The sequence below is a fragment of the Tachyglossus aculeatus genome, chromosome 3 (genome assembly GCF_015852505.1).
Source record: "Tachyglossus aculeatus isolate mTacAcu1 chromosome 3, mTacAcu1.pri, whole genome shotgun sequence".
NCBI classification, from domain to species: domain Eukaryota; kingdom Metazoa; phylum Chordata; class Mammalia; order Monotremata; family Tachyglossidae; genus Tachyglossus; species Tachyglossus aculeatus.
This window is the reverse complement of record NC_052068.1, coordinates 38,901,643-39,040,313: the sequence shown is the minus strand read 5'-3', so window position 1 is coordinate 39,040,313 and position 138,671 is coordinate 38,901,643. Positions and strand designations below refer to the sequence as shown.

General features: G+C 45.6%; 1 protein-coding gene across 2 annotated transcripts; it reads right to left on the bottom strand.

Moving 5' to 3' along the window:
• Positions 1–30,480: 30,480 nt before the first annotated feature.
• Positions 30,481–112,958, bottom strand: ATAD1 (ATPase family AAA domain containing 1). 2 transcript variants are annotated; one of them, XM_038744097.1, is made up of 11 exons: positions 112,872–112,927; positions 86,924–86,958; positions 75,547–75,721; positions 73,469–73,567; positions 70,408–70,528; positions 67,501–67,701; positions 64,404–64,510; positions 50,370–50,459; positions 44,393–44,443; positions 38,826–38,959; positions 30,481–31,785 (listed from the first exon to the last, which is right to left on the bottom strand). In XM_038744097.1, the coding sequence occupies exons 3-11, from the start codon at positions 75,706–75,708 to the stop codon at positions 31,665–31,667; spliced, it is 1,086 nt and encodes a 361-aa protein (XP_038600025.1). In that variant the 5' UTR covers positions 75,709–75,721; positions 86,924–86,958; positions 112,872–112,927; the 3' UTR covers positions 30,481–31,664. The 2 variants fall into 2 exon arrangements, with proteins under 2 accessions (XP_038600025.1, XP_038600024.1); XM_038744096.1 differs by lacking the exon at positions 86,924–86,958 and having other exon boundaries at positions 112,872–112,958.
• Positions 112,959–138,671: the final 25,713 nt, after the last annotated feature.

Here is a 138,671-nt window from a genome sequence, read left to right as displayed (position 1 = left end):
CTCTGTGCCTCAGTTCTCTCATCTGTAAAATGGGAATTAAGATTGTGAGCCCCACGTGGGACAGGGACTGTGCCTGATCTGATAACCTTGTACTGACCCCAGCGCTTAGAACAGTGCTTGGCACAGAGTAAGCACTTAGCAAATACTATTATTTGTTAAGTATTATTAATTGATTGATGACTGAAAGACAATCCCTCTCTTGGTTGCTCCGCTGGCATCAGAAAGCAGTCACTGCGGGAGAGTAGACAAGGAGCTTGCCTCCAAGCTGGCTCTGAAGGGTTTGCTGACCCTGAGAACCAGGAGGGAATTGCTCTTAGAGTGTTAAGAAGAGGGAAGTTTCTTAAATCCCAGCAGAGACAACCTAAAGCCAAAAGGTCACACTAAACCACAGGCCTAATTTAATCCTAGAAATCTATGCAACACTTTTAAGAAAACATGTCTGATCCCATCATCATCATCATCATCAATCGTGTTTATTGAGCGCTTACTGTGTGCAGAGCACTGTACTAAGTGCTTGGGAAGTACAAGTTGGCAACATATTCCCAGGAAACGTTTCCAATGAATCAACTGTATTGAGCACTTTCTGTGTGCAGAGTTCTGTACTAAGCGCTGGGGAGAAAGGGGAAAATGGCATTTACTGTGAGTGCTTACTGTGTGTAGAGCACGGTACTGAGTCCTTGGAAAAGTACAACAGTGTTGGTAAACGCGTTCCCTGCCCACAAGGAGCTTACAGTCTAGCGGGGGAGACAGATATTAATGAGTGTATTTTAACAAATACATGAACCTTGTCAACAAGAAGAGCTAAATCTGGCTAATATTAGCCATTGCTCTGCTGCTGTGCCAGACTCTGAACTAAAGGCTCGGGGCTTAGGCAAACACTAAGCTTGCTGTCTAGATGCTCTTCCTCTGCTATGGCCTTTGGGTGAAGTGGAAACACCTGTTGTCATCATCATGTTTATCATCATTTATTGAGCACCTACAGTGTCCAGAGCACTGTTTGGGTTTTTCCACCTTTTTGCTTTGCTTCAAAACTATTTCTGTAAAGGGACTGATGATATTCTTTTGCCTTTGAACCACCAGGTCTTAGGGTATTGTGGGGAGAATCTGAAATATACCTTCAGCAGGTCTGTGGGATCTCCACTTCCCAAGCGCTTAGTACAGTGCTCTGCACACAGTAAGCGCTCAATAAATACGATTGATGATGATCTCCGGCAGTGACCTGGGCCAGAAAGCGAATGCCTGTCCTATGGGCTTTCCCTTTCTCTTTCTCGTTTCTGATCTTTCAATGACTGGAATTTCTCATGGGTCTGTATGAAATCCCAGGGGTACCAGCAAAGTGTAACTGTTTATTGTTCTTAAACTCGCCTAGTGATTGTACACTTTCAATCAGAGACATTCACTACTATCTTTTTGTAATGTATTTATTGAAAACTTGAGACTGGATTTAGTGCCTTAACTGATAGATCTCATGATTTATAATATATTAAGAATTTGGCAATCCGTTCTATTAGCACTTGAATTAAGTGCAAATGATTAGTGTTCAGAACTCTTGCTTTTTACTATTTGAATAAATAGCCCCAAATGGACAACTGGTTCTGAGTGATTTGTATCTTGAACTACAAGGCTTTGTAAATCTGTATAACTGGAAGATGTGGAGAAGCAGCCTAGTAGGGAACTACCATAATTAAGAGGTAGCTTCTCTCCCTTATCCATGTTTATGGGATTTAGCTATGCAAAAAAATCAGCTCCAGGCTGGTAGACACCTGGCAAAGCATTGCGCGCACATGTGTGTGTACACACGTGTACATGTTTACACATACACACAGCAACCTGAGGAGGAGCCTCGGCCCAGATTTCATTTCTCCTCCTCTGGCAGTTCACAAAGCCCTGCTGTCTCTTTCTGAGCAGGAAACGAACAAAGTTGCTTAATTTGTTTTTGGATTCCAAATGAACACATTTTTCCTGACAAAATCGTCATCCTCCACCCCCTCCGTGGCATGTGCTTTTTCTTCAGTCATTCATTCAATCGTATTTAATGAGCGCTTACTGTGTGCAGAGCACTTACGTACTAAGTGCTCAGAAAGTACAATTCAGCAATAAAGAGAGACAATCCCTGCCCTCCCCGGGCTTCAGTCCCGCTCATGGTTGTTTTCCAGGGAACGTGTCCGGACTGATTCCCTCTGCTGAGACCAGTGGTGGGGGCCCCCTGGGTCCAATCAATCAATCAATCAATCAATCAATCGTATTTATTGAGCGCTTACTGTGTGCAGAGCACTGTCCTAAGCGCTTGGGAAGTACAAGTCCAGCTCTTGCTACAAAGGATCCCCCACCCCCAGCCTGCAATGGTGTCATTAGACAACTCCACTGAGTCCAGGAACAGGGCCTCCCTCAGCCTTCTCCACTCCCGGCCCAGATCTGAGGGAAAAAGGAGCATCCTTTCTCTGCCTGCTCCCTTAGGCCACCCTCCTCCCCAGAGCCAAACTCTTGTCTTCCTCTTGGCCCTCCTTCTGCTCCGTGAGCAAGATAGCTGACAGCAGCGGGATCTGCACTGCAGCAAAAAGGGTGGGATAATAATGATCACCAGAATAATAATCACGGTATTTCTTAAGCGCTTACTATGTGTCAAACACTGTTCTACACACTGGGGTAGATACCGGCTCATCAGGTTGGACGCAGTCCCTGCCCCACATGAGATTAAGTCTGTGAGCCCCATATGTAAAATGGGGATTAATAATAACGGTGATAATGATGGTGTTTGCTAAGCGGTTGCTAACACTGTTCTAAGCACTGGAGTAGATACAAGGGTTGTCTCACGTGGGGCTCACAGTCTTAATCCCCATTTTACAGATGAGGTAACAGGCACAGAGAAGTTAAGTGACTTACCCAAGATCATACAACAGATGAATGGTGGAGCTGGGATTAGGACCCACATCCTCTGACTCTGAAGCCTGTGCTCTTGCCGCTAGGATATGCTGCTTCTTTTAAGATTAACAGAATCTTAAGACTCTTAATCTTCTTTTAAAATTAAGATTGTGAGCCCCACGTGGGTCATGGACTGCAACCAACCTGACTAGCTTCTAACTACCCAAGTGCTTAGTACAATACCTAGCACCGACCCCACCCCTCTCATCTTATGAAAACTCTCGCCCCTTCCCTCCTCCCCTCTTTAACTTCCATCTTCAACCACTCACTCTCCGCTTGTTCCTTCCCCTCTGCCTTCAAACATGGCTACGTCTCCCCCATCCTAAAAAACTCCTCTCTTGACCCCACTGCCCCTTCTAGTTATTGCCCTTTCTCCCTCTTACCCTTCCTTTCCAAACTCTTAGAATGAGTCATCTACACTCGCTGCCTCAAATTCCTCAACTCCAACTCTCTCCTAGACCCCCTCCAATCTGGCTTCAGTCCCCTACACCACTGAAACTGCCCTCTCAAAGGTCACCAATGACCTCCTTCCTGCCAAATCCAACAGCTCCTACTCTATTCTAATCCTTCTCGACCTCTCAGCTGCCTTCGACACTGTGGACCACCCCCTTTCCCTCAATACGCTATCCAGCCTTGGCTTCACACACTCTGTCCTCTCCTGGTTCTCCTCTTATCTCTCTGGCTGTTCATTCTCAGTCTCCTTCGCGGGCTCCTCCTCTCCCTCCCATCACCTTACTGTAGGGTGAGTTCTTGGTCCCTTTCTGTTCTCCATCTATATTCACTCCCTTGGTGAACTCATTTACTCCCATGGCTTCAACTGCCAACTCTATGCTGATGACACCCAAATCTACATCTTCACCTCTGTTCTCTCTCCCTCCCTCCAGGCTCGTATCTCCTCCTGCCTTCAGGACATCTCCATCTGGATGTCTGCTCGCCAATCTAAAACTCAACATGTCCAAGACTGAAGTCCTTATCTTCCCCCCAAAACCCTGCCCTCTCCCTGACTTTCCCATCACTGTAGATGGCACTACCATCCTTCCCATCTCACAAGCTGCAACCTTGGTGTCATCCTCAACTCCGCTCCCTCATTCACAACGCACATCCAGTCTGTCACCAAAACCTGCCTGTCTTACCTCCACAACATCACCAAGATCCGCCCTTTCCTCTCCATCCAAACAGCTACCTTGCTGGTTCAATCTCTCATTTTATCCCAACTGTATTACTGCATCAGCCACCCCTCTGATCTCCCATCCTCCTGTCTCCCCACTTCAGTCTATACTTCACTTTGCTGCCCGGATTATCTTTGTACAGAAACGTTCGGGGTATGTCACTCCCCTCCTCAAAAATCTCCAGCGGTTGCCTGTCAACCTACAAATCAAGCAAAAACTCCTCACTCTTGGCTTCAGAGCTGTCCATCATTTTGCCACCTCCTACCTCACTTCCCTTCTCTCCTTCTCCAGCCCAGCACCCTCTGCTCCTCTGCCGCTAATCTCCTCACCGTGCCTCGTTCTCGCCTGTCCCGCCATCAACCCCCGGCCCAACTCCTTCCCCTGGCCTGGAATGCCCTCCCTCCACACATCCGCCAAACTAACTCTCTTCCTCCCTTCAAAGCCCTACTGAGAGCTCACCTCCTCCAGGAGGCCTTCCCAGACTGATCCCCCCTTTTTTTCTCTCCTCCTGCTCCTCCCCTCCTCATCACCCCCCTCCCTCCCTCTACCTTACCCCCTTCCCCTCGCCACAACACTTGTGTATATTTGCACATATTTATTACTTATTTTATTAATGTGTATATAGCTTTAATTCTATTTATTCTGATGGTATTGACACCTGTCTACTTGTTTTGTTTTGTTGTCTGCCTTCCCTTTCTAGACTGTGAGCCCGTTGTTGGGTAGGGACCGTCTCTATATGTCACCGATTTGTACTTCCCAAGAGCTTAGTACAGTGCTCTGCACACAGTTAGCCCTCAATAAATATGATTGAATGAATATAACAAATTTACAGATGTGGTGAATAAGGTACAGAGAAATTAAATGATTTGTCCAAGGTCACACAGCAGGCAAGTGGTGGAGTCACCGTCTCTATATGTTGCCAACTTGTACTTCCTAAGCGCTTAGTACAGTGCTCTGCACACAGTAAGAGCTCAATAAATACGATTGAATGAATAGATGGGAAGCGAATGAAAGGAGTTTATCCTTTGAATAGTGGAAAGTGGAGTTGGGGATGATGTAGTGGCTATAGCCCGGGCCTGGGAATCAGCCCGGGTTCTAATCCCAGCTCCACCACTTGTCTGCTTGTGACCTTGGGCAAGTCACTTCACTTCTCTCTGCCTCAGTTCCCTCATCTGTAAAACAGGGATTGAGATCGTGAGCTCCACATGGGACAGGGGAAGGATCCAATGCAATTTGCTTGTATACCCTCCAGCACTGGCAGTGCCTGGCACATAGTAATGCTTAACAAGCATCACATTGTTATCTGCAAGAGACCCAGAGGAGACAAGATTTCTGTGGGTTGGAAAGGCTGGAGGGAGGAGGAGTCAGCAGTAATTACATGGCAATTGGGAAGACCTGGAGAATAATTCCTGGCCTACTGAGGGTCCTCTCTAAGATTCATTCATTCATTCATTCAATCGTATTTATTGAGCGCTTACCGTGTGCAGAGCACTGCACTAAGCGCTTGGGAAGCACAAGTCGGCAACATCTAGAGACGGTCCCTACCCAACAACGGGCTCACAGTCTCGAAGGGGGAGACAGACAACTAAACAGAACATGTGGACCGGTGTCAAGTCATCAGAATAAATAGAAGTAAAGCTAGAAGCACATCATTAGCAAAATAAATAGAATAGTAACTATGTACAAGTAAAATAAATAGAGTAATAAATCGGTACAAACATATACACAGGTGCTGTGGGGAGGGGAAGGAGGTAGGGCGGAGGGGATGGGGAGAACCAGCCTAACCTCTCCAGCCCCATCTGGGCCTGATATTATCCAGTTTGTGGACATCCAGTTCTTTGCTCCCAACTTCACCAGTGACTGCTCTTTGCCACTTTGGCTATGATCCTTCTTGCCCTCTAGCCCCCACAGTCGGGGGGTGAAAAAGAAGGAGCCCGTTGTTGGGTAGGGACCGTCTCGACATGTGGCCGACTTGTACTGCCCAAGCGCTTAGTACGGTGCTCTGCACACAATAAGCGCTCAGTAAATATGATCGACTGTATGAATGAATATCTGACTATTCCTCTCCCCCGCTTCAAAGTTGTATTGAAGAATTTATGAGAAGCAGCGTGGCTCAGTAGGAAAGAGCACGGGCTTTGGAGTCAGAGGTCATGGGTTCAAATCCCAGCTCTGCCAATTGTCAGCTGTGTGACCTTGGGCAAGTCACTTCACTTCTCTGTGCCTCAGTTCCCTCATCTGTAAAATGGGGATTAAGACTGTGAGCCCCACGAGGGGCAACCTGATCACCTTGTAACCTCCCCAGCGCTTGGAACAGTGCTTTGCACATAGTAAGCGCTTAATAAATGCCATTATTATTATTATTATTATTATTGAAGGCACATACAATTGAATGAAAGCATCAAGAAGCCTTCCCTAAGGCCTCCTTTCCTCTTCTCCCATTCCCTTCTGCGCCGCCCTGACTTGCTCCCTTTATTCACGCCCCCTCCCAGCCCCAAAGTACTGGTGTACATATCTGTAATTTATTTATTTATAGTAATGTAAGCAGCGTGGCTTAGTGGAAAGAGCACAGGCTTGGGAGTCAGAGGACGTGGCTTTAAATCCCAGTTCCGCCACTTGTCTGCTGTGTGACCTCGGGTAAGCCACTTAACTTCTCTGTGCCTCAGCTATCTGGAAAATGGGGATTAAGACTGTGAGCCCCACATGGGACAACCTGATTACCTTGTACTTACCCCAGCGCTTAGAACAGTGCTTGGCACATTGTAAGTGCTTAACAGATACCATAATAATTATTATTGCTGTTATTATTAATGCTTGCCTCCCCTTCTAGACTGGAAGCTCACTGGGGGCAGGAGATGCACCAGTTTATTGTTGCATTGCTATGTCCCACAAGCGTGGTACAGTGCTCTGCACGCAGTAAGTGCTCGATAAATATGACTGACTGACTGATTGACAGAAAGCACTTACTTCTGCAGGTTGTTTCAACAAAAAGTTTGGTGGGGGAGATACTGCAACTCTTTTCCAAAACAAGGTTTGGGAGTTATAAGAATTCCCTTGTCTGCTTCCCTCTTCTTCCAGTCCCGACAGCAGACAATGGGGGACGCACACACCGAGCAGTGGAAAGGGAAGGATTGAGGCTTTTCCCTTCCCAACAGCACCCAAGGATGGCTTCCCCTTGAGCAGTCCCTGGAGAAATACCAGAACAACCCTAGAGCAGTCTCCAAACGGTCCCCAGAGAAATCCTAGAGCAATTCAGGAGCAGTGCCGGGAGTAGTCCCTGGAACAGTTCCCGGAACAATCCCAGAAAAATCCCGGAGCAATCCCCGAGCAGTCATGAGAAGCATGAGAATGTACATGAGAAACAGTACGGCTTAGTGGAAAACCCATGGGCTTGGGAGTCAGAAGTCATGGGTTCTAATCCCCGCTCTGCCACTTGTCAGCTGCGTGACTTTGGGCAAGTCGCTTAATAATAATAATAATAATAATAATAATAATAATAATAATAATGGCATTTGTTAAGTGCTTACTATGTGCGAAGCACTGTTCTAAGCACTGGGGGGAGATACAATGTGATCAGGTTGTCCCACGTGGGGCTCACAGTCTTAATCCCCATTTTCCAGATAACTGAGGCACAGAGAAGTTAAGTGGCTTACCCAAGGTCACACAGCAGACAAGTGGTGGGGCCTGGATTCGAACCCATGACCTCTGGCTCCCTAGCCCGGGCTCTTTCCACTGAGCCCCGCTGCTTAACTTCTCTGTGCCTCAGTTCCCTCATCTGGAAAATGGGGATTAAGACTGTGAACCCCACCCGAGACAGCCCGATAACCTTGTACCTTCCCCAGCGCTTAGAACAGTGTGGGGCACATAGTAAGTGCTTAACAAATACCACTGTCATCCCCAGTCCACAGAACAATTCTGGAGCACAGCAGTCCTCGGGTGCCATCCCCATGGCAATCCCAGAACAATCCTGGACCAGTTTCGGGACAGGCCCCAGGCAGTCCCCAGAGCAATCCCGGAGCAATCCCGGAGCAGTCCCTTGGTACTACAGCGTGGCTCAGTGGAAAGAGCGCGGGCGTTGGAGTCAGAGGTCATGGGTTCAAATCCTGCCTCCGCTAATTGTCAGCTGAGTGACTTTGGGCAAGTCTCTGAGCCTCAGTCACCTCATCTGTAAAATGGGGATTAATTAAGACTGTGAGCCCCACGCGGGACAACCCGATCACCTTGTAACCTTCCCAGCTCTTAGAACAGTGCTCAGCACATAGTAAGTGCTTAATAAATGCCATCGTTATTATTATTACTCCCATGGTAGTCCTTAGAGCAAGCTCCCAGCACTCCCACATCAGTCTCCAGAGTAATCTTGGGGCAGTCCCTGGAGCAGTCTCCAGAGCAATCCCAGAGCAATCCTGAGCAGTCCTGGAATAACCAATCCCTGGAGCAGTTCCCGGAGCCATCCTGGAGCAGTTCCTGAAGCAGTCCCAGAACAGGCAACCTGACCTCTTTAACTGGATAGTTCTCCTTTTCTGCCCCTCCATACTTCCCGGGGGATAAAGGAGAGCAGCAGGTGAGGCGGTTTGGAGACTCCGGAATATGGGAGGCAGCCTCCATCTGCACTGCCCGGATTTTGAGTGAATCCCCTGGGTCCTCCCTTCCTTCCTTTCTTTCTTCCTTCCTCCCAGGCCGCTCCTCCCTCCCACGGGGCAGACGAGGACACAATTCCTGGCCCAGCTGAGGCAGGGGGATCTGTATATATGTATATATGTTTGTACATATTTATTACTCTATTTATTTATTTATTTTACTTGTACATATCTATTCTATTTATTTTATTTTGTTCGTATGTTTGGTTTTGTTCTCTGTCTCCCCCTTTTAGACTGTGAGCCCACTGCTGGGTAGGGACTGTCTCTATATGTTGCCAATTCGTACTTCCCAAGCGCTTAGTACAGTGCTCTGCACATAGTAAGCGCTCAATAAATACGATTGATGATGATGATGATGATGGGAGATGGGGCCAGGGCGGGTGGCGGGGCCGAGACTTCGTGTCAGGGTGTGTCACTCTCCTTGCCCCTGCATAGCCGGCAGATCCCGGGCTGCAGCTGGGAAAATTCTGGAAACCGGAGCGGAACAGAGCATGATGACTGCCAGGAACCGGCTCCCCCTGGATCTGGAACCCTTCCATGTGGGAAGGGTGTCCTGCTCTCTCTCACCTCTAACTCTCCATCCCAGGGCCGCTTGTTGGGGCTGAGGGGAAGGGAGAAGGAGCCCAGGGGCCAGCCAGAAAAGCAGGGTGGCCTACTGGATAAAGCTTGGGAGTCAGAAGGACCTGGGTTCTAAACCTGACTCTGCACACTTGTTGGCTGTGTGACCTTGAGCGAGTCACTTGACTTCTCTGTGCCTGGAAAATGGGGATTAATAATAATAATGGTATTTGTTAAGCGCTATGTGCCAAGCACTGCTCTAAGAGATGGGGTAGATACAAGGTTATCAGTGGGGCTCACCGTCTTAGGCTCACAGTCTTACCTCATTTTACAGATGAGGCCCAGAGAAGTGAAGTGACTTGCCCAAAGTCACACAGCTGACGAGTGGCGGAGCCGGGATTCGAACCCACGACCTCTGGCTCCCAAGCCCCGGCTCTTTCCACTAAGCCGTGCTGCCGTGAGACTTCTCTCATCACATTCGCTCTCCCACTTTCTCCACCGACCCAACAGCAGTGTAGACAGTTGTTGGGGTGTCTTTGTTTATGGGATGAAAAAGAAAGAAAAGGAGCAAGTTGTCCCAGTAACAGATCTTTTTCATTTTGTCAGACCTTCTCAGTTCAGCACAGGGTTACATAATTGACGACACAAACTTCCTGTGATGAACTTCCTGACCTTTTGAGGTCAGTCGAATTCTTCCTTTGCAATTGGATCTGTGTCATTTGGACATTTGATATTCACCCCACAGCACTCATTTACTTATTTAAAAACTTGTATATTATACATTTATATTAATGTTTTAGACTGTGAGCCCACTGTTGGGTAGGGACTGTCTCTATATGTTGCCAACTTGTACTTCCCAAGCGCTTAGTACAGTGCTCTGCACACAGTAAGCGCTCAATAAATACGATTGATTGATTGATGTGTCTCCCCTTCTAGGCTGTAAGCTTGTTATCGGTGGAGAACGTGTCTACCAACTCTTTTTAATTGTACTCTCCCAAGCGCTTAGTACAGTGCTCTGCCCACAGTTGGAGCTCAATAAATACCGCTGCTGATGATGTGGGACCCAGATTGCATCCAACCTCATTAATAATAATAATAATTATGGCATTTATTAAGTGCTTACTATGTGCAAAGCACTGTTCTAAGCACTGGGGAGGTTACAGGGTGATCAGGTTGTCCCACGGGGGGCTCACAGTCTTAATTCCCATTTTCCAGATGAGGTGACTGAGGTCCAGAGAAGTGAAGTGACTGGCTCACAGTCACACAACTGACAATTGGCGGAGCCGGGATTTGAACCCATGACATCTGACTCCAAAGCCCGGGCTCTTTCCACTGAGCCACGCTGCTTCATTAGCCTTTACCCAGCAGAGAAGCAGCATGGCCTAGTGGATAGAGCTTGGGCCTGGGGGTCAGAGGACGTGGGTTCTAATCCCGGCTCTGCCACTCGTCTGCTGTGTGACCTAGGGCAAGCCATTTTATTTCTCTGTGCCTCAGTTATCTCATCTGCAAAATGGGGATTAAAACTGCGAGCGCCACGTGGGACAACATGATTACCCTGTATCTACCCAAACACTTGTCTGTTTCCCCCTTCTAGACTGTGAGCCCATTGTTGGGTAGGGACCGTCCTTATTATGTTGCCGACTTGTACTTCCCAAGTGCTTAGTACAGTGCTCTGCACACAGTAAGTGCTCCATAAATATGATTGATTGAATGAATGAATAATAATAATGATTATAATGGCATTTATTAAGCACTTACTATGTGCCAAGCACTGTTCTAAGCGCTGGGGAGGTTACAAGGTGATCAGGTTGTCCCACGGGGGGCTCACAGTCTTAATCCTCCTTTGACAGATGAGGGAACTGAGGCCCAGAGAAGTGAAGTGACTTGCCCAAAGTCACCCAGCTGACAATTGGCAGAGCCAGGATTTGAACCCCTGACCTCAGACTCCAAAGCCCGGGCCTTTCCACTGAGCCACACTGCTTCAATGAATGAATGAATGAACAGCGCTTGGCACATAATAAGCACTTAACAAAGACCATAATAATAATAACAATAACTTCACTTCTCTGTGCCTCAGATATGTAATCCGTTAAATGGGGCTTAAGACAGTGAGCCCCAAGTGGGACAGGGACTGTGGCACTTGTACTTGTAATTTGTACTTCCCAAGCGCTTAGTACAGTGCTCTGCACACAGTAAGCGCTCAATAAATACGATTGATGATGAATGATGATGGCACACAGTAAGCACTTACATACCACAATTGTAATTATTATCATTATTATTACCCAATGCTTAGTACAGAGCCTGGCTCATAGTAAGTGCTTAACAAACACCATTTTAAAAAAAGCCCAAACATTTATTAGAATTGTCCTGAAAGGAACAGCCCAGATAATGGCCAGAGCTTTTCACTATCTGGTCTCCGGTCATCACCAGCTTCTTCAGTCCCTCTCTCTCTCTCGCAACCATCATCAATCGTATTTATTGAGCGCTTACTATGTGCAGAGCACTGTACTAAGCGCTTGTACTACGCGCAACCATCCCAATCCCCTAGCAACTGTCCTCCACCATCTGGGGAAATGCCCAGGAGCCCCAGCTGGCCGCTCACCGTCCCCCCTAGACGCACACGCTGAAAAGCAGCGTGGCTCAGTGGGAAGAGCCCGGGCTTGGGAGTCCGAGGTCATGGGTTCGAATCCCGGCTCCGCCACTTGTCAGCTCCGTGACTTTGGGCAAGTCACTTCACTCCTCTGGGCCTCAGTGACCTCATTTGCAAAACGGGGATGACGACTGCGAGCCCCACGGGGGACAACCTGATTACCTTGTATCTACCCCAGCGCCTCGAACAGTGCTTGGCTCATAGTAAGCGTTTAACAAATACCATCAATATCATTATCACCCACGCGTGAGGCTCAAGGCCGAACGTCATCTCTCCCACCACCTCTTTGGGCCCGTCTTTCTTGGGTAACAACACGACTAGTGGGGCGGACCACCCGTTTGCCATTGCTCATTGCCCCCTTTTCCTCTGCTCCCCATCCCCTCCCCTTTCCTCTGCTCAGCCACTCTCCCTGCCCCACGGCTCTTGAGTATATACGTATGTATTTATTATTCTATTTTATTAATGATGTGTGCAAATCTATTTATACTGATGCTATTAATACCTGTCTACTGGTTTTGTTGTCTGTCTCCCCCTTCTAGACTGTGAGCCCGTTGTTGGGTAGGGATTGTCTCTGTGGTCGAATTGTCATCATCATCATCAATCGTATTTATTGAGCGCTTACTGTGTGCAGAGCACTGGACTAAGCGCTTGGGAAGTACAAATTGGCAACATATAGAGACAGTCCCTACCCAACAGTGGGCTCACAGTCTAGAAGGGGGAGACAGAGAACAAAACCAAACATACTAACAAAATAAAATAAATAGAATTGTCCTCTCCAAGCACTCAGTACAGTGCTGTGCACACAGTAAGTCCTCAATAAATAGGATTGAATGAATGAATGAATGCTCATCCTACAGCGAGGGACGGGGATCCTTACCTCTGTGACTGTCTTTGAGCCAATTTTGGTATAATCCCACGCGTCTGCCATGGTGCTGAGGCACTTCTGGACGCTCAGCAAACACTCGTGGTGATGACTCTAAGGCAGCAACTCCCACTGGCAGGACAGAGGCTCCACACACAAAGGCCACAGCTACCTGCGCGGAAGACAAGCTTTGACAGGCGCTTAGTACAGTATCCGGCACATAATAAGCGCTGAACAAATGCCGCAATTATTATTATCACGGATCCTGTGATTCTGTGTCAGCTGTGTGACTTTGGGCAAGTCACTTAACTTCTCTGTGCCTCAGTTCCCTCGTCTGTAAAATGGGGATTAAGATTGTGAGCCCCACGTGGAACAACCTGATCACCTTGTATCCCCCCCAGCGCTTAGAACAGTGCTTTGCAAATAGTAAGCGCTCAACAAATACCATCATCATCATCATCTGTAAAATGGGGATTAAGATTGTGAGCCCCACGTGGAACAACCTGATCACCTTGTATCCCCCCCAGCGCTTAGAACAGTGCTTTGCAAATAGTAAGCGCTCAACAAATACCATCATCATCATCATCTGTAAAATGGGGATTAAGATTGTGAGCCCCACGTGGGACAACCTGATCACCTTGTATCCCCCCCAGCGCTTAGAACAGTGCTTTGCACATAGTAAGCGCTTAACAAATACCATCATTATTATTATTATTATTATCTGTAAAATGGGGATTAAGACTGTGAGCCCCACGTAGGACAACCTGATCACCTTGTATCACCCCAGCGCTTAGAACAGTGCTTTGCACATAGTAAGCGCTTAACAAATACCAAAATTATTAAATTATCATTATCCTGCATGTCTCCGAATGGCTCTGATTACATCTGACTCAAAGAACAAGGGGAATCTGGCCATTTTGATGTTGTAGGGTACTTTCCCAAGCGCTCAGTACAGTGCTCTGTCTGCAATAAGTGCTCAATAAGTACCACCGACTGATGGATCGATTACAGATTCTGCATGTTTCCCTAATTCTGACTCGAAAAACAGGGGGATTGGGCAGGCCACTGTTGTACTGCACTCTCCCAAGCACTTAATGCAGTGCTCTGCATACAGTAAGGGCTCAATTAATTCATTGGGCCACGATTCAGTGAGGGAGTGTGGAATAATAATAAGAATAATGATGGATAATCAGGTTGTCCCACGTGGGGCTCCCAGTCTTAATCCCCATTTTACGGATGAGGTAACTGAGGCACAGAGAAATTATGTGACTTGCCCAAGGTCACACAGCAGACAAGTGGAGAAGCAGCGTGGCTCAGTGGAAAAAGCCCGGGCTTTGGAGTCACAGGCCATGGGTTCAAATCCCGGCTCCGCCAAGTGTCAGCTGTGTGACTTTGGGTAAGTCACTTCACTTCTCTGGGCCTCAGTTACCTCATCTGTAAAATGGGGATGAAGACTGTGAGCCTCCCGTGGGGCAACCTGATCACCTTGGAACCTCCTCAGTGCTTAGAACAGTGCTTTGCACATAGTAAGCGCTTAATAAATGCCATTATTAATAAATGCCATCATTGACGGAGTTGGGATTAGAACCACGTCCTCTCACTCTCAATCCCGGGCTCTTCACATTATGTTGCCAACTTGTACTTCCCAAGCGCTTAGTACAGTGCTCTGCACACAGTAAGCGCTCAATAAATACGGTTGAATGGATGAATGAAGCCACGCTGCTCCCTGTGGAAAAGCAGTAAGTGGAAGTCGGACGGATGAGGTTTTCTCCTGAGAGCTTGCAGGCCCTGCTTCAGAAGGTTTCCCAATCAGGAACCTAAGCATGAATGATAGCAAAGGAAGGAGTCAAAGTTTGAGCTGAAGATGCGGCGTGCCCCGGGGCAGGGGGAGAGCAGGGAACAAGAACTGCCAGGCTGCAGGCAGAACAACCTGTTCCCTTTTCCCCACCAGCTCATTCTGGGAAGGAACCTCCCCCTGGATCCATCGCCGGGGCCGGAATGTTCCCAGGATGTTTATTTGCTGAAAATGTCCGTCGGCTCTTTGGACCGGGAGCCCAGGACGGCGGACCCGTGCCAAGGTCCGTCTGGTTGGCAGGCCGGGGGCGACCCTGTGAGCCCCATTTTAGACTGTGAGCCCACTGTTGGGTAGGGACTGTCTCTATATGTTGCCAACTTGGACTTCCCAAGCGCTTAGTACAGCACTCTGCACACAGTAAGCGCTCAATAAATACGATTGATTGATTGATTGATTGACCCTGGGGGCTACCGGACTCCCAGACACGTGTGACATCAACCGTGTAGCACTGGGCGTGCAGAGTGTGATGCGACCATATTACACGCACCGTTTTGTGGAAATGTTGAGGCCCCCCCCCAAACTTAGAGCTCTTCTCCAGGAAGGAGGCAGCAGGAAACCCTGCCTCACCCCTTTCCCCACAGCCTCTGCGTTCCCTTTCCAGGGTCCGGGTGAACATAGGCAGAACGTTCAATAAATCCCGTTGACTGATTGATCGATTGGAAGTGCCGAAGTGACAGTTTGGAAGGAAGTAGGCGATTTCCTAGGCGAGAGGAAGGAGGCCTTCCCAGACTGAGCCCCTTCCTTCCTCTCCCCCTCGTCCCCCTCTCCATGCCCCCATCTTGCCTCCTTCCCTTCCCCACAGCACCTGTATATATGTACATGTGTTTGTACATATTACTCTATTGATTTATTTTACTTGTACATATCTATTCTATTTCTTTTATTTTGTTAGTATGTTTGGTTTTGTCCTCTGTCTCCCCCTTTTATCAATCAATCAATCAATCAATCAATCGTATTTATTGAGCGCTTACTATGTGCAGAGCACTGTACTAAGCGCTTGGGAAGTACAAATTGGCAACACATAGAGACAGTCCCTACCCAACAGTGGGCTCACAGTCTAAAACGGGGAGACAGAGAACAGAACCAAACATACCAACAAAATAAAATAAATAGGATAGAAATGTACAAGTAAAATAAATAAATAAATAAATAAATAGAGTAATAAATATGTACAACCACATATACACAACATATATACACTTTTAGACTGTGAGCCCACTGTTGGGTAGGGACTGTCTCTATGTGTTGCCAACTTGTACTTCCCAAGCGCTTAGTACAGTGCTCTGCACACAGTAAGCGCTCAATAAATACGATTGATGATGATGATGATTTCAGAGGCCTTGGCAGATAGGGAGACTTCCAGGCAGATGGAGAGAGTGAGCAGGAGGTCGATGGCAAGAAATGAGGCACAGGGAGGAGAGTGGCATTAGAGGAGCATAGTGTGCACGCTGGATTGTAGTGGGAGAAGAACAAGGGAAGTAACAGCGTGGCTCAGTGGAAAGAGCCTGGGCTTGGGAGTTAGAGGTCATGGGTTCTAGTCCCGGCTCCGCCACTTGTCAGCTGTGTGACTGTGGCCAAGTCACTTCACTTCTCTGGGCCTCGGTTTCCTCATCTGTAAAATAGGGATGAAGACTGTGAGCCCCATGTGGGACAACCTTGATGACCTTGTATCCCCCCCTCCAGCGCTTAGAACAGTGCTTGGCATATAGTAAGCGCTTAACAAATACCAACATTATTATTCTTATCATTATTAACATGGCCTAGTGCATTGAGCACAGGCTTGGGAGTCAGAAGGACCTAGGTTCTAATCTCCGCTCTGCCACTTCATCATCATCAATCGTATTTATTGAGTGCTTACTGCGTGCAGAGCACTGTACTAAGCGCTTGGGAAGTACAAGTTGGCAACATATAGAGACAGTCCCTACCGAACGGTGGGCTCACAGTCTAAAAGACAGTGGGCTCACAGTCACTTGTCTGTTGTGTGACCTTGGACAAGTCACTTCACTTCTCTATGCCTCATTTGTAAAATGGGGATTAAGACTGTGAGCCCCTTGTGGGACAGGGTCTGTGTCCAACCTGATTATCTCATATCTACCCCAGCGCTTAGTACAGTGCCTGGCATTGAGTAAGTGCTTACTCATTTATTCATTCAATCGTATTTATTGAGCACTTACTGTTTGGAGAGCACTGTACAAAGCGCTTGGGAGAGTACAATACAACAATAAACAGATACATTCTCTGCGGACAATGAGCTTACAGTCTAGACATGGGGGAGATAGACATCAATACAAATAAATAATAATAATAATAATGTTGGTATTTGTTAAGCGCTTACTATGTGCAAAGCACTGTTCTAAGCACTGGGGTAGATACAAGGTAATCAGGTTGTCCCACGAGGGGCTCGCAGTCTTCATCCCCATTTTACAGGTGAGGGAACTGAGGCCCAGAGAAGTGAAGTGACTTGCCCAAAGTCACACAGCTGACAGGTGGCGGAGCCGGGATTTGAACCCACGGCCTCTGACTCCAAAGCCCGGACTCTTTCCACTGAGCCACGCTGCTTCCCTGCAGAAATGTACATAAGGGGCTGGGAAAGGGGGAAGAACCAAGGGAGCGAGTCAGAGCGACACAGAAAGGAGTGGGAGAAGAGGAGAGGAGGAGCTTAGTCTGGGAAGGCCTCATGGAGGAGATGTGCCTTCAATAAGGCTTTGAAGAGGGGGAGAGTAGTTGTCTGGCAGATCTGAGGGAGGGAGGGAGGCCCGGGCCAGAGGCAGGATGTGGGCTCAGGGTCAGTGGCAAGATAGGCAAGATCGAGCTTAGCTAGTACAGTGTTAAGCGCTTAGTACAGTGCTAAGTGCTTAGTACAGTGCTCTGCACACAGTAAGTGCTCAATAAATACGATTGATTGATTGATTGATCGAGGCACAGTGAGAAGGTGAGCATTGGAGGAGATAAGTGTGTGAGCTGAGATATAGAAGGAGAGTAGCAAGATGAGGTAGGAGGGGGCAAGGTGGTGGACTGCTTTAAATCAATCATAGTAAAATAAACAGAGTAATAAATACATACAAATCAATCAATCAATCATATTTATTGAGCACTTACTGTGTGCAGAGCACTGTACTAAGCGCTTGGGAAGTACAAGTTGGCAACATATAGAGACGGTCCCTACCCAACAGCGGGCTCAAAGTCTAGAAGGGGGAGACAGACAACAAAACAAAACATATTAACAAAATAAAATAAATAGAATAAATATGTACAAGTAAAATAGAGTAATAAATACATACAAATCAATCAATCAATCAATCGTATTTATTGAGCACTTACTGTGTGCAGAGCACTGTACTAAGCGCTTGGGAAGTACAAGTTGGCAACATATAGAGACGGTCCCTACCCAAAAGTGGGCTCAAAGTCTAGAAGGGGGAGACAGACAACAAAACAAAACATATTAACAAAATAAAATAAATAGAATAAATATGTACAAGTAAAATAGAGTAATACATACAAATCAATCAATCAATCAATCGTATTTATTGAGCACTTACTGTGTGCAGAGCACTGTGCTAAGCGCTTGGGAAGTACAAGTTGGCAACATATAGAGACGGTCCCTACCCAACAGTGGGCTCACAGTCTAGAAGGGGGAGACAGACAACAAAACAAAACATATTAACAAAATAAAATAAATAGAATAAATATGTACAAGTAAAATAGAGTAATAAATACATACAAATCAATCAATCAATCGTATTTATTGAGCACTTACTGTGTGCAGAGCACTGTATTAAGCGCTTGGGAAGTACAAGTTGGCAACACATAGAGACGGTCCCTACCCAACAGTGGGCTCACAGTCTAGAAGGGGGAGACAGACAACAAAACAAAACATATTAACAAAATAAAATAAATAGAATAAATATGTACAAGTAAAATAGAGTAATAAATACATACAAATCAATCAATCAATCAATCGTATTTATTGAGCACTTACTGTGTGCAGAGCACTGTGCTAAGCGCTTGGGAAGTACAAGTTGGCAACATATAGAGACGGTCCCTACCCAACAGTGGGCTCACAGTCTAGAAGGGGGAGACAGACAACAAAACAAAACATATTAACAAAATAAAATAAATAGAATAAATATGTACAAGTAAAATAGAGTAATAAATACATACAAATCAATCAATCAATCGTATTTATTGAGCACTTACTGTGTGCAGAGCACTGTATTAAGCGCTTGGGAAGTACAAGTTGGCAACATATAGAGACGGTCCCTACCCAACAGTGGGCTCACAGTCTAGAAGGGGGAGACAGACAACAAAACAAAACATATTAACAAAATAAAATAAATAGAATAAATATGTACAAGTAAAATAGAGTAATACATACGTACAAATATATATACATATATACAGGTGCTGTGGGGAAGGGAAGGAGGTAAGATGGGGGATGGAGAGGGGGAGGAGGGGGAGAGGAAGGAGGGGGCTCAGTGTGGGAAGGCCTCCTGGAGGAGGTGAGCTCTCAGTAGGGCCTTGAAGGGAGGAAGAGAGCTAGCTTGGCAGATGGGCGGAGGAAGGGCATTCCAGGACCGGGGGAGGACGTGGGCCGGGGGTCGATGGCGGGACAGGCGAGAACGAGGTACGGTGAGGAGATTAGCAGCGGAGGAGCGGAGGGTGCGGGCTGGGCTGGAGAAGGAGAGAAGGGAGGTGAGGTAGGAGGGGGAGAGGGGATGGACAGCCTTGAAGCCCAGGGTGAGGAGTTTCTGCCTGATGCGGAGGTTGATTGGTAGCCACTGGAGATTTAAAGCCAATGGTGAGGAGTTTTTGTTTGATGCGGAGGTGGACGAGCGACCACTGGAGTTTTTAATGATGGTTTTTGTTAAGCGCTTACTATGTGCAAAGCACTGTTCTAAGCGCTGGGGTATATACAAGTTAATCATGTTGTCCCACGTGGGGCTTACAGTCTTAATCCCCATTTAACAGATGAGGTCACTGAGGCACAGAGAAGTTAAGTGACTCGCCCAATGTCACAGCTGACAAGTGGTGGAGGCGGCATTAGAACCCACAACCTCTGACTCCCAAGCCCAGGCTCTTGCCACTGAGCCACGCTGCTTCTCTTTTTTGAGGGTTTGTTTTGAGGAGCGGGGTGACATGTCCTGAGCATTTTTTTAGACAAATGATCCGGGCAGCAGAATGAATTAAGAATAGGAGAAGTAGTGTGGCTCAGCGGAAAGAGCACGGGCTCGGGAGTCAGAGGTCATGGGTTCTAATCCCAGCTCCCCCACGTCTGCTGTGCGACCTTGGGCAAGTCACGTCACTTCTCTGAGCCTCATTACCTCATCCGTAAAACGGGGTTTAAGACTGGGAGCCCCACATGGGACAACGTGATCACCTTGTATCCTCTCCAGCTCTTAGAACAGTGCTTTGCACATAGTAAGCGTTTAACAAATGCCATCGTTAAGTATAGACTGGAGTGGGGAGAGACAAGAGGTTGGACGGTCAGCAAGGAGCTGATAATCTAGGTGGGATAGATTGTATTAACATGGTAGCAGTTGGGATGGAGAGGAAAGGGCGGATTTTAGTGATATTGTGATGGTGGGACCAACAGGATTTTAGTGTGATGGACAGGATATGTGGGTTGAATGACAGAGAGAAGTCAAGGAAACACCAAGGTTACAGGCTTGTGAGACAGAAAGGATGGTGGGGCCGTCTATAGTGATGGGAGAGATAGGAGATGACAGGGTTTGGGTGTGAAGATAAGGAGTTCTGTTTTGGACACGTTAAGCTCGAGGCGATGGGAGGACAGATGTCTCGAAGGCTGGAGATGTGAGACTGCAGGGAGGGAGAAAGATCAGGGCTGGAGATGTAGATTTGAGTATCACCGACATAGAGGGGGTAGTAGAAGCCACAGAAGTGAATTAATTTTCCAAGGGAGTGGGTGTAGATGGAGAATAAAAGGACCCAAAACTGAACCTTGAGGCCCCTGCAGTTAGGGGGTGGGAGGCATGGGAGGAGCCTGCGGAGGAGACTGAGAATGAACAGCCAGAGAGATGAGGAGAACCAGTAATAATAATAATAATAATAATAGCATGGGTGAACAGCCAGAGAGATGAGGAGAACCAGAAATAATAATAATAATAATGGCATTTATCAAGCGCTTACTATGTGCAAAGCACTGTTCTAAGCGCTGGGGAGGTTACAAGGTGATCAGGTTGTCCCACGGGGGGCTCAGTCCTAATTCCCATTTTATAGATGAGGGAACTGAGGCCCAGAAAAGTGAAGTGACTTGCCCAAAGTCACACAGCTGACAATTAGCGGAGCCGGGATTGGAACCCGTGACCTCTGACTCCAAAGCCCAGGCTCTTTCCACTGAGCCACGCAACAGAGGACAGAGTTAGTGAATCCAATGTGGGAAAACATTTCCAGGAGAATGGGGTGGGCCACAGTGTCGAAAGCAGCTCGAGGAAGAGGGTGGAGCAGAGGCCATTGGCAAGAATCCAATGCCTGTTGGATTTGGTAAATTTAACAATTACCACCATGATTATAATCCTGAGCCTTACAACTCTGCTGATGACTCATGAGTGCCAACATCAAGACACATAGCTGAGCTCCAGGTTTTACTCTGAAAACCCAAAGCCCAGATATGTTGCCAACTTGTACTTCCCAAGCGCTAAGTACAGTGCTCTGCACACAGTAAGTGCTCAATAAATACAACTGAATGAATTGTACTCACCCAATAGCCCTGACAGAGAGTGTGTAGGATCTTGGGAGAACGGGTAATGTCGTTGCCCATTCTTTTCCGCATCAAGCTGACCATTGACTTTAAGGACCTCTCCTCTCTACAAATGGTATCTGTTAAGTGCTTCTTACGTGCCAGGCACTGTACTGAGTGCTGGGGTAGTTACAAGGTAATGGGGTTGGACACAAGACTCTATCCCACATAGACCTCACAATCTTAATAATAATAATGATGGCATTTATTAAGCGTTTACTATGTGCGAAGCACTGTTCTAAGCGCCGGGGAGGTTACAAGCTGATCAGGTTGTCCCACGGGGGGTTTACAGTCTTAATCCCCATTTTACAGATGAGGTAACTGAGGCACAGAGAAGTGAAGTGACTGGCCCAAAGTCACACAGCTGACAATTGGCGGAGCTGGGATATAATCAGACTCCCGGGCCTGTGATCTTTCCCCTAGGTCATGCTGTCTCATGGATTATGAGGCTCATAGCCCTGGAATAATAATAATAATAATAATAATAATAATAATAATAATAATAATAATAATGGCATTTATTAAGCGCTTACTGTGTGCAAAGCACTGTTCTAAGCGCTGGGGAGATTACAAGGTGATCAGGTTGTCCCACGTGGGGCTCACAGTCTTCATCCCCATTTCCCAGATGAGGGAACTGAGGCACAGAGAAGTGAAGTGACTTGCCCCAAGTCACACAGCTGACAATTGGCGGAGCCGGGATTTGAACCCATGACCTCTGACTCCAAAGCCCGGGCTCTTTCAATCAATCAATCAATCAATTGTATTTATTGAGTGCTTACTGTGTGCAGAGCACTGTACTAAGCGCTTGGGAAGTACAAGTCGGCAACACATAGAGACAGCCCCTACCCAACAGTGGGCTCACAGTCTAGAAGGGGGAGACAGAGAACAAAACCAAACATACTAACAAAATAAAATAAATAGAATAGATATGTACAAGATAAATAAATACATAGAGTAATAAATATGTATAAACATATATACATATATACAGGTATATAAAAGCAGCTTCTCCGAAGCCTAGAGGTGAGTCGACAGGCCACCCCCCAGCCACCCAGTCCCTTTTTTTTTTAATGGTATTTGCTAAGCGCTATGTCTCAAACACTGTTCTAAGCGCTGGGGTAAATACAAGTTTGTCTGGTTGGACGTAGTCCCTGTCCTACATGGGCCTCAGAGAAGCAGCGTGGCTTAGTGGAAAGAGCATAGGCTTGGGAGTCAGAGGTTGTGGGTTCTAATCTCGCTCCGCCACTTGTCAGCTGTGTGACCTTGGGCGACTCATTTCACTCCTCTGTGCCTCATCTGTAAAATGGGGATTAAGACTGTGAGCCCCACGTGGGACAACCTGAGTACCCTGTATTGAAACCAGTGCTTGGAACAGTGCTTGGTCCAATCAATCAATCAATCAATCAATCGTATTTATTAGACTTTTAGACTGTGAGCCCACTGTTGGGTAGGGACCGTCTCTATATGTTGCCAACTTGTACTTCCCAAGCGCTTAGTACGGTGCTCTGCACACAGTAAGCGCTCAATAAATACAATTGATGATGATGATGATGATTTATTGAGTGCTTACTGTGTGCACAGCACTGTATTAAGCGCCTGGGAAGTACAAGTCAGCAACATATAGAGACAGTCCCTACCCAACAGCGGGCTCACAGTCTAGAAGGGGGAGACAGAGAATAAAAGCAAACATACTGACAAAATAAAATAAATAGAATAGATATGTACAAGATAGAGTAATAAATATGTACAAACATATATACAAGTATATACTGTGATTAAGTGAATGTTTTTGATAAAAACTACAGAAATCCCAAATCTTTCATTTTAGATGGAGCAAACTGTCATGCCCAGCAATTAATGAATGAATGAAACCCGGCTCCGCCAACTGTCAGCTGTGTGACTTTGGGAAAGTCACTTCACTTCTCTGGGCCTCAGTTCCCTCATCTGGAAAATGGGGATTAAAACTGTGAGCCTCCCCCCTTGGGACAACCTGGTCACCTTGTAACCTCCCCAGCGCTTAGAACAGTGCTTTACACGTAGTAAGCGCTAAACAAATACCATTATTATTATTATTATTATTATTATTATTATTATCCTGGATCCCTGAGTTATGCCCACCAGCTTCAAGTGGGCCACTGGACAAATTGGGGGCACTGTAGCCACATGCCAACTCCAGGTTCTCTCTACCCTGCTCTCCAGCTTTCTACCCAACCACCTCAAACTGAGCCTCCTTTCCCTCTCCTCCTTCCCCTCCCCACAGCACTTGTATATATTTCTACAGATTTATTACTCTATTTATTTCACTTGTACATATTTACCACTCTATTTTATTAACGATGTGCATATAGTTCTAATTCCATTTATTCTGACGGTTTTGACACCTGTCTACTTGTTTTGTTTTCCTGTCTGTCTCCCCCTTCTAGACCGTGAGCCCATTGTTGGGTAGGGACCGTCTCTATATGTCATCCACTTATACTTCCAAAGCGCTTAGTACAGTGCTCTGCACACAGTAAGTGCTCAATAAATACGATTGAGTGAATGAATGCCAATCAGTCAATTGCTTTATTGAGCACTATATGCGGAGCACTGTTCTAGGCAATAGGGAGAGTACAACAGAGTTAGCAGACACACTCCCTGTCCATAACAAGCTTAGTCTAGAGGTGGACGGACCTTAATATGAGTAAATAATTTATAAAATATAATTTAAAGAGCCGCCAGTGTGCTCTGGGCAGGGCCTCAGAGGTGACCACTACACAACCCAGCCTGCAAACTGTGTTCCTCTAATGCTAATCTTCTCACTGTACCTTGACCTCAACTCTCTCGCCCTAATCTTACCTCTGGCCTGGAATACCCTCCCTCCTCATATCAGATAATTGTCCTTCCCCACTTCAAAGTCTTATTGAGGACACACCTCCTCCAAGAAGCCTTCCCTGGCAAAGCCCTCCCCTCCCACTCCCTTCTTGGTCACCATGACTTGTTCCTTTCATTCATCCTCCCTCCCATCCCCACAGCACATATGTATATATCTGTAATTTATTTATTTATGTATATTCATGTCTGTCTCCTCCTCTAGAATATGAGCTTGTTGTGGTCAGGGAATGTGTCTGTCTGTTGTTGTATTGCACTCTCCCAAGTGCTTAGTAATAATAATAATAATAATGTTGGTATTTGTTAAGCGCTTACTATGTGCAAAGCACTGTTCTAAGCGCTGATACAGTGTTTTGCACACAGTAAGTGCTTAATGAATGAACGAACCTCTGGGCTGAAATCTTCTCTGGTGGAAAGCAGACACGGTGAGACAAACCACACCTTGAATTCATCAGGGCCACTGCACAATCTGGGGAGGCAAGGAAGCTTTCTCCTCCTCCAAACACGGTCAGAGGAGCCAAAACAGGGTATTTTGGTCCCAAATCAACCATAGACCAGCAGCCTTTACCTTCACACTTCATTTCCCTTCCCACCCATCCTCCTTTCAGGTCAGTGGTTTTGCAAGCTGCTTAAACTGTTTCCTTGTTACTCAAGAGGGTGAGAATGAGAAAGGTAGTGGATGGGTGTGGGGGGAACTCGGGAAGAGTGACTTCATTGCGTGCGGATGTCTCATTTGAACAAGGTGTGGGCTTCGGCAAAATTCTTCGGGAGCTTCTGGCCTACACTCCTGGGGCCAACCCTTGGGGATGTTCCTGTTTTTTTACGGAGGAGGAGCGAAGGGCAGAGGAGTGGCGGAAGGGGAACACGCAGCAGTGGGGAGAGAGGAGACAGGGAGAGGAGAAAAACAGGCCACAATTTCCGAGGGCGGTTTGAAAAACGGCACCGGATCCACCTGTGTTTAATCCACATGAATGCCCTGGCAGAATGGCCCAGTGGAAAGAGCCCAAGCCTGGACGTCAGAGGACGGGGGGCTCTGCCACTTGTTGACTGTGTGACCTTGGGCAAGTCACTTGGCTCAGAGGAAAGAGCCCGGGCTTTGGAGTCAGAGGTCATGGGTTTGAATCGCCCGCTGTTGGGTAGGGGCTGTCTCTATATGTTGCCAACTTGTACTTCCCAAGCGCTTGGTACGGTGCTCTGCACACAGTAAGCGCTCAATAAATACGACTGAATGAATGAATCCCAGCTCCGCCACACGTCTGCTGTGTGACCTTGGGCAAGTCCCAACTTCTCTAAGCCTGTTACCTCACCTGCAAAACAGGGTTTAAGACTGTGAGGCCCCCACGTGGGACAACCTGATCACCTGGTATCCCCCCCCAGCGCTTAGAACAGTGCTTTGCACATAGTAAGCGCTTAACAAATGCCATTATAATTATTAACTTTTCTAGGCTTCAGTTTCCACAACTGTAAAATGGGGACTCATCACCTGTTCTCCCTCCTAATTAGGCTGTGAGTCCCATGTGGGACAAGCAGTCAATCAATCATATTTATTGAGCGCTTACTATGTGCAGAGCACTGTACTAAGCGCTTGGGAAGTACAAATTGGCAACATATAGAGACAGTCCCTACCCAACACTGGGCTCACAGTCTAAAAGGGGGAGACAGAGAACAAAACCAAACACACTAACAAAATAAAATAAATAGAATAGATATGCACAAGTAAAATAAATAAATAAATAAATAGGGACAGGGACTGTGGCCTAATTAACTTGTAGACTGTGAGCCCACTGTTGGGTAGGGGCCGTCTCTATATGTTGCCAGCTTGTACTTCCCAAGCGCTTAGTACAGTGCTCTGCACACAGTAAGCGCTCAGTAAATACGATTGAATCGTACCTACCCCAGGGCTTAGAACAGTGCATGACACTAGCAAGCATTTAAGTACCATTAAAAAAATGGCGTTTACAACTTGTCTTAAATAGGTAGCAAGGTCTTGTGGAAAGAACAAGGGGCGGAGAGTCAGAGCTGGGTTTTAATCCTGCTTCCGCCCCTCACCTGTCGGGTGAGTCGCTTCACCTCTCTAGGCCTGTTTCACTTCTAAAATGGGGATTAAAACCTCCTTTCTCCCTCCATCTGGTGCTGTTAGCCCACGTAGTTAAAGTTCTGTCACTTCAAACTCATTTCTATCTTACCCACACTTGCAGCGTGGCTCAGTGGAAAGAGCCCGGGCTTTGGAGTCAGAGGTCATGGGTTCAAATCCCGGCTCCGGCAACTGTCAGCTGTGTGACTTTTTGGGCAAGTCACTTCACTTCTCTGGGCCTCAAGTTACCTCACCTGTAAAATGGGGATTAAGACTGTTAGCCCCCCTGTGGGACAACCTGATCACCTTGTAACCTCCCCAGCGCTTAGAACGGTGCTTTGCACAGAGTAAGCGCTTAATAAATGCCATCATAATAATAGTAAGCATTTATAATTCTGCAGGAAAGCACTGAAAAACGATAGGTCGGGGTCATGAGAAGCAGCATGGCTCAGTGGAAAGGGCCCGGGCTTTGGAGTCAGAGGTCACGGGTTCAAATCCCGGCTCCGCCAATTGTCAGCTGTGTGACTTTGGGTAAATCACAACTTCTCTGGGCCTCAGTGACCTCATCTGGAAAATGGGGATTAAGACTGTGAGACAAACTGATCACCTTGTAACTTCCCCAGTGCTTAGAACAGTGCTTTACACATCGTAAGCGCTTAATAAATGCCATTATTATTATGATTATTTTTATGAAGGAGGGCTTTGGTCGAAATTGGCAGCCTTCCAGGTTCCTTCCGACTGGCCTAAGGGCCCACCTATAACAATAATAATACTATTTGTTAAGCACTTACTATGTGCCAAACACTGTTCTAAACGCTGGACAGTTGCTGCCTGTCCCCACTGCTTCCTCTCCACACTGGATCAATCCCAAACCGGCCTCCCGCATCTGGAGACGGCCATGAAGCAGCACGACGTTGTAGAGAGAACACCGGCCTGGGAGTAGGAAGCTCATGAGTTCTAATGCCAGCTCGCCACTGGTCTGCTGTGCTACCTTGGGCAAGTCACTTCACTTCTCTGTGCCTCAGTTACCTCATCTGTAAAATGGGGATTGAGACCGTGCGTCCCACGTGGGACAGGGACTGCGTCCAACCCGATTTGCTTGCACTTAGTCCGGTGCCTGGCACATAGTAAGCGCTTAAATACCTAATTATTATTATTACTATTTAAGATAATCGGGTACGGCACAGTCCATGTCCTACATGGGACTCAGTCGTAATCCCATTTTCCAGATGAGATAACTGAGGCATGTAGAACCGAAGTGACTTGTCTAAGATCACACAGTAGACAAGTGCCAGAGCCTAGATTAGAACCCAGGTCCTTCTGACTCCCAGGCTCGTCTACCCTAGGTCAAGCTGCTTCTCAGAGCACAGCACTGTACTGAACGCTTGAGAGTACAATGCAAGAGTTGGTAGGCTTGTTCCCTGCCGTCGTTCCAAAATTATGAATTTACGGCCAATAGGTCCGGACAATAACTTTTCCCTGCCCAGCTTTGTTCTAAAGTTAGAGAAGCAGCGTGGCTTAGTGGAAAGAGCCCGGGTTTGGGAGTCAGAGGTCATGGGTTCGAATCCCGGCCCCGCCACTTGTCTGCTGTGTGACCTTGGGTAAGTCACTTTACTTCTCTGTGCCTCAGTGACCTCATCTGTAAAACGGGGATTAAGACTGTGAGCCCCATGTGGAACAACAGGATAATAATAATAATAATAATGATGATGGCATTTGTTAAGCGCTTACTATGTGCAAAGCACTGTTCTAAGCGCTGGGGGGATACAAGGTGATCAGGTTGTCCCACGGGGGGCTCAGTTTTAATACCCACTTTACAGATGAGGTAACTGAGGCACAGAGAAGTTAAGTGACTTGCCCAAGTTCACACAGCAGACACGTGGAGGAGCTGGGATTTGAACCCATGACCTCTGACTCCAAAGCCCGGGCTCTTTCCACTGAGCCTTGTATCCCCCCAGCGCTTAGAACAGCGTTTCACACATTGCAAACGCTTAACAAATACCATTATTATTATTAAAATGGATTCCGCCTAATAATTATGTTCAAAAAGCAGCTTACCTCACGTTGGCTGTCTTTCTGCCCTCCACCGGCAGCTCAGTAAATGATATGTAAAGTCACATTTCACTTCCTCTGTTGGAGATCTGAGCAGAAATGATCAAAACCGAGTCACCTTCATCACTGTTCGCGATTAAAGAAGCAAAAATAACCCCGGAAGAGAAGGGAATAACAGGGAAGAGGGGGAAGGGGCCCGCACTTGCCTTAGGCGGCCCGCCACGTGATGGATGCAGGGTCCGCCAGCCCACCTGCCAAGAAGGAATCAATCCATGGTATTTATTGAGTGCTTACTATGTGCAGAATACTGTACTGAATGCTCAGGACAGTATAACACAATCAAATTAGCAGATACACTCCCTGCCCATAACGAGCTTACAGTCTAGAGGGAAGCAGTGTGGTTCAGTGGAAAGAGTCCGGGCTCGGGAGTCAGAGGTCATGGGTTCTCATCCCGGCTCTGCCACTTTATTCACTCATTCAATCATATTTATTGAGCGCTTACTGTGTGCAGAGCACTGTACTAAGCGCTTGCGAAGTCCAAGTTGGCAACATATAGAGACGGTCCCCACCCAACAACGGGCTCACAGTCTAGAAGGGGGAGACAGACCACAAAACAAAACGTATTAACAAAATAAAATAAATAGAATAGTAAATATGTACAAGTAAAATAGAGTCACTTGTCCGCTGTGTGACTTTGGGCAGGTCACTTCACTTCTCTGGGCCTCAGTGACCTCATCTGGAAAATGGGGATGAAGACTGTGAGCTCCACCTGGGACAACCTCATCACCCTGTATCTATCCCAGTGCTTAGAACAGTGCTTGGCACATAGTAAGCAATACTATGCATAGTAAGTATGCATAGTATGCATACTAAGCATAGTAAACGAATACCATCATTATTTATTTTACTTGTATATATCTATTCTATTTATTTTATTTTGTTAGTATGTTTGGTTTTGTTCTCTGTCTCCCCCTTTTACACTGTGAGCCCACTGTTGGGTAGGGATTGTCTCTATATGTTGCCAATTTGTACTTCCCAAGCGCTTAGTCCAGTGCTCTGCACGCAGTAAGCGCTCAATAAATACAATTGATTGATTGATTGATTAATAAATATTAGGTAGGGCAGCAACTGGATCAGAGCCCCTGGGAAACAAGTTTGCTCAGCGATTTCAGCAGTTGGACAACCAGCAAAGGTTTTGGCTTACTGCTTAAAAACAATGGGCAAGGGAGGGTAGAACTGCATGACTTATGTAGGTGGGGCCAAGGGATGCTGGGATTGTTTTTTTAAGATTATTATTAATAATAGCGTTTGTTGAATGCTTATTATGTGCCATTATTCAAAGCGCTAGGGTGGCTACCAGGTTATCAGGTTGGACACAGCCCCTGGCCCACACTGGGCTCACGGCCTAGGTAGGAGGGAGGTGGATTTAATTCTCCCGAGGAAACAGAGGCACAGAGAAGTTAAATGACTTGCCCAAGGGCACAAAGCAGATGAGTGGCAGAGCGGAATTAGAACCCGGGTCCCTCTGATCAATCAATCAATTGTATTTATTAAGCACTTACTGTGCAGAGCACTGCACTAAGCGCTTGGGAAGTACAAGTTGGCAACACATACAGTCCCTACCCAACAGTGGGCTCACAGTCTAAATGGGGGAGACAGAGAACAAAACCAAACATACTAACAAAATAAAATAAATAGAATAGATATGTACAAGTAAAATAAATAAATAAATAGAGTAATAAATATGTACATATATACATATATACAGGTACTCCTTCTGGTAGGCCATGCTGCATCTCTTTAAGAGGGCATTCTCACCAACTAGACCAACCCCTCCAAAAACTGAATCTAAATGTCCTGGGAGAAAGGAGGAAAGCAAGTTCTAAATCCCAATCGATCCCTTTGGAGTCACTGGATTATAAAAACTGCTTGAAATGACAGGAATCACGTCCACCAACACCATTACACTGCACTCTCCCTAGCACTTAGTGCTGGGCTCCGCACACTGTAATCCCTCAATAAATACCAGCAGTGAATCGGTTGAATGACTGAACTGAAACAAATAAAAGCCAAAGATTCATTGGAGAAGTTCTCCAGGCAGAGGAGGAGTCCTTTATTATGCGCTTACACAACAACAATGGTGTAAAATAGGCTCGGAGAACTTTGGGTGAGATTCCTTGGAGTCTTGCTTGGCTCACTGGATGGTCTTTTCATTCTTCTTTCCCCACCCTTGGCAATTTGCTTTTCAGTGTCCCGCATCTGTTCCATGCACACCTCCCTGCTCCTCATCCCAAATACATACGCAATACACAGACAATTCTCTTTAAAACACTATCAACTCCTCCAGTATTGGGGAATTTTGATAAGCATAAGTGCCCCTGTCTAGTGCACCACTTGGAACATTGCTATAGGAAAATAAAAGAAAAAATTAAAGTTACAAAAGATTTTAGCACAATATTTAACACCTTTGGAGTTTTATATCACATTTACTTATTTTAAACTGTTAAATAAAGCCATTATTTTTTCGCTAAATTATATTTACCCATTATTAAAGAAAACAACTCAAAAAGCACACTTTCAACAATCATTGAACGGATTTTCATATCAAAAGAAAAACGTCCCAAGAGGGTCACGTGTTAACTGAATGGCACTGGGAGATTTCCGACACATTCACACGAAAAAGTCGCCCATCCCCCGTTCGTTTAAGTTCCTCTAAAATTTAAGACGATTCTGCCAATACCACGTGAGAAAGAGGTGAAACGAGTCTTGTAACACACTGAGATCATGTCATTTGTTTCTCTTTAACTGCACTGAGTAATTTAATAGTCGGGTAAAAAAAAAATCGGTATTTCAATGTATCTATAGAATATGTCAATATAAAATGGGTAGGGTTATACATTTAATGTATACCCCCCACCCCCACATATACTCATACACACATATAAACAGTAACTAGCACTTGCTCCCATCCCCTCTGCCACAGATGACTCGTGAAGTAATGCATCACTTTCAAACCTCTGGACACACTGAAAGGTAGAAGGGGCCGACGCGCAAGCAGTCGGTTCCTCCCCCCCGATGTACCACCCAGGCCACAGCGTTCACAGGATGGCCGTGTTCACAAATAACTTAGAATTTCCAGTACGAGCCCAAAGTCCGAAATGACGCGAGACTCTCCCCTTTTCTTCCAAGACACTCCCTCCTCTCGCTCTTTAAGAGGGCCCACGCCAAACCCAGACGGCTCCAAGAGATGCCCTTTACTCTTAGTCTACACAAACATGCGCTAAAACGTTCTGAAAGGCTGCCTCCTTGGACTTCTTCATCTTCTCGATTGCCCGATGCAGGTCCTGCTGTTGCACTGGCCGGATTGCATCGTCCTCGTGGCTAGACCCAGAGACCAAAGACATTCGCACGTTAGAGAGTCACCCACGGAATAACAGCCCTTACTACGTGCCAAGCGCTGTTCTAAGCGCCGGGGGAGATAGAAGTTAATCAGGTAGGACATAGTCCCTGTTCTACAGGGGGCTCACGCTCTTATCCCCATGGAACAGTTGAGGGAACTGAGGCACCGAGCGGTTTAGGGACTTGCCCACGGTCACAGGGCAGGCATGCGGAGGAGCGGAGATTACACCTGGGGGATTCTTAAGGGGCTCAGCACACACAATAGGAAGCGTTGGAGCCTATCAACCTTTAAATAGCAAAGCGCCCGTCTCATACCTTAGTAGGGTGGGGTGGGATAGGGTGAGGGGTGGAAGGATGGAGGTGGGGTGAAGGACAAGCTTGCCGCAACCTCCTCCTCCTCACGGTCCGGTGCTGGCCATAATAATAATAATAATGGCATTTATTAAGCGCTTACTATGTGCAAAGCACTGTTCTAAGTGCCATAACGCGCTAGCTGTAGCTCAGTGTCACCTGGAATCCGACCTTCCCTGCCTGGCCTGGCAGGGGCTTGAGCTCACAATGAACGGGAAAAGTGGATTTACTCTCATCCGCCAGTAGTACTATGAATAAGCAATTCGACGGCCACACTGATAATGCCAAGTGATACATTTATCCCCGGCATCTGGAATGGTGCAAGCTCCCTTCTGGCTGGGGCTCAGCCGTGGCTTCTGAATGGACAGATTATGGAGTCATCATCAATCGTATTTATTGAGCGCTTACTGTGTGCGGAGCACTGGACTAAGCGCTTGGGAAGTACAAGTTGGCAACATAGAGAGACAGTCCCTACCCAACAGTGGGCTCACGGTCTAAAAGGGGGAGACAGAGAACAAAACCAAACATACTAACAAAATAAAATAAATAGAATAGATATGTACAAGCAAAATAAATAAATAAATAAATAGAGTAGCAAATATGTACAAACATATATACTATATATGGAGTATATAGAGTATATAGTATATATGTAGAGTGTAGAGTATATATGGAGTATATATAGTGGAGTCCACGGGGGCCTTTCAGTTAAGCATCCTGGCAGAAGCCAAGAAACGGAGAGAGTGCCCCTGGGCCTGGATGCCCGGCATATGCTGGAATCCCAAGGGAATTCCCGGGAGCAGGGGGGTGGAAAGAAAAAGGGAAGGACACCTCTCCATCTCTCTTGTTACGGGCAGGGAACATGTCTACTAATTCTGCTGTAGTGTACTCTTCTAAGCACTTCGTACAATGCTGTGCACATAGTAAGCGCTCAATAAATACCACTGATTGATTGATATTGGAAGTGGTGGCACAAAGTACTCCAGCTCCCATTATTATTATTATTCTTCTGGTACTTGTTAAGCGCTGGGGTGGATACAAGCAAATCCGGCTGGACAGAGCCCCCGTCCCAAGTGGGGCTCACAGTGTCTATCCCCATTTTACAGATGAGATAACCGAGGCACAGAAAAGTGAAGTGACTTGCCCAGGGTCACCCAGCAGAAAAGTGGCAGAGCAGGGACTAGGACTCGTGACCTTCTGATTCCCACGCCCGTGCTCTATCCGCTATATCATGCTGCTTCTCAATGGTGGTGTTAGACACCTGGAGACCTCTAATCTTTTGACCCCATCTGATTTATGGTTGTACATATTTATTACTCTATTTATTTATTTATTTTACTTGTACATATCTATCCTATTTATTTTATTTTGTTGGTATGTTTGGTTTTGTTCTCTGTCTCCCCCTTTTAGACTGTGAGCCCACTGTTGGGTAGGGACTGTCTCTATGTGTTGCCAATTTGTACTTCCCAAGCGCTTAGTACAGTGCTCTGCACATAGTAAGCGCTCAATAAATACGATTGATGATGATGATGATGATTTACTGGAGTCGTCATCTCGTTTAGCTCCCATATCCAAACCACCTTCCCTCCACAGCCAAATTGATGCCCTCAACTCCACCCCTGTAGAGAAGCAGCGTGGCTCAGTGGAAAGAGCCCGGGCTTTGGAGTCAGAGGTCATGGGTTCAAATCCCGGCTCCGCCAACTGTCAGCTGTGTGACTTTGGGCAAGTCACTTCTTAACTTCTCTGGGCCTCAGTTACCTCATCTGTAAAACAGGGACTAAGACTGTGAGCCCCCTGTGGGACAACCTGATCACCTTGTAACCTCCCCAGCGCTTAGAACAGTGCTTCGCACATAGTAAACGCTTAACAAATACCATTATTACTATTATTACTAAACTCAAGTCTCTGGTTCCCCTATTCCTTCTCCCACCTCGTTCCACTACGCTACATCCCCAGGTCACCTCCACATTCGGCTTCCTTCGCTCCTGGGCACGAGCCGCAGAGTGCTGCTGGTGGAAATCTAGCTATCAGTGCTTTGCACATAGTAAGCGCTTAATAAATACTATCATTATTATTATTATTATTATCAGGCCGACTTCTGGGTCCCCTTTGATTCTCCATCTACGCCCACTCCCTTGGAGAACTCACTTGCTCCGATGGCTTCACCTACTGCCTCTACACGGATGATACCCAAATCTACATCCCCAGTCCTGATCTTTCTCCCTCTCTGTACCCTTGGCATTTCCTCCTGCCGTCCCCTCAAACTTAACATGTCTAAAACAGAACTCCTCATCTTCCCACCCGAACCCTGTCCTTCCCGACAGCACTACCATCCTTACTGTCTCACAATCCTGCAACCTTGGCATTATCCATGACTTCTCTCTCATTCAACTCATTGCCCCCCGTGGGACAACCTGATCACCTTGTAACCTCCCCAGTGCTTAGAACAGTGCTTTGCACGTAGTAAGCGCTTAATAAATGCCATCATCATCATTCAACCTTCATGTGCTAAAATCCTCTCTTTCCTCTCCATCCAAACTGCGACCACTTGAATCCAGGCACTTCATCATCATCATCAATCGTATTTATTGAGCGCTTACTATGTGCAGAGCACTGGACTAAGCGCTTGGGAAGTACAAATTGGCAACGTATAGAGACAGCCCCTACCCAACAGTGGGCTCACAGTCTAAAAGGGGGAGACAGAGGACAAAACCAAACATACTAACAAAATAAAATAAATAGAAGAGATATGTACAAATAAAATAGAGTAAAAAATATGTACAAACATATATACACATATACAGGTGTATATATTGCCCCCCCGTGGGACAACCTGATCACCTTGTAACCTCCCCAGTGCTTTGCACATAGTAAGCGCTTAATAAATGCCATCATCATCATTCAACCTTCATGTGCTAAAATCCTCTCTTTCCTCTCCATCCAAACTGCGACCACTTGAATCCAGGCACTTATCCTAGCCCGCCTTGTTTACTCTATCAGCCTCCTTGCTGTCCTGTCTCCTCTCTCTCCCCACTCCAGTCCATACTTTGGATCATTTTTCTACAGAAACGTTCAGGACATGCTTCCCCACTCCTCAATAACCTCCAGTGGTTGTCCATCCACCTCTGCAAACAGAAACTTCTTACCGTCGGCTTTAAAGCACCTAATCACCCTACACCTCTTACTACAACCCGGCCCGCACTTTGCTCCTCTAAATGCCGAAATACTCGGTGGACTTCGCTCTCATATATCTCGCCGCCAACCTCTCACCCACACCCTGCCTCTGGCCTGGAACTCCCTCCTCATATCTGGCAGACAATTACTCTCCCCATCTTCAAAGCCTCACTCAGCCTACATTTCCTCTTTTCCCACTCCCTTTACTCCTCACTCCCCCGCAGCCCCACGGCATTTATGCAGACATACGTAATTTATTAATATCAACGTCTGTCTCCCTCTCTAGACTCTAAGACTGTGTCTGTTCTCTTGTCGTACTCTTCCAAGTGCTTAGCACAGCGCTCTACACACAGTAAGTGCTCAATAAATACACTGCTTGATTGATAGTCGACTGCATACTATGCGCAAGGGCTGTAGTAAGTGCTGGGGTAGAAACGGGATAATCAGGGCGGACTTAGTCCCTTTTGTGCACAGGGCTCAAAATGTTAGGGGACGGGAGAACATACACCGCACCCCTACTTTTCAGATATAAGGAAACCGAGGCACCAGTCAGTTAACTGGCTTTTCCAGACTGTAAGCCTGTTACGGACAGGAACGTCCTATTCCCGAGAAGCAGCGTGGCTCAGTGGGAAAGAGCCCGGGCTTCGGAGTCAGAGGTCATGGGTTCAAATCCCAACTCCGCCACGTGTCAGCTGTGTGACTTTGGGAAAGTCACTTAACTTCTCTGGGCCTCAGTTCCCTCATCTGTAAAATGGGGATGAAGACTCTGAGCCCCACGTGGGACAACCTCATCACCTTGTATCCCACCAGCGCTAAGAACAGTGCTTTGCACATAGTAAGTGCTTAATAAATGCCATTATATTACACTGTACTCTCCCAAGAGCTCAGTACAGAGCTCTGCATACACTAAGCAGCTCACCTCCTCCAGGAAGCCTTCCCAGACTGAGCCCCCTCTTTCCTCTCCTCCTTCCCATCCCCGCTGCCCTACCTCCTTCCCCTCCCCACAGCACCTGTATATATGTTTGCACAAATTTATCACTATTTATTTTCCTTGTACATATTTACTATTCTATTTATTTTGCTAATGATGTGCATCTAGCTTTATTTCTAGTTGTTCTGACGACGTGACACCTGTCCACATGTGTTGTTTCATTGTCTGTCTCCCCCTTCTACACTGTGAGCCCGTTGTTGGGTAGGGACTGTCTCTATATGTTGCCAACCTGTACTTCCCAAGCGCTTAGTACAGTGCTCTGCACACAGTAAGCGCTCGATAAATATGATTGAATGAATGAACTAAGCTCTCAATGAATGGGATTGATTGACCGGGGTCACAGCTAAGAATAGAAGCCAAAATCTCTGCTCTTTCCACTGGACCAAAATCTCCAAAATCTCTGCTCTTTCCACTGGATCACGCTGCTTCCCATCTCCTGCTGGAAGGAGCTGGGAGGGATGGGAAGCGGGATGGGAAGCGGGGGTCCTGAGTGGGATCAGCTCCTGGACTTGGGTGATCCCATCAAGTGCCGAGTTAGTCGATCATGTTTATTGAGCATTTACTGTATGCAGAACACTCTCCCCACAGCACCTGTATATGTTTGTACGTATTTATTACTCTAATTTTGTTTGTACATATTTATTCTATTTATTTTATTTTGTTAATATGTTTTGTTTTGTTCTCTGTCTCCCCCTTCTAGACTGTGAGCCCACTGTTGGGTATGGACCGTCTCTATATGTTGCAAACTTGGACTTCCCAAGCGCTGAGTACAGTGCTCTGCACACAATAAGCACTCAACAAATACGATTAAAAAAGCAAACAAAAAAAAAACAAAACACTCTATTAAGCACCTGGGAGAGCACAATAGAAAGTGGCTTAGTACGAGAAGCAGCATGAGAAGCAGCATGACAAGCAGCGTGGCTCAGTGGAAAGAGCACAGGCTCTTAAATCAGGGTCATGGGTTCGAATCCCGGCTCCACCACTTGTCTGCTGTGTGACCTTGGGCAAGTCACTTAACTTCTCTGAGCCTCAGTTACCTCATCTGGCAAATGGGGATTAAAACTGTGAGCCCCACGTGGGACAACCTGATCGCCTTGTATCCCCCCCAGCGCTTAGAAAAGTGCTTTGCACACAGTAAGCGCTTAACAAATGCCATCATTATTACTATTATTACAAGAAGCAGCATGGCTTAGTGGAAAGAGCCCGGGCTTGGGAGTCAGAGGTCATGGGTTCTAATCCTGGCTCCACCACTTGTCCGCTGTGTGACTTTGGGCACGTCACTTTACTTCTCTGTTCTTCATTTACCTCATCTGTAAAATGGGGATTAAGACTGTGAGCCCCACGTGGGACAACCTGATTACCTTGTATCTACCCCAGTGCTTAGACCAGTGCTTGGCACATAGTAAGTGCTTAACAAATACCATCATTATTATGATTATTATATAACAGGCACAAACCCTGCTCATAACGAGCTTGCACTCTAGACACTCTAGTGTCTAGACATACAGACACTAATATAAATAAGTAAATTACAGATCTGTACCACAAGTGCTGTGGGGCTGGGAGTAGTAGGGGTAGGGGAGTGAATAAAGAGAGAAAGTCAGAGTGATTCAGAAGGCAGTTGAAGAAAGGGAAAGAAATGACAGTTGATATTGGAAAACTGAGAATAAGGGGAACAGAGAAAACATTTCAAGGACGCAGTAAAGGCAAAACTTCCAGCAATGCCCTTCCCGGCTGAAAACTAGGAATCAACTGCTGAAGATACACCAGCATGGAGTACTGCAATCACACAAATGCTCCCTAAGGAAATAGATGAGGAGGCAACATAATAATAATAATAATGATGGCATTTACTAAGCGCTTACTATGTGCAAAGCACTGTTCTCAGCGCTGGGGAGGTTATAAGGTAATCAGGTTGTCCCACGGGGGGCTCACAGTCTTAATCTCCATTTTCCAGAGGCCCAGAGAAGTGAAGTGACTTGCCCAAAGTCACACAGCTGACAAGTGGCGAAGCCGGGATTTGAACCCAGGACCTCTGATTCCAAAGCCCGTGATCTTCCCACTGAGCCACGCTGCTTCTCTAGCATTGGGTGTCCCACTCCCACTGTCTTTCCCGGGACGCTGACTTCAAGGTGTACCGCTTAGCACTCTGGACTCTGAATCCAGTGATCTGAGTTAAATAAAGCTCTGTCCAACCTGATTTTCTTGCGTCTACCCCAGCGCTTAGTACAGTGCCTGGCACATAGTAAGCGCTTAAATACCCAATTATTAAATCTTGGTAGGACCTATGTTTTCAAGTGGTTCTTACAGTGCTCTGCACACAGTAAGTACTCAGAAAAACAACCGATTGACTGATGAATTGGGAGTGAATGGTGGAGAGACTACTTATTAATTTACTGGTCTTTTCCTACAGACAACAGCGGCTGCTGCCAAGCAGCAAAATCCCACTGGTTTCAGTGATTTCTGCACATGTACGTCTGAGTAAGATCACTCCAAAACCACATACCTTTCTTCCGCTGTGGAATTGACATATTCCCTCACACACAGGAGCGCTGCATCCCGGCACATCTCTTTCAAATCGCTTCCTGAAAACCCGTCGGTTTCTTTAGCAACTTCTAGCAGGTTCACACCGCCGTCGACCTAACCGAGCACAGAGCGGGAGGTGGAAGATGTTCAGAGGGACAGAGAAGGCCCGGCTCCGCATATACAAACATTCAGATCAACTCACACCTCAAGACTGAAACGTTTCCCGTTTTTCGGAAACACTTGCGCAACCAAACAGATGGCTAAACTGAGCTTTGAGGGGGAAAATCCGGGAGTCAGCTACAAACCCTGCTGTGATGTACTCTGGCTTCTACGACGGAGGATTCGCAGAGCCACAGGGATAAATCTGCTGGGACCCCCCGGGGCTAGATGAGGTAGCTTCTTCCATAAAACTTTGACCACGCTTTCCCCTATGTGGCAATAAGTCCGTTAATTCATTTTTCCTATAGACCCCGAGTGACCCAACTCCTCAACGCTCTCAATCCAACAGCTTCTCCAACTCCTGGGTCTAGGAAAAAGAGACGAAGTGTTTTGTGCAGCCCGGCTGACATCGCAAAGCCACTATTAACAAGTGAAAACCTCACGGTGTTTTTTGTGTGATGTACAGTCAGGATGCTGTGGGCTCGAGCTTCTTCTTTTTCTTTTCCTTTCCTTTCCTTTTTCCTTTCCTTTCCTTTCTTCCTTCCTTCCTTCCTTCCTCCCTCTCTGCTTTCCTTCCTTCCTTCCTTCTTTCCTTTTTCTTTCCTTTCCTTTCCCTCCCTCCCTCTCTCTCTCTCTCTCTCTTTTTTTCTTTCTAATGGTATTTGTTAAGCCCTTACTATGTGCCAGGCACTGTATCCTACATCCTGGGGGTAGATACAAGGTTGGACGGAGCTCCTGTCCCGCATGGGGCCCATAGTTTTAATCCCCATTTTAAAGACGAGGTAACCGAGGCACAGAGAAGTTAAGTGACTTGCCCAAGGTCACACGGCACCCGGGCCGCAGGGCCGGGATTAGAACCTGGATTCGCTGTGCCTCAGTTACCTCACCTGCGAAATGGGGATTATGACTGTGAGCCCCCTGCGGGGCACGGACTGCATCTAGCCTGATTACCTTGCATCTTCGCCAGCACTCAGAAAGGATGCCTGGCACATAAGCACTTAAATATCATTATTATTATTATTATTATAAATGGGGATTAAGATTGTGAGCCCCATGTGGGACAACTTGATCGCCTTGTATCCCCCCCAGCGCTTAGAACAGTGCTTTGCACACAGTAAGCGCTTAACAAATACCATTATTATTATTATTATTATTAACTAGTCTCCCCCCCCCCAACCAAAAAGCACCTAACTCCAAAATCTTGTGAGCCCGTTTTTGGGTAGGGACCGTCTCTATATGTTGCTGACTTGTACTTCCCAAGCGCTTAGTACAGTGCTCTGCACACAGTAAGCGCTCAATAAATACGATTGAATGAATGAATGAATGAATGAATGACCGCCCCCTCCAATAGCCAGCTAGAAAAAGGGGGAAGAGGCCAGTGGGAAGCCCAGCACAACTGAGGTTTACTACATCCCCTCACCTCAATCAATCAATTGTATTTATTGAGCGCTTACTGTGTGCACAGCACTGTACTAAGCGCTTGGGAAGTACAAGTTGGCAACATATAGAGACGGTCCCTACCCAACAGTGGGCTCACAGTCTCAAGCTCGCTACTGCAAGTTCTAACTACCTAACCCCCAGCAGCTGGAGACAGCCTCTCCCTCAATTAGCCTGGAGGGAAGGACCAGGGCCAGCAAACGATATTCCGTTGTGAAAGCTTGGCAGGCTGCCGGGACTGAGGGGAGCGTGATGGAAGCCCTCTGGGAGCAACGGTGGCTAGTAATAATAATAATAATAAGGGCATTTATTAAGCACTTACTATGTGCAAAGCACTGTTCTAAGCGCTGGGGAGGTTACAAGGTGATCAGGTTGTCCCACGGGGGGCTCACAGTCTTCATCCCCATTTTACAGATGAGGGAACTGAGGCCCAGAGAAGTTAAGTGACTTGCCCGAAGTCACACAGCTGACTATTGGAGGAGCCGGGATTTGAACCCATGACCTCTGGCTCCAAAGCCCGGGCTCTTTTACACTGAGCCATGTGGGAATGAATGCTCTCAGGAGGGGTGGGGTGATTCAGAACGTGACAGCTGCCCGAGATGGGGAAAGGGAAAGAGTCAAAGCAGGGGGATCCAAGCGGCTACTAAAAATGTCTTTCTCCGAGAAGCACACGTAAGCTCATTTCTTTGGCAATTTCTAGACGGCTCGTTGCTCCTTCTGTGGGCCGGGGACGCTTCTACCAATCAATCAATCGTATTTATTGAGTGCTTACTGTGTGCAGAGCACTGTACTAAGCGCTTGGGAAGTACAAGTTGAGAGTTACCACCTCTACTGTAGTCTCCCCTGGGCTTAATACAGTGCTCTGCATACAGAAAGTGTTCAGTAAATAGCATCCACCGATTGTTCCGTCCACCTAACCAAGCAAACATCAGGGACTTCTTTTCCTTATTCTTCAAAACCTCAGCCCCAAGTATCTTACACTCAGTATGGTTCTTTTTGAAGGAAAGAAATCGAAAATTACATTAAAAGATCTGTTAAGAGTTAAACAAAACATACACTTAACTTTGCATAAGGAGTAATTCTGTCAGGAGCCGGCAGAGGAATTTAAAACCAAAGTACAATTATTCCCCTAGGTGGAAAAAGATCCATCAGTGGGAGGGAGGGGAGAGACAAAAGCCCCAGGGCACTTACGTAGATATCCAAAATTTATTTACTTATATTCACGTCTGTCTCTCCCTCTAGACTGTAAACTCACTGTGGGCATGGAATATGTCTACTAATTCTGCTATATTGTACTCTCCCAAGCACTTAGTACAGGGTTCTGCACTCATTAAGTGCTCAATAAATATGATTATGACAATAATGATGATAATGGTGATAGTGTTATTCGGTGAGTGCTTATTATGTGCCATCCAAGCACTATGCTATGTGCTGGGGTAGATACAATACAGTCAGATCAGACACCTCCTGTCCCACACCGGATTTCCTACAATCTAAGTGGGAGATAGAACAGATATTTTAACCCCCATTTTGCAGATGATGAAACTGAGGCACACAGAAGTTAAATGACTTGCCCAAGGTCATAAAGCAGGTAAATGCAGGTATTATGTCTGACAACCAGTACAAGAGAAGCGCTCTTTCTATTAGGGGACACTGCTTCTCTTCATTTCAGAAATAGTTAAGTTTTATCCAAAATCCATTCCATGCTCAATAAAGAACGTGCTCACAACCTAGACATCATTTGAAGGAATATGCCTAACACAGGTCTATAGCTTCTTCCAAGAAAAATTACTATTCCTCTTTCAAAATCACTCGTAAATGTCAGGACTGTAATCCCCATGATTTCCCAATCCGGTAGTGCACTCTAAAATGCTGATTTAGACATGCCAATCTCTAAGTTTTCCTTAAACAAGAAACTCACGGGAGATGGATTTTCTTGCCCTGCATAAAAACGAAATTCTAGAGGTCATTCCGAAGGAACTGGGCAGGGGTGGTGGTGGTGGTGAAGAGAAGATAACACTGAAAACCACGTTTAAATTGGGCCCAGTGACAAATGCCCTGAAAGTTCAATGCCCGGGAGAGAGGAAGCCGGCTTGAACTTGAGAGCAACCGTGGCTTGCTGCCTTTTTAGACTGTGAGCCCACTGTTGGGTAGGGAATGTCTCCATGTTGCCAACTTATACTTCCCAAGCGCTTAGTACAGTGCTCTGCACACAGTAAGCGCTCAATAAATACGATTGATTGATTGATTGACTTCGAGTGAATCTCAGCTCTCGCTGAATTCTGTGGATTGCTTGATGATCTGTCACACAGCAATCTCTTTGACTGATGCTGCGCTGCACTCATCACAATCAAAGGATTCTCTCCATAATTCGCAAACCCAAAGTCTAACTTCAAAAAGCTCCGACTGCTAGTGGCTCCGCCACTCGCCAGCCGAGAGCCCCTGGGCAAGTCATTTAACTGCTCTAGGTCCTCACCTAGAAAATGGGGATTTGATGCTTGTTCTCCTGCCCCTTTAGACTGTGAGCCCCACGTGAGACAGGGACCGTATCGGACCTAATTAACCTGCATCGACTTCAGAGCTTTATACAATGCCTGGCACATAGTAAGGACTTAACAGCACCATTATTTTTTATTAGTATTACTATTATAATCTTTGAAGAAATCTAATTTCCCATACAAACCGATTTGCAACCCTAATTGAGAAGATTAACCAATGGTATTGACTGAGCATTTCCTGTGTGCAGATCACCGTACTAAACACTTGGGAGGTAAAATACAACTGAGTTAGTAACCACGTTCCCTGCCCACAGTCTAGAGAAAACCCACGAAACTATTTTTTTCCCCCAGTTCCTTCCCTCCTACATTTATAAACGAGAAACCAACACAGTTCAGCTGCCTTTTTGTTGTCCAATTATTTCTCTTCTCTCCGGCATCCCTGCTAAACTAATTTCCAGTGCTCTGGCTTTATGGTTTATCAATCAATCAATCATATTTATTGAGCGCTTACTATGTGCAGAGCACTGTACTAAGCGCTTGGGAAGTACAAATTGGCAACATATAGAGACAGTCCCTACCCAACATTGGGCTCACAGCTGGTTTATGCAAGCAGTGATCAGATACTCTGGACAACAAAGCTAAAAGAAGTAAAAAAAGACTGAATATAAACTTCACACAGTCTGCGTTAGCTGCTTGGCATAGAGCATATGCTGGGGACCATGTGTCGTTTGCAGGCTTCCATGGGGAAAAATGAGAAGAAATATTCAAAAGACCAACCCACAAAAATTCTACCTAATAATAATTATATTTTTGTTAGGTGCCTGCTATGCGTCAAGCACTGCTGTAAGTGCTGGGGCAGACACAAGGTAACCATGTCGGACACAGTCCCTCCCCGACATGGGGTTCACTGCTGAAGTAGGAGGAAGAACAGGGTTTGACTCCCCATTTTACAAAGGAGGAAACTGAGGCGCAGAGAAGTGAAATGAGGTAGCCCAGGCCACACAGAAGTCAAGTGGCAGAGTCGGGATTAGAATTTAGGCCTTCTGACTCCAAGGTTTATGCTCTTCCCACTAGGCCGCTCATATATTTCTGAACGTTTCTTTCCCATTTCTAATTACTACCTGCTGCACAGTTCAAAAAAATCAGAAGGACAACACTACATGGGAAGGTAAGGTAAGTGACTTGCCCAAGGACACGGAGCAGACAAGCGGCAGAGCCAGGATTAGAACCCACGGTTAGAGAGGGAGATTTGATAATAGTCGGGCGGGCAACTATCACACTGCTATTCCAAGCCACTTTGATGTCACTGATGAAAACAAAATGTTGGACTAAGTGGACTCTTCCTGGAAGAAGTTATGTCTACTTCTTCAGCCTACAGAGTGGAAAAATGGCGACGCTGGCTCTACATTAATATCTAGGAGGAAAAAAAATTACAGTAGAAGTTTTTACTTACATTTTCGTTCTTCAAAATCAAGTTCAAGATCGCCTCTCTCTGTTTTAGAGCCTTTTAATGAAAAAAAAAAAGGTGATTCAGACACCGTATTTTATAAGAACCAATTTTGCCCTAGATTTCTTTCTTTCTTCGATTATATCTCTCTATATATAACAATGATGATGATGATGGAGCAAATGGGCGGTTTTTGGGAGCTGAAAGACCCTCACCTGAATCCCAACAATATTTGTTTTTAAATTTCTACCTAGCACGTAATCCTTCAAACCCATTTTCCCTACTCTCCTTTTTGTGCTGCCTATGCACTTAGATCTGTACCCTTAAAGGACTTGATATTCACCATTTCATTCACTCATTCAATCGAATTTATTGAGTGCTTACTGTGAGCAGAGCACTGTACTAAGCGCTTGGGAAGTCCAATTCGGCAAAATATAGAGGCGGTCCCTACCCAACAACGGGCTCTCAATCTAGAAGGGGGAGATAAACAAAACAAAACATGTGGACAGTTCCCCTGCAACGTTTATGAACAGATCCATCATTTATTTTAATGTTTTTTTCCCCGCCTAGACTGTAAGCGCTTTGTGGGCAATGAACATTTCTCCCAACGCTTTTGTATGGTACTCTCCCAAGTGCTTAGTACAGGGCTCTGCACATGGTAAGCGCTCAGTAAATACCATTGATTGACAGCTCTCAAAACAAGTAGTCAACATTTGATTGCCATGGGATGGTAAGTGCGTGTGGGGAGATGTGAGGAGGGTTGACGTCTCCCCACTTTGCCCCTGGCCTTTAGGTGATCTCCATGCTCATTACTTCACTATCTCCTCTAGAGAGTACACAGGGGAAAGACATGGTCACGCACAGCAAGCTTTGGGAAAATGGATTACTGGGATAAGACGATGGAGTTTGGGGCCAGCGAGTGAATTTTGCTGAGTCCTGTAAACTTCACGGTTCCCACTTCTTGACGGAAGAAGAGAGTATGACACTCAGTGACCTAATAAATAGCAGCCACTGTACCTCCACTTCAAGCCTGTTCAGTCGGTTCTGTGAGGCAAGCTCACTTACCATTACATTTTGATTTGAGCTTCTTGAGAACTACACTCTGTTGATAAAGGTGGTGCTCATGGACGGGTTTTCAGTTTTAAAATAGGATCAGGCAGCCATTTTCATAGGTTATGCAATAAAGACATCACACTGAATCATTATTATTGGATTTGTTACGTGCGATGTACCCAGCACTGGGATGGAGACAAGGTAATCAGGTTGGACACATCTCTGTCCCCACACGGGGCTCAGAGTCTCTGTAGGATTTAATCCCCATTATACAGATGAGTTAACCAAGGCAGAGAAGTTAGGTGACTTGCTCAAGGTCACATAGAAGATAATGACCGCTTACTGTGTGCAGAGAAGATACCGAGCCCTTACTGTGTTCACAGCACTGTACCTGTAGCGAAGCTGACACATGTACTCTGCTGGGAACAATAGGACGCACTGCTGACACATTTTTAAATGGTCACAAACTGAAAGTTTGAGAGCTTTCTTGGAGGGTGGGGGGTGAACAATAAAATAACAACAAACGTTTGAAGTCCATTTTGATTTTCCCTATAGCTTTCTATCTTAATAGCTTCTACCTCCCTTTTGTTGTATTTCTTTCTGCCTTGGGTCACTCTACCTTGTAGCCAAGAAAAAAAAAAGCAGCTCTGAATGACTGCCAGTGACCACATTCCCCAAACACAGTCAAATCAGCTCCCAGCTGCCTTTCCTATTAGACGTTTCACATGGGAGTGTCTTACTTTTCCCAAGTGAGATCTTAATAGGAAGGGCTTTGGAGAAAACCATCTTCTCTTGGGGTCACACCACGAGCCTCCTTGTGGGTCAACCTGATCACCTTGTAACCTCCCCAGCGCTTAGAACAGTGCTTTGCACATAGTAGATGCTTAGTAAATGCCATTATTATTATTAATCCTGGCTAAGCTTACAGACACGTTTCTGCTATTTTTGCTCCCGTGCTTTACTTGCGTATTTCTGGATTTAGTCCCAGCATGTAATCCTCCCATCAGACTGCAAATTTACCTGAAAGCAGGCACTGGGTTATTCTGATTGTCTTTTTCTGACGCTTCCCAGGATGCCTCAGTACCATTGCTGACGATGCCACAGATGGTAAAAGAGTCAGGAAACACTTAGCACGACCAGGGAGAGCTTTCTGGGAGTGCTTTCCCCGTGGCTTCAGTTCAAAAAGTAGAAAATGCCACAGCATCCTCCACATTTTAATGAACAGACACTTTGAAAAGTACAGAAAGCATGCCCTAAATGTCTGGAAACGTATTAGAGCCCCTCTGGACCACCGACAGCTCTCGAGGGGACGTGGGCAGAGGAACGGGGGTTGGCAGGGACATCAGAAGGAAGGCTACTGCGTGGAGAAGCAGCTCAGGGCAAATAAATGGTCCAAACTCATGGTACACAGACAGGGAGGGATTTCCCCAGGCCCCTAGCTCTCACAGCCCTCAGAGCTGCAGGGAATGCTGCTCTCGCTGCATTTCCAGGGAGAACAATTTGACTTTGCTAAGGCAGGCTGCAGCAAATGGAGGATTCCCGAGGCTAATGTGTCATTGGAAGCCAACAGGTTTTCCTCCCCCTTAATAATAATAATAATAATGGCATTTATTAAGCGCTTACTATGTGCAAAGCACTGTTCTAAGCGCTGGGGAGGTTACAAGGTGATCAGGTTGTCCCACGTGAGGCTCACAGTCTTAATCCCCATTTTACAGATGAGGGAACTTAGGCTCAGAGAAGTGACTTGCCCAAGGTCACACAGCAGACATGTGGTGGAGTAGGGATTCGAACCCATGACCTCTGACTCCAAAGCCCGTGCTCTTTCCACTGAGCCACGCTGCTTCTAGCACGGACACTTTTCCTCAGCATTCCTAAAAACCTCATGCCCGTGAGTAGGGACCGTCTCTATGTGTTGCCGACTTGTACTTCCCAAGAGCTTAGTACAGTGCTCTGCACACAGTAAGCGCTCAATAAATATGATTGAATGAATGAATCCCCCAACAAGTGCTTACTGAGCGCTTAATGTGTGCCTAGCAGTGTCCTAAGTGTTTGGAAAGTATAATTCGGCAACAAGTAGAGACAGAGCACAGGCTTGGGAGTCGGAGGTCGTGGGTTCTAATCCTGGCTCCACCACTTGTCGGCTGTGTGACCTGGGGCAAGCCACTTAACTTCTCTGGGCCTCAGTGACCTCATCTGTAAAACAGTGTTTACGACTGTGAGCCCCACAGTGGGACAACCTGATGACTTTGTATCTACCCCAGTGCTTAGAACAGTGACTGGCACATAGTAAGTGCTTAACAAATACCGTCATTATCATCATCATCATTTTCTGGATTCTAACCCCAGCTCCACCACTGGCTGGCTCTATGACTTTGGGCAAGTCACTTAATTTCTCTGTGCCTCAGTTTCCTCTACTGTAAAACGGGGATTCAGTACCTGTTCTCCTTCCTACTTAGACTGTGAGTCCCATGTGAGGCAGGGATTATGTTCTACCAAATTACCTTGTATCTACTCCAGCACTTAACAGTCCTTGACATAGTAAGGGCACTTACAAAATACCGTAAAAATACCTGCGTTTGGTTATCTCAATGGCATTGACCACCTGCCAAAAATAAATATGATTGAGTGATAATAATAATAATTGTGGTATTTAAGTGCTTCCTATGCGCCAGGCACTGTGCTAAGTGCTGGAGTAGCTACAAGATAATCAAGTCCCTGTCCCACATAGGGCTCACAATCTTAATCCCCATTTTATAGATGAGGTAACAGAAGCACAGAGTAGTGCAGTGACTTACCCAAGGTCACAAAGCAGACAAGTGGTGGGGCTGGGATTAGAATCCATGTCCTTCTGACGCCCAGGCCCGTGCTCTATCCACTAAGCCACAGGGGCAAAGCAATTGTATTCAAGGGCTTTTTTTTCTAAATTGATTTAAATTAGGGAAAGAGGGGGTTGGGATTGTAAAGGAGATCCAGGATTCCTCTCACTCCAAAGCAGTGGGAGTTAAAAACAACCAGGCCCCTGTTCTGAGAACTGAAACTGCCAGATAGGATTCTTGTCGATATTATCAGGTAGAGGATAAAACTGACGGAAACGAGGACCGACCAGCGAGTAGTGAAATGGCTCCTGTTAATGTCATTCAATGCAGCTTACAGGTTGGTAACTGATGGAAATCACTAATAACTGATGGCAATCACTAAATATCAGAATTTTCCCTGTCAGCTGGAGACAGATGTTCTTTATAGAACATATTCTCAATGATCTGATATGGCGAAAAGTATCAGTGCAATGAAAACGGAGGATAATGAGTAGGCAATGGATACATTCTCTCACTCACACTTATATTCCTGTCCATCGGGGTTGGAGGCCTCTATATGCATGCATACACTTCACCCTGCCCCCAAATCCTGTTTTTTCTTTTATGGTATTTGCTAAGTGCTTACTACGTATCAGACCCCGTACAATGAACTGGGGTAGATACAAGCTAATCGGGTTGGACACAGTCCCTGTCCCACACAGGGCTCAGAATCATCATCCCCATTTTACAGATGAGGGTACAGAGGCACAGAGAAGTTAAGTGACTTGCCCGAGGTCATCCAGCAGACACACAGCAGAGCCGGGATTACGACTCACAGGTCCTTCATTCAGTCAATGGTATTTATTGAGCACCTGCTGTGTGCAAAACACTGTACTAAGTGCTTGGAAGAGTACAACAATAAACAGACACATTCATGCCCACAACGAGCTCACTGTCTAGAGGGGGGAGACGGACATTAAATAAATAAACCACAGATATATACAGATCTATGCACGTGTGCTGTGGGGATGAGAGGGAGGATGAATGAAGGAGCAAGGAAGAGTGTCACAGAAGGGAGTGGGAGAAGAGATGGGGAGGACTGAGGAGATGTGCCTTCAAAAAGGTTGTGAAGTGGGGGAGAGCAATTATCTGTCTGATATGAGGAGGGAGGGTGTTTCAGGCCAGAGGTAGAATGGGGGCAAGACGTCGGTGGCGAGATAGATGAGATTGAGGCACGGTGAGGTTAGCATTAGAGGAACGAAATGTGTGGGCTGGATTGTAGTAGAACCGTAGTAAGGAGAGGTAGGAGGGGACAAGGTGATAGAGAGCTTTAAGTGGTTTAAAGCCCATGGTGAGGAGTTTTTGTTGGATATGGAGGTGGATGGGCAACAACTGGAGTTTCTTGAGGAGTGGGAAAACAGGGTCTGAACATTTCTGAAGGAAAATGATCCGGACAGTAGAATGGAGTATGGACCGGAGTGGGGAGAGCCAGGAGGCAGGGAGGTCGGCAAGGAGGTTGATACAGTAATCAAGACGGGATAAGATAAGTGCTTCCTTTAATGTGGTAGCTGTTTGGATGGAGAGGAAGGGGTGGGTTTTGGTGAGACTGCAAAGGTAGAACTGACAGGATTTAGTGATGGCTTGAATATGTGGGTGGCACGAGACAGTAGAGTCAAGGATAATGCCAAGATTACGGGCTTGTGAGACAGGAAGGATGGTGGTGCTGTCAATGGTGATGGGAAAGTGAGCGGGAAGAAAGGGTTTGGGTGGGAAGATAAGAAGTACAGCTTTAGATCTGACTCTTCCTTGACTGCCCCACAAAGAATCAGGGGGAAGGGCTACAGAGCTTCGGGGCGAAGCTGAGAAGAGGGTGACAGTGAAGATGAATCAATGGTGTTTACTGAGCGCTTACGACGTGCAGAGCACCACACGAAGCACTTGGGAAAGTAGGATACAGTGGAATGAATCGACTCGATCCCTGCCCAGAGGGAGCTGGCTCACAGTCCTCGGGGGGAGACAAATATTACAAAGAATTACAGATAGAGGAAATGCTCCAGGAGTCACGGTACGTGGTCCAAGAGGACAGACCATCGAGTGGCAAAATGGCTCTTATTAACGACATAATTACAACTTACAGGTTGGTTGATATGAAATCTCGTAGGCATTCTTCTCATAATGGCCGAGTCAAGATCCTGAGGACGATTAGTGGCCCCCATCACGATCACCTAGGGGAAGAACGATAATCTTAAATCAATCATCAGTACCTGGATTCCCAATCCCCACAAGGCTAAATAATAATAGTAACGATGGCATTTATTAAGCGCTTACTATGTGCAAAGCACTGTTCTAAGCGCTGGGCAGGTTCCAAGGTGATCAGGTTGTCCCACGGGGGGCTCACAGTCTTAATCCCCATTTTACGGATGAGGGAACTGAGGCCCAGAGAAGTGAAGTGACTTGCCCAAAGTCACACGGCTGGCAATTGGTGGAGCTGGGGTTTGAACCCATGACCTCTGACTCCAAAGTCTGGGCTCTTTCCACTGAGCCATGCTGCTACTCTAAATGCCACCAAGTATTCTTTAGCTACTGCAGTGGTTGCCCCATCACCTCCGCATCAAACAGAAACTCCGGCACACTGGCTTTTTTTTTATGGCATTTGTTAAGCGCTTATTATGTGCCAAGCACTGTTCTAAGTGCTGGCTTTAGAGAACTCAACCACCTTGCCCCCTCCCACCAAAGCTTGCTGATTTCCTACAAAACCCAGTCCGCACGTTTTGCTCCTCTAATGCCAACCTACTCGCCATCCCTCGAGCTCCTCAACCTTGCCTCGACTTCTCACCTGGCAACCCCTTTACCTTCATATCTGACAGATGGTCACTCTCCCTCTCTTCAAAGTCTTATTAAAAGCACTCCAAGAGGCCTTCCCTGACTAAACTCCCATTTCCCCTACTCCCTCTTCCATCTGAGTCACCCTTTGCACTAGGATTTGTACACTTTATTCACTCACTCTGAGTCCCATACCCCTTATCTGAAACTTATTTACATTAAAGTCTATCTCCCCCTCTAGACTTTAAGCTCCTTGTGGGCAGGGAAGGTGTCAACCAACTCTACTATACTCTCCCAGCTTTTAGTAAGTCAGTCAATCATATTTAACTGAGCGTTTACTGTGTGCAGAGCCCTGTACTAAGCGCTTGGGAGAGGACAATATAACAACCTCATTCCCTGCCCGCAGTGGGCTTACAGTCTAGAGGGACTATACAGTCCAGTCAGTATAGCACCCAGTAAGTGTTCAATAAATATCAGTGATTGATTTAGATCTCTGGGCTGGCGAATTTCCAAAAACGTTAAATTAAATCCAGTAAACAGAAACAATGATAGCTATACTGATAATTGTAGTATCTATTAAGAGACTGCTTTGTGCTAAGCACTGTAGTAAGTGCTGGGATAGGTACAACAGTGCATTGCACACAGTGAGCGCTTAATAAATGCCATCATTATTATTATTCTTATTACAAGATAATCAGGCCAGGCAAAGTCCCTGACTCTCATGGGCCTCACAGTCTAACAGGAGAGAGAACACGTACTTAATCCACAATTTTTCAGCCTACGCAAACCACGGTCACACAGACAAATGGCCGAGGCGGGATTAGAATTCATTCATTCATTCAATCGCATTTATTGAGCGCTTACTGTGTGCAGAGCACTGTACCAAGCCTGGGACTAAGCACTTGGGTGTCTAGTATGGTACAAGATATGATACAAAATGGGATACAAGAGTATCGGGTTGGACATAGTCACTGCCCCTCGTGGGGCTCACAGTTTAGCAAGGGGGAGAACGGATGAAGAAACTGAAGCACAGAAAAGTGAAGTGACTTGCACAAAGTCACACAGAAGGCAAGTGGCGGCATCAGAACCTGGGTCCCCTGATCTTCCCACTAGATCACGCCGCTTTGTTTTTTTGTAAAATGGTATTCAGTACACACTTACTTCAAACACTTTTCTAAGCGCTGGATTATTCACGTCGGACAGTCCCTGTCCCACACAGGCCTCCCAGTCCGAGTAAGCGGGAGAACAGATATTTCATTCCCCGTTTTTCTGTGGGTGTTTTCCGGGAGAACGACTAGTTTTGTGTTTCTCTGCCTTTGAAAAACTTTCCCCTGTCGGCGGCCCTCCATTCGCTCACTTAATCAAATTTATTGAGCGCTTACTGTGTGCAGAGTACTGTACTGAGCGCTTGGGAGAACACAACATAACAGTAAGTAGACACATTCCCTGCCCACAGCGAGAGGTTGTCTCTTCTCAGTCAAGGTATTTACTGGGCACTTCCTTTGGGCAAAACCCTCTACTAAGCGCTTGGGAGCGTGCAATACAGTATATAATGAGGGCATTTATTAAGTGCTTACTATGTGCCAAGCACTGTTCTAAGCGCTGGAGTGTATTAGAATATAATAAGAGTAGTAGCGTGGCTCAGAGGACAGAGCCCAGGCTTGGGAGTCAGAGGTCATGGGTTCTAATCCCGGCTCTGCCAACTGTCAGCTGTGTGATTTTGGGCAAGTCACTTCACTTCTCTGGGCCTCAGTTCCCTCATCTGTAAAATGGGGATTGACTGTAAGCCCCATGTGGGACAACCTGATTACGTTGTATCCCCCCAGCGCTTAGAACAGTGCTTGGCACATACTAAGCACTTTAACAAATGCCACCGGCTCCTCCAATTGTCAGCTGTGTGACCTTGGGCAAGTCAACTTCTCTGGGCCTCAGTTACCTCAACTGTAAAATGGGGATTAATACTGTGAACCCCCTGTGGCACAACCTGATCACCTTGTAACCTCCCCAGCGCTTAGAACAGTGCTTTGCACATAGTAAGCGCTTAATAAATGCCATCGTTATTATTATTATTTTAGAGGTGAGGAAACTGAGGCACAGAGAGGTTAAATGACTTGCCCAACGTCCACAGAGTAAACAAGCGGTGGAGCCGGGATTTGAACACAGGTCCTCTGACTGCAAACCAAACTGAAAACCAGCTGCCCTCTTCACTATCTCTAAAAAAGTCTCAGTTCCGGCTCCAGAAGATTCCAGAAAACTACCCTTGTCAGAAGTGGTATTTTTGTGAAGGGCATACTATGTGCCGGGTGATGTACTAAGCGCTGGGGTAATAATAATAATAATAATAATAATGGCATTTATTAAGCGCTTACTATGTGCAAAGCACTGTTCTAAGCGCTGGGGAGGTTACACGGTGATCAGGTTGTCCCACAGGGGGCTCACAGTCTTAATCCCCATTTCCCAGATGAGGTCACTGAGGCCCAGAGCAGTGAAGTGACTTGCCCAAAGTCACCCAGCAGACAACTGGCGGAGCCGGGATTTGAACCCATGACCTCTGACTCCAAAGCCCGGGCTCTTTCCACTGACCCACGCTGCTTCTCTTGTAGATACAAGATAACCGGGTTGAACACAGCCCCTGTCCCCACCAAGGGCTCACAGTCTTAACCCCCATTTTACAGATGAGGGAACTGAGGCCCAGAAGTGCCCAAGGTCACCCAGCAGACCAGTGGCAGAGCTGGGATTACATATTTATTACTTTATTTATTTTACTTGCATATATGTATATATGTTTCTACATATTTATTACTCTATTTTACTTATACATATTCTACTTATTTCTTATGTGGTTTAAATGTTTTGTTTTGTTGTCTGTCTCCCCCTTCTAGACTGTGAGCCCCGCTGTTGGGCAGGGACCGCCCAAACTTGTACTTCCCAAGCGCTTAGTACAGTGCTCTGCACACAGTAAGCGCTCAATAAATGTGATTGAATGAATGAATGAATGAACCCAGGCTCTTCTGACGCCCGGGGCCTGTGTTCTTTCCATCAGGTCACGCTTTAACGGCCCCTACTATTGGCAACGGCTTCTCAGGTAGAGGAGCAGCGTGGCTCAGTGGAAAGAGCCCGGGCTTTGGAGTCAGAGGTCATGGGTTCAAATCCCGGCTCCACCAATTGTCAGCTGTGTGACTTTGGGCAAGTCACTTCACTTCTCTGGGCCTCAGTTACCTCATCTGTAAAATGAGGATTAAGATCGTGAGCCCCCCGTGGGACAGCCTGATCACCTTGTAACCTCCCCAGCGCTTAGAACAGTGCCTTGCACAGAAGTAAGCGCTTAATAAATGCCATTAAAAAAAAAAAAAGGTAACCAAGAAACTGCAAATCAATGGACTGGGGCTGAGCTGCCACCCTAGTCTTTTCCGGAGCTTTCCGCCCACAGTGCTAAGCGCTTAGTACAGTGCTCTGCACATAGTAAGCGCTCAATAAATACGATTGATGATGACCACAGCTCTGCATAAGGCTAGATGGGCTTGAGGGTGAAGGTCACGGTGGTTCGGAGCCCGAGCCAATTAGCCCGCAGCTGGCTGGAGATGGATTTCTTCCTCATCATTCATTCATTCATTCACTCAATCGCATTTATTGAGCGCTTACTGTGTGCAGAGCACTGTACTAAGCGGTTGATGCTGCCTCTAAGTGGAACAGAGAGGAGGGTGCAGAGGCTAAATACACATTTACACGGCCTGGTGTTTAAGATTTCGCTCCCCAACCAACCGCTGGGCTCACGCTAGAGAAAAGAGCACGGGGTTGAGAGTCAAAAGACCTGGGACCTAAACCCTGCTTGGCCATTTTCTTGCCGCGTGACCCTGGGTAAATCAACTGAAGCTCTGTGTGCCTTGGTTTCCTCATCTGTAAAACAGGGATTAAATACCCGTTCTCCCTCTCAAGACGTGAGCCCTCAATAGGACGGGGATTATATCTGATATTGTTACCTTATAATCAATCAATCAATTGTATTTATTGAGTGCTTACTGTGTGCAGGGCACTGTACTAAGCGCTTGGGAAGTCCAAGTTGGCAACGTATAGAGACGGTCCCGACCCAACAGTGGGCTCACAGTCTAGAAGGGGGAGACAGGGAACAAAACCGAACATATTAACAAAATGAAATAAATAGGATATGCAAAATAGATAAGTAAAATAAATAAATAAATAGAGTAGTAAATATGTACAAACATATTTGTACATATAGAAAACCAGCGTGGCTCAGTGGAAAGAGCCCGGGCTTTGGAGTCAGAGGTCACGGGTTCAAATCCCGGCTCCGCCAACTGTCAGCTGCGTGACTTTGGGCAAGTCACTTCACTTCTCTGGGCCTCAGTTACCTCATCTGTAAAATGGGGATGAAGACTGTGAGCCCCCCGTGGGACAACCTGATCACCTTGTATCCTCCCCAGCGCTTAGAACAGTGCTTTGCACATAGTAAGCACTTAATAAATGCCATTATTATTATATACATACATACATATATACATATATAAACACACACACACACACACATATATACACACACACACACACACACATATATACCTAGCCTAGCGCTTATTAAATAGTACCAAAATTCCAGGATATGCTGGGCCCTTAGGAGTCACGAGGGATTGGGCTTCCTATAAAGATCCAGCCTTTCAACAACAGGAACTTTTTGCTTTTTTAACCTTGGGGTGTAGGTGGTCCAGAGTCTGAAATTGCAATTCTAGGGTATTAGGCTGGGGAAAACCAAGGTCTTTTGGGTCCCCAAAGTCTGGCTGAGGAAAAGAGATGCCCCCTGAGAGTGGAAACATACTGGCAAAAAACATACAAAAAGAAAGGCTTTTGTATTATCACTGTGAACGCTTTCAGCAGTTTCACCTCCCCGGTTGGCAAGAGACGCTGTGGTGTTTTCCCTTCCAAATATTTTTAAGGAAAAGATCACGGTCTGGGATAGCTTGCAGGTGGCTCCTGGAGGGAGGGGAGTAGACTAGTTCATTCATTCATTCATTCAATCGCATTTATTGAGCGCTTACTGTGTTGCAGAGCACTGTACTAAGCGCTTGGGAAGTACAAGTTTGGACGGTCCCTGCCCAACAGCGGGGCTCACAGTCTAGAAGGGGGAGACAGCCAACAAAACAAAACATTTAAATCACATAAATAAAAAATAAGTAGAATATGTGCAAGTAAAATAGAGCAATAAATATGTACAAACATATATACATATATACGAGTAAAATAAAGTAATAAATATGTACAAACATATATACAGGGATTATTCATTCATTCAATCGTATTCACTGAGCGCTTACTGTGTGCAGAGCACTGTACTAAGCGCTTGGGAAGTACAAGTTTGGACGGTCCCTACGCAACAGCAGGGCTCACAGTCAAGAAGGGGGGGGACAGACAACAAAACAAAACATTTAAACCACGTAAATAAAAAATAAGTAGAATATGTGCAAGTAAAATAGAGTAATAAATATGTACAAACATATATACATATATACAAGTAAAATAGAGTAATAAATACGTACAAACATATATACAGGGATTATTCATTCATTCATTCATTCAATCGTATTCACTGAGCGCTTACTGTGTGCAGAGCACTGTACTAAGCGCTTGGGAAGTACAAGTTTGGACTTGTACGCAACAGCGGGGCTCACAGTCAAGAAGAGGGGGGACAGACAACAAAACATTTAAACCAAATAAATAAAAAACAAACAGAATATGTACAAGTAAAATAGAGTAATAAATATGTACAAACATATATACATAAGACATTTCCCCCTCCACAGCATCCTGGAAGCTCAGCTGAGGATGATCCTGCATCTAGCTCCTGGGGCAGGGAAGTTTCAGGCACCAAAAGATTTCCCATGTGCGGAAAAGAGAGTTACTTGTGGGATAAAAAACACGGCATTCCGGCTGTCTCACAGATTCACTCTGTGGCACTGGAAACTTGTCCCGGGCTCAGTTCCTGATAGGCGGCAATGTGCCGTACCTCAGACGGCCTGGGCTGACAGATTGACCAGTCGCTCCAGTGCTCAATACTCTATTTTATGAATGATGTGCATATAGCTATAATTCTATTTATTCTAACGGTTTTGACACCTGTCTACATGTTCTGCCTTGCTGTCTTGTCTCCCCCCTTCTAGACTGTGAGCCCGTTGTTGGGTAGGGACTGTCTCTATGTGTTGCCGACTTGTACTTCCCAAGCGCTTCGTACAGTGCTCTGCACACATTAAGCCCTCAATAAATAATAATAATAATGGTGGTATTAAGCACTTACTATGTGCAAAACACTGTTCTAAGCGCTGGGGGGGAATACAAGGTGATCAGGTTGACCACTTGGGGCTTACAGTCTTAATCCCCATTTTACAGATGAGGTAACTGAGGCACAGAGAAGTTTAGACTGTGAGCCCACTGCTGGGTAGGAACTATATATGTTGCCAACTTGTACTTCCCAAGCGCTTAGTACAGTGCTCTGCACACAGTAAGCACTCAATAAATACAATTGATTAAGTGGCTTGCCCAAGGTCACACAGCTGACAAGTGGCGGAGCCGGGATTCGAACCCATGACCTCTGACTCCCAAGCCCGCACTCTTTCCACTGAGCCACGCTGCTTCCTCATTCCCCAAATACGATTGAATGAATAATCCTGGCTCTGCCCTTTTCATTCATTCATTCATTCATTTGTAATCACGGGGCATTTACTGTGTGCAAAGCACTATACTAAGCGCTTGGGCAAATGCGTGATGATCAGGTCATTCAGAGTCCCTGTCCCACCTGCGGCTCACAGTCTAAATGGGAGAGAGAATCCCTATTTTGCGGATGAGGATACTGAGGCACGGAGAAGTGAAATGACTTGCCCATGGTCATACAGCAGTCAAGTGGCGGAGCTGGGATTAGAACCCAGGTCCTCTGACTCCTAGGCCACGCTGCTTCTTTTTTAAAAATCTGATGGGCGGGAGGAAGTTTCAGAACAAATCATCCCTCTCCTCCCCTTCCAAACAAGACATCTTCAAAGCACCTGGAATTCCAATCCTCTGAGAAGCAGCGTGGCTCAGTGGAAAGAGCCTGGGCTTTGGAGTCAGAGGTCGTGGGTTCAAATCCCGGCTCCGCCAACTGTCAGCTGTGTGACTTGGGGCAAGTCACTTCTCTGGGCCTCAGTTACCTCATCTGTAAAATGGGGATTAAGACGGTGAGCCCCACCGTGGGACAACCTGATCACCTTGTAACCTCCCCAGCGCTTGGAACAGTGCTATGCACAGAGTAAGCGCTTGATAAATGCCATCATTCATTCACTCAAGGGATTCAGATCTACCTAATCCCAGGAGGTTGGTGGGAGGGGGTGCCGCAAACCAGAGTGGGACTCTCTTGGACTGGCCCCAGAATCCCCTCAATGTATTGGGGCTCTTTGGCAAGTTGCAGAAATAGCCAAATGACCTCACTGCCATAGTTTAATGGTCCTCTTGCTATTAGCACGGCTAATTTTTACAAAAGAACTTGTCGCTAGGAAAGGTTAAATGTGAAAGCGAGCCAAGATAAATCAAACCTGGAGGCCTCTGAAGAATTTTGATTTTCCCATTACTGTCAACAATTCCGAGGCCTTCACCATGTAAAGTCACGAGTCACTAAAAAATTAATCTCAGGACAAAAACAACGGTTATCCATAGGTGTCACGCGTCAAGTTATAGGTTACTGTATGTCCACGGAATACTGCGATATCCAGAATCCCTCGCTTTGTTGTGATATCCAGGATCCCTCGCTTTGTTATGGTACCTAGGATTCCTTGCTCTGCTTTCTGCTTATGCGCCGTCTTATTTCTAACTTATTTTTTAACTTATTTCTAACTGATTTCTACTTATGTAGGCCTTAGATAAGCCCTTGGTAAGCGGCCACCTCTGTCTGGTTCTGTCTAAAAGCCTACTGCGGTGCGGATGCTCCACGGATGTCCCGTGGAAGGGGGCTGTCCTTGCGCCAGGACCTCGGCCGGCCGCCGCGCGATTAAAGGGGATGTGAACCCCATTGCAAAGGCTCCTCTCTCTTTCTTCGGTCTCGCCGAACCCAGAGTGAATCTGCTTGGAGCTAAGCTCCTGCGTTTCACTTGGAGCAGTCGGCAGGATTCGCCGCAGACCGAAGGCATGGAGTCGAGCAGGGGTGCTGGGGTGGTTATCCGCGGGTGGCCACCGACGAGTACGTGGTTTACAGTGGCCACGGTATGAGATTCCTGGGCACCCCCCCAGGAATGGAGCCATATAGGTGGAACCCCCAAGGACTTAGAAGGAGCCTTGTTGAAGCTAGGGGAGTCCTTAGAGAAAAAGGGGGAACAAGCGGCAGCAGCTACCGTGGGTTGGTTATTTTTAGCCGCCTTCCATAAGACCCCTGATAAGGCCCTCCAAACGGAGGTGCGGCTTCGTGAACTTAAGAACTGCAACGGGAACAGAACAAGCGTATGGCATGGGAAAAGACCTGTGGCTCGTTAAAAGCAGAGGTTACTGTTTGTCGGGGGGCCCGGATGAATCCTCAGAAGAAGTGGGAGGCTTTGAGGTGGTAGACGGGGAGGGTTCCCCGGGTCCCCTGTTTCGAGCCAGGCCTGTGGTACTACAAAAAGTAAAAACCCCGCAGCCTCGGGTGCCGCAAGGCCAGATGCAACCCCCTCCCCAGGTGGTGGAACACTCCACATTTCGCCCTTACACGCAGGCGGAATTGGTGGATTTGGGTTCAGGATTTAGGCAAAAATCCTCGGAATCCCTGGCGGCGTGGTTGCTGAGGCTGTGGGATGTAGGGATGGATGGAGTCCTGCTTTCTGGCACGGAGATGGGGCGTTTAGCTTCTATTACCACCCATCCTGCCCTCAGACAGCGCTTGCGAAATGCACACCAGACACAAGGGAATCACTCCCTGTTGGAGTGGATTATGGCAGCAGCCCGTAACGCGTGGCCGAGTCAAGGGGATTTACCATTTACTCCGAGTCGTTGGCAGTTATACACAGAGTTACAGCAAATTCTGTGGGAGTTGGGTATGCGAAATGCCGTGTACAATATTGCCACTCATGGCTCAGATGATGAGCGTTTTATATTGGCCCCGTATGAAGGGCAACCGACGATAACTGATTTGGGCGAAGTGGAGGCGGTACATAAAAAGAAGGGAGTGTGCGCCACGGTCAAACGGCGATCCCTTAAAGGCCCCGTAAAGGTCTCCCGTGCACAGATGTGCATGGATCTCACTGAGGCTGGGGCGGATAAGGAAAAGTTAAACGGGAAGTCCAACAAAATTCTTTTAGAATTATGGCAGCACTTGAAACCGCAGCAACGTTTTCGACCATCGCGATCGAGACAACAGGGCACATAAGCCCCTAGGAAACCGACGGGCGTCCGTACAGTCGCTGTCCAAGATCTCCTCTTGACGCCAGTAGAGACGGGAGCAGCGGATACTGGCGCATGGCAACTCCGGTTTGACTGAGGGGAGGGCCAAGGAACCCGCCTTGCAGACTCGGGCGGGGACCGGAGGCCTCATGTTGAGTTGGCAAAATATTGGTCCTCTCATAATATACAATGTGCTTTAGCTTTAGTAGATACAGGAGCAGAGTGCTCTTTAATACACTGTAACCCGGAGTGGTTTCCAGGGTCCCCAGCTGTGATAGATGGGTATGGCGGTAAAGCAATAAGGGTCAAATGTGTACGAATGCCCCGGGAATAGGACGGTTCCCCCCAAAGGAGTATACCGTATGTATATCCCCTATTCCCGAATATATATTGGGGATTGATATACTACAAGCTCTGTTTTTGCATATCAGAGCCGGGGAGTTCCGAATCCGAGTGCGTGTGGTGAAAGCAATTGAACGTGGGCATGCCCTGCATCCCCCAGTGGAGCTTCCAGCGCCCAGACAGGCGGTAACGACTAAACAGTATCATTTGCCTGGGAGACAACAGGAGATAACAGATACTATCGGGGAATTAGAAAAGGTGGGCATTGTACAAACTGCCCGAAGTCCCTATAACTCCCCGGTCTGGCCAGTACGAAAACCGGATGGTACTTGGCATATGACGGTTGATTACCGTGAATTGAATAAGGTGACTCCTCCTTTGCATGCTGCCGTACCATCTACCTCGGATTTGATGGACAAACTGCGCCATGAATTGGGCACATACCGTTCTAGTGCGTTTTTCTCTGTTGATATTGCCGCCGACTGTCAGGATCAGTTTGCATTAACGTGGGAGGGGCGGCAGTGGACATTTACTGTCCTCCCGCAGGGATATAATTCACAGCCCGATAATCTGTCACGAGTTGGTAGCGCAAGATCTTACCTTATGGTCCGTCCCCCAGAACGTGCGGTTATATCATTATATCGATGATATGTTGTTAACTTCTGACTCTCTTTCAGATTCGGAAGCTGCTGCTCCGGCTCTGTTAGAGCATTTGCCGGGGAGAGGATGGGCGGTAAACATGGATAAGGTCCAAGGACCTGGCCTCTCAGTCAAATTGGTCGGGTAAGACAAAGATAATACCAGAGGCCATGATAGATAAAGTGCAGGCTTTCCCCATTCCCACACTTGTGAGCCATCTGCAGGAATTCGTAGGGTCTTGGGGTACTGGAGTGTATTTATTCCTCATTTAGCCCAGACGCTAAAACCCCTATATCGTCTAGTGAGGAAAGGAAGCCCCTGGGATTGGGGTGAAAACCAGCAGTCTGCCTTCGCTGCAGCGAAACGGGCAGTAAAAAATGGTTCAGAAGGCTGTCAATGCTTTGGACACAGCACAGCCGTGTGAGCTGGATGTCCACACAACCGAAGATGGATTCGGGTGGGGGTTATGGCAACGCGCCGAACCGGTTCGCCACCCGATTGAATTTTGGGTCATAATTGTGGAAGGGAACTGAGTGTCTTTGTGGATTGGGCCCCCACTGTTGCAGAGGTGGCTAATAGGTCAGCATGTTGGGTTTGTTCTGACCTCCCAACCGGCACTTCGGACGGTCTACCGTGGAGAATCGATGCTGCCAACTGCACAACATGGGAGTGGCTATGAAGCTGGACCTCGCAGGACGAGACGCCACGGTGGAGCCAAACTCGGCGAGCAATAGGTGATCTTCTCTACCGACGGTTGGACCGGTCGCGTGAACGACGGGATGGACCCCTGAACCGTTGTGTGAGACTATACAAGTGCTTTAACGCTCAGGTAGCCCAGATGCGCAAAGTGGTCCTGCAGAACCGTATGGCTCCGGACCTTCTTACAGCTGCGCAGGGCGGGGTGTGTGCTTTTTTCCACACCGAATGTTGTGTATACATTCCTGATGCCTATCATAACCTATCCCTTGCTTTAAAGGCAAGAAGCAGCAAATCACTGCACTATCCTATGACCCTGTAGGTAATTGGTGGCAGTCGCTAACTTTCAGGTGGCATACTGCCATCCTTACAGTACTTGGCTTAGCGCTGGGACTCCTGGTATGTTGTTGTAGCCTTTACTGTTGCTGTGGTATCTGGATGCAATGCTCCAGTTTCCTCGCCAAGGGATCTATGCGGAAGATAATCGGGTAGATTGTGAGGCGAGGATACTGGAGGGGCGGAGTGTATGTCCACGGAATACTGCGATACCCAGAATCCCTCGCTTTGTTGCGATATCCAGGATCCCTCGCTTTGTTGTGATACCTAGAATTCCTTGCTCTGCTTTCTGCTCATGAGCCGTCTATTTCTAACTGCACCACGCTTACGTAGGCCTTAGATAAGTCTTTGGCAAGCGGCCACCTCTGTCTGGTTCTGTCTAAAAGCCTGCCCCACACCTGTTGCGGTGCGGATGCTCCACGGATGTCCCATGGAAGGGGGCTGTCCTTGCACCAGGACCTCGACCGGCCGCCGCGGGATTAAAGGCGATATGAACCCCATTGCAAAAGCTCCTCTCTCTTTCTCGGTCTCGCCGAATCCAGAATGAATCTGCTTGGAGCTAAGCTCCTGCGTTACAGTTAGTTACCTAACGTTTAAAAAACGTGAAATTCCAGACGAAACATTTCCAAATCAATGCATCTCACAATGGGTCTGACTCCTCACAATTCTAATTTCACTCATTCATTCATTCAATCATATTTATTGAGCACTTACCGTGTGCCAAGCACTGTACTGAGTGCTTGGAAAGTACAATTCAGCAACAGATAGAGACAATCCCTGCCCAACAATGGGCTCCTAATCTTCATTTTGAATTGCTGCTCCACATTTCACTGAGACACTTGAGCTACTAGACTGTTCCTCACATTTGCCTAATGATGGGGCGACCTAAAGGCAAGACCATCCGAAACAAATAGAAAGACAGAAAACGGAGATGGAAGTGGCCTTTCCACTTCCAAAAGTGGAGAGCCCCAAATGAGTTTCATTTCCAGGTGGGAATAATTAGAGATATTAATGATTTTAACTAGTCTCCCATATAAAAACCACTCATAGTTCAAGCTCTCATCAATCGTCAAATCTAAAAAGGTTCAACAGAGCAACTGGCTCTTACTTTAAAGGTTCATCGCCCCTACGGTGACTGTGACTTGTCCCTCACATTTTTGTTGAATTCCTTCACCTCATTGCTTTTCTTTGTTCTGGTGGGTTTTCTCTGTGATTTGACTTGTATCTTTCCTTTAAAAAAAAATGCCCAAAACACACAAGCTCTCTCCGCCATGCAATTCACTCCACAAAACATACATCTGCAAAGAAATCTGTCATTCCATGTCAGGCCTTCGCTCAAAACATTCCCACACAATCCGAAAGGAAAAGAGAAATAAAAGCACAAGCACAACGCAAATTAACCCAATTCCCCCATCTCTTCAGACCAGCTCAATTACCACATGTCTTCTTTCCCAAGATAGTACTAACAATTACTAAGGGATTTAGCTGCGTGGCTCAATGGAAAGAGCACGGGCTTTGGAGTCAGAGGTCATGGGTTCAAATCCTGGCTCCGCCAATTGTCAGCTGTGTGACTTTGGGCAAGTCACTTAACTTCTCTGGGCCTCAGTTACCTCATCTGTAAAATGGAGATTAAGACTGTGGGACAACCTGATCACCTTGTAACCTCCCCAACGCTTAGAACAGTGCTTTGCACATAGTAAGCGCTTAATAAATGCCGCTATTATTATTATTGTTTACTCTGTGCTACGTATTGGATTGGTCACCATCCCTGCCCGACATGGGGCTCACCGTCTATTTTCTCCTTATTGTACAAACGGAGAAACTCAGGCCCAGGGAAATGAAGTGACCCGGCTCAAATATCAAAGCTACAAATGGTAAACCAGATGATCGAGCCAAATGCTATACAGCTAAATGAGAAATATAGCCAATTAAAGCAAAATCTCTTCACATACCTGGCAGCTGTAATCAGTATCCAGCCCGTCCCAAAGACTCATGAATTGAGCTTTCATCATGGCCGTGGCTTCATGGTCAGAACTGGAACGGTTTCGAAGGAAGGAGTCTAGGAGAGGAAAAACAGCTTGTCTTACAAATCCAAATACTAGCAGATAGAGCACAGGCCTGAGCCCGCTGTTGGGTAGGGACCGTCTCTAACAGTTGCTGAATTGTACTTTCCAAGCGCTTACTACAGTTCTCCGCACACAGTAAGCGCTCAATAAATACGACTGAATGAACGAATTAATGAAAGGGGAACCGGTTTCTAATCCCAGTTCTGCCACTTGTCTGCCGGGTGACCTTGGGCATTTCAGTTAACATCTCGGTGCCTCAGTTTCCTCATCAGTAATACAAGGATTCAACACCTGTTTTCCCTCTTACATACCCCAGGTGGGACAGGCACTGTATCTGCCCTGATTAATTTCTATCCACTCCAGCTCTCAGTACAGAGCTTGACACATGGTAAACTCTTAACAAGTACCACTGTTATTATTTTTACTTAGGTATTCAAGTTTTAAGCCGCCCAACCTCTCTCAGAATCATTAAGCTCCATTCAAACAACAGATGTCACCAAAATTATTCTAAACAAGTTATAGCAACAATGAAGTTTTGTTACACGATGACCACGTCTGCCACGCCTTTTAAAAGGAAATTTTTCTTGGAAAATTCTGGCTTTTCCTCAAGCCCAAGCATTAGCAGAGGTAGCACAAGGAAGACAGGAACAGGTCTTGGGGAGCCATGTTACTACTTTTTCTATCTCCAAGCCAGTTTCAGTTAGCCCATTTATCCATTTAAACGGAACTTTGACTTTTCCCCTCCAACGGCCTTATTCCCCCGGCATGCCACCAACTCTAATGCTCTCAACTCAGGGGGTTGAAGGCAGGCGAGAGGAGGTGAGGATGATAACACCTTAAGAAAAGGGACCTTCTTTTCTTCTTTTTGGTGTCTGTTCATCAACCCTGAGCACCTGCTGAGTGCTGAGTACTGTACCAGACCCTCAGGACCAGACATGAAAAGTAGAAGACACGGTCCCTGTCCTTGAAACACTTCATGATAACGGGAATCACTTATTGAGCTGTCGGGAAGATTCAATCAATCACATGTATGTGTAGACCACTGGACTAAGAGCCCACTATTGGGTAGGGACTGTCTCTATATGTTGCCAACTTGTACTTCCCAAGCGCTCAGTACAGTGCTCTGCACACACTAAGCGCTCAATAAATATGATTGATGATGATGATGATGATGACTAAGAGGTTGGGAAAGTACAATGTATCAGAGTTCGTAGTTATGGTCCCTGCTCACAACGAGCTTAGTCTAGAGGGTTTCTAAATCAATCAGGACGCCTCCAAGACACAGTCATCTCTGGGGTAAGCTATCCTTCTAAGCACAGCTTCAAACGTATCCGTTTGAGATTTTCAGTTTTACCAAGTACTTGTGGTAGCTTTTTTGTTCTAAGCGACCACCTCCGCCAGCAAGCCTTCCCATACTGAGCCCCCCTTTTCCTCTGCTCCCCTTCCCCATCACCCTGACTCCCTCCCTCTGCTCTACCTCCCTCCCAGCCTCACAGCACTTGTGCATATATGTATTTATTATTCTATTTATTTTATTAATGATCTGTATGTATCTACAATTCTACTTATTTATATTGATGCTATTGATACCTGTTTACTGTTTTGATGTCTGTCTCCCCGCCTTTCTAGACTGTGAGCCCACTGTTGGGTAGGGACTGTCTCTATTTGTTGCTGAATTGTACTTTCCCGACGCTTAGTACAGTGCTCTCCACACAGTAAGCGCTCAATAAATACGATTGATTGAATGAATGAATAATAGGTTCCAACCCCGGCTCTGCCATTTGTCTGCTGTGTGACCTTGGGCAAGCCACTTCACTTATCCGTGGCTCAGTTCACTCATCTGTAAAATGGGGATTGAGACTGTGAGCCCCATGTGGGACAGGGACTGTATCCAATCTGATTTGCTTGAATCCACTCCAGCGCTTAGTACAGTACCTGGAACATAGTAAGCACTTAACAAATACCACAACAATGATTATTATAAACTATGATTACTAAGATAACATACAGCAGAGAAGAAAAATCTCCTGAAAAACCTTACTGGACAGATATTTGTACTAGGTGCTCAATATTTTACTCCTGAATCTCTTTCAAGAGATTTGGATTTTCTTAAAAGCCGCCAGTTTTAAATACAAATTCTTCGGGTACTTCAATCAATCAATCATATTTATTGAGCACTTACTGAATGCAGAGCACTGTACTAAGTGCTTGGGAAAGCACAATATAACAGTTTAACAGACACATTCTCTGCCCACAGCTAGCTTACTATTTATTGATACGGTATAACAGACACATTCCCTGCCCACAACAAGTTTACTGCTTACTGAGTACTTACTGTGAGCAGAGAACTGCACTAAGCGCTTGGAGAGTACAATATAACAAAATTGGTAGATGCTTTCCCTACTCACAATGAGTTTACAGTCTAGAAGGGGAGAGGGACATAAATTAAATTACAGATATGTACATAAGTGCTATAGGGCTGAGGTGCAAATTCCCATGTAAGTGCAACACAAAAGGGAGGAGGAGAAGAGGAAATGAGTGTTTTTAGTCAGGGAAGGTCTCTTAGAGGAAATGTGCTTTAAACAATGCTTTGAAGGTGGGGAAGAGTGAATGTCTGTCAGATACGAAGAAGGAAGGTGAACCAGGGCAGGGGCAGGACAAGGGCGAGGGGTGGGAAACGAGCTAGACTAGATGGATGTAGGAGCAAGTACGCTGGCATTACAGGAACTGAATGCGAAGGCTGCGCTGTAGACGGAGTGGTGAGGTGAGGTAGGAGGGGACAGGTGAATAAGCACTTTAAAGCCGATGTGGCATCAGACTTTAAAGTCTGATGTGGAGGGAGACAGGCAACCACCGGAGGTTCTTGCATAGTGGGGAAACTTGGACTGAGCGGTTTTGCACAAAGACGATCCGGGCAGCGGAGTGAAATATGGACTTCTTTTCCAAATGCTATTTTTAGCACTTCCTAAAAAGATTACTTTACCTATTTCATCTATGAAGATGATGGAGGGCTGGAGCTTTATGGCAAGAGAGAAAACGGCAGCTGCCAGTTTCTGAGATTCTCCATACCATTTATCAGTCAATGTTGAAGGCTGGAGGTTAATAAAGCGACACCCGGCTTCCTTGGCGGTAGCCTTGGCGATCAGTGTCTTACCACAGCCTGGAGGACCGTAGAGGAGAACGCCTGGAAAACAATAATAAGTGTTAATGTTTCATGGCTGAGAAAGGAAAACGGCCCACGGGCTTTAACAGGTGACGCTCCCAGTTTAGAACAATGTTAATCTACTCGGGAATTTTTCCCACTCTTACGAGTTGCCTGGGCTGGCAGGAATTGGGGGCGAAGGTGGGGGAGATGAAGAGATGTCTCGGGATGACTGAGAACCTGGAAGCTCATTTGTCTGAGGGCCGGTGGCTCTCACGGAATTTTTCTGCCCTGGCCCAGTAGCCTCTCAGGCCCCTCTTGCTTGGGTCTAAATAAGGATACACATCATCATCATCATCATCATCATCATAATGGCATTTATTAAGTGCTTACTATGTGCAAAGCACTGTTCTAAGAGCTGGGGAGGTTACCAGGTGATAAAGTTGTCCCACAGGGGGCTCACAATCTTAATCCCCATTTTTACAGATGAGGTAACTGAGGCACAGAGAAGTTAAGTGACTTGCCCAAAGTCACACAGCTGACAATTGGCAGTGCCGGGATTTGAACCCATGACCACTGACTCCAAAGCCTGTGCTCTTTCCACTGAGCCATGCTGCTTCAGGAGAGGGAAAAATCGAGACAGAGGTGACCGATGCCGTGGTTTTCCAGAACGTTTCTAATCTGGTGTAATGGGAACTGACTGAATTATCATTTACTCTTACAATAGAATTAGGCAGGGATAGTCACGGATTAATTTAATAGACTGGAAAACTGAATTGGGGGAAGACAAAATGACTTGCTCAATATTCCGAGGTTGGGCAATCCTGTTCCTCCTTTAAAATCTCAATACATAAATTTGGCTTTAACAATTTACACAAATCGTGTCCCACTACCATCCAAAACTAAAAGTGTCTGGAAAGGGTTTGCGTTGATGGTATATTTGCTATTGGCTTGAATTGGTCTGAAATGGCTGAGCTTGCCCAGTACTTAGATTTTTGATGCTGTGATTGTGTAGAAAGTGCATCTTACTGGCCAGAGGTTTGCCTGATAGACACTTCAGATTTGTCTTGTAGAGCTCTTCCTTTAGAATCAGATTTATTGAGTGCTTACTGTGTGCAGAGTGCTTTACTAAACACTTAGGAGAGCACAATATAACAGAGTTGGAAGGCACGACCTTGCCCACAACACGCTTACAGTCTAGAAGGGAAGACGGACATTAGCAGAAATCATATTACGGCTACGTAAATAAGTGCTATGGGGCTGAGGGAGGGATGAAGGAAGGGTGCAAATCCCAGAAAAATAGAAAAATAACTGAACTCAAACTAATTTACACCATTCGAAGCAGGAATTTCTTTGTTGACACAAGGTTCTACTTAGTTGTATTGAACTGTCATAAGAGATCTCTTTTCCAAACTTGGCTGAGAATCCACTTTGAGTAACTCACCACCCAAAGCCCGTCAACAGTATATAGAAACAACAAAGGTAAACTGGAAAGGTGGTCCAGATACAATCAGGGAAAGCACATTAATGATTTTGCTGCTCATCACAAGCAATGGAAGACTATTAAATGACAGTTGGAATTCAGTCGATCAACACTGAGGATGAAACATTAGCTTCATAAGCCTCCTCATTTGAAATACCTTGGCCTCTGGAGAAGCAGTATGGCCTAGTGATGATAATGATGGCATTTATTAAGCGCTTACTATGTGCAAGGCACTGTTCTAAGCACTGGGGAGGTTACAAGGTGATCAGGTTGTCCCACAGGGGCTCACAGTCTTCATCCCCATTTTACAGATGAGATAACTGAGGCCCAGAGAAGTGACTTGCCCAAAGTCACACAGCTGACAAGTGGCGGAGCTGGGATTTGAACCCATCACCTCTGACTCCAAAGCCCAGGCTCTTTCCACTGAGCCACGCTGCTTCCCAATCAGCACGGAAAAAGCACGGGCCAGAGACAGTCCCAGCTCTGTCACTTGCTTGCTGGGTGACCTTGGGCAAGCCACTTAAGTTCTCTGTCTCAGTTTCATCTGTAAAATGGGGATTAAATCCTGTCCTCCGATTATTCTTTCTAACCCAGCATTTATTACAGCGCTTAACAAATACCACAATTATTGTGATCCCTTCTGCTAATATGCATTCATTCCAGTTAATGCATATTTTACTTGAAATATACAACCTAGCATTGAATGAAATTATTATTTACCCAGTTTGCCAGGGGAAAAAGGCTGGAAAAGCTACCACTTTTTAGGTATTTGTTAAGTGCTTACTACATGCCAGGCACTGTACTAAGTGCTGAAGTAGATACGAGTCGATCAGGTTGGACACAATCCCACAAAGGGCTCACATTCTTCAGCTCCAGTTTACAGATGAGGTAACTGAGGCCCAGAGAAGTAAGTAAAGTGACTTGCTCAAGGTCACAGAGCAGACAATTAGTGGAGCCGGGATCAGAACCCAGGAACGCTGCTTCTCTACTTGTCCGCAAATATAAGTAAAAGCAAGTGCCCATATTTTCAGGGCAGTCTAGATGCCTATCTCCACTCCCCAGAATGATACATTTTAGCATAATGACCACGCAGAGCACTGTTATCAGCCAGAAACCCAGACTTCTCAAAGGCTGGCGAATATATTCTTCATGTTAGGAAGCGCTTAGAACAGTGCTTTGCACATAGTAAGCGCTTAATAAATGCCATTATTATTATTATTATTATTATGTTAACGCTCCACTCTCCCTAGGGCTCTTCTCTATACCTTTTGGAGGCTGCAGGAGCCTGGAATTTTCAAAGAGATGCTTCTTCTTGATGGGCAAAATGACTGTGTCCTTCAAATCGGTAATGACATCATCTAAGCCTGCTATATCACTCCAGGTCACCTGATTTAAAAAAAAAAAAAAGAGGTATACAAGTATTAGCAGCATTCTTCTTTAGAGGGATGAAAAATTCACAGGGAAAACAATTCCTCGTTAATAATGCTAAATAATTCCAAGTAGAAATTGATCACCCCACCACATAATTTCCTCGATGAATACACTACTTCCCTAGTGATTTTCATGTACACTGGTTTAAATTCCCATTAGCCTACCCTCTTGGTACCGCGCTCTGCACACAATAAGCGCTTGAAAACTACTACGTGTACACTTTAGCTCTTGCTCATTATCGTGATCTATGTTAAGAATGAACAGTTGGCATGACCGTTCATCATTCCTGAGTTTTTCTACATTTTGTAACTGAAATTGCCACTGGGTCAAAACCTCAACTTTTATCGGGCCAGAAACAACCAGAATCACACACCGGAATCTCCTGTCCACTTGATGAACTACATCCCAGCTGCCTCAAGAACCATGGGCAGGAAAGCAAGCTTTCCGCACCATTTCCCTGATACTCCATCTGAATCAGATTTATGTCTTGCAACGAACGGCAAACTACGGGCCGGGCAGTTATGGACTATCTACCTGCTCTGAACCACAGCCCTACTGGGTTGGATGCCAGAGAGCTGTGCAATCAGTAGCACCGTTCTCGGTAATACCACCTTCCCGATCCTGGCTATACCATCTAAAGGATCTTTGGGCAGTTGGGGACCCACACAGCATCTAAGGGCAGAGTCACCTCCTCCTCATATATAAGGTCGCAGAGCTTACTACAACCTCCCACTTCAGTCAGCTTCAGATTTTGTAATTCGACTGTCAGTCTTTTAATGGTGACTTGTTTCCACACACCTCCTCCCTCTAGAGTTGCTGAGTTCTACAAGGAGGGGAAAAAAAAAGCCTCCTGCTTTCACATACAGATGATGAGCTACTAGGGAACAGCAAAGCCAGAGAGAAACCCTGTTTTGATACTTAGTATTAAATCCATCAGTGGTGTTTATTGAGCACTTAACTATGTGTGGAGCACTGTTCTAAGCGCTTGGGAGAGTACAGTACAAGAAAAATTAGCAGACATTTCCCTGCCCATAATGAGCTTATGGTGTAGAGGAGTAGTAAAAGAGTACTACTAAAGGAGTCATAAGAAAGGTAGGCAAATTGGAAGACACTTTTCAAACACCATATAGAAGGAGAAGCCATAAACACCTTGGTGCGATTAAAACAGAGTGAGGATGGGAAATGCCTTAAAACCTGGGTATTGGGGGTCAAATAAGCCCCAGTTATGAGGATGTATCATTCAACTGCCTATTTATTCTATTCTATTCTATTTATTCTAACGGTTTTGCCACCTGCCTACATGTTTTGTTGTCTTTTTCCCCCTTTTAGACAGTGAGCCTGTTGTTGGGTAGGGACCATCTCCATATGTTGCCGACTTGTACTTCCCAAGCGCTTAGTACAGTGCTCTGCACACAGTAAGCGCTCAATAAATATGGCTGAATGAATAAACTGCCAAGGAAACAACATGCACATTCCACATTTCCAGATTGCTAGAGAAAACCAGAATAAGGGGGTAGGAGGGAAGTGCTTTTAGCTGAAACATTGGATTAGAGCCTTAAAATAGGTTAGATGAGGATAAAGGAGGAAGATAAAAAAAGTTCCTGAAGAAAGGAAGGAGGAAAATGGTCCTGGAAAGAGTATCGTTTACATCCAAACTGTCAGTCAGTCAAATTTACTGAGTGCTTACTGTGTGCAGAGCACTGTTGCTAAACGGGGTTCAAATCACGTGACTTGCTAGAGAGCGATAACTGGTGTCTGGATTCAAACACCATGCTCTTCTTTAAGCAGAATATAGACTACATGTAAATCTACACACTTATTGGGATAAGCTTCCTAGAATGCACTTGAGACAATGGCCTAAATCTCCCAGCCCAATATCCTTGACTACTGTACTGTTTCGAAGGGTACAATATAAAAATATAACTACATTCCACTGTGTTTTGAAGAGATCAAAGTTTCAGCAAATAAGGATTGTAGACCAAGAGTTGAGGTGGATTCAGGAAAGGTTTAAAATGAAATGTGTGTTTACACAGACAATTTTCATTTTGCTGTGATTGTTGGTGGGGCTTGAGTAATCAACTTTTATTCTATTTATTCTATTCTATTTTACTCTATTTATTTATTTTACTTGTACATATCTATTCTATTTATTTTATTTTGTTAGTATGTTTGGTTTTGTCCTCTGTCTTCCCCTTTTAGACTGTGAGCCCACTGTTGGGTAGGGACTGTCTCTGTATGTTGCCAACTTGTACTTCCCAAGCGCTTAGTACAGTGCTCTGCACACAGTAAGTGCTCAATAAATACGATTGATGATGATGATTCAAGCTGATGGGATAAAGCAGTTCTCCTATAACAGGGGATGGTATTCGTACAAAAAACCCCTGCAACAAGAAAAGCCCCCACCACAGAATTCACCTGTTCTAATGCTGTGCACAAGGGCATATATGAATGCACACAATCAATTTTTTCAATATCATGACATGCCATGTCCCTAAAGACTTATAGTGTCAGAACTAATTTTATTGTGTGTCTACTGGATCCAGAGCCCCGCACTAAGTGCTTGGGAAAGTACGATGGAAGCAACATATATTCCCTGCCCTTTAAGTTTTCAGGCTTAAGGCAAGATTGTTCCAGAATTCCCTACCAACATTTGGACCAATACACATACTGAAAGCACATATTATGGCAGAGTTGAGTGTGCTCTTATTTGACCAGGACACATTCTCACATGCACTATTACAGTATTAATAACTCCAAGCTATCCTGGAAATCCCGTATAAAAATTTTTACTAAACCACTGAAAAACAAAATCCAGAAGACCCCTTATTTTCCAAGACTTCCATTTTCAGCACAGCCACCCGCCAAAATATCTGAAATGAGAAGGGAGGCTCTTACATGCATGTTAAGAGGGTCAACTAGATGTGCGGCGATGCTCATCTCATATTCGGAAAGCTTCACGTTTTTCACACCAATTTGCTTCATTAGCTTTTCCGCCTAGAAAGAAAACAGCAGCCGTGAATGTTAAGTCATTTCCTTCGTTCTGATTTTCAGAAGTGTGCCATTTGAAAATTGAGAGCTCGGAGAAGTCGAGTGATTGACAGGCGACAAAGAAACTTTGAGGGGGTGTATCCCATTGGTGGGAATGGGTAGGTGTGAATATTCATCAAGCTGGAAGGTAACACTTTCCTTCACAGCCTCAAGCCATTCATTTCGCCTTCCAGCTCTGGCTTCACCATCTCTAAAATAGAGAAACGCTAATCATAATTTATATTCAGAATCTGCCCTACAACTTAAATTTGCTTGAATAAAAATGGGCTGTAATTCTCACAGTACCCTTCTGAGGTATCATTATTCAAACCTCATACATTTAGAAACTGGAGAAAAGGGACTGAGTTCAATAACCAAGAGCACACGGTGTGTCAGTGCCCAAACTACATATATAGATCAGAATTATTAGATCCTCGTGCTTGATCTCGAGACTTATCAATCAATGGTATTGAGACACATTAGCTAATAGAACGGACGCTTCAGGGTATTATGAAAAGTAATTAGCTAATGTCAAAAAACAACAAACCCCATGTCAAACATATTTTAACTGAAGTAGCACGGTGAAATTATGAGTTATAAGCTCACTTTAACCTTGGTTAACTAAAAAAAAAGGAATTGCTGAAGTTTGGTCAATGCAAATTGACTTTGGTAACAGGTAATTCAACCTCAATTCTAAAATTTGGATACTGAAATAAAATCAAAGAATAAAATAAAGAAGCCAGTCTTACCAGTACTAGCATGGATTTTCACTATTTAAAAGGCATTTAGAGGCACATGTATAAGTGGCTGATTTGGTGAATTCTGTAACATGAGATAGGAGATTATGTTCAGGTGAACTAGGATTTTCCAGGGCCACTTTCCACCAGCATTCTTAGGCTCTACAGTATTCCTCACAAAACATAAGGAGGACTCATTGTTTTCTCTGGATTACAAATCAGTATATTCGAAAAGCGAGAAGTTCGCTTTCACTTTTTACGGTTGGATGCCTGAGATGGCGAGCAGAAGTTTCTTACACTTTCGAAATAAAGTTCAAGTCACGGCTCAGGTGTTTTGCCCAAGGAAACCCGCAGGGGAAAATCCCCAAGAAAAAATTTGAATTTTCAAATACAACATGGAAAGCTATAGCTTCCTTCCCCCTCCCATCAACATCCACCACACCAACTCCTTCCCTTAATCTACTGACCCTGTAGCAGTAACGAAAAGTTTGCTGCAACTTGGGAGATGAATTGTGGCGGTCCTGACCGTTTCAAGTTTTGGTTCCCCTTCCCTCCCTTATCACCATTCATTTAGCAAGAAACCCAAACACCGGATCATAGTTTCACGGAGGTGAGATGCAGATTTCATCTACTGAGCTGCTTGTGCATCTCTTAAGGAAAGGACTGCCATCTAACAGAAAAACCCAACAGCCCTGGTATTTCTGAAACTGAGAAATAAGGCAGAGAATTAAACTCTATTAGACTTTGAGTCTAATTAGACTTTGAGTAGCCACGTGGCTTTTAAAACTTTCTAGTGCAGATGGGCCAATTTAGATTAGCCTAGGTCAGTAACCTGAGTGTTTGCTGTGGCCCCATGGCCTAAATTTTGGCAACGTATAACCCTAGAAGTACCCTACAAAACTTTGGAATTTTTTTGCTGACCCATATCTTGGAAAAGCACACTAAATCTCCAAGTCCCCAGGAGCTGACTGGAAAACTTTTATTATTTAGGATTTCAGGAGTACTTCCTTATACATAAAATACTTCGCCATGGTCATTCATTCTCTCCTCTCTGTCTAAATAAATTGCCGCCGAAGTTAAAAGAGCCACCATGCGCCACGACATTTCGCTGGGAATGGAAAACTAGTGATTCCCTAGTATTTGGAGCGGAGGAAATATTTTTGAAAAAAGAGAAATGATGTTCAAATTAAAATATTAGTTGGATCTTACCTGTTTCTGAGCTTCTACTTTTTGTTTTCTGGTTGGATCAATTGCATCTACCATCCATTTGATGGTAAAGTACGTGACTGCCCCAAATATTGTCAAACGGAAAATTAAACCAACAACTTCGTTTCGACTCAAGGGACGAGAAAAGGCTTCAGCCTGCCCCATTGTGATTCCTCACCTTTGATTTAAAAAAAGAGAAAAAAAAACAATTTTATCAAGCTACTGTATTGCTCTGTGAGATTCTGACATCTGGTTACGCCAGTCAAGTTTATAATAATAATGATGGTATTTGTTAAGCGCTCACTATGTGCAAAGCACTGTTCTAAGCGCTGTTGGGGGGGACACAAGGTGATCAGGTTGTCCCACATAAGCCCCATTTTACAGATGAGGTAACTGAGGCCCAGAGAAGAGAAGTGACTTGCCCAAGGTCACACAGCCGACAAGTGGCAGAGCCAGGATTTGAACTCATGACCTCTGACTCCCAAGCCCAGGCTCTTTCCACTGTACCACGCTGCTTCTCTAAGTTTATGACGTGGTCCAAATCTAATATCACAAGCCATGAACATTTTGTTAATATGGAAATATATATTTTTAACCTTCCTTCAAATATTAAAATAAAGCTAACTTGAAAGGTGAAAATTTATGGTTACAGTGAAAAAATCTTCCATGGTAACTACTGCAAAAGGGATTTTTCATGAGCGAGAGACCTTGGAGAGAACTCAAGAGCCTAGTACTTAAATAACATTCTAAGGATCATTTATAGATAGTTCTGCTAGTGATGAAATACTGACAAAATTGCTTAAAAAAAAACCCCTATATAACTGGTCACTTGCTTAACGATGAATCTTACAGCATTTGGAAGTTTCAAATAAATATAAATTTTTAAACTTTTTTAAAATGGTATTTATTAAGTGATTACTATGTATCAGGAAATGTATTAAGCACTGAGAAGTTACAAGATAATGGGGTTGGATATGAGGCCCTGTTCCACATAGGGCTCATAGTCTAAATCCCCATTTTACATTTGACAAAATCAATAATAATAATAATAATAATAATAATGGTATTTGTTAAGCGCTTACTATGTGCAAAGCACTGTTCTAAGTGCTGGGGGGATACAAGGCGATCAGGTTGTCCCACTGGGGCTCACAGACTTCATCCCCATTTTACAGATGAGGTAACTGAGGCACAGAGAAGTTAAGTGATTTGCCCAAAGTCATGCAGCTGACAATTGGCGGAGCCAGGATTTGAACCCATGACCTCCGACTCCAAAGCCCGTGCTCTTTCCAATGAGCCACGCTGCTTCTCTAATAATGATGGTATTTGTTAAGCGCTTACTATGAGCAAAGCGCTGTTCTAAGCACTGGGGGGATACAAGGGGATCAGGGTGCCCCACCTGTTCCACATAGAGCTCATAGTCTAAATCCCCATTTTACTTTTGACAAAATCAATAATAATAATAATAATAATAATAATAATAATGATGGTATTTGCTAAGCACTTACTATGTACAAAGCACTGTTCTAAGTGCTGGGAGGATACAAGGTGATCAGGTTGTCCCACTGGGGCTCACAGTCTTCATACCCATTTTACAGATGAGGTAACTGAGGCACAGAGAAGTGAAGTGATTTGCACAAAGTCACACAGCTGACAATTGGCGGAGCCGGGATTTGAACCCATGACCTCTGACTCCAAAGCCCGGGCTTTTTCCACTGAGCCACGCTGTGACTTGCCCAGAGTCACACGGAAGACCAGTGAAGAATGCGGGATTAGAACTCAGGTCCTCCGCCTCCCAGGGTCCACGCTCGTTCCACGAGGCCACGGTGTTTAACTCTTCAACGTAGTGAAGAGTAACACAACCTAAACTGGGCGATGGCACCAGATAACTCATCGCTTCCATGTTTCCCTTGGTATAGTTTTGAATGTCCCTGTGGAAATCCAATTTATACCATGCCTTAAACCTAAGTGTCACGTGCACCACGTTACACCCGTTACAAATTCACACCTTAATCTCGTAAAAGTTCATTCACTCAATCGCATTTGGGCGCTTACTGTGTGCAGAGCACCATACTAAGCGCTTGGAAAGTACACTTCGGCATCAGACGGAGACAATCCCTACAATAGTACAATAGAGTACAATATTACTCTATTTATTTATTCATTTTGCTTGTACATATCTATTCTATTTTATTTTGTTAGTACGTTTGGTTTTGTTCTCTGTCTCCCCCTTTTAGAGTGTGAGCCCGCTGTTGGGTAGGGACCGTCTCTATATGTTGCCAACTTGTACTTCCCAAGCGCTTAGTACAGTGCTCTGCACACAGTAAGCGCTCAATAAATACGATTGATGATGATGATGAATCCCTACCAACAACGGGCTCACAGCCTAGATGACCGAGAGTTCATTCAATCGTATTTACTGAGCGCTTACTGTGCGCAGAGCACTGTACTAGGAGCTTGGGAAGGACAAGTTGGCAACGTGATTTTGGCAGTGAATTGCCCTTACCCTTCTGCCTCCATCTGCCAAAACCGTCGGGCCAAGGAACGTAGGAGCAGGAGAAATTACGAGGACCAAAAATAAAGAGTCAAATGCAGAACCAAGCGAGCAGCTGTTGACTCTCTCCATTTATAAGCACTGTGCGACCCACGAAGACAGCGAGGGCTGCGTCCAACCTGATTAATTTGGGACGATCCCGGCACTTCCCCTCTCAGGGTCGCATCTGGAGAGTTTCCAGTCCCCTACGAGTCAAAACTCACCCGCGCTGGGCAGCAGCGGCACGGGAGAGAGTCGAAGGCGGAGACTTTAGTGCGCGGAAGGCGGAAATGGTAAACCGCTTCTGTACTTTTACCAAGAAAGCCCCGTGCATACATTACCAGTAAGCGCTCAATAAATACGAAGGACGATGATGATGATGACCAGAACGACTGCAGGTGGAAAGCGGGGCGTACCGGGAGAGACGTGTCCGTGCTGTCGCTATGGGCTGGAAATGACTCGATGGCATTTTACTCTATTTTTGTCCATATCTATATTTATTTTATTCTGTTAGTATGTTTGGTTTTATTCTCTGTCTCCCCCTTTTAGACTGTGAGCCCACTGTTGGGTAGGGACTGTCTCTCTGTGTTGCCAATTTGTACTTCCCAAGCGCTTGGTACAGTGCTCTGCACATAGTAAGCGCTCAATAAATACGATTGATGATGATGATGATGGCATAAGACAAGACCCCGGCATTTAGAACGGTGCTAAACACATAGTAAGCGCATAACAAATAACCTAATTAAATTACTTCAGACAGTGAAGGCCCATTGGGTTGGATCATGAGTGTAAGCGGCAGCTCTCCACTTAAAATAAAAATAAAAAAAAAAAAGAAAGAAAAAAGCCACCAGTGACAAACTGGCTATACCCATTCTGTACTGTGGCAAGAATGGAGCTCATCAAATAGTATTTAATGAGTCCCTCTGGATACAGAAATAAAGTATAAAATTTGTTTATAATATTTTTCATTTTTAATACTTTTTTATAATATTTTTATATAAAAATAAAGCCACTATAAGATTACTTTTAATGACCTCAGGAAACATATTATTATTACTTTCAAACAGCTGTTTAAGGCCGCGGATACTCAGACCTAGAAAGCTGAAACACCATCAACAGTAGAAGTGTTGCTACTGCATTTCTCCCATGCTTGCTTTGTGTAGTAATTCTGAATTAAGAGCGTTTATAAAAATATAGGTCGGAAGGAACCTCTACGGACCATCAGCCTACCAGATGACAACCAACTGATTTCCCCGCCCCACAGCACTTGCGTATATTTGTACATATTATTCTACTTCTTTTATTAATGATATGTACATATGAGAAGCAGCGTGGCTCAGTGGAAAGAGCCCGGGCTTGGGAGTCAGAGGTCATGGGTTCAAATCCCGACTCCGCCACTTGTCAGCTGTGTGACTTTGGGCAAGTCGCTTCACTTCTCTGTGCCTCAATTACCTCCTCTGTAAAATGGGATTAAGATGTGAGCCCCACCTGGGACAACCTGATTACCTTGTTCCTCCCCAGTGCTTATAAAAGTGCTTGGCACATAGCGCTTTACAAATACCATTATTAGAGAAGCAGCGTGGCTCAGTGGAAAGAGCCCGGGCTTTGGAGCCAGAGGTCATGGGTTCAAATCCCGGCTCCGCCACTTGTCAGCTGCGTGACTTTGGGCAGGTCACTTCACTTCTCTGTGCCTCAGTCACCTCATCTGGAAAATGGGGATTTGTTGTCTCTCGTTCACCCCACACATCCAATCCATCACCAAAACCTGCCGGTCTCACCTCCACGACATCGCCAAGATCCGCCCTTTCCTCTCCATCCAAACCGCCACCTTGCTGGTTCGATCTCATGACCTCTGACTCCCAAGCCCGTGCTCTTTCCACTAAGCCACGCTGAAGTGACTTGCCTAAGGTCACAAAGCTGACAGGTGGTGGAGCCGGGTTTAGAACCCATGACCTAATGACTCCCAAGCCCAATGTGTAGCCACTACGCCACGCTGCTTCCACGTTTCACCGAACGATTGACTCCCCCAACCTCTAGTAGAAATTCATTATCTGGCAAATGATTCATTCAGTCGTATTCATTGAACTCTTACTATGTGCAAAGCACTGTACTACGTGCTTGGGTGTAGTACCACAACAGACACATTCCTTGCCCACATTGAGCTCACATTCTAGAGAGGTTCAATCTCTCATCCTCTCCCGACTGGATTACTGCATCAGCCTCCTCTCTGATCTCCCATCCTCCTGCCTCTCTCCGCTTCAGTCTATACTTCACTCTGCTGCCCGGATTATCTTTGTACAGAAACACTGTGGGCATGTCACTCCCCTTCTCAAAAATCTCCAGCGGCTGCCTGTCAACCTACGAATCAAGCAAAAGCTCCTCACCCTTGGCTTCAAGGCTGTCCATCACCTCGCCCCCTCCTACGTCACCTCCCTTTTCTCCTTCTCCAGCCCAGCCCGCACCCTCTGCTCCTCTGCTGCTAATCTCCTCACTGTGCATCGTTCTCGCCTGTCCCGCCATCGACCCCCGGCCCACGTCCTTCCCCTAAGCCTGAAATGCCCTCCCTCCACACATCCGCCAAGCTAGCTCTCTCCCTCCCTTCAAAGTCCTACTGAGAGCTCACCTCCTCCAGGAGGCCTTCCTTCCCCCTTTTTCCTCTCCTCCACCCTATCCCCCCCACACCCTACCTCCTTCCCCTCCCCAGAGCACTTGTATATATATATATATATATATATTTGTACAGATTTATTACTCTATTTTACTTGTACATATTTACTATTCTATTTATTTTTTTAATGATGTGCACGTAGTTTAATTCTATTTGTTCTGACAATTTTGACACCTGTCTACATGTTTTGTTGTCTGTCTCCCCCTTCTAGACTGTGAGCCCGTTGTTGGGTAGGGACAGTCTCTATCTGTTGCTGACTTGTACTCCCAAGCGCTCAGTGCAGTGCTCTGCACACAGTATTCGCTCAATAAATACGACTGAATGAATGAATAGTAAGCACTTAATACCATTATTATCATTATTCAAATCATTCAATATTCTCCTCACCACTTTTGACTGAAGATGGGGCTCTTCCAAACATGGAAAACTTTCCTGCAGGCAAAGACACTGAGGAAGTCACGGCAGCAGAACCAAGAAGAACGGCAGAGCACCAGGCCCGGATGACATTCCCATACAGATCTCTAAGCACGGAGGGGACACCCGGTTTAAGAGTCTACGCGGTCTCTTCCTCAACCTATGGAACAGTGAGGAAATGCCACGGGAGCTCAGAGCTGCCACCATCATTACCAACTTCCAGAAGAAAACAAAGGCCAGACTGCGGCAATAAGAGGTATCTCTTTACTTTCCGTTGTGGGCAGGATCCCAGACAGAAAATTCCTGAATTGGCTCCTGGAGAATAACAGTGGGCCCATGTCCCAGAATCAAAAGGGGGCACGGTGAACCTGATCTTTGCAGCACCGCAAATCATCATCATCATCATCAATCATATTTATTGAGCGCTTACTGTGTGCAGAGCACTGTACTAAGCGCTTGGGAAGTACAAGTTGGCAACATATAGAGACAGTCCCTACCCAACAGTGGGCTCACAGTCTAAAAGAGATGGGAAAGGAGGAGGAAAGGAGATGGGAAAGGAGATGGGAAAGGAGGAGGGAAGGATATGGGAAAGGAGGAGGGAAGGAGATGGGAAAGGAGGAGGGAAGGAGATGGGGAAGGAGGAGGAAAGGAGAAGGGAAGGAGATGGGAAAGGAGGCGGAAAGGAGAAGGGAAAGGAGGAAGGAAGGAGAAGGGAAAGGAGGAAGGAAGGAGAAGGGAAAGGAGGAGGGAAGGAGATGGGAAAGGAGGGAGGAAGGAAGGATAAAGTAAAGCGAGCAGGAGTCCGGAGCGGCGGGAAAAAGTCCAGGGTGCAAGATCGAGAACACAATCTGGTTTTCAAAGGCCATACGAAAACATTTAGTACAGTGATCTGCACAAAGTAAGGGCTCAATAAATTCCACTGATGGATGGACTGATTGGACAATCAACCAAATCACATTTATTAAGCGCTTCCTGGGTATAGAGCACTGCACTAAGCACTTGGGAGAGCACCCTATAACAATACAACAAAAGTGGTAGATGCATTCCCGAGACTGAGCCCCCTTTTTCCTCTCCTCCTCCCCATCCCCGCTGCCCTACCTCCTTCCCCTCCCCACAGCACCTGCATTTCTGTTTGTACAGATTTATTACTCTATTTTACTTGTACATATTTACTATTCTATTTTGTTAATGATGGGCATCTGGCTTTACTTCTATTTATTCTGATGACACCTGTCCCCGTGTTTTGTTTTGTTGTCTGTCTCCCCCCTCGTAGCCGTTGTTGGGTAGGGGCCGTCTCTATATATTGCCAACTTGTACTTGCCAAGGCACACACCCTTAGATACCATTATTATTATTAATAACGCTTAACGTTTACCACAATTATTAGCATTTTCTGGACTGGGCACAGGAATCTCTTACCATGTGAGGGGAAGGGATTCCCAAGGTTGAAAAAAGGAAAAAAATGCACTCTCTACGCTGGGTAGGGACTGTCTCTAGATGTTGCCAGCTTGAACTTCCCAAGTGCTTAGTACAGTGCTCTGCACACAGTAAGTGCTCAATAAATACGATTGATTGATTGAAATGCATGAACTTATACCTTAAGTAATGACTGACAAAAAAATGGATGGTACTGAGGATTACGGAGGCTCCTTTGAAGGATGAGCCTCGGTCCGGTCTCGATGACACTGGAGCCAAGAGCCTGCACGAAAGCCCCAGTTGTGGTCTGCCCAACGACACCAGCTTCTCCTGTTCGCTCTCACAACCCTCCCTCCCCACTGGGAAAAGCACTGTGATAACCGCCTCCTTCCCTCCCACCAGAAGGTCCCGGCTCCCGGCCTGCTCCCACACACTCTCGGGCTCTTCCACCCCACCGAGAAACCCACCACGTAACCGCGCCTTCCCTCCGGCCCCCAAGGGTCCCTGCCCCTGGCTCGCTCCCCCGTGTCACCGCTGCCAAGGCTTTGAGCCTATTTCATTCATTCAATCGTATTTATTGAGCGCTTACTGCGTGCAGGGCACTGGACTAAGCACTTGGGAAGTACAAGTTGGAAACATCTAGAGACGGTCCCTACCCAACAATGAGCTCACAGTCTAGAAGGGGGAGACAGACAACAAAACAAAACATATAAACCAAATAAAATAAATAGAATAAATATGTACAAGTAAAATCAATTCATTCATTCATTCATTCAATCGTATTTATTGAGCGCTTACTGTGTGCAGGGCACTGGACTAAGCACTTGGGAAGTACAAGTCGGAAACATCTAGAGACGGTCCCTACCCAACAACGGGCTCACAGTCTAGAAGGGGGAGACAGACAACAAAATAAAACATATAAACCAAATAAAATAAATAGAATAAATATGTACAAGTAAAATCAATTCATTCATTCAATCGTATTTATTGATGTGGGCCTTAATGCTTCACGCGTTCAATCGTATTTATTGAGCACTTACTGTGTGTAGGGCACTGAACTAAGCACTTGGGAAGTACAAGTCGGAAACATCTAGAGACGGTCCCTACCCAACAACGGGCTCAGAGTCTAGAAGGGGGAGACAGACAACAAAACAAAACATATAAACCAAATAAAATAAATAGAATAAATATGTACAAGCAAAATCAATTCATTCACTCATTCATTCAATCGTATTTATTGATGTGGGCCTTAATGCTTCACGCATTCAATCATATTTATTGAGCGCTTACTGCGTGCAGAGCACTGTACTAAGCACTTGGGAAGTACAAGTTGGAAACATCCAGAGACGGTCCCTACCCAACAGCAGGCTCACAGTCTAGAAGGGGGAGACAGACAACAAAACAAAACATATAAACCAAATAGAATAAATATGTACAAGTAAAATTAATTCATTCATTCATTCATTCAATCGTATTTATTGATGTGGGCCTTAATGCTTCACGCGTTCAATCGTATTTATTGAGCACTTACTGTGTGCAGGGCACTGGACTAAACACTTGGGAAGTACAAATTGGAAACATCTAGAGACGGTCCCTACCCAACAGTGGGCTCACAGTCTAGAAGGGGGAGACAGACAACAAAACAAAACATATAAACCAAATAAAATAAATAGAATAAATATGTACAAGTAAAATAAATTCATTCATTCATTCATTCATTCATTCAATCATATTTATTGAGCGCTTACTGTGTGCAGGGCACTGGACTAAGCACTTGGGAAGTACAAGCTGGAAACATCTAGAGACAGTCCCTACCCACCAACGGGCTCACAGTCTAGAAGGGGGAGACAGACAACAAAACAAAACATATAAACCAAATAAAATAAATAGAATAAATATGTACAAGTAAAATCAATTCATTCATTCATTCATTCAATCGTATTTATTGATGTGGGCCTTAATGCTTCACGCGTTCAATCGTATTTATTGAGCACTTACTGCGTGCAGGGCACTGGACTAAGCACTTGGGAAGTACAAGTTGGAAACATCCAGAGACGGTCCCTACCCAACAACGGGCTCACAGTCTAGAAGGGGGAGACAGACAATAAAACAAAACATATAAACCAAATAAAATGAATAGAATAAAGCGCTCTGCACACAGTAAGCGCTCAATAAATACGATTGATGATGATGAATAAATGTGTACAAGTAAAATAAATGCATTCATTCATTCAATCGTATTTATTGATATGGGCCTTAATGCTTCATGCGTTCAATCGTATTTATTGAGCACTTACTGCGTGCAGAGCACTGTACTAAGCACTTGGGAGGGCACATCATTCCCGATGTGTCCTTCTCTGAGCCCTTCTCCCCACTTAGACTTTTAGACTGGGCCAGGGACTGTGTTGAATTCCCACCTTTGTATTCTCTCCCAGCACTTAACAAGAGTGCTCTGCCCGGAGCAAACATCTAAAAAAGACGATTACTATGGACATTCTGGTCTTTGCCCATCATGACAGGCGCTTAGTCCAGTGCTCTGCACACAGTAAGCGCTCCATTCATTCATTCATTCGTATTTATTGAGCGCTTACTGTGTGCAGAGCACTGTACTAAGCGCTTGGGAGCTACAAGTTGGCTACATCTAGAGACGGTCCCTACCCAACAGTGGGCTCACAGTCTAGACGGGGGAGACAAAGAACAAAACAAAGCATATTACAAAATAAAATAAATAGAATTAATATGTACAAATAAAATTAGAGTAATAAATACGTACAAACATATCAATCGTATTTACTGAGCGCTTACTATGTGCAGAGCACTGTACTAAACGCTTGACATATACAGGTGCTGTGGGGAGATAAACAAAACAAAACATGTGGACAGGTGTTAAGGCATCAGAATAAACAGAAAATAATTTCCTGAGGACTCATGACCAGGACTGGAAAAACATTCATTCGTTCGTTCAATCGTATTTATTGAGTGCTTACTGTGTGCAGAGCACTGTACTAAGCGCTTGGGAGGTACACCTTTGAGACACATCGAACTGCGCTGTATATTGGCTTAGTTGATAGAGCACGGTCATGGGTTCAAATCCCAGCTCTGCCAATTAATAATAATAATAATAATGGCATTCATTCATCATCATCATCGATCGCATTTATTGAGCGCTTACTGTGTGCAGAGCACTGTACTAAGCGCTTGGGAAGTACAAATTGGCAACATATAGAGACAGTCCCTACCCAAAGGTGGGCTCACAGTCTAAAAGGGGGAGACAGAGAACAAAACCAAACACACTAACAAAATAAAATAAAGAGAATAGATATGTACAAGTAAAATAAATAGAGTAATAAATAAATGAATAGAGTAATAGTCTAAAAGGGGGAGACAGAGAACAAAACCAAACCTACTAACAAAATAAAATAAATAGAATAGATATGTACAAGTAAAATAAATAAATAAACAGAGTAACAAATAAATAAATAGAGTAATAATTAAGCACTTACTATGTGCCAAGCACTGTTTTAAGCGCTGGGGAGGTCACAAGGTGATCAGGTTGTCCCACGGGGGGCTCACAGTCTCAATCCCGATTGAATGAACGAATATAATCATACCGAAATACTCTTAGTTAAAACTGCCTAATCCTAACCCCGTTTCCTTCTAATGAATCCTCTCTGTGAATGCAAATTATCATACAACTAAAGGCAAGACCAGAGATTCCTGAATTTAAGAATATTCCTATTTAGTAATGTGAAGAGGAACTCAAAACACACCCTTCCTACTTGTAGAGAAATGTGCCACAAAAGCCTTGGTGTGAACTGCTGTAAAGTTCAAGCAAAACGGCTGCCGATCATCATCATCAATCGTATTTATTGAGCGCTTACTGTGTGCAGAGCACTGTACTAAGCGCTTGGGAAGTACAAATTGGCAACATAGAGAGACGGTCCCTACCCAACAGTGGGCTCACGGTCTAAAAGGGGGGGACAAAACCAAACATACTACAAAATAAAAGAATAGATATGTACAAGTAAAATAAATAAGTAAATAGAGTAATAAATATATACATATATACAGGTGCTGTGGGGAAGGGAATGGTAAATGGTATTTACTGAACGCTTACTGTGAGCACAGCACTGTACTAAGCCCTCGGGAGAGTACAACAGAACAGAATGGGCAGACGTGTTCCCTGCCCACGAGGAGCATACAGTCTCCATTCTCCTTCATCACAGGGATAAGGATGCTCAGTAATTCCACGTATGTTCACAAACACTTAAGGACATACAAACGCTGCAGTTCCTCATGTCCTGAACATCTTCACTAACATATTATTTAACCTTATTAAAACGGTTACAAACCTGATTTTACTTTGATGGCGACCCCCAAAAGACAACTGTGTAAAAAAAAAAAAAAAAATCACCTTACCAGTTAAGGCCAAAATACAATTAAATTTAATTTAAATTAAATTTTATGAAAATTATCTTAAAAACCGTTTTAAAATCCTGAGACTACCACAATTGTTCGGATTACCCCCTTGGTATTTTAATTTATCCTACAGGCTGAATTATTTGAGAGGGATGCTGGAGCATAGTGTTGCGCCCACGGGAGTTCGGGAAGTGATGCTGGGAATAAATGCTTGTTTCGATTCGTTGAGCACTTGCAATTTCTTAAAACTGGAAATGGGTAATGGTACTTCCCCCCGGCCGCGACAATTACTGCGTCCAATAAAAGCACCCTTTCGCTCTGAGTTTCTTGCTGGTTTTATTATTACTGCACTTGTTCAGCACTTGCCAACTTGTACTTCCCAAGCGCTTAGTACAGTGCTCTGCACGCAGTAAGCGCTCAATAAATACGATTGATTGATTGAAACAGCACGGCGTGGTGGACAGATGACAGTCCTGGAAGTCGGAAGGTCGTGGGAGCTAATCCTGGCCCTGCCAGATTATCTGCTGTGTGACCTTGGGCCAATCACTTCACTTCTCTGGGCCTCAGTTCCCCCATCTGCAAAATGGGGATTGAGACTGTGAGCCCCACATGGGACAGTGACTGTGTCCAACCCAACTTCCTTGTATCCACCCCCGCCTTAGAAGAGTGCCTGGCACACAGCAAGAGCGTAACGAGAGCCACAATTATTATTATTATTAATCCTGACTCTGCCACTTGTCTGCTGTGTGGACAAGTCACTTGGACAAGTCACTTCACTTCTCTGGGCCTCAGTTACTTCATCTGTAAAATGGGGATCGAGACTGTGAGCCCCCCGTGGGACAGGGACTGGGTCCAACCCGATTTGCTTGTATCCATACCCGCGCTTAGTACAGTGCTCTGCACACAGTAAGCGCTCAATAAATACGATTGATTGATTAGTTTGGTGTCTGGCATTCACTCATTCATTCAATCGTATTTACTGAGTGCTTACTGTGAGCAGAGCAGTGTACTAAGCGCTTGAAAGTACAAGTTGGCAACACATAGAGACGGTCCCTACCCAACAGTGGGCTCACAGTCTAGAAGGGGGAGACAGAGAATAAAACAAAACATATTAACAAAATAAAATAAATACAATAAATATGTACAAATAAAATAAATAAATAAATAGAGTAATATTTACTGGCACACAGTAAGCGCTTACCAAATACCATTCTTCTTCTTCTTATTAGTATTATTCTAAGCACCGGGGTAGAGCCATGTTAATCAGGTTGGACAGAGTCCCTGTCCCATATGGGGCTCCATCAAGTTCATTCAATCGCATTTATTGGGCGCTTACTGTGTGCAGAGCACTGTACTAAGCGCTTGGGAAGTACAAGTTGGCAACATCTAGAGACGGTCCCTACCCAACAACGGGCTCACAGGCTAGAAGTTGGGGGAGGCAGGTTTCCTCACAAGAGCAGCATTCATTCATCATCATCATCATCATCATCATCAATCGTATTTATTGAGCGCTTACTATGTGCACTGTACTAAGCGCTTGGGAAGTACAAATTGGCAACGTAGAGAGACAGTCCCTACCCAACAGTGGGCCCACAGTCTAAAAGGGGGAGACAGAGAACAAAACCAAACATACTAACAGAATAAAATAAATAGAATAGATATGTACAGGTAAAATCAATCAATCAATCAATCAATCGTATTTATTGAGCGCTTACTATGTGCAGAGCACTGTACTAATCAATCAATCAATCAATCGTATTTATTGAGCACTTACTATGTGCAGAGCACTGTACTAAGTGCTTGGGAAGTACAAATTGGCATCACATAGAGACAGTCCCTACCCAACAGTGGGCTCAGTCTAAAAGGGGCTCACAGTCTAAAATAAATAGAGTAGTAAATATGTACAAACATATATACATATATACAAACAAAAACATTAAATTTTAAACTGCTACGTGACCTTAGGCAAGTCACTTCACCTCTCAGGGCCCCAGTTACCTCATCTGTAAAACGGGGGTTGAAACTGTGAGCCCCGCGTGGGCCGTGGACTGTGTCCAACTGAAAAAACTGGATTTAGCCCAGAGCTTAGTACAGTGACTGGTACGTAGTAAGTGCTTAACAAATACCACAGCGAAAAATTCCCTCCCTGCAAGGATCTTACAATCCATCTGGGAAGGCAAGCGCTAAAATAAGTGGCAGAAAGTCGGGGGGAGCAACTGAGTATAAACATATGTACATTACTGCCGTGGAGTATTACTCTATTTATTTATTTATTACTCTATTTATTTATTTATTTATTTATTTTACTTGTACATTTCTATCCTACTTATTTTATTTTGTTGGTATGTTTGGTTCTGTTCTCTGTCTCCCCCTTTTAGACTGGGAGCCCGCTGTTGGGTAGGGACTGTCTCTATGTGATGCCAATTTGTACTGCCCAAGCGCTTAGTACAGTGCTCTGCACAGAGTAAGCGCTCAATAAATACGATTGATTGATTGATTGATTGATTGGAGACAGAAGGAGGACGAACTCGTTGTGGGCAGGGAATGGTTCTGTTATGTTGTACTCTACCACAGGCTTAATACAGTGCTCTCCACACAGTAAGCGCTCAATAAATACGACTTGATTTAGGCCTTACAGACTGCACTTACAGTGACTTATAAAACTCAAACAAGAACGGTAAATTTGAAACGGAAATATAATGAAATCATCTCGCATCTACTGAGCGCTCACTGTGTGCAGAGCACTGTACTAAGCGCTTGGGAAGTACAAGTCGGCGACATATATTGACGGTCCCTACCCACCAACGGGCTCACAGTCTAGTCCAGCATGACCAGCTGATACAGCCCGGGCCTGGGAGTTGGAAGGTCGCGGGTTCCAATCCCGGCTCCGCCACCTGTCTGCTGCGTGGCCTTGGGCAAGTCACTTCACTTCTCTGGGCCTCCATTCCCTCATCTGTAAAATGGGGATTAAGACTGGGAGCCCTGTGTGGGACAGGGACTGCGTCCAACCTGATTATCTTGTACCTACCCCCGCGCTTACAACACTCATTCATTCATTCGACCATAGTTATTCATTCAATCGTATTTATTGAGTGCTTACTGTGTGCAGAGCACTGTACTAAGCGCTTGGAAAGTACAATAATAATAATAATGGTGGCATTTATTAAGCGCTCCCTATATACAAAGCACTGTTCTAAGCACTGGGGTGGATACAAGGTGATCAGGTTGCCCCACGTGGGGCTCCCAGTCTTCATCCCCATTTTACAGATGAGGGAACTGAGGCCCAGGGAAGTGAAGTGACCCGTCCAAAGTTACACAGCCGACAAGCAGAGGGGCCGGGACCAGAAGATGCCGAGGGGTGACTGGGCAGCGCTTAGGACAGTGCTTGGCACATAATAAGCAGTGTGGCCTAGTGGAAAGAGCCCAGGCTTGGGAGTCAGAGGTCGTGGATTCTAATCCTGACTCCCCCACATGTCAGCTGTGTGACCTTGGGCATGTCACAACTTCTCTGGGCCTCAGTTCCCTCATCTGTAAAATGGGGATTAAGACTGTGAGCCCCACATAGAACATCTTGATCACCTGGTATCCCCCCCCCCCAGTGCTTAGAACGGTGCTTCGCACATAGTAAGCGCTTAACAAATGCCATTATTATTATTATTATCATTCTAATCCAGGCTCTGCCACTGGTCAGCTGTGTGACTTTGGGCAAGTCGCTTGACTTCTCTGTGCCTCAGTTACCTCATCTGTAAAATGGGGATGAAGACCGTGAGCCCCACGTGGGACAGCCTGGTGACCTTGTTTAGAACAGCGTTTGGCACATAGTAAGCGCTTAACAAATGCCATCATTACCACAGTAAGCCCTTAACAAATGCCATCATTACTATAGTAAGCACTTAACAAATACCATCATTATAACAGTAAGCGCTTAACACACACCATCAAGAGCGCTCATAGGGAAGCAGCGTGGCTCAGTGGAAAGGGCCCGGGCTTGGGAGTCAGAGGTCATGGGTTCGAATCCCGGCTCCGCCGCTTGCCGGCTGTGTGACTTTGGGCAAATCACTTCACTCCCCCGGGCCTCAGTGACCTCACCTGGAAAATGGGGACGAAGACTGTGAGACCCCATGGGACAACCTGATCACCTTGTATCCCCCCCAGTGCTTAGAACAGTGCTTCGCACATAGTAAGCGCTTAAGAGATGCCATCATTATTATAATTATTAATAAGACTGTAAGCCCGTTGTTGGGGACTGTCTCTATATGTTGCCAACCTGTACTTCCCAAGCGCTTAGCACAGTGCTCTGCACACAATAAGCGCTCAATAAATATGACTGAATGAAACGCCGTCACCACTGTGATTAGGCTAGCCTTTGGGGCGTCGTGGGCGCAGGCCCAGCGCCGGCCGGCAGGGGGCGCCACCTTCCCCGGGGGAGAGCAGCCCCGGCTGCGGCCAGCAGGGGGTGCCGGTTCGCCCCGGGGGGGGGGGGGGGGGGGCAGTGCGTTGGGGCAGGCCCCGCTCCGACCAGCAGGGGGCGCTAGCTCCCACCGGGGGAGAAGGTGTGGGCGGTGCTGGCCCGGCTCCGGCCAGCAGAGGGCGACAGCTCCCACCGGGGAAGAAAGTGCGGGCGGCGCAGGCCCGGCTCCGGCCAGCGGGGGGCGCAAGCTCCCCCCAAGGGAGTTGGTGCGTTGGGGCAGGCCCGGCTCCGGCCAGCAGGGGGCGCCAGCTCTCCCCCGGGGGAGAAGGTGCGGGCGATGCAGGCCCGGCTCTGGCCAGCGGGGGGCGCCAGCTCCCCCCAAGGGAGACGGTGCATTGGGGCAGGCCCTGCCCCAGCCAGCAGGGGGCGCCAGCTCCTCCCGGGGGGGGGGGGTTGGTGCGGTGGGGCAGGCCCGGCTCCAACCAGCAGGGGGCGCCAGCTCGCCCCGGGGGGGGGGGGGCGCGCGCAGGCCCAGCTCCGGCCAGCAGGGGGCGCCAGCTCCCACGGGGGGGGGGGAAGGTGCGGGCAGTGCAGGCCCGGCTCCGGCCAGCGAGGGCGCCAGCTCCCCCCAAGGGAGGCAGTGAGGTGGGGCAGGCCCGGCCCCGGCCAGCAGGGGGCGCCAGCTCCCCCCAGGGGAGGTTGGTGCGGTGGGGCAGGCCCGGCTCTAACCAGCAGGGGGCGCCAGCTCCCCCCAGGGGAGGGCGGTGCGGTGGGGCAGGCCCGGCTCTAACCAGCAGGGGGCGCCAGCTCGCCCCGGGGGGGGGGGGGGCCGCAGGCCCAGCTCCGGCCACCAGGGGGCGCCAACTCCTCCCAGGGGAGGCGGTGCGGTGGGGCAGGCCCGGCTCCGGCCAGCAGGGGGCGCCAGCTCCCCCCGGAGGGGGGCGGTGAGGGTGGGGCAGGCCCGGCTCCGGCCAGCAGGGGGCACCAGCTCCCACCTGGGAAGAAGCTCCGGCCAGCGTGGGGCGCGAGCTCCCCCCAAGGGAGGCGGTGCGTTGGGGCAGGCCCGGCCCCGGCCAGCAGGGGGCGCCAGCTCCCCCCAGGGGAGGGCGGTGCGGTAGGCCCGGCTCTAACCAGCAGGAAGCGCCAGCTCGCCCCACGGGGGGGGCGCAGGCCCAGCTCCGGCCAGCAGGGGGCGCCAACTCCTCCCGGAGTGGGCCGGTGCGGGTGGGGCAGGCCCGGCTCCGGCCAGCAGGGGGCGCCAGCTCCCACCGGGGAAGAAGCTCCGGCCAACGGGGGGCGCGAGCTCCCCCCAAGGGAGTTGGTGCGGGTGGGGCAGGCCCGGCCCCGGCCAGCAGGGGGCGCCAGCTCCCCCCAGGGGAGGGCGGTGCGGTGGGGCAGGCCCGCCTCTAACCAGCAGGGGGCGCCAGCTCGCCCCGGGGGGGCGCAGGCCCAGCTCCGGCCAGCAGGGGGCGCCAGCTCCCCCCAGGGGAGGGCGGTGCGGGTGGGGCAGGCCCGGCCCCGGTCAGCAGGGGGCGCCAGCTCCCCCGGGGGGAGGCGGTGCGGGGTGCGCGAGCGGCGCATGCCCACCGCCGGCCAGCAGGGAGCGCAAGTTCCCCCGGGGGTGGCGGTGCGGAAGCGCGGGCCGCTGGGGAAGGTCTGTCCGTCCGCCCTCCCTCCCCGCCGGGGTCACCTTCCCTGCCCCTTCCCGTCCGGACCCCTCCCGGCCCCGTACACGGCCCCGGCCCCCTCCCGCCGCCGCCGTCCCCTCCGTCCCTCCGTCCCCGGCCCCGCTCCTTACCCCGCGGGAAGCCGCCGCCGCCGCCGCCGCCGCCGCCTCCAGCAGCGCGCACGCCCGCCCTCCCTCCGGCCGGAAGCGCCCCGGCGCCCCGCAACTACTTCCGGGGTCACCGCCCTCCTCCCCCGACCCGCGGCCCGCCCCCGCCCACGGCGCATGCGCAGCAGCCCGGCCGGCCGGCCGCCCCGGGCCGTATTGCTCCGAGCCGCGGCGCAGACGCCATTTTGAAGGGGCTCATTGATAATTACGGTATTCGTCCAGTCACTCATTCATTCAGTCAGTCGTATTGGCGGAGCGCTTCCGGTGTGCGCAGCACTGCACTAAGCGCTTGGGAAGTACAAGTCGGTAACATTCATTCATTCAGTCGTATTTATTGAGCGCCTACTGTGTGCGGAGCACTGTGCTAAGCGCTTGGAAAGTACAGTTCAGCAAAGTTCATTCATTTATTCAGTCGTATTTATTGAGCGCTTCCTGTGTGCGCAGCACTGCGCTAAGCGCTTGGAAAGTACAGGTCGGTAACATTCATTCATTCATTCAATCGTATTTATTGAGCGCCTGCTGTGTGCAGAGCACTGTACTAAGCGCTTGGGAAGTACAGTTTGGCAACATTCATTCATTCATTCAATCATAGTTATTGAGTGCTTACGGTGTGCGCAGCACTGGACTAAGCGCTTGGGAAGTACAGTTCGGCAACATTCAATCATTCATTCAATCGTATTTATTGAGCGCCTACTGTGTGCAGAGCACTGTACTAAGCGCTTGGAAAGTACAGGTCGGTAACATTCATTTATTCAAAAGTATTTATTGAGCGCTTACTGTGTGCGGAGCACTGGACTAAACGCTTGGAAAGTACAAGTCAGTAACATTCATTCATTCAATTGTATTTATTGAGCGCCTACTGTGTGCAGAGCACTGTACTAAGCGCTTGGGAAGTACAATTCGGTAGCATTCATTCATTCATTCAATCGTATTTACTGAGCGCTTACTGTGTGCAGAGCACTGGACTAAGCGCTTGGGAAGTACAATTCGGTAGCATTCATTCATTCATTCAATCGTATTTACTGAGCGCTTACTGTGTGCAGAGCACTGGACTAAGCGCTTGGAAAGTACAATTTGGTAACATTCATTCATTTATTCAATCGTATTTATTGAGCGCTTACTGTGTGGACTAAGCACTTGGAAAGTACAATTCGCAACATTCGTTCATTTATTCAGTCGTATTTATTGAGCGCTTTCTGTGTGCGGAGCACTGGACTAAGCGCTTGGAAAGTACAATTCGGTAAACATTCGTTCATTTATTCAATCGTATTTATTGAGCGCTTACGGTGTGCGGAGCACTGGACTAAGCGCTTGGAAAGTACAATTTGGCAACATTCATTCATTTATTCAGTCGTATTTATTGAGCGCTTACGGTGTGCGGAGCACTGGACTAAGCGCTTGGAAAGTACAATTTGGTAACATTCATTCATTTATTCAGTCGTATTTATTGAGCACTTCCTGTGTGCGGAGCACTGGACTAAGCGCTTGGAAAGTACAATTCGGTAACATTCCTTCATTCATTCATTCATTCAATCTTATTTATTGAGCGCCTACTGTGTGTGGAGCACTGTACTAAGCGCTTGGAAAGTACAGTTCGTCAACATTCATTCATTCATTCAATCGTATTTATTGAGCGCCTACTGTGTGCGGAGCACTGGACTAAACGCTTGGAAAGTACAGGTCGGTAGCATTCATTCATTTATTCAATCGTATTTATTGAGCGCTTACGGTGTTCAGAGCACTGGACTAAGCGCTTGGAAAGTACAAGTCGGTAACATTCATTCATTCAATCGCATTTATTGAGCGCCTACTGTGTGCGGAGCACTGTACTGAGCGCTTGGAAAGTACAGGTCGGTAACATTCATTCATTTATTCAGTCGTATTTATTGAGCGCTTACTGTGTGCGGAGCACTGGACTAAGCGCTTGGAAAGTACAAGTCGGTAACATTCATTCATTCAATCGCATTTATTGAGCGCCTACTGTGTGCGGAGCACTGTACTGAGCGCTTGGAAAGTACAGGTCGGTAACATTCATTCATTTATTCAAAAGTATTTATTGAGCGCTTACTGTGTGCGCAGCACTGGACTAAGCGCTTGGAAAGTACAATTTGGTAACATTCATTCATTTATTCAGTCGTATTTATTGAGCACTTACGGTGTGCGTAGCACCTGACTAAGCGCTTGGAAAGTACAGTTTGGCAACATTCATTCATTCAATCGTATTTATTGAGCGCTTACTGTGTGCGGAGCACTGTACTAAGCGCTTGGGAAGTACAGTTCGGTAACATTCATTCATTCATTCAATCGTATTTATTGAGCGCCTGCTGTGTGCAGAGCACTGTACTAAGCGCTTGGGAAGTACAGTTTGGCAACATTCATTCATTCATTCAATCATAGTTATTGAGTGCTTACGGTGTGCGCAGCACTGGACTAAGCGCTTGGGAAGTACAGTTCGGCAACATTCATTCATTCATTCAATCGTATTTATTGAGCGCCTACTGTGTGCAGAGCACTGTACTAAGCACTTGGAAAGTACAGGTCGGTAACATTCATTTATTCAAAAGTATTTATTGAGCGCTTACTGTGTGCGGAGCACTGGACTAAACGCTTGGAAAGTACAAGTCGGTAACATTCATTCATTCAATTGTATTTATTGAGCGCCTACTGTGTGCAGAGCGCTGTACTAAGCGCTTGGGAAGTACAATTCGGTAGCATTCATTCATTCATTCAATCGTATTTAGTGAGCGCTTCCTGTGTGCGCAGCACTGCACTAAGCGCTTGGAAAGTACAGTTCGGTAACATTCATTCATTTATTCAATCGTGTTTATTGAGCGCTTACTGTGTGCAGAGCACTGGACTAAGCGCTTGGCTTGGGAAGTACAGTTGGGCAGCATTTATTCATTCAATCGTATTTATTGAGCACTTACTGTGTACAGAGCACTGGACTAAGCGCCTGAAAAGTACAATTCGGAACATTCGTTCATTTATTCAATCGTATTTATTGAGCACTTACTGTGTGCAGAACACTGGACTGAGCGCTTGGAAAGTACAGTTGGGTAACATTCATTCATTTATTCAATCGTATTTATTGAACGCTCACTGTGCGCAGCACTGGACTAAGCGCTTGGGAAGTACAATTTGGTAACATTCATTCATTCAATCGTATTTAGTGAGAGCCTACTGTGTCCGCAGCACTGGACTAAGCGCTAGGAAAGTACAATTCGGTAACATTCATTCATTTATTCGATCGTATTTATTGAGTGCTTCCTGTGTGCGCAGCACTGGACTAAGCGCTTGGAAAGTACAATTTGGTAACATTCATTCATTTATTCAGTCGTATTTATTGAGCGCTTACGGTGTGCGGAGCACCTGACTAAGCGCTTGGAAAGTACAGTTCGGCAACATTCATTCATTTATTCAATCATATTTATTGAGCGCTTACTGTGTGCGCAGCACTGGACTAAGCGCTTGGAAAGTACAGTTCGGCAACATTCATTTATTCTTTTAGACTGTGAGCCCACTGTTGGGTAGGGACCGTCTCTATATGTTGCCAATTTGTACTTCCCAAGCGCTTAGTACAGTGCTCTGCACATAGTAAGCGCTCAATAAATACGACTGATGATGATGAATGACTTATTCAATCGTATTTATTGAGCGTTTACGGTGTGCGCAGCACTGGACTAAGCGCTTGGAAAGTACAATTCGGAACATTCCTTCATTTATTCAGTCGCATTTATTGAGCGCTTACGGTGTGCAGAGCACTGTGCTAAGCGCTTGGAAAGTACAGTTCGGCAATGTTCATTCAATCGTATTTATTGAGCGCTTACTGTGTGCGGAGCACTGGACTAAGCGCTTGGGAAGTCTAATTGGGTAACATTCATTCATTCAGCCTGCGCCCACGATGCCCCAAGGGTTAGCCTAATCACAGTGGTGATGGCATTTCATTCAATCGTATTTATTGAGCACTTACTGTGTGCGGAGCACTGGACTAAGCGCTTGGAAAGTACAATTTGGTAACATTCATTCATTTATTCAGTTGTATTTATTGAGCGCTTACAGTGTGCGGAGCACTGGACTAAGCGCTTGGAAAGTACAATTTGGTAACATTCATTCATTTATTCAGTCGTATTTATTGAGCGCTTACGGTGCGTGGAGCACTGGACTAAGCGCTTGGAAAGTACAATTTGGTAACATTCATTCATTTATTCAGTCGTATTTATTGAGCGCTTACGGTGTGTGGAGCACTGGACTAAGCGCTTGGAAAGTACAATTTGGTAGCATTCATTCATTTACTCAATCGTATTTATTAAGCGCTTACTGTGTGCGGAGCACTGGACTAAGCGCTTGGAAAGTACAATTCGGAACATTCCTTCATTCATTCAATCGTATTTATTGAGTGCTTACTGTGTGTGCAGCACTGTACTAAGCGCTTGGAAAGTACAGTTCAGTAACATTCATTCATTTATTCAATCATATTGAGCGCTTACTGTGTGTGGAGCACTGGACTAAGCGCTTGGAAAGTACAATTCGGTAACATTCATTTATTCAGTCGTATTTATTGAGCACTTACGGTGTGCAGAGCACTGGACTAAGCGCTTGGAAAGCACAATTTGGTAACATTCATTCATTTATTCAGTCGTATTTATTGAGCGCTTCCTGTGTGCGGAGCACTGGACTAAGCGCTTGGAAAGTACAATTCGGAACACTCCTTCATTCATTCAATCGTATTTATTGAGCGCTTACTGTGTGTGCAGCACTGTACTAAGCGCTTGGAAAGTACAGTTTGGCAACATTCATTCATTCATTCAGTCGTATTTATTGAGCACTTACTGTATGTGCAGCACTGGACTAAGTGCTTGGAAAGTACAATTTGGAACATTCCTTCATTCATTCAATCGTATTTATTGAGCGCTTACTGTGTGCGCAGCACTGCGCTAAGCGCTTGGAAAGTACAATTCTGTCGCAGTCATTTATTCAGTCGTATTTATTGAGCGCTTACGGTGTGCGGAGCACTGGACTAAGCGCTTGGAAAGTACAGTTCGGCAACATTCATTCATTCATTGTCGTATTTATTGAGCAATTCCTGTGTGCGCACCACTGGACTAAGCGCTTGGGAAGCACAATTCGGTAACATCCAGAGACGGTCCCTACCCAACAGCGGGCTCACAGTCTAGAAGGGGGAGATAGACAACAAAACAAAACAGAATAACAAAATAAACTTTTCTCCTCAAAGCAGCCCCTCCTCCTCATAAGGCTGCTATTTATATTTTAAATAAATCCCTACTTTGGAATGGGGTCAGGGGTGTCCAGGACACAGGGAAGGGAGAAGGGGGAGAAAAAGATGGAAGCAAGGGGGGGGTCAGGTGTGTACATTTCCCTTTTCCACATTTCATTGCCTTTCCTACTCCCCTCTCCCTAAATCCACCAGCTCCATCGTGCCGGGATAAACACAAGCGGAAAGCTGGAGCCTCCCGGGAATAAAGGCCGAAATCAGCACCTATAAAGTTGGCATTTCCCACGCAGGATGTAAGAACACCTTAGCCAAAGTCACTTGTACTTCCCAAGCGCTTAGTCCAGTGCTCTGCACACAGTAGGCGCTCAATAAATACGATTGACGATGATGACTTGGGGTGGAGTTTAGCTGCTGCCCCAATTTAATGGCTGAGCAATGCCAGAGCATGCTTTTTATTACAGTCCTTTGAATATATAATAATGATGATAATGGCATTTGTTCAGCGCTTACTACGTGTACAGCACTGTTCTAAGCACTGGGGAGGGTACAAGGTGATCAGGTTGTCCCACGGGGGGCTCACAGTCTTCATCCCCGTTTTACAGGTGAGGGAACTGAGGCTCAGAGAAGTGAAGTGACTTGCCCAAGGTCACACAGCAGACGTGTGGCGGAGCCGGGATTCGAACCCATGACCTCTGACTCCAAAGCCCGGGCTCTTTCCACTGAGCCACGCTGCTTAAAAGTTGGTTAATATTGTTTCTTTAAGCACCTAATGTCCTTAAATGTACCCTAATGTACATTAGCACCTATTATACCCCCTAAAAGTTAGTCAATGCTGTTTCTTTAAGGGCCTGATCTATTAAGAATATAACTCTTTATTTATTTATTACTCTATTTATTACTCTATTATACTTGTACATATCTATTCTATTTATTTTATTTTGTTAGTATGTTTGGTTTTGTTCTCTGTCTCCCCCTTTTAGAATGTGAGCCCACTGTTGGGTAGGGACTGTCTCTATATGGTGCCAACTTGGACTTCCCGAGCGCTTAGTACAGTGCTCTGCACACAGTAAGCGCTCAATAAATACGATTGATGATGATGATATGAAAACTACACAGACTTCTCCCTTAAAAGTTATTTAATATTATTTCTTTAAGCACCTAATGTCCCCCCGTAAAAGTTAGTCAATACTGTTTCTTTAAGCGCCTGGTCTATTAAGGATATAACTGTTTATTTATTTATTACTCTATTTATTTATTACTCTATTTATTTATTTCACTTGTACATATCTATTCTATTTATTTTATTTTGTTAGTATGTTTGGTTTTGTTCTCTGTCTCCCGCTTTTAGACTGTGAGCCCACTGTTGGGTAGGGACTGTCTCTGTATGTTGCCAACTTCTCCCCCTCGTCCCCCTCTCCATCCCCCCATCTTACCTCCTTCCCTTCCCCACAGCACCTGTATATATGTATATATGGTTGTACATATTTATTACTCTATTTATTTATTTATTTATTTATTTATTTATCTTACTTGTACATTTCTATCCTATTTATTTTATTTTGTTGGTATGTTTGGTTCTGTTCTCTGTCTCCCCCTTTTAGACTGTGAGCCCACTGTTGGGTAGGGACTGTGTCTATGTGTTGCCAATTTGTACTTCCCAAGCGCTTAGTACAGTGCTCTGCACATAGTAAGCGCTCAATAAATACGATTGATTGATTGATTGATTGTAAATGATTGTGGTATTTTCAAGCGCTTATTATTTGCCAAGCACTGCACTAAACATTGGGGTTCACACAAAATAATCAGGTCCCACATGGTGCTCACCTTCTAAGTAGGGGATATCACGGATATTGAATCTCCATTTTGCAGATGAGGGAACAGAGGTACAGAGAAGTACCTTGGGCAAGTCACTTAACTTCTCTGGGCCTCAGTTCCCTCATCTGTAAAATGGGGATTAAGACTATGAGCCCTCCCCCCCACCGTGGGACAAACTCATCACCTTGTAACCTCCCCATCGCTTTGCGCATAGTAAGCACTTAATCAATCAATCAATCAATCGTATTTATTGAGCGCTTACTGTGTGCAGACCACTGTACTAAAGCGTTTGGAAAGTACAAGTTGGCAACATATAGAGACAGTCCCTACCCAACAGTGGGCTCACAGTCTAAAAGGGGGAGACAGAGAACAAAACCAAACATGCTAACAAAATAAAATAAATAGAATAGATATGTACAAGTAAAATAAATAAATAGATAGAGTAATAAATACGTACAAACATATATACATATATACAGGTGCTGTGGGGAAGGGAAGGAGGTAAGATGGGGGGATGGAGAGGGGGACGAGGGGGAGAGGAAGGAAGGGGCTCAGTCTGGGAAGGCCTCCTGCCATTATTATTATTATTATTATTATTATTAAAGCACAATGTTTGGAACATATTAAGTGCTTAACAAATACCACTATCATTATCATTATTATTATTAATCAATCAATCAATCAATCAGTCGTATTTATTGAGTGCTTACTGTGTGCAGAGCACTGTACTAAGCGCTTGGGAAGTACAAGTTGGCAACACATAAAGACAGTCCCTACCCAGCAGTGGGCTCACAGTCTAGAAGGGGGAGACAAAGAACAAAACCAAACATATTAACAAAATAAAATGAATAGAATTATTATTAGTAGTAGTATCTCAGACATGGTTTTCTATAACGTGAACGAGAGACATCTGCCCACGGATAAGATGTTCTTCAACACAGGCCTTCACAAATGCCCACTTATATAGGGGATTAATAATAATGATGACTGTGAGCCTGTTTTTGGGTAGGGACCGTCTTCAATCAATCAATCAATCAATCAATCGTATTTATTGAGCGCTTACTGTGTGCAAAGCACTGTACTAAGCGCTTGGGAAGTACAAGTTGGCAACATATAGAGACAGTCCCTACCCAACAGTGGGCTCACAGTCTAAAAGGGGGAGACAGAGAACAAAACCAAACATACTAACAAAATAAAATAAATAGAATAGATATGTACAAGTAAAATAAATAAATATTCATTTATAAGTGAATTCATTCATAAAAAAATTCATATGTACTTCAATCAATCAATCGTATTTATTGAGCGCTTACTGTGTGCAGAGCACTGGACTAAGCGCTTGGGAAGTACAAGTCGGCAACACATAGAGAACCCAGAAGAGAGGCCATGACGTCTGACTCCAAAGCCCGTGCTCTTTCCACTGAGCCACGAGATGCAATTGATTGATTGATTAATGATCTGAAATATCGAGTGTCTGATATTTGGATATGTGAATTTTTGCTGTTCTCTCAGTTCTACCGTAATGTGTCTTTTCGTGCAGCGGCGTGGCTCAGTGAAAAGAGCCCGGGCTTAGCAGTCAGAGGTCGTGGGTTCAAATCCCGGCTCCGCCAATTGTCAGCTGTGTGACTTCAGACAAGTCACTTCACTTCTCTGGGCCTCAGTTCCCTCATCTGTAAAATGGGGATTAAGACTGTGAGCCCCCCGTGGGACAACCTGATCACCTTGTAACCTCCCCAGCGCTTAAAACAGTGCTTTGCACATAGTAAGCGCTTAATAAATGCCATCATTATTATTAGTATTATTATCATGTTGCAAAGCACCGGAATTTAGTGTTCTGAGTATGATTCAGTTGATTCACTTATTCAATCGTATTTATTGAGCGCTTACTGTGTGCAGAGCACTGTAGTAAGTACAAGTCGGCAACATATAGAGACGGTCCCTACCCAACAATGGGCTCACAGTCTAGTTGATCTGATCAGCATAGGTATCCAAACTGGATTATTTAGGCACCAAAATTAATTTTGGGCCTGATTGGCAGCTATCTCCACTTCACACTGTGTTTTCGTTCCACTAGCCAAGTGCCATTCTTGCTAAAGGAAAAAGGATGCGAGCCCGTCATTTCTGCCGATTTGTACTTCCCGAGCACTTAGCACAGTGTTCTGCGCTCAGTAAGCGCTCAATAAATACGACTGAATGAATGAATGATTAAGGAGGCGACTGAGAGTAATCAAAAACGGAGGACGTCATCAGTTCCACTTCACACTGTGTTTTAGTTCCACTAGCTAAGTGCCATTCTTGCTAAAGGAAAAAGGAGGCGAGCCAGTCACTTCTGCCGATTTGTACTTCCCGAGCACTTAGCACAGTGTTCTGCGCTCAGTAAGCGCTCAATAAATACGATTGAATGAATGAATGAATGACTAAGGAGAGTAATCAAGAGTGGAGGATGTCATCAGTTACATCAGGCATCGCCCCGTGTGTCATGGGGTGTCATATACACCATTTGGCAACAATCAATCAATCAATCAATCGTATTTATTGAGCGCTTACTGTGTGCAGAGCACTGTACTAACAGTTGCGTCCCCTTCTCCCCCACATCCCCAATGTGCTCCTGAGCCTTTGTATCCCCCTATCAGGATGGTGCGACCCCAGGTACCATTTCTGAGCCGAACGCAGGGTTCGAACCAGCTGAAAACCAGACAGCCCAGTGTAAAATTGGGTGATTTGCCACCCTAGGCGTGAAACATTCACTTTCTACCCCTCGGGGCACAGTGATATTTTGGCCAGGTCCCATTATTGGGAAATTTAAACTTCCAATTTTAGCATTGGCATTGTTTCTGGACCTGAGAAAAAAGGAGTTAAAGAAAGAGGAAAGAACTATTAAACTGCCAGCTGTGGAGCTGGACTTACGGGGTACAAAACCGTACGGCACTGGAATAAGCTGTCAGGGTTTAAAGGTCCTTTCGACTCCAGAAGCCCATTTTTGATAAAGCGTTCTCTAATCTAGCACGCTGCTTATTAAATTCAAACGCCAGTGGCATTATGAGAGTGTTTTGGGCCAGCTGAATGGCAGAGCGCTTTTCCCCTCTCTCCTCCAACTCCCCATTTCTGCGTTCTCTGCTGAGGTGGTGACAGAGGTAGCGGGAGGAGAGCGCTGGACTCCAGAATTTTCCCGCTCTGTGATAATAATAATAATAATAATAATGATAATGATGGGATTTATTAAGCACTTACTGTGTGCAAAGCACTGTTTTAAGCACTGGGGAGGTTACAAGGTGATCAAGTTGTCCCACAGGGGTGTCCCAGTCTTCATCCCCATTTTCCAGATGAGGTCACTGAGGCCCAGAGAATAATAATAATAATAATAATAATAATAATAATAATAATAATAATAATAGCATTTGTTAAGCTAACCAAACAGGTTCCCCAGGGTGGGCTCAGAATTCGTACCCGCAGCGCGGCCTCGGCTCCCACCCTCCTGCCTGACGTGGGTGGGCTTGAAAGAGATCAACTTGATCGGTGCAAGCGTGCAAGCGGCTGACCCCAGGCCTGGGGGGGGAACCTCGCGGCCCTCCCCTAAATCCCATAATGATGGGATTTATTGAGCGCTTACTGTGTGCCAAGCACTGTTCTAAGCGCTGGGGAGGTTACAAGGTGATCAGGTTGTCCCACGGTGGGCTCACAGTCTTATTCCCCATTTTACAGATGAGGGAACTGAGGCCCAGAGAAGTTAAGTGACTAGCCCAAAGTCACACAGCTGACAGTTGGAGGAGCCGGGATTCGAACCCATGACCTCTGACTCCAAAGCCCGGGGCTCTTTCCACTGAGCCACGAGAGTCCCCTTCCTCACCCTCCTGGATCAGAGCCTCGCACAGTCGTTTGTGTCCCCCAACTTTAAGCCTTTAGCAACAAAGCCCGGGACGTGTGGACCGCTCAGTGTGTTAAACACAATATTTCAGATGTTTTGGATTCGGTCTAGTTTTATTCCCTTTCCCACTTGGAAGTGGGGAAACTTGGGCGTGGACTTTTCCAACCTTTACTTTGAGTCCAACAAACACAAGCTCAGCCTGGGCCGTTAAGTTCAGCAACAGGGTTCTTTGCCATCGAAGATCTCGGGAGGCTGTGGGAACCCACAGGGAGCCTTGTAAAAACTCCGAGAAATTCCAAGGAAAACCCGATTACTCTTTTCCCAGAAGCATCCCGCAGGTTCTGGAGAGATCTGGCTCATTTCAGTGAAAATAATAATAACAACAATAATGGTATTTGTTAAGTGCATACTATGCGAGCCCACTGTCGGGTAGGGACTGTCTCTATATGTTGCCAACTTGTACTTCCCAAGCGCTTAGTACAGTGCTCTGCACACAGTATGCGCTCAATAAATACTATTGATGATGATGATGATAAATACGATTGATTGATTGATTGATGTGCCAAGCACTGTCTCCCCCTTTTAGACTGTGAGCCCACTGTTGGGTAGGGACTGTCTCTATATGTTACCAACTTGTACTTCCCAAGCGCTTAGTACAGTGCTCTGCACACAGTAAGTGCTCAATAAATACGATTGATGATGATGATGATGATGATGGATTCAAGCAAATCAGGTTGGACATAGACCCTGTCCACGCGGGGCTCACAGTCTCAGTCCCCATTTTACAGATGAGGTAACTGAGGCACAGAGAAGTGAAGTTACTTGCCCAAGGTCACAAGGCAGACATGTGGTGAACTCTTGACCTGACGCCCGGGCCGGGCCTATTCATTCATTCATTCATTCAATCGTATTTATTGAGCGCTTACTGTGTGCTGAGCACTGTACTAAGCGCTTGGGAAGCAGCGTGGCTCAGTGGAAAGAGCCCGGGCTTTGGAGTCGGAGGTCATGGGTTCAAATCCCGGCTCCTCCAACTGTCAGCTGTGTGACTTTGGGCTAGTCACTTCTCTGGGCCTCAGTTCCCTCATCTGTAAAATGGGGAATAAGACTGTGAGCCTCCCGTGGGACAACCTCATCACCTTGTATCCCCCCAGCGCTTAGAACAGTGCTTTGCACTTAGTAAGCGCTTAACAAATACCATTATTATTATTATTATTATTACATGTTAGCAACATGTAGCCAACTTGTACTTCCCAAGCACTTACTACAGTGCTCTGCACACAGTAAGCGCTCAATAAATACGATTGATGATGATGATATAGAGACGGTCCCTACCCAACAGTGGGCTCACAGTCTAGGAGGGGGAGACAGAGAACAAAACAAAACATTAACAAAATCAAATAAATAGAATAAATATGTACAAATAAAATAAATAAATGGGGTAATAAATAGGCCTGTGCTCTATCCACAACATTGTGTTGCTCCTTTAATTGCCGCTTCCCACATAGGAAAACCTTCTGTTTCCCCCTCCTAGTTGATAATTAGGGAGGAAACCCTTTGAGAGGAAATACTATATTTGTTCTGAATAAAATCTATTATATTCTTGCGTGGCATTTGCTAAGCACTTACTCCGTGCCAGGCACTGTCTGTATTAAGAACTGGCGTCGATACAATTGAATCATGTTGGACTCAATCCAGATCCCAAATAGGGCTGACAGTATTAAGCCCCATTTTACAGATGAAGTATCTGAGGCGTAGAGCAGTTAAGTGACCTGTCCAAGGTCACACAGCGGGCAAGTGGCGGGCCCAGGATTAGAACCCAGGTCTTCCTGACACCCAGGCTCGGGCTGTATTAACTGTTCCACGCTACTTCTCTGTTGAATGGTGGCCACAACTGTAATTCTGTTTAGTGTGTATATTGGTTTGAACTGTCTCTCATGGCAGGAGCCTTTTCTTTGGACAGTTACATCATCATCAATCGTATTTATTGAGCGCTTACTGTGTGCAGAGCACTGTACTAAGCGCTTGGGAAGTACAAGTTGGCAACATATAGAGACAGTAAGCATCCCATGCTTAGTACAGTGCCCGGCACATAGTAAGAGCTTAACAAATACCGTAATTATTATTATTATTATCTACTCAGTCACCTACAGTGCATCTTGCGGTGCTCAGTAAATATTGGCTGGTGATGCCATCTTGATGGTTATGATGGTTTGTTCAGGGCAGTGAGATGAAGACCTAATTGAGAAGCTGCAGTTAATTGAGAAGCACCAGAGAAGTTAAGTGACTTGCCCTAGGTCCCACAGCAGACAGGAGAGCAGACTGGACTAATGGATAGAGCACATTCATTCATTCATTTATTCAATCGTATTTATTGAGCGCTTACTGTGTGCAGAGCAATGTACTAAGCGCTTGGGAAGTACAAGTTGGCAACATATAGAGACGGTCCCTACCCAACAGCGGGCTCACAGTCTAGAAGCACATTCATTCACTCATTCATTCAATCGTATTTATTGAGCACTTACTGTGTGCAGAGCACTGTACTAAGCGCTTGGGAAGTACAAGTTGGCAACATATAGAGACGATCCCTACCCAACAATGGGCTCACAGTCTAGAAGACGGGCTCACAGTCTAGAAGCACATTCATTCACTCATTCATTCAATCATATTTATTGAGCGCTTACTGTGTGCAGAGCACTGTACTAAGCGCTTGGGAAGTACAAGTTGGCAACATATAGAGACGATCCCTACCCAACAATGGGCTCACAGTCTAGAAGATGGGCTCACAGTCTAGAAGCACATTCATTCACTCATTCATTCAATCGTATTTATTGAGCGCTTACTGTGTGCAGAGCACTGTACTAAGCGCTTGGGAAGTACACAAGTTGGCAACATACAGAGATGGTCCCTGACAGGCTAGAAGGGGGAGACAGACAACAAAACAAAACATATAGCCCACTGTTGGGTAGGCACTGTCTCTATATGTTGCCAACTTGTACTACCCAAGCGCTTAGTACAGTGCTCTGCACACAGTAAGTGCTTAATAAATAAGATTGATTGATATTAACAAAATAAAATAAATAGAATAGTAAATATGCCTGGGAGTCAGAAGGAATTAGGTTCTAATCCTGACTCTGCCACTTTTTAAAAAATATAGTACTTGCTAAGTGCTTACTATGTGCCAGGCACTGTACTAAGCGCCGGGGTAGACACAAGATCATCATTCATTCAGTCGTATTTATTGAGCGCTTACTGTGTGCAGAGCTTGGGAACTACGTAGTATTAAGTAGTACTAAGTACTAAGGAAGTACTAAGCGCTTAGGAAGTATGGACTCAATCCAATGTCCCATATGGGGCTCACATTCTTAATTCCCATTTTATGGATGAGATAACTGAGGCACAGAGAAGCGAAGTGGCTCAGTGGAAAGAGCCCGGGCTTGGGAGTCAGAGGTCATGGGTTCAAATCCCCGCTCCGCCACTTGTCAGCTGTGTGACTATGGGCAAGTCACTTCACTTCTCTGGGCCTCAGTTCCCTCATCTGTAAAATGGGGATTAAGACTGTGAGCCCCACGTGGGACAATCTGATCACCTTTTATCCCCCCCAGCGCTTAAAACAGTGCTTTGCACATAGTAAGCGCTTAAGAAATGCCATCATTATTAGTATTATTATTAAGTGACTTGCCCAAGGTCCCACAGCAGACAAGTGGCAGTGTCAGGATTTGAACCCAGGTCCTTCTGATTCCCAGGCCCATACTGTATCCACTCGGCCAGGCTTCTCTCCCATCTGCTGTAGGACCTTGGGCAAGTCACTTAACTTCTCTGGGCCTCAATTACTTCATCTGTCAAATGGGGATTTAGGCTATGAACCCCAATGTGGGACACAGACTGTGTCCCACCTGATTAGCTTGTATCTCCCCCAGCGCTTAGTACAGTGCCTGGCACCGAGTAAACACCTAACGCATATCATAAAAAAAGTGACTTGCCCAAGAAAACACAACAGGCAAGTGGCAGAGCCGGGATTAGAACCCGGGTATTTCAAGATATTTTATTTGAAATCACTCAACGCAATTTACGCCGGTCATTTTCCCAGCGGGGATTAAGTGATAAGGAAAAGGGTCTTGATTTCTTTAGGCTTGTGCCCAACCATTCTTTCCCATTTCCACCTCCAAAATGCAATCTAAGGGGAAATCCTTCAGGATCTAATACCCATTTTCCATTAAATCCTGTTCCCCCTCCCACCTCTCTGAATTCATTTTCCAACACTTTTGCGGGCGGTTCATTATTAAATTGAGATCACGCGGACTCCCGGGGAAAAACCAGAGACTGAGAGATCTGGAATCAGTGGAGATGTGGTGATTACCTACCTTTCTCACTCCTCTAGACTGCACGCTCATTACGGGCAGGGAAGTGTCTGCCAATCAATCAATTAATCAATCGTATTTATTGAGCGCTTACTGTGTGCAGAGCACTGTACTAAGCGCTTGGGAAGTACAAGTTGGCAACATATCTGCACATAGTAAGCGCTCAATAAATACCACCGATTGATTAATTGTTCTCCCTTCTTCTCAGACTGGGAGCCACATAGGGGATTTGGATTGGGTCCATCTTGTGTCCCCCCTACTTGACACATAAAATGTGCTTAACAAATACCATAATTACCATAATTATTTTTGATTTTAATAAATTTTGTGGTTCAGGAGAAGTGATGATTTTGGTGACTGCTTTAAAGTTTGGACCCTTCGTGTTTTGCCTAGATTTTTCATAACACTTCATTGTAGATTATGCTCAAAGGAAAATGGCTTACGGACGAGAAAGTAAATAAGGGTTTTCAATCAATCAATCAATCAATCAATCGTATTTATTGAGCGCTTACTATGTGCAGAGCACTGTACTAAGCGCTTGGGAAGTACAAATTGGCAACACATAGAGACAGTCCCTACCCAACAGTGGGCTCACAGTCTAAAAGGGGGAGACAGAGAACTAAACCAAACATACCAACAAAATAAAATAAATAGGATAGAAATGTACAAGTAAAATAAATAAATAAATAAATAGAGTAATAAATATGTACAACCATAAGTTTTCAGGAGAGTTCGTCACAAATAATTGTTTATAAAATGGAAGGAGAGGCTGCTGAAGATATTTGGATTTTACTGCTTTAAAGTTTGGATTCTTCGTGTTTTGCCTAGATTTTTCGTAACATTTCATTGTAAATTATGCTCAAAGGAAAATGGCTTATGGACAAGAAAGTAATTAAGGGTTTTCAGGATAGTTCGTCACAAATTGTTTATAAAATGGAAGGAGAGGCTGCTGAAGACATTTTGATTTTACTGCTTGAAAGTTTGGATTCTTCGTGTTTTGTTCGTAACACTTCACTGTAAATTATGCTCAAAGGAAAATGGCTTACGGACGAGAAAGTAAATAAGGGTTTTCAGGATAGTTCGTCGGAAATTGTTTATAAAATGGAGGGAGAGGCTGCTGAAGACATTTGGATTTTACCGCTTTAAAGTTTGGATTCTTCGTGTTTTGCCTAGATTTTTCGTAACACTTCATTGTAAATTATGCTCAAAGGAAAATGGCTTACGGACGAGAAAGTAATTAAGGGTTTTCAGGAGAGTTCGTCACAAATAATTGTTTATAAAATGGAAGGCGAGGCTGCTGAAGACATTTTCATTTTCCCTCAAGAGCTAATGTATTGAGAGTTCCTTCAGCCTGCATAACGTCTGCTGTGTGACCTCGGGCAAGTCACTTCACTTCTCTGTGCTTCAATTACCTCATCTGTAAAATGGGGAATAAGCCTGTGAGCCCCACGTGGGACAGGGACTGTATCCAACCCAATAAGCTTGTATATACCCCAGTGCCTGGCATATAATAAAGTACTTAATAAATATCATTAAAAAACAAATATCAACCAAAGCACACTACCCAGTAGATGCTGAGTAATGACAACGATATCGAGCTTTCTTGTAATAACAGTTCAAGCAATTACATGCGTGGAAATCTCTATTAGCACTTTTTAACTGTGAAAGGAATATCTCTAACAGACTTTCAAGGTAGTCTTTATCTGAGGTGACACAAGGAATCCAGAATAATAATTGAAGAAAATGTAGTATCACCCAATTCAGATAGTAGCGATTTAGAAAATAGCTTCCAGATTATAATGTGGCCACAGCCCGAAGAAGTGTGGCCTAGTGGAAAGAGCATGGGCCCAAGTTTCAATAGTGGTTCCAGCCCTTGCTTGCTGTGTGACCTTGGGCAAGTCACCAGACTTCATTTATTCATTCAATCATATTTATTCATTCATTCAATCGTATGCTTACTGTGTGCAGAGCACTGGACTAAGCGCTTGGGAAGTACAAGTTGGCAACATATAGAGACGGTCCCTACCCAACTGTGGGCTCACGGTCTAGAAGGGGGAGACAGAGAACAAAACCAAACATATTAACAAAATAAAATAAATAGAATAAATATGTACAAGTAAAATAAATAGAGTAATAAATCTGTACAAACATATATACATATATATAGGTGCTGTGGGGAAGGGAAGGAGGTAAGGTGGGGGGGTGGAGAGGGGGAGGAGGGGGAGAGGAAGGAGGGGGGCTTCATTATGCCTCAGTTTTCCCATCTGCAGAGTGGGAATTAAATACCTGTTCTCTCCCCTCCTTAGACTGGGAGTCCTGTGAGGGGCAGAGACTATCTGCCTCCGGTGTGCAGGGAACATATTGACCAACTCAGCTGTATTGTAAGTGCTTAGTATAGTGCTCTGCACACAGTAAGCGCTCAATTCATTCATTCAATCATTTTTTGAGCGTTTACTGTGTGCAGAGCACTGTACTAAGCGCTTGGGAAGTACAAGTTGGCAACATATAGAGACGGTCCCTACCCAATCAATAAATACCACTGATGGATTTGGATAAGTGTTTATCAATTATTATTACTTTTAAAATTTTCAAGAGAAAAACTGCCGAAAAAGAGCATCCCCTTTTTAATCTAGTTGGATCTCCTTTGAGAGAATCAAAGCTTCCTGGGTTCCTTTTGGGCTTTTTAGCTCTCTAATATCCTACAGATTTTGCAGCTAAGAAACGTAACTGAAAGGTTTTCCTTTCAAACTTCCCCATCGATTCAATCGATGCAGCGTGGCTCAGTGGAAAGAGCGCGGGCTTTGGAGTCAGAGGTCATGGGTTCCAATCCCGGCTCTGCCAATTGTCAGCTGTGTGACTTTGGGCAAGTCACTTAACTTCTCCGTGCCTCAGTTTCCTCATCTGTAAAAGGGGGATTAAGACCGTGAGCCCCTCCGTGGGACAACCTGATCACCTTGTAACCTCCCCAGCGCTTAGAACAGTGCACATAGTAAGCGCTTAATAAATGCCATCATCATCATCATCAATCCAAGAATCAAGTCACATGCTGTAGAAGGAAATTTGGAAAGAGTTAATAAGGCTGATACCAATTTGTTGTCCTGCGCCAAGGTTTACAAATCTTAAACTAGATGTTTCAACCAGAAGCGGCTGTCAGAATTCGAATGAGACTCCACCCCGCCAGCGTGGCTCAGTATATATGTATATATGTTTGTACATATTTTTTACTCTATTTATTTATTTATTTATTTATTTATTTTATTTGTACATATCTATTCTATTTATGTTATTTTGTTAGTATGTTTGGTTTTGTTCTCTGTCTCCCCCTTTTAGACTGTGAGCCCACTGTTGGGTAGGGACTGTCTCTATATGTTGCCAATTTGTACTTCCCAAGCGCTTAGTCCAGTGCTCTGCACATAGTAAGTGCTCAATAAATACGATTGATGATGATGATGATGGAAAGAGCCCGGGCTTGGGAGTCAGAGGTCGTGCGTTCTAATCACTTATCAGCTGTGTGACTTTGCGCAAGTCGCTTCACCTCTCTGTGCCTCAGTGACGTCATCTGTAAAATGGGGATCAAGATTGTGAGCCTCAAGTGGGACAACTTACTAACCTTGTGTCTATCCCAGTGTTTAGAACGGTGCTTGGCATAGAGTAAGCGCTTAACAAATAACCAACGTTATTATTATTATTATTATTATTAAAGAGGTTATTTTTCCTTTCTTTACGCAAAAGCGTGTGCTGGGTGGAAACCGTGGGTTGTTCGTGAGTCAGAGCTGAAATCCCCATCACGTGTCGATCTCCTTTAGACCGCCAGCTCGTTACGGACAGAGAACGTATCGGAAGGAATGAATGTATCTGCTAATTCTGTTAATAGTGTACTCTCCCAAGTGCTTAGTACAGTGTTCTGCGCACCGTAAGCGCTCAATCATCCTCATCAATCGCATTTATTGAGCGCTTACTGCATGCAGAGCACTGTACTAAGCGCTTGGGAAGTACAAGTTGGCAACATATAGAGACAGTCCCTACCCAGCAGTGGGTTCACAGTCTAAAAGCGCTCAATCATCATCATCAATCGTATTTATTGAGCGCTTACTATGTGCAGAGCACTGTACTAAGCGCTTGGGAAGTACAAATTGGCAACATATAGAGACAGTCCCTACCCGACAGTGGGCTCAATACCGTCGATTGACCGACGGACTGGTTGGTTGGTCACGTGGGCTGCGGGGGCTGAGCTCATCATCATCATCAATCATATTTATTGAGCGCTTACTATGTGCAGAGCACTGTACTAAGCGCTTGGGAAGTACAAATTGGCAACATAGAGAGACAGTCCCAAGTTCTGGACTGATTCTCGAAATTCCCTACCTTTTTGCCGGCTCTTCATGGGGCTAGTTGTTGGAGAGCCCCTCCTGGTGTGCCCTTTTTTTCCGGTTCAGCTGGGAGCATCATCCCTCTGGCCCAGGCCCAGAGGAGGCGTATTCCAAGAGGCTAACTAGTCTCCACCGCAGTAGCATCACCTGTGGCCCTGCAGACACCCGCCCGTGTCACAATACCACTCATGTGACTCAAGAGAAGCAGCGTGGCTCAGTGGGAAGGGCCCGGGCTTTGGAGTCAGAGGTCGCGGGTCCGCCACTGTCAGCTGTGTGACTTTGGGAAAGTCACTTGACTCCTCTGGGCCTCAGATACCTCATCTGGAAAATGGGGATTAAGACTATGAGCCCCCCCACCCCCCGTGGGACAACGTGATCACCTTGTAACCTCCCCAGCGCTTAGAACAGTGCTTTGCACATAGTAAGCGCTTAATAAATGCCATTATTATTATTATTATTAAGAGGCTGGCAGATGTGATTGGGTAGTCCCTGCTCTTAATCAATAATAATAATAATAATAATCAATCAATCAATCGTATTTATTAAGCACTTACTGTGTGCAGAGCACTGTACTAAGCGCTTGGGAAGTACAAGTTGGCAACATATAGAGACAGTCCCTACCCAACAGTGGGCCCAGAGTGTTGGCGAGAGCTGAAGAAAGCTATCTTGCCACTGCCCCTCCCTTACCATACTTCTGGATTCTCCATGAGTAAACAGAACGCTTAACCAAGCATCCTTGTGAAGTCAAAGGCCGCACCTGGGAGAGCAGAGGGCTGGGGGGTTTAGACCTTTGCTAATAATGATGATGCGCCTATAGCTATAATTCTATTTTCTGACGGTTTTGATCTCCCATCCTCGTGTCTCTCCCCACTTCAATCCATACTTCATGCCGCTGCCCGGATTGTCTTTGTCCAGAAACGCTCTGGGCATGTTACTCCCCTCCTCAGAAACCTCCAGTGGCTACCGATCAATCTGCGCATCAGGCAGAAACTCCTCACCCTGGGCTTCAAGGCTGTCCATCCCCTCGCCCCCTCCTACCTCACCTCCCTTCTCTCCTTCTCCAGCCCAGCCCGCACCCTCCGCTCCTCCGCCGCTAATCTCCTCAGCGTACCTCGTTCTCGCCTGTCCCGCCATCGACTCCCGGGCCTGGAATGCCCTCCCTCTGCCCATCCGCCAAGCTAGCTCTCTTCCTCCCTTCAAGGCCCTACTGAGAGCTCACCTCCTCCAGGAGGCCTTCCCAGACTGAGCCCCTTCCTTCCTCTCCCCCCTCGTCCCCCTCTCCATCCCCCCATCTTACCACCTTCCCTTCCCCACAGCACCTGTATATATGTATATATGTTTGTACATATTTATCACTCTATTTATTTATTTTACTTGTACCTATCTATTCTATTTATTTTCTTTTGTTAGTATGTTTGGTTTTGTTCTCTGTCTCCCCCTTTTAGACTGCGAGCCCACTGTTGGGTAGGGACCGTCTCTATATGTTGCCAACTTGTACTTCCCAAGCGCTTAGTACAGTGCTCTGCACACAGTAAGCGCTCAATAAATACGATTGACTGATTGATTGCTTTGCACATAGTAAGCGCTTAATAAATGCCATTATTATTATTATTATGGGGCTCACAATCTCAATCCCCATTTTACAGATGAGGTACCTGAGGGACAGAGAACAGAAGTGACTTGCCCAAGGTCACACAGCAGACAAGTGGTGGAGTCAGGATTAGAACCCATGACCCTCTGACACCCAGGCCCACAATCTATCTTGGTGCTGTATTTATTTGGCAATATTTGGTGCTCTCTTTGGTAAAAATGGCCTTTGGAGAGCCCCATCTTCAGAGTCTCCTAAAATCATATCTGCTCCAGGCAGCCTCCCACTGTTGGTTAGGGACTGTCTCTATATGTTGCCAATTTGTACTTCCCAAGCGCTTAGTACAGTGCTCTGCACATAGTAAGCGCTCAATAAATACGATTGATGATCTCCCCACTCTATTCTCCCTCCTCTCAGCATTTTTCCGCCCAAACCCCCATCCCCACAACACTTATATACCTTGTACGCGGTTGCTTCTTCCACCTAAAATTTATTTTAAGGTCTGCCTTCGCCCCATTAGAGACAGCGAGGCTTAGCGGACAGAACACGGGCCTGAAAGTCAGAAGGACGTGGGTTCTAATCCCGGCCCTGCCACGTGTCTGCTGTGTGAACTCAGGTAAGTTACGTCTCTGTGCCTCGGTTACCTCACCTGTAAAATGGGGGTAAGAGTATGGGCCCCATGTGGGACAGGGACTGTGTCCAACCTGATGAATCTGTTTCTATCCCAGTGCTCAGAACAGTGCTTGGCACATAGTAATAATAATAAATAATAATAGTGATGGCATTTATTAAGCACTTACTGTGTGCAAAGCACTGTTCTAAGCGCTGGGGAGGTTACAAGGTGATCAAGTTGTCCCACGGGGGGGCTCGCAGTCTTAATCCCCATTTTACAGATGAGGGAACTGAGGCACAGAGAAATCAAGTGACTTGCCCAAAGTCACACAGCTGACAATTGGCGGAGCTGGGATTTGAACCCATGACCTCCGACTTCAAAGCCCGTGCTCTCTCCACTGAGCCACGCTGCTTCTCTGTAAGCGCTTAACAAGTGCCATAATTATTATTATTATTCGATAGCGAGCCCACTGTTGGGTAGGGACTGTCTCTATATGTTGCCAACTTGTCCTTCCCAAGCGCTTCGTACAGTGCTCTGCACACAGTAAGCGCTCAATAAATACGATTGATTGATTTTAAGGTTCCTTGGGGCAGGGATCCTGTTTACAAATTCTATTATACTCCCAAGTTCTTAGTACAGTGCTCATCACCCATTGTTGGGTAGGGACCGTCTCTTTACGTTGCCGATTTGTACTTCCCGAGCACTTAGTACAGTGCTCTGCACACAGTAAGCGCTCAATAAATACGACTGAAGAATGAATGAATGAATCACACAATAGGGACCCATTAAATACCACTGTTTGATTGACAGTTCGGAGTCTGTTTGAGTACGGAGGGGGTCCGCGTCAAACTGGATTAGGAAAATATGGGACGGAGCAGATTTGGGTTCGGCCCGCAGAGGCAGGATTGGTTTTCCTTTAGTCTCGCGGAATGGGAGCCCAGTTTAGGAGACTGGCCGTAGGCACGATAATAATAATAATAATAATAATAGCATTTATTAAGCGCTTACTATGTGCAAAGCACTGTTCTAAGCGCTGGGGAGATTACAAGGTGATCAGGTTGTCCCACATGGGGCTCACAGTCTCAATCCCCATTTTACAGATGAGGGAACTGAGGCCCAGAGAAGTCAAGTGACTTGCCCAGAGTCACACAGCGGACAATTGGCGGAGCTGGGATGTCTCAGCATGCTAGAATACAACAGCAAGGTAGAGTAGCGGCCTATAAAGAGAAGACCCATAGGCTCCGTCTGGTAGTTACAGGCTCCAATCAATCAATCAATCAATCAATCGTATTTATTGAGCGCTTACTATGTGCAGAGCACTGTACTAAGCGCTTGGGAAGTACAAATTGGCATCACATAGAGACAGTCCCTACCCAACAGTGGGCTCACAGTCTAAAAGGGGGAGACAGAGAACAGAACCAAACATACCAACAAAATAAAATAAGTAGGATAGAAATGGACAAGTAAAATAAATAAATAAATTGAATTTTCTGTAAAAGAGGCTCTTTATCACCAATCTTCTCTTAAAATCACCGGGGGCCAGTCTTGGAGAAAATAAATGCTTGCCTCGCCATTCTCGCTATTTAATTGGTGCCTGCTCGTACCTTTCCACACACCACCATATAGAATGGAATGACTATCTTACCAGAAAAGGGTATCTGGTGGGTGATTTAATAATAATATATATAATACACACTTATATATAATATATACAATATAATAATAACATCGAAGCTCGTGTGGGCAGGGAATGTGTCTGTTTATTGTTCTACTGTACTTTCCCAAGATCTCAGTACGGTGCCCTGCCCATGGTAAGCGCTCAATTAATACGATTGAATGAATGAATGGGAGTGCTGCAGTAGATCATCATCATCACATAGTAAGCGCTCAATAAATATGATTGATGATGATCATCAATCGTATTTATTGAGCGCTTACCATGGGCAGGGCACTGTACTAAGCACTTGGGAAGTACAAGTTGGCAACACATAGAGACAGTCCCTACCCAACAGTGGGCTCACAGTCTGAAAGGGGGAGACAGAGAACAAAACCAAACATACTAACAGAATAAAATAAATAGAATAGATATGTACAAGTAAAATAAATAAATAAATAAATAGAGTAATAAATATGTACAAACATATACACATATATACAGGTGCTGTGGGGAAGGGAAGGAGGTAAGATGGGGGGATGGAGAGGGGGACGAGGGGGAGAGGAAGGAAGGGGCTCAGTCTGGGAAGGCCTCCTGGAGGAGGTGAGCTCTCAGTAGGGCCTTGAAGGGAGGAAGAGAGCTAGCTTGGCGGATGGACAGAGGGAGGGCATTCCAGGCCCGGGGGATGACAGAAAAGGGTATCTGGTGGGTGTTTTAATAATAATATATATAATACACACTTATATATAATATATACAATATAATAATAACATTGAAGCTCGTGTGGGCAGGGAATGTGTCTGTTTATTGTTCTACTGTACTCTCCCAAGAGCTTAGTACAGTGCCCTGCCCACGGTAAGCGCTCAATTAATACGATTGAATGAACGAATGGGAGTGCTGCAGTAGATGCACTATAAACATCTTAGACACGATCCCTGTCCGGCTTCGGAGGGAGGGAGAGCAAGAGCCTCATTTTTCAGATGGGGAAACCGAGGCCCCGAGAAATGAAGCGACTGTCCGAGGGTCACGCTGCCGGTGGGCGGCGAGGCGGGGATCAGAACCCAGTCTCCCGACTCCCAGTCCCGTGCTCTTTCCACTGGGCCAAGTTGCCGCCTTCCAACGGCCAACACTTTGGAGGAAAACGGATTGAAATTGAAATTGTTGAAGTGCCGGCGATTGGCTTACGGGGATTGGGAATAGAGAGAGGAGCTCCAAGTTGTTGGGGACATACTGAACTATTTAGAAGAGGGACAAGTATTGGAGAGAGATGGCTCAGCTCTGGCTCACTCTCCGTCTCCCTTAATAATAATTAATAATTTTGGTATTTGTTAAGCGCTTACTATGCGCCAAGCACTGCTCTCCTTCCTCTCCCTCCTTCCTCTCCCCCTCTCCATCCCCCCCGCCTTACCTCATTCATTCAATTCATTCAATCGTACTTATTGAGCGCTTACTGTGTGCAGAGCACTGTACTGAGCGCTTGGGAAGTACAAGTCCGCAGAAAGCTTAGAGTATAGAGGGAGCTTCTGTCTATCTTAATAATAATAGCAGTGGTATTTATTACGTCCTTACTAAGCGCTGGGGAAGACACAAGGTCATCAGGTCCCACATAGGGCTTACATTCTTCATAGGAGGGACATCAGGCAAGTCACACTTCTCTGACCCTCAGGTCCCTCAGCTGTAAAATGGGGACTCAATGCTTGATTTCCCTCCTACTTAGGATGTGATGAAGATCTTGTACGGACCCCATCACTCAGTACAGTGCCTGGCACGTAGTAAGCACTTAAGCACCTCCTTCCCTTCCCCATTCATTCATTCATTCAATCGTATTGATTGAGCGCTTACTGTGTGCAGAGCGCACAGCACCTGTATATATGTATATATATTTTAGACTGTGAGCCCACTGTTGGGTAGGGACTGTCTCTATATGTTGCCAATTTGTACTTCCCAGGCGCTTAGTACAGTGCTCTGCACATAGTAAGTGCTCAATAAATACGATTGATGATGGTATGTATATATGTTTGTATGGATTTATTACTCTATTTATTTATTTATTTTACTTGTACATACCTATTCATTTTATTTTGTTAATATGTTTTGTTTTGTTCTCTGTCTCCCCCTTCTAGACCGTGAGCCCGCTGTTGGGTAGGGACCGTCGACTTGGACTCCCCAAGCGCTTAGCACAGTGCTCTGCACACAGTAAGCGCTCAATAAATACGATTGATTGGCTGATTGATTGTTCTAAGCGCTGGGGGGAGACGGAAGGTAATCAGATTGTCCCACACGGGGCTCACAGCCTTAATCCCCATTTTCCAGATGAGGGAACGGAGGCCCAGAGAAGTGAAGTGACTTGCCCAAAGTCACACAGCTGACCAGTAGCGGAGGTGGAATTAGAACCCATGACCTCTGATACCCAAGCCCGGGCTTTTTCTACTGCTTGGAATAGCTCAACAAACACTGCTATAGCTTCTTTGGGCTTCGGCGACCACTTCCGTGCGCGGATGGCTCCCCAAGAAGTCTTTACCCAGCCCCCTCTCACTCCTTGACATATTGGCCATCTCTCCTCAATCAATCAATCGTATTTATTGAGCGCCTACTGTGTGCAGAGCACTGTACTAAGCGCTTGGGAAGTACAAGCTGGCAACATATAGAGACGGTCCCTACCCAACAGTGGGATCACGGCCTTCAGGACATCTCAACCTGGATGTCCCAGGACACCTCAAACGCAACCCGTCCCACTGTCTCTCGCTGCTTAGTCCAGTGCTCTGCACACAGTAAGTTCTCAATAAATACGATTGAATGAATGAATGAATGAATGATCCTTTCCTCCGTCTCGCTTTCCTCTCACGGTGGACATCACCGCAACCCCATCCTCTCAATCCTATGTGTTACCTCGGCATCTAATCTCCTCACCGTACCTCGTTCTCGCCTGTCTCGCCGTCGACCCCCGGCCCACGCCATCCCCCGGGCCTGGAATGCCCTCCCTCTGCCCATCCGCCAACGTAGCTCTCTTCCTCCCTTCAAGGCCCTGCTGAGAGCTCACCTCCTCCAGGAGGCCTTCCCAGACTGAGCCCCTTCCTTCCTCTCCCCCTCGTCCCCCTCTCCTTCCCCCCGTCTTACCTCCTTCCCTTCCCCACAGCACCTGTACATATGTATATATGTTTGTACATATTTATTACTCTATTTATTTATTTTACTTGTACATACCTATCCTATTTATTTTATTTTGTTAGTATGTTTGGTTTTGTTCTCTGTCTCCCCCTTTTAGACTGCGAGCCCACTGTTGGGTAGGGACTGTCTCTATATGTTGCCAATTTGTACTTCCCAAGCGCTTAGTACAGTGCTCTGCACATAGTAAGCGCTCAATAAATACGATTGATGATGATGATGATTTTCCTCCTCCTCCAACCTCCTGTTCAGGCTTTCACCCACCCATCAGTTCTTCCTTTACAGTATTTCCCGAATCCCGTTGCTTCCGCTCGATTCAAACTGCTCGTGCGCTGGTCCAGGCCCTTGGCGAATCCCGGCTTTGCTACTGTATAATAATGATGGCATTTATTAAGCGCTTACTATGTGCAAAGCACCATTCTAAGCGCTGGGGTAGAGGCAAGGCAATCAGGTTGTCCCACGTGGGGCTCACGGACTTAATCCCCATTTTCCAGATGAGGGAACTGAGGCCCAGAGAATCAATCAATCAATCGTATTTATTGAGCGCAGAGAAGTGAAGTGACTTGCCCAAAGTCACACAGCTGACAAGTGGCGGAGCCGGGATTTGAACCCATGACCTCTGACTCCAAAGCATCGGCCTCCTGGCTGATTTTCACTCACTCACTCACTCACTCACTCACTCAATCAATCAATCGTATTTATCGAGCGCTGACTGTGTGCAGAGCACTGTACTGAGCGCTCGGAGAGTACAATTCAGCAACAAATCAAGCTCACAACGGGCTCACAATCTAGAAGACTGCCTCTGGTTTTCCTGCCTGTATATATGTTTGTACATATTTATTACTCTATTTATTTATTTTATTTGTACATATCTATTCTATTTATTTTATTTTGTTAGTATGTTCGGTTTTGTTCTCCGTCTCCCCCTTTTAGACTGTGAGCCCACTGTTGGGTAGGGACTGTCTCTATATGTTACCAATTTGTACTTCCCAAGCGCTTAGTCCAGTGCTCTGCACATAGTAAGCGCTCAATAAATACGATTGATGATGATGATGATGCCTCTAATCGCCTCCTTTCCAATTAATCAGTGGTGTTCCTTGAGTGCTTACCGGGTGCAGAGCTCTGCGTTTTAAGCACCAGGGAAAGTCCAATTTATTAGATTTGGTAGACATGATCCTTGGCAACGAGGGAAGCAGTGTGGCCTAGCAGATAAAGCAGCGTGGCTCAGTGGAAAGAGCCCGGGCTTTGGAGTCAGAGGTCATGGGTTCAAATCCCCGCTCCGCCACTTGTCAACTTGCGTGACTTTACAGTGCTCTGCACACGGTAAGCACTCAACTCTAAGTACGATTGAATGAATGAATGTTGGGTAGGGACCATCTATGTGTTGCCCACTTGTACTTCCCAAGCGCTTAGTACAGTGCTCTGCACACAGTAAGCGCTCAATGAATACGATTCAATGAATGAATGAATGACTTTAGGCACTTCTCTGGGCCTCAGTTAGCTCATCTGGAAAATGGGGATGAAGACTGTGAGCCCCCCCCGTGGGACAACCTGATCACCTTGTAACCTCCCCAATCAATCAATCAATCAATCAATCGTATTTATTGAGCACTTAATATGTGCAGAGCACTGTACTAAGTGCTTGGGAAGTACAAATTGGCATCACATAGAGACAGTCCCTATCCAACAGTGGGCTCACAGTCTAAAAGGGGGAGACAGAGAACAGAACCAAACATACCAACAAAATAAAATAAGTAGGATAGAAATGTACAAGTAAAATAAATAAATAAATAAATAAATAGAGTAATAAATATGTACAACCATATATACATATATACAGGTGCTGTGGGGAAGGGAAGGAGGTAAGACGGAGGGAGTGCTTAGAACAGTGCTTCACACATAGTAAGCGCTTCATAAATGCCATTATTATTATTATTATTATAAAGCACGGGCCTGGGAGCCGGAGGGCCTGAGTTCTAATCCTGGCCCCGCCACTTGTCCGCAGCGTGACCTTGGCCAAGTCATTTAACGCTGCCTCTGTTTCCTCAGCTGCAAAGAACGGGAATGCAATACGTGATCGCTCTCCTACTTCCTTGTATTTGTTAAGCGCTCATGATGTGCCAGGCACTGTGCTAAACGCTGAGGTGGATACAGGCAAATCATGTTGGACACATTTTTTTTACTCTATTTATTTATTTATTTATTTTATCTGTACATATCTATTCTATTTATTTTATTTTGTTAGTACGTTTGGTTTTGTTCTCCGTCTCCCCCTTTTAGACTGTGAGCCCACTGTTGGGTAGGGACTGTCTCTATATGTTGCCAATTTGTACTTCCCAAGCGCTTAGTACACTGCTCTGCACATAGTAAGTGCTCAATAAATACGATTGATGATGATGATGATGATGTGGGGCTCACAGTCTCAATCTTTATTTTATAGTTGAGGTCGCTGAGGCACAGAGAAGTCAAGTGACTCGCCCAAGGTCACACAGCGGACAAGTGGCGGAACCGGGATTAGAACCCGTGACCTATTGACTCTCAGGCGCGTGCTCTGTCCATTAGGCCACACTGCTTCTATTTGGCTGCGAGCTTTTATCTTCTCTCTCTATTTCCTGATGAATTTGCCCAGAGCTTAGGACGGTGCTTGACACTTAGGAAGCGCTTACCAAATACCTTAAAAAAGGAGCTTATCATGTCCCTCCTTGTCACCCCACTGATATGCTGAACTCCCTGCCTCTTGCCTCTCTCCTCTACAAACCAGACCTCACTCTGCTGCCTGCCAACTTGGACTTCCCAAGCGCTTAGTACAGTGCTCTGCACACAGTAAGCGCTCAATAAATACGATTGATTGATTGATTGATTACAACATTTTTCTATATGAATATATGTTTGTACATATTTTTTACTCTATTTATTTATTTTATTTGTACATATCTATTCTATTTATTTTATTTTGTTAGTATGTTTGGTTTTGTTCTCTGTCTCCCCCTTTTAGACTGTGAGCCCACTGTTGGGTAGGGACTGTCTCTATATGTTGCCAATTTGTACTTCCCAAGCGCTTAGTACAGTGCTCTGCACATAGTAAGCGCTCAATAAATACGATTGATGATGATGATGATGATTCGGTGGAGGCATCAGGGGAAATAGCATGGCTTAGTGGAGTACAGTCCCGGGAGTCAGAAGGTCATGGGTTCTAATCCCGGCTCTGCCACTTGTCTGCTGTGTGAACTTGGGCGCATAATAATAATAATGATGGCATTTATTAAGCGCTTACTATGTGCAAAGCACCGCTCGAAGCGCAGGGGAGGTTACAAGGTGATCAGGTTGTCCCACTCGGGGCTCACAGTCTTCATCCCCATTTGACAGATGAGGTAACTGAGGCGCAGAGAAGTTGTGACTTACCCAAAGTCACACAGCTGACAATTGGCGGAGCCGGAATTTGAACCCATGACCTCTGACTCCAAAGCCCGGGCTCTTTCCACTGAGCCCCCTCGTCCCCCTCTCTATCCCCCACTTCTTACCTCCTTCCCTTCCCCACAGCACCTGTATATATGTATATATGTTTGTACATATTTATTACTCTATTTATTTATTTATTTATTTTCCTTGTACATATCTATTCTATTTATTTTATTTTGTTAGTATGTTTGGTTTTGTTCTCTGTCTCCCCCTTTTAGACCGTGAGCCCACTGTTGGGTAGGGACTGTCTCTATATGTTGCCAATTTGTGCTTCCCAAGCGCTTAGTACAGTGCTCTGCACATAGTAAGCACTCAATAAATACGATTGATTGATTGATTGATTGAGCCACGCTGCTTCTCGCATCATTTCACTTCTCTGTGCCTCAGTTACCTCATCTGTAAAATAAGGATTTGAGACCGTGAGCCCCACATGGGACAGTGACTTTTCCAACCCGACGTGCTGGTATCCCCCCCAGCGCTTAGTACAGTGCCTTGCACAAAGTAAGCACTTAACAAATACCATCATCATTATTATTATTTTCTGCTGTGTGACCCTGGGCCAGTCACTTAACTTCTCTGTGCCAGTTACCTCATCTGTAAAGTGGGGATTAAGACTGTGAGCGCCATGTAGGACAGGGACTGTGTCCAACCCGATTATCTTGTATCTACCCCAGCGCTTATTACAGGGCCTGGCACATAGTGAGCACTTAACAAATACCATCGTTATTATTTTATTATCCCTCCTCCTCCCAAAATCCCCAACTGTTGCCCATCTTTCTTCACACAAGGAGAAATTCCTGATCGTCAGAGAAGCAGCGTGGCTCAGTGAAAAGAGCCGGGGCTTTGGAGTCAGAGGTCATGGGTTCGAATCCCCGCTCTGCCACATGTCTGCTGTGTGACCTTGGGGAAGTCACTTCACTTCTCTGAGCCTCAGTTCCCTCATCTGTCAAATGGGGATGAAGACTGTGAGCCCCACGTGGGACAACCTGATCACCTTGTCTCCCCCCCAGCGCTTAGAACAGTGCTTTGCACATAGTAAGCGCTTAACAAATGCCATTATTATTATTATTATTATTATTAAGATACTCAATTGGCTCTCGCCTTTTTTTCTTATTCTCACCCACTACATCCAGGCTTAATTCCCTTCAAGACAATCTACTCACCGAGCCTTGTTCTTGTGTCTCCTGCCACGGCTGTCATGCTCACTTCCCTTCTTCCACAGCGTGAGAAGCAGCATGCCTCAGTGGAAAGACCCCAGGTTCGGGAGTCAGAGGTCACGGGTTCTAATCCTGCCACCGCCACTTGTCAGCTGTGTGACTTGGGGCAACTCACTTCACTTCTCTGGGCCTCAGTTCCCTCATCTGTCAAATGGGGATGAAGACTGTGAGTCCCACGTGGGCCCACCTGATTACCTTGCATCTCCCTCAGAGCTTAGAACGGCGCTTGGCACATAGTAAGCGCTTAATACCACTATTATTATTATTCCTGAAACTCCCTCCTCCCTCACATCCTGCAGAGCACTGGACTGTAAGCTCCTTGAGGGCAGGGATCAGGCCTACCAACTCTGTTGATAATAATAATAATGGCATTTATTAAGCGCTTAATATGTGCAAAGCACTGTTCTAAGCGCTGGGGCAGTTACAAAGTGATCAGGTTGTCCCACGTGGGGCTCACAGTCAATCCCCATTTTACAGATGAGGCAACTGAGACACAGAGAAGTTAAGCGACTTGCCCAAAGTCACCCAGCTGACAAGTGGCGGAGCCGGGATCTGAACCCATGACCTCCGACTCCAAAGCCCGGGCTCTTTCCACGGTGTACTCTCCCAAGCGCTCAGTACAGCACTTTGCACACTAAATATCAAATGATTGACTGACCCCCATCTTCCCACCTTCGAAGTCCTTCTGAACGCACGTCTAGTCCCATAAATAGCACTGTTCAATTCAATCGTGTTTATTGAGCGCTTGCTGTGTGCAGAGCACTGTACTAAGCGCTTGGAAAGTACAATTCAGCAACAGATAGAGACGATCTGTACCCAACAACGGGCTCACAGTCTAGAAGGCGGGGGGGGGGGGGGAGAAAGACAACAAAACAAAGCAAGTAAACAGGCATCAATAGCATCAATATAAATAGAATTATTTATTACAGTGCTCTGCACATAGTAAGCGCTCAATAAATACGATTGATGATAATTACAGTTCTATACACATCATTAATAAAATAAATAGAAATATGTAGATATATGCATGAGTGCTGTGGGGTGGGGAAGGGGGTAGAGCAGAGGGAGGGAGTCAGGGCGATGGGGAGGGGAGGAGGAGCGGAGGAAAAGGGGAGCTTTGTCTGGGAAGGCCTATTACATCTCCTCCAGAAGGAAGCCCTTCCTTGATTAATCTCTCAACACCCCACCGTACGTCGTCATCACCAGTGGTATTTATTGAGCTCTTGCTGTGTGCAGAGCTTTGTACTAAGCGCCTGGGCAAGTCCCTTCAAAGCCCTACTGAGAGCTCACCTCCTCCTGGAGGCCTTCCCAGACCGAGCCGTAATGCAGACTGTGAGCCCACTGTTGGGTAGGGACCGTCTCTATATGTTACCAACTTGTACTTCCCAAGCGCTTAGTCCAGTGCTCTGCACACAGTAAGCGCTCAATAAATACGATTGAATGAGTGAATGAATGAATGAGCCCCCTCCTTCCTTTCCCCATCCCCCCGCCTGACCTCCTTCCCCTCCCCACAGCACCTGGATATACGTATATATGTTTGTACATATTTATTACTCCATTCATTTATTTTACTTGTACATTTTTACTATTCTATTTATTTCATTTTGTTAATGTGTTTTGTTTTGTTGTCTGTCTCCCCCTTCTAGACTGTGCGCCCGCTGTTGGGTAGGGACCGTCTCTATATGTTGCCAACCTGTACTTCCCAAGCGCTTAGTCCAGTGCTCTGCACACAGTAAGCGCTCAATAAATACGATTGAATGAATGAATGAATGAATGAATGAGCCCCCTCCTTCCTTTCCCCCTCCTCCCCTCCCATCCCCCCGCCTTACCTCCTTCCCCTCCCCACAGCCCCTGGATATATGTATATATGTTTGTACATATTTATTACTCCATTTATTTATTTGACTTGTACATATTTACTATCCTATCTATTTTATTTTGTTAATATGTTTTGTTTTGTTGTCTGTCTCCCCCTTCTAGACTGTGCGCCCGCTGTTGGGTAGGGACCGTCTCTACATGTCGCCAACTTGTACTTCCCAAGCGCTTAGTACAGTGTTCTGCACACAGTAAGGGCTCAATAAATACGATTGAATGAATGAATGAACTTCTCTGTGCCTCAGTTGACCTCGTCTGTAAAATGGGGATGAAGACTGCGAGCCCCACGTGGGACAACCTGATTACCTTGTATCTCCCTCAGCGCTTAGAACGGTGCTAGGCACATCACCATCATCATCATCAATCGTATTTATTGAGCGCTTACTATGTGCAGAGCACTGTACTAAGCGCTTGGGAAGTACAAATTGGCAACATAGAGAGACAGTCCCTACCCAACAGCGGGCTCACAGTCTAAAAGGGGGAGACAGAGAACAAAACCAAACATACTAACAAAATAAAATAAATAGAATAGATATGTACAAGTAAAATAAATAAATAGAATAATAAATATGTGCAAACATATATACAGGTGCTGTGGGGAAGGGAAGGAGGTAAGATGGGGGGATGGAGAGGGGGATGAGGGGGAGAGGAAGGAAGGGGCTCAGTGTGGGAAGGCCTCCTGGAGGAGGTGAGCTCTCAGTAGGGCCTTGAAGGGAGGAAGAGAGCTAGCACATAGTAAGCACTTAATAAATACTATTATTATTATTGTTATTATTATTATTATTATTATTTAGTAAGCACTCAGTCTACCCTTACCTCAATTTCCAGCAGATGGCACTGCTCCTCTCTGATTTTCACCAATTTCCTTCCTCCAAGTCACTCACAGACAGTGGGATCCTCTTTTTCCTGCCCTTTCACCTGGCAACCTCTCTCATTCCCTTTAATAATAATAATAATAATAACGATAGCATTTATTAAGCGCTTACTATGTGCCAAGCACTGTTCTAAGCGCTGGGGAGGTTACAAGGTGATCCGGTTGACCCACGGGGGGCTCACAGTCTAAATCCCCATTTTCCAGATGAGGTAGCTGAGGCCCAGAGAAGTGGGCCCTACTGATGGCTCCCCTCCTCCAGGAGGCCTTCCCAGACTGAGCCCCCTCCTTCCTCTCCCCCTCCACCCGCTCTCCGTTCCCCGGCCTTACCTCCTTCCCTTCCCCACAGCACCTGTATATATATATATATATATATATATATATATATACATACATATATATATTCATATATAGAGAGCATATATATGCTCTCTCTATATATATGTTTGTACGTATTTATTACTCTATTTATCTATTTATTTTATTTGTACATATTTATTCTATTCATTTTATTTTGTTAATATGTTTTTTTTTTTGTTCTCTGTCTCCCCCTTCTAGACTGTGAGCCCACTGTTGGGTAGGGTCTGTCTCTATATGTTCCCAAGCGCTTAGTACAGTGCTCTGCACACAGTAAGTCCTCAATAAATCTGATTGAATGAATGAATGAATAATCCCAATTTTGCAGATGAGGTAACTGAGGCCCAGAGAAGTGAAGTGATGTGCCCGAAGTCACACAGCTGACAAGTGGCAGTGCTGGGATTTGAACCCATGACCTCTGACTCCCAAGCCCGGGCTCTTTCCACTGAGCCACGCTGCTTCTCTTCCCACTCCACCTTCACTACATCTTCCAACCATCCTCCTGCGGGTATGGGTAGCCAAATAACTCTTTTTCTTCTGCGCTAAGCTCGTTGTGGGCAGGGAATGGGACCGTTAATTGTCGTAACATACTCTCCCAAGCGCTTAGTCCAGTGCTCTGCACACAGAAGCGCTCCATAAATACGATAAAACGAATTCAGCGAACGAATGAACGAACGAATGGAAAGTATTTTACTCCCTTGTGAAATGCGGCCCTGAGAGCACTGATCTTTAAAAGTCAGCTCAAACACGGAAATGTATATATGTTTGTACATATTTATTACCCTATTTATTTATTTTACTTGTACATATCTATTCTATTTATTTTATTTTGTTAATATGTTTGGTTTTGTTCTCTGTCTCCCCCTTTTAGACTGTGAGCCCACTGTTGGGTAGGGACTGTCTCTATATGTTGCCAACTTGTACTTCCCAAGCGCTTAGTCCAGTGCTCTGCACACAGTAAGCGCTCAATAAATACAATTGATTGATTGATTGATTGATTGATTGGTGTTGTTATTATTGTATTCCCCACCTCCCCTCACTCCCATTGAAGTCTCCCTGCTCGCTGTATACACGCAGGATTTGAAAAATGACATCAGCCAAATGCTTTATATGCCGATTACGTGAACGATCGCTATTAGAGAAGCAGCGTGGCTCAGTGGAAAGAACGCGGGCTTTGGAGTCAGGGGTCATGGGTTCGAATCCCGGATCTGCCAATTATCAGCTGTGTGACTTTGAGCAAGTCACTTAACTTCTCTGTGCCTCAGTTCCCTCATCTGTAAAATGGGGAGTAAGACTGTGAGCCCCCCGTGGGACAACCTCATCACCTTGTAACCTCCCCAGCGCTTAGAACAGTGCTTTGCACATAGTAAGCGCTTAATAAATGCTATCATTATTATTATTATTATTATATCTATAATTCTATTTATTTATATTGATGCCCGTTTACTTGTTTTGATGCCTGTCTCCCCCCACCACTTTAGACTGTAAGCCCATTGTGCACAGGGATTGTCTCTCTTTATTGCTGTATTGTACTTTCCAATGGGTTCAAATCCCCACTCCGCCAACTGTCAGCTGTGTGACTTTGGGCAAGTCACTTAACTTCTCTGTGCCTCAGTTCCCTCATCTGTCAAATGGGGATTAAGACTGTGAGCCCTCCGTGGGACAACTTGATCACCTTGTAACCTCCCCAATCAATCAATCAATCAATCAATCAATCGTATTTATTGAGCGCTTACTGTGTGCAGAGCACTGTACTAAGCGCTTGGGAAGTACAAGTTGGCAACATATAGAGACAGTCCCTACCCAACAGTGGGCTCACAGTCTAAAAGGGGGAGACAGAGAACAAAACCAAACATACTAACAACATAAAATAAATAGAATAGATATGTACAAGTAAAATAAATAAATAAATAAATAGAGTAATAACAGTACTTTGCCCATAGTAAGTGCTTAATAAATGCCATTATTATTATTATTACTTAGTACAGTGCTCTGCACATTCATTCATTCATTCAATCATATTTATTGAGGGCCTACTGTGTGCAGAGCACTGTACTAAGCGCTTGGGAAGTACAAGTTGGCAACATATAGAGACGGTCCCTACCCAACAGTGGGCTCACAGTCTAGAAAGGGGAGACAGAGAACAAAACAAAACATATTAACAAAATAAAATCAATAGAATAAATATGCACAAATAAAATAGAGTAATAAATTTGTACAAACATATCAATCAATCGTATTTATTGAGCACTTACTGTGTGCAGACCAGTGTACTAAGCGCTTGGGAAGTACAAATTGGCAACATATAGAGACAGTCCCTACCCAACAGTGGGCTCACAGTCTAAAAGGGGGAGACAGAGAACAAAACAAAACATATTAACAAAATAAAATCAATAGAATAAATATGCACAAATAAAATAGAGTAATAAATTTGCACAAACATATCAATCAATCGTATTTATTGAGCGCTTATTGTGTGCAGACCAGTGTACAAAGCGCTTGGGAAGTACAAGTTGGCAACATATAGAGACAGTCCCTACCCAACAGCGGGTTCACAGTCTAGAAAGGGGAGACAGACAATAAAACAACACATATTAACAAAATAAAATCAATAGAATAAATATGCACAAATAAAATAAATAGAGTAATAAATTTGTACAAACATATCAATCAATCGTATTTATTGAGTGCTTACTGTGTGCAGAGCACTGTACTAAGTGCTTGGGAAGTCCAAGTTGGCAACATATAGAGACAGTCCCTACCCAACAGTGGGCTCACAGTCTAAAAGATATCATCATCATCAATCGTATTTATTGAGCGCTTACTGTGTGCAGAGCACTGTACTAAGCGCTTGGGAAGTGCAAATTGGCAACATATAGAGACAGTCCCTACCCAACAGTGGGCTCACAGTCTAAAAGGGGGAGACAGAGAACAAAACCAAACATACTAACAAAATAAAATAAATAGAATAGATATGTACAAGTAAAATAAATAAATAAATAAATGAAGATATATACATAGTATAGTATTGGGCACATAATAAGCACCCAATAAATACAACTGAATGAATGCCTGGATTCCCTGTCATTAACATCACAAAGGACAATCCTTGTTTTTCAGTTCCCGTGAATTGAATCCAGGTCTATTTGGAGAATTACTGTGAAAACAGAGTAGTTTATTTTCAAGCTACACAAGTGGATGCGAAGAGAAGGAAACAGAGCAGAATTGCAGACAGGCCCCAGGATGGCAAAGATGGGCAGTTTGTTCAGCCTCAAAGAATCAGGAGAACTGCCTTCTTTGGGTTGAGGGATTAAAGACAGTGAGGTCTAGTGGACAGAGCACGGATCTGTATATATGTATATACCTGTATATACGTATATATGTTTGTACATATTTTTTACTCTATTTATTTATTTGTTTATTTTACTTGTACATATCTATTCTATTTATTTTATTTTGTTAGTATGTTTGGTTTGCCAGGCACTGTACTAAGAAATCTCTATTTAGGGTCCTATTGTATGCTCTGGACCTAGTAGAGATTTAAAAAGATTTGCTGATGATCTCACTCAGAACCCTGCCCATGCCCCTGCCAAACCACCTTCTATGTTCAAGAATGCTGTTCTAGGCGCTTACGGAAGCTACAGAGTCACAGTATTTTCCCTGCTCTCCAGCTGCTTATAATCTAAAGGGGAAGGCAGAACACATAGACGATAAGCTCATTCATTCATTCGGTTGTATTTATTGAGTGCTTACTGTGTGCAGAGCACTTTACTAAGCGCTTGGGAAGTACAAATCGGCAACAAACGTATAATAAGTAAATGTATAATAAACGTATAATAAGTATAAAGATAATAAGGTAAATGTACAGTAAGTAAGAGTATGTAAGCATAGATTAAAAATGAATCCAGTTAGTCTGTTTGGTTTTGTTCTCTGTCTCCCCCTTTTAGACTGTGAGCCCACTGTTGGGTAGGGACTGTCTCTATATGTTGCCAATTTGTACTTCCCAAGCGCTTAGTACAGTGCTCTGCACACAGTAAGCGCTCAATAAATACGATTGATGATGGTTTTGTTCTCTGTCTCCCCCTTTTAGACTGTGAGCCCGCTGTTGGGTAGGGACTGTCTCTATATGTTGCCAACTTGGACTTCCCAAGAGCTTAGTCCAGTGCTCTGCACACAGTAAGCGCTCGATAAATACGATTGATGATGATGATGATGATCTGAGGTCAGAGAAGCCACTCCGCCACTCATCTGCCGCACGTAACCTTGGGCCAATCGCTTCATTTCTCTGTGACTCAGTTCTTCTGCCTGTCAAAATCAAGTGGAACAAACGATAAATAAGACGGTCGAATCCCGTTCACTAATTGCTCAACAGCAGGTTTCCCCGCGGCTTTAGAGAAGGCTCGTTTTTTCATTTTTCTCCGCAGAGCTGGCAGGCAAGGGGCTAAAGTGCTTGGGAATTAATCTGTAATAACGTCAGAACAGCAACCCAAGTGTTCGGAATAGAGGTTTTAGAAGGAACATGGGCCGGACGGGGCTGCGGGGGTTGGATTTTAAAAACATCCCCAAAGGCCAGAGTGAACTCGAAGCGAAGTACCACTGTCTCCATGAAATATCAAAAGAAATTCCTCCAGAGACCATTCATTCATTCAATTCACTCCATCCCCCCCACCTTACCTCCTTCCCTTCCCCACAGCACCTGTATATATGTATATATGTTTGTACGTATTTATTACTCTATTTATGTATTTTACTTGTACATATCTATTCTATTTATTTTATTTTGTTAATATGTTTGGTTTTGTTCTCTGTCTCCCCCTTCTAGACTGTGAGCCCACTGTTGGGTAGGGTCCGTCTCTATGTGTTGCCAGCTTGTACTTCCCAAGCACTTAGTCCAGTGCTCTGCACACAGTAAGCACTCAATAAATACGATTGATTGATTGATTGATTGATTGAGCACTTACTGTGTGCAGAGCACTGGACTAAGCGCTTGGGAAGTACCAGTTGGCAACATATACCCAACAACGGGCTCACAGTCTAGAAGGGGGAGACAGACAATGAAACAAAATAGATTAACAAAATAAAATAAATAGAATAGTAAATATGTACAAGTTAAAAAAATAAGAGTAATAAATCTGTACAAACATATATACAGGTGCTGTGGGGATGGGGAAGGGGAGAGGAAGGAGGGGGCTCAGTCTGGGAAGGCCAGAGAGGGTGAAGGATGAGATTCATTTAACCCGAATGTTTTCAACTACAGACCCCTCCACTTACTCCTGTGAGGAAATGGCATTAGAGGCCCATCTCCATTCTTCAATAATAATAATAATAATAATAATAATAATAATAATGACATTTATTAAGCACTTACTATGTGCAAAGCACTGTTCTAAGCACTGGGGGGGATACAAGGTGATCAGGTTGTCCCACGGGGGGCTCACAGTCTTAATCCCCATTTTACAGATGAGGTAGCTGAGGCTCAGAGAAGTGACTTGCCCAAGGTCACACAGCAGACATGTGGCGGAGCTGGGATTCGAACCCGTGACCTCTGACTCCAAAGCCCGGTCTCTTTCCACTGAGCCATGCTGCTTCTCTGCAGCTCTGTTGCTCTCTTCAGTGAGGTGGCACCATTTTAGACTGCTGCTAGACTGTGGGACCGTCTCTATATGTCACCGATTTGTACTTCCCAAGCGCTTAGTACAGTGCTCTGCCCCCAGTAAGCGCTCAGTAAATACAATTGAATGAATGAATGATTGGGTTACCCATCCCAAAGTGGCCACACTCTAGGCATCATTCTTGTTGCTCCTTTCCCACGGGAAACAGTAATGATAATTGTGCTATTTATGAAGCATTTACTTATTTGCCAAGCACTGTACTAAGCTCCGGGGTTGCAGCGTGGCATAGTGGATGGAGAATGGGCTTGGGAGTCAGAAGGTCATGGGTTCGAAATCCCGGCTCCACCACTTTCATTCATTCATTCAATTGTACTTATTGAGCGCTTACTGTGTGTAGAGCACTGTACTAAGCGCTTGGGAAGTACAAGTTGGCAACATATCGAGACGGTCCCTACCCAACAGCGGGCTCACAGTCTAAAAGGCTCACAGTCTAGACAGCACACTTATCTGCTGGGTGACCTTGGGCAAGTCACTTCACTTCTCTGGGCCTCAGTTACCTCATCTGCATAGTGGGGATTGAGATTGTGAGCCCCACAGGGGACAGGGGCTGGGTCCCACTTGATTTGCTTGTATCCACCCCAGTGCTTAGTACAGTGCCTGGGACATAGTAAGCGCTTAATAATAATAATAATGGCATTTACTAAGCGCTTACTATGTGCAAAGCACTGTTCTAAGCGCTGGGGGGGGCGGGATACAAGGTGATCAGGTTGTCCCACGCGGGGCTCACAGTCTTAATCCTCATTTTACAGATGAGGTAACTGAGGCGCAGAGAAGTTAAGTGACTTGCCCAGAGTCACACAGCTGACAAGTGATGGAGCCAGGGTTTGAACCCACCGCCTCTGACTCCAAAGCCCGGGCCCTTTCCACTGAGCCAAGCTTAATAATAATAATGGCATTTATTAAGTGCTTACTATGTGCAAAGCACTGTTCTAAGCTCGGGGAGGGGGGGGATGCAAGGTGATCAGGTTGTCCCACATGGGGCTCACAGTCTTAATCCTCATTTTACAGATGAGGTAACTGAGGCCCAGAGAAGATAAGTGACTTGCCCAGAGTCACATAGCTGACAAGTGGTGGAGCCAGGGTTTGAACCCACAACCTCTGACCCCAAAGCCTGGGCTCTTTCCACTGAGCCAAGCTTAATAATAATAATAATAATAATAATAATAATAGCATTTATTAAGCGCTTACTATGTGCAAAGCACTGTTCTAAGCACTGGGGGGGATACAAGGTGATCAGGTTGTCCCACAGGGGGCTCACAGTTTTAATCCCCATTTTACAGATGAGGTAACTGAGGCACAGGGAAGTTAAGTGACTTGCCCAGAGTCACAGAGCTGACAAGTGGTGGAGCCAGGGTTTGAACCCACTGCCTCTGACTCCAAAGCCCAGGCTCTTTCCACTGAGCCAAGCTTAATAATAATAATAATAATAATAATAATAATAATAATAATGGCATTTATTAAGTGCTTACTATGTGCAAAGCACTGTTCTAAGCTGTGGGGGGGGATACAAGGTGATCAGGTTGTCCCACGTGGGGCTCACAGTCCCAATCCTCATTTTACAGATGAGGGAACTGAGGCCCAGAGAAGTGAAGTGACTTGCCCAGAGTCATACAGCTGACAAGCTCCTCTCCCCCTCCTCCCCCTCTCCATCCCCCCCGCCTTACCTCCTTCCCCTCCCCACAGCACCTGTATATATGTATATATGTTTGCACGTATTTATTACTCCATTTATTTATTTTACTTGTACATATTTATTCTATTTATTTTATTCTGTTAATATGCTTTGTTTTGTTCTCTGTCTCCCCCTTCTAGACTGTGAGCCCACAGTTGGGTAGGGACCGTCTCTATGTGTTGCCAACTTGTCCTTCCCAAGCGCTTAGTCCAGTGCTCTGCACACAGTAAGCGCTCAATAAATACGATTGATTGATTGATTGAAGTGGTGGAGCCAGGGTTTGAACCCGCAGCCTCTGACTCCAAAGCCCGGGCTCTTTCCACTGAGCCACGCTGCGTCACAAATACCGTCTTTATTATGTAAGATGAACAGGTCGGACACAGTCCCTTGCTCCACATGGGGCTCACGGTCACAGGATCCCCATTAGGGTGAATGCAGAGACAGTCCCTATGTATATGTTTTATTCTATTCATTTTATTTTGTTAATATGTTTTGTTTTGTTCTCTGTCTCCCCCCTCTAGACTGTGAGCCCACTGTTGGGTTGGGACTGTCTCTATATGTTGCCAACTTGTACTTCCCAAGCACCTAGTACAGTGCTCTGCACACAGTAAGCGCTCAATAAATACGATTGATTGATTGATTGATCTGCCATTGGGCATGCCCCAGTTTCTCATCTATTAGCACGATCAATGAAGCTTAGACCCCTAGAAGGGGCCTTTTCTCTGCTCTTCAAAACTCCTCCCTCAAAATGGCTTTTTCTCTACCACAAACTGCGGTCAAACCGTCAGGGAGAGCCCTTTTCCTCAGCACCTGTATATATGTATATATATTTGTACATATTTATTACTCTATTTATTTATTATTTAACTTGTCCCTATCTATTCCAGTTATTTTATTTTGTTAATATCCTTTGTTTTGTTCTCCCCCTTCTAGACTGTGAGCTCACTGTTGGGTAGGGACCGTCTCTATGTGTTGCCAACTTGTACTTCCCAAGCGCTTAGTCCAGTGCTCTGCACACAGTAAGCGCTCAATAAATACGATTGATTGATTGATTGATCTGCCATTGGGCAAGCCCCAGTTTCTCATCTATTAGCACGATCAATGAAGCTTAGACTCCTCGGAGGGGCCTTTTCTCTGCTCTTCAAAACCCCTCCCTCAAAATGGCTTTTTCTCCACCACAAATGGCGGTCAAACCTTCAGGGAGAGCCCTTTTCCTCAGCACCTGTATATATGTGTATATGTTTGTACATATTTATTACTCTATTTATTTATTTTACTTGTACATATCTATTCCATTTATTTTATTTTGTTAATATGTTTGGTTTTGTTCTCCGTCTCCCCCTTCTAGACTGTGTTGGGTAGGGACCGTCTCTATATGTTGCCAACTTGTACTTCCCAAGCGCTTAGTACAGTGCTCTGCACACAGTAAGCGCTCAATAAATACGACTGATTGATTGATTGCTCTTCCTCCCCTCCCCATCGTCCCCTCCACCCTCCCTCCTTCCCCTCCCCACAGCACTTGTGTATATTTGTACGTATTTATTACTCTATTTATTTTATTAATGATGTGTCTATAGCTATAATTCTATTTCTTCTGATGGTATTGACACCTGTCTACTTCTTTTGTTTTCCTGTCTGTCTCCCCCTTCTAGACCGTGAACCCGTTGTTGGGTAGGGACCGTCTCTATATGTTGCCGATTTGTACTTCCATTCATTCAATCGTATTTATTGAGCGCTTACTGTGTGCAGAGCACTGGACTAAGCGCTTGGGAAGTACAAGTTGGCAACATCTAGAGACGGTCCCTACCCGACAGCGGGCTCACAGTCTAGAAGGGGGAGACAGACAACAAAACAAAACATAATAACAAAATAAAATGAATAGAATAAAACATATACATAGGGACCATCTTTACATTCATTCATATTTATTGAGCGCTTACTTGTACAGTGCTTTGCACACAGTAAGCACTCAATAAATACGATTGAATGAATGAATGAATGAATGGCTCTCCCCAAAGTAGCAGAGCTTCTTGCCTCCATTTATAACATACCACTCATTCATTCATTCATTCAATCATATTTATTGAGCGCTTACTGTGTGCACAGCACTGTACTAAGCGCTTGGGAAGTACAAGCTGGCAACATATAGAGACGGTCCCTACCCAACAGTGGGCTCACAGTCTAGAGTCAGCTGTGTGACTGAGTCTCACAAGAAGCAGCGTGGCTCAGTGGAAAGAGCCCAGGCTTTGGAGTCAGAGGTCATGGGTTCAAATCCAGGCTCCGCCACTTATCAGCTGTGTGTGACTTTGGGTAAGTCACTTCTCTGGGCCTCAGTTTACCTCATCTGTAAAATGGGGATTAAGACTGTGGGCCCCCCGTGGGACAACCTGATCACCTTGTAACCTCCCCGCCTGTATATATGTTTGTACATATTTATTACTCTATTTATTTATTTATTTTACTTGGACATATCTATTCTATTTATTTTATTTTGTTAGTATGTTTCGTTTTGTTCTCTGTCTCCCCCTTCTAGACTGTGAGCCCGCTGTTGGGGAGGGACTGTATATGTTGCCAACTTGTACTTCCCAAGCGCTTAGTACAGCGCTCTGCACACAGTAAGTGCTCAATAAATACGATTGATTGATTGATTGCTTTGCACATAGTAAGTGCATAAGAAATGCCATTATTATTATTATTGTAATTATTATTATTATTATTATTATTATGAATTCAGTACTGCTACCCTCAAATTCAGATGCCTCTAAGGAGTACCTGAACAACACAGAAATGGCATCATTCACTACCTCTTTCCTCCCCTTTTCACTCTCATCAGCCCGAGCTTAGAGATACCCATAAAGTCCACTACAGAGCCCCAAAGCACCAGACAGAAAAGATAATACAAATTTCCTCAAAGCTCACGTTTCCTGGCAGGCACACCATCTACCATATTCAATGAGCACTTAGTGTGTGCAAGCCACTCGTACTAAGTGCTTGGGAGAGTATATTACACTGGACTCTCCCAAGCGTTTAGTACAGTGCTTTATACCCAGTAAATGCTCAATACATATGACTAATTACGAATATAACAGAGCCAGTAGAGACACACATTCAAATAGAGAAGCAGCGTGGCTCTGTGGAAAGAGCCTGGGCTTTGGAGTCACAAGTCATGGGTTCAAATCCCTGCCCTGCCGCTTGTCAGCTGTGTGACTTTGGGCAAGTCACTTCACTTCTCTGGGCCTCAGTTCCCTCATCTGTAAAATGGGGATTAAGACTGTGAGCACCCCGTGGGACATCCTGATCACCTTGTAACCTCCCCCAGTGCTTAGAACAGTGCTTTGCACATAGTAAGCACTTAATAAATGCCATGAGTAAATCAAAAACAAGATGCTCACTCCAAACCCCCCTTTTTCAAAAAAAATTAAACGCTCTTCCAACAACTTGGTAATAATAATAATAATGGCATTTATTAAGCGCTTACTGTGTGCAAAGCACTGGTCTAAGCGCTGGTACCAATACAATTCATTGCTTTCTTGTACTCTCCCAAGCACTTAGTACAGCGTTGTGCCCATAGTGAGTGCTCAATCAATACGTAAAGCTATTTAAAATAAAAATTAAACGCTCTTCCAACAACTTGGTACCAATACAATTCATT

What these genes read in the sequence shown, in the direction of transcription:
- ATAD1 (XM_038744096.1), bottom strand. Translation starts at nt 75,708, where the DNA reads ATGGGGCAGGCTGAAGCCTTTTCTCGTCCCTTGAGTCGAAACGAAGTT. An exon ending in TTGACCCTCTTAACATGCAT is followed by an intron (nt 70,529 to 73,468) that starts GTAAGAGCCTCC and finishes TTTTTAAATCAG; the next exon opens with GTGACCTGGAGTGATATAGC. An exon ending in CATCTTCATAGATGAAATAG is followed by an intron (nt 64,511 to 67,500) that starts GTAAAGTAATCT and finishes TTCCTCTCCTAG; the next exon opens with ACTCCTTCCTTCGAAACCGT.